The 144,179-nt window shown below is 35.1% G+C and overlaps 5 protein-coding genes, 1 long non-coding RNA gene and 1 pseudogene across 8 annotated transcripts; 4 read left to right on the top strand and 3 right to left on the bottom strand.

The window, feature by feature from the left end:
- The first annotated feature begins 7,620 nt into the window (after positions 1–7,620).
- On the top strand, positions 7,621–9,468 carry LOC136235470 (NAC domain-containing protein 2-like). The gene is made up of 3 exons (XM_066025163.1): positions 7,621–7,865; positions 7,946–8,220; positions 8,661–9,468. Exons 1-3 carry the CDS (start codon positions 7,700–7,702, stop codon positions 9,099–9,101), a joined length of 882 nt encoding a protein of 293 aa, XP_065881235.1. The 5' UTR covers positions 7,621–7,699; the 3' UTR covers positions 9,102–9,468.
- Positions 9,469–54,397: 44,929 nt separating this feature from the next.
- Positions 54,398–64,688, top strand: LOC136235394 (protein CELLULOSE SYNTHASE INTERACTIVE 3). The gene is made up of 7 exons (XM_066025048.1): positions 54,398–54,596; positions 54,851–55,047; positions 55,627–58,740; positions 59,143–61,687; positions 62,474–62,928; positions 63,525–63,641; positions 64,271–64,688. The coding sequence occupies exons 3-7, from the start codon at positions 55,627–55,629 to the stop codon at positions 64,421–64,423; spliced, it is 6,384 nt and encodes a 2,127-aa protein (XP_065881120.1). The 5' UTR covers positions 54,398–54,596; positions 54,851–55,047; the 3' UTR covers positions 64,424–64,688.
- A 521-nt stretch (positions 64,689–65,209) lies between these two features.
- Positions 65,210–71,037, bottom strand: LOC136201451 (replication factor C subunit 3). The gene is made up of 9 exons (XM_065992109.1): positions 70,714–71,037; positions 70,047–70,263; positions 69,327–69,406; positions 69,076–69,235; positions 68,449–68,530; positions 66,514–66,643; positions 66,361–66,424; positions 66,212–66,280; positions 65,210–65,529 (listed from the first exon to the last, which is right to left on the bottom strand). The coding sequence occupies exons 1-9, from the start codon at positions 70,901–70,903 to the stop codon at positions 65,430–65,432; spliced, it is 1,092 nt and encodes a 363-aa protein (XP_065848181.1). The 5' UTR covers positions 70,904–71,037; the 3' UTR covers positions 65,210–65,429.
- A 2,822-nt stretch (positions 71,038–73,859) lies between these two features.
- LOC136234703 (uncharacterized) lies at positions 73,860–75,101 on the bottom strand. Its single transcript, XR_010691444.1, has 4 exons — positions 74,870–75,101; positions 74,639–74,771; positions 74,441–74,512; positions 73,860–74,350 (listed from the first exon to the last, which is right to left on the bottom strand). It is a non-coding gene; the product is annotated as an uncharacterized lncRNA (long non-coding RNA).
- Positions 75,102–114,294: 39,193 nt separating this feature from the next.
- LOC136235427 (kinesin-like protein KIN-7C, mitochondrial) lies at positions 114,295–132,591 on the top strand. 2 transcript variants are annotated; one of them, XR_010691794.1, is made up of 27 exons: positions 114,295–114,689; positions 114,797–114,894; positions 115,668–115,757; positions 116,400–116,452; positions 116,859–116,924; positions 117,003–117,056; positions 120,186–120,245; positions 121,833–121,911; positions 122,350–122,417; positions 122,643–122,705; positions 122,799–122,903; positions 122,997–123,101; positions 123,324–123,431; positions 123,526–123,672; positions 124,661–124,843; positions 124,953–125,120; positions 125,498–125,737; positions 126,428–126,568; positions 126,691–126,816; positions 127,676–127,726; positions 127,822–127,869; positions 127,946–128,239; positions 128,378–129,118; positions 129,843–129,932; positions 130,218–130,274; positions 132,180–132,228; positions 132,335–132,591. XR_010691794.1 is itself a non-coding variant. In XM_066025094.1 (26 exons), the coding sequence occupies exons 1-25, from the start codon at positions 114,427–114,429 to the stop codon at positions 130,236–130,238; spliced, it is 3,462 nt and encodes a 1,153-aa protein (XP_065881166.1). In that variant the 5' UTR covers positions 114,298–114,426; the 3' UTR covers positions 130,239–130,274; positions 132,335–132,591. The 2 variants fall into 2 exon arrangements, 1 of the variants encoding a protein (XP_065881166.1); XM_066025094.1 differs by lacking the exon at positions 132,180–132,228 and having other exon boundaries at positions 114,298–114,689.
- LOC136235430 (probable xyloglucan endotransglucosylase/hydrolase protein 23) lies at positions 117,095–118,932 on the top strand (annotated as a pseudogene).
- On the bottom strand, positions 132,429–137,363 carry LOC136235428 (aspartic proteinase Asp1-like). Of its 2 annotated transcripts, XM_066025095.1 has the most exons (9): positions 136,997–137,363; positions 136,032–136,149; positions 135,705–135,928; positions 135,329–135,565; positions 134,793–134,931; positions 134,441–134,635; positions 133,104–133,176; positions 132,838–132,925; positions 132,429–132,741 (listed from the first exon to the last, which is right to left on the bottom strand). In XM_066025095.1, exons 1-9 carry the CDS (start codon positions 137,176–137,178, stop codon positions 132,597–132,599), a joined length of 1,401 nt encoding a protein of 466 aa, XP_065881167.1. In that variant the 5' UTR covers positions 137,179–137,363; the 3' UTR covers positions 132,429–132,596. The 2 variants fall into 2 exon arrangements, with proteins under 2 accessions (XP_065881167.1, XP_065881168.1); XM_066025096.1 differs by having other exon boundaries at positions 132,546–132,925; positions 136,997–137,361.
- Between the last annotated feature and the right edge of the window lie 6,816 nt (positions 137,364–144,179).

The following is a 144,179-nucleotide window of genomic DNA, read 5'->3' as shown; positions in this document are numbered from 1 at the left end:
AAAGGTTTGCATTGACTATAAAAATTTCTTTGTTTTGTACTTTTTCATTCCTTCTTTGCTTAAAAAACGAAATACAAAGACATATTAAATTTTAGGGTAAATGATTATAAGGTCCTTATATTTTTACTTAACACGATAATAAGGCTCTGTTCTTTATTACTGAAAAAAACTGAACTGAACTGAACTGAACTGAACTGAACTGAATGATACTGAATACTGAACTGAATTTAATTGAATGCTACTAAACTTAACTGAATGATACCGAACTTAACCGAATTTAATCGAACGTAACAATAATGATGATATTAGACTTTAAAATAATTTAATGATAATATTGGACATTAATAAGCTTATAATAATAATAATAATAATAATAATAATAATATTTCTACCCAAAAAAATAATATCAATAATAAATAAACATATTATTAAAGATTAAACTAAATTAAATATCAAATAAAATCTAGGCTCGATAAAATCCTATGACATTAAATAAAAATGAGTCTAATTTAAATTAAAAATATAAATTACATACAAACACAAATTTATATATAATTTAAAGCCTATGAAATTAAATACAAATTTTTATATGAATACACACTCTTAACTTTTTATTACAATTAAGTATTAAGGTACAAAAATACCTTTAACGTTTTGGGTCCGGGGTTATTTTACTCCTAACGTCTAAATATGAATTTTCATATGAATACAAAATCTTGACTCAATTTATCAATGTTAAGGGTAAAATTGCTATTGGCTTCTAATATTAGGGATAAAATTGCACTATTTGAGATATTAAGGTAGTTGAGCCAGTTAATTTTTTAGAGCATTGTAATGTAAACGTATTAATATAATATTTATTTACTTTTCGCAAAATTTGCAAATAAGTTGCACCAAATAATTATAATTATAATAAATAATGATAATATATATAATGACAAAGCATAAATTATATATAAATATAATTATAATGAAAATAGATAAATTAATATATAATAAATTATAATAATTATAATAAATTGCTGAAATTATAAATAAATAGTGATAATAATAATAAATTATATATAAATAATAATATATAATAATTATAATAAATAATGATAAATTATTGAATACTGAAACTGAATACTGAAACTGAATACTGAACTGAACTGAACTGATTGTTACTGAAATTAAGTAATAAAGAACAGGACCTAAGTCCATCATATTATTACAATGTCCTTAAGTTTTATCTTAATCAATTCTTTAGTCATTCCATATCTTTTTGTAAATGAAAGTCCAAAATTGCCCCTAGTTATATACATAAAAAAAATTATCTTTTAGTTTCAATTTTAATCTAATTAATTTTAATAAAAATTTTAAAATACATATTCACCGAAATTAATATACTTGAAAAAATGTATTATTAATTTTCTTAAATTGTAATTATTATTTTCTTTATTTTAATATAATATCTTCAAACTAACATTAAATATTATTATAATTTTTTTAAAAATCATATATTTTTTTCTTCATTCGGTAAAATTTATTAGAATTGTAAAAACTTTTTACAATAATAGTCTTACTCCTATTTTAATAATTTTTGAAATATTTTTTATTCATTTTTTTAGTCAATAAATTTTATGTTATTAAATTAAAGTTCTATAATTATATAAAAATTAATAAATCAATTATTTTTATATTGGAGTTTATATTGGAGAGATTATATATGATTATATAGAAAAAAAGAGAAAAATATATAAAATAAGAAAAATGGATGTTTTATTATTAAAATATAAAGTAAAGGGTAATTTTGGTAATTTAAAATTTATTTAGTATAGTTTGACCATTGATCCAATCATAAGGACTAAGGAGTTAACAAAAACAAAAATTGAGGGACTATATAATTATTTCTAAAAACACATGGACTAAATATTATTAAGTAAAAACATAGGGACCTTATAATTATTTACCCTAAATTTCATTATCTTTGTCTTCCACAAGCTGATCTTGCTTTATTTTCTTTTGTTCGTTGTAACTTTTATTTAATTTATGTTTTTATTCCGATGATAATTTCTATATACGGTTCAAGTTCGTCAATATTCCTAATTGTATCCTATGATAAGCAATTAGGGCTAAATTTATTTTAAAGAAACTAAAATATAATAAGATCACAAATTACTCCGTCGTACTTGCACTTCATCAAAATATTTTAGAAAATTTTATAATTTTATTTGATTTCGTGTAATTTCATATTAATAATATTTTCTATTCTTTTATTATTATATTCTTGTTTTCTTGTCTTTTTGGATTAATATTTTTAACAAGTTATATAATATTTATTATTATTATTATGAGGATATACACATTGGATCAATATTTAACCTCGCATACTATACATATTTTTGTAAATCTAGATATAGAGGTGTTTGGTTGCTCATTTTTATATTTTTATTTATTTTTTTTTTAAAAGAGAGTTTTAGATGGTTGGTTAGTGACATCTTATTTGCTTTTTATACTTGAAAAGTAGTCATTTGATATAATATGCTAGTTTTGGTTCAGTTGAACTAAAACTGAACTAATAACTAAAATCTGAAATAAATAAAAATACTGATCCAAATTGAATTAAAATATAAAATAACCAAATTAAAATTTATTTGAATTATGAGAGAGATCTAATTAACGGTTTCAACATATATTAGGGACCTAATTGGGAATTTTAAAATATTTTTATAATAAGAATGTCACCTCCTTTTAAAAAAAAAAAGGATCCCCAGTGATTAATGACATGCCAAAATTGTTAAATTCGTTTATTTTTTCTAAATGAGTAAAGCATATGCTTTTTCTTAAAAAGTTAGATGCGTCAAAATGAGATCTAATACTATTCAAGGGTCATAAATAAAATAAAATGTCCTCCAATTTTCAAGAAAAATTTCTATATGTAGGATATAAATAATTGTACGCCCATCTTAAATATCTACTCACGTTTTTTTCGTTTTGAATTTATATAAAGTGGTACTTCCGAAAATATCCTCAGATCATATGGTCAGAGTATATGCCCTTTTAAATTAAATCTCTCTTTCTTCAACTCTACCAGTGTTGTCACTGAAATTATATTACAAACATTCATGTGACTAAATGATAAAAACAAAATTCTTAAGTGAGTACAAATTAAATCATATGTAACGTAATTTAGCTAAATTAAGTATATTGTTGCCTAATTGCCAATTCAGCCTACTATGTTTAATGTCAAATTTAGATCTTACCATTTATAGGTATATAAGAGCCTAATCTATTTTTAATTTTGGAATAAAACAGTAATTGACTCACAATTCATATATGGGTATTCCAATATCTATGAGTGGTTAATTGAATTTTTTTTTTTTTTTTGAAACAAAGTTAATTGAATTTTTATTTGGGGCTTTTATTCACAAAAATTAAAGCTTTATGCATAGATTTAATAAAGTTTGTCAGTAACTAGTGAGCGTTTAAATCCCCTCTCGACCCTTTCAAACACAATTTTGGAATAAAATACAAATTTAGTCTTACAGTTATTTGAAGGAATAATAAATTTAGAATTTCCATATAAAAACGTGCAATTGTTCGTACGAAGAAAGCTAAAAACATTTAAAAAAAAAGAAGAAGCTAAAAGCATGAATGAAGAATTGAATTCTTTCTCATGGAAAAACAATGTAGCCATACCTTTTATATATATATATATATAAGGAAAGATAAGTGAAAAAGTACAGCTAAAGGAGAGAAAAAATTACGTTGAAATTTAGTATAATATGTGGATGCAATAATTAGCATTATGATTAGCTAACTAATGAAAGGTACTAATCAAGCTTTGACAAGGACATTTAGTGTGAATTGACAACTTGGCAATGAGAGATGAGTGTACCGGGAAGCTTCTGCGTTAGTTCCTCTGCAAGCTACTGCAATTACAAGAATTGATTTGCTTTTGTTTCTTCTAGCATTTGTCGAACTCTGATCTTTTATGCATGGATTATTTCATTTCATTTCATGTTGTTTCATCCCATTTCATATAGTTAGGAGGACCCCTCAAACTTGGCATGTGTGGATTAAGCATGCAAAGTTTGCTAATAAGATGAAAGAACGGCGTGGATTGTTGAGTCTTTGTGAAAAGACCAGTGAATTGAAGATGGGAAGAAATAGACATGAGTCTGATCAAGCCTGATTATACATGTTTTATTATGACATGACAGTCATGTCAATATGCTTAGTGCGTGCGCCGAGAAACTAGATTATATGTTATGTGCATTATTGAAGTACTGTCACAAAAAGCAATGATGATTGGAGAGTTTTTAGTAAATTGAGGAGCCAATGAATTCACATTATGTTAAAGTCATAGTCTTGTATTCGACTTTAGAAGAAGGTCTTGACACAATGCTCTGCTTTTTGGAATCCCAAGAAATACGAGTCTGGCGTTAAAAAAATGACATAACTTGTGATTGATTTATGAGATTCTACACACGAAGCCTAGTTTGAATCAGAGAATTCTTTGAGAGTGAGTTTGTTGTTGGAAGGAAAGTAAATACCTAAGCTTGGTGTACCGTTTAGATACCTCGATATTCTGTGTGCACGAGTTAAGTCATATGGAGTAGGATTTCTTAGGTGTTGGAAAAGAGTGGTGATAATGTAAGATATTTCTAGTCTGGTGTGTGTAATATATGGCACCATGTCTATTAATATTCAATAATAAGAGTTATTAGGAAGTTGTGTAGCATTAGCTGATACCTTGGAATGTGGTATGATAGGATTTTTGGTTGGTTTACACCCCCAAGAATCATGTGTCATTAAGTATTTCCAAGATGTGCTTTCACTGGCACATGCAAGTACCATGTCTGGATGAGAGTCTGTTGACGGAAATTTTGCATTATAAGGAGAAGTGAAGAACCTCAATCCAAATCCATAGTTCGTCATTACTTCTTCTTGTTTGCAGATTGATGTGAGTGAAATTGCTTTGTGTTGGATAAGAATCCTTTGGCCAGAATTTTGCATGTTTCTGATGCACAATTGAAATAGATGGGAATGAGACTGAATGAGAGTCTATGTCTAGATGAATCACAAGGAAGAATGAAGGATAAGGAGGAAGCATTAAATGTTATAGTGTATGATATACAGTTGTTCGTGAAGAATGCAAGGTAATGATTAGCCTTTAAGAGTAATAAATAAAATCTTAAAACTCATTTAATTCCTATAGTCTTTTAGAAAGTGTTTGTCCAAGTGATTCAATGTATTGAACTTTAAGTGAGATAGAATAGAAGGCTTTATAGGCTGGTATGAAAATGTTGGAGAATGATGTATGACATGAGCTTAAATGGAGATTATCTAAATTGTATAGAGTGTTAGGCTCGACTGATCAATCACAACAGCTTATGGCCTTATTTCACGAATGTAGGCCTAAATTTGCTTATTCTTGATTATTTAGGCAATAGAGCATAAAATCGTATAAAAGTAAAAAAAATATGAATGATTACCATATATACATTGTTATTTCAAGATCACGCTGATTAAAAACTACCTAATGTAATTATTTTTAAGAGTAAATTAATGTGTACGACACATAATTTAATAATGAGATTAAGGAATATGATTTATATATGAGAAAAAAAATGAATTTATGACGACACAACAATTTTAATAGAGAAGTATAGATGCAAATGGTAAGATGAAGTGTTCAAACAGTTAGGAAAGGTACAAAAAACGATCACATAGTATTTATAGAAATTTATTGAACATTATCTAAATGAGCATCAGATTATCTTAATGTAGCATAAATATTAAAGTAAATGATTATACAATTTACTTAAAGTAGAGATTTTAATTTTCAATACAGTTGAAAAGTCCAATTTCTTTAAATCTTTGTTCATTCAAGAGTTTTATAAAAATGTCAACTACCTAATCATCAAATGGAATAAATTCTAGAGTGATATTCTCTTTTTGAGCATGATCCCTAATGAAATGATATTTGATGTCAATATGCTCTGTTTTAGAGTGTTAAATAAGATTCTTAACCAGATTAATTGCACTTGTATCATCATATCTTATGAGAATATGATCAAACTTTAAGATAGTCTTTAAGATTCTATTTCATCCATCGGAATTGAACAATACAATGACTTACTGACATATATTCAATATAACAAAATTTGTATATGTAATTATGTAGTAAGCTAAGTTTATACATAATATGATCAAAAATTTTAACGATGTCTTATGGGTTTTTTTTGAGCAAAAACAAGTTTCATTAAACAGAATCAACATATAAGGAATGTAAAATAAAATCTGAAGAGACAGTACCCCACTCCACAAAGTTCTGATAAGGAGTGAGAAGACCTAACTAAAAAACTTGAAGAGACAGTACCCCACTCCCACGATTAATGTCACTAAATATGGAAGTTTGTTCAACTGTTTTGTTCTTTTCCATAGTAACGCTTCCTTCATAATTAATTGCCCTGTTAATTGTTCTATTAATGTTGTCATTAGTCTCACAATCAATGTCACTAAATATGAGAGTTTGCTCAATATTTTCCATAGTAATTGGTCCATGATTTGCTCCTCTTTCATAATCAACTGCCATATTAATTATTCTACTAATATTGTCATTAGTCTCATCATTAATGACACTAAACATGAGAGTTTTCTTTTGGATCTTACCACCATGCTCCAACACCACTCTCTGATCACTGCCACTTATATCTGATCGGACCTCAATAACCAACCATTTTACACTTTTATTATATTGCTTCTTTCCGGTGTGAACAAACATAGAAGAACTATAGAGCTTTTCAACTTCTTCATTAATCGAATCATAAACTTTTCGACATGAGCAATCTGTATAGTAAAATGTTTTTATTCTCCGTAAAATTCTATCCAAAATCCATTTCTAATTGGTCGTCTTGTTCTCCTCATAAACAGTTCACAGATATGAGTTCATAAACATCATTATGTTCTTTTTACCCTTTAAAGGTGACCTAAATTTATTCTTTCCAATCTATAAAGCTGAATTTATAGAACTTTTTACCCTTTAATCTTCCCATTTTCATGGTAAACATAAAAATTCCCACTATCCTACATTCTCCTCTCCTCTTCCCAAATCTAACGATCAGACAACAAACATCACCATAGCACGTGGCTTTACCGCCCCCTATCTGACGTGTACACCTAATCCACCGTTTAACTGTCGGCTCACTGATCAAGAAAACAATAAAACCCGAGCAAAAATAAAAAACCACGCCGACCCCACACGGATCCCTAGGACGGTCCATTCTTTTATTTTCACATTTTTCAAATCTTCCTCCTTGAACCGACTGCTTAGTGGCGATTCTCTCTGTTTTCCCCCGCCTCCGTCCAAAACATTTGTCGTAAGCAATGACAAAATCACCTCCATGTGGGTTATCGACACGCACGCAACCCCACTTAAGAATCCGCCACGTGTCTCGGCTGCTGTCATGCAAAAAAAATTTAAAAAATAATTTAAAAAATCCCCCGATAAAGGGAAAAACGTTATCGCCCACGTGTATTCTAGAATTCACGCCTGCTATGTATGTGTGACGTGTCTTCAGTCTTTCTTTTCTTCCCCTTTTTTTTTCTACTATAAATTCGTGGTTTCCCCTTGCGTTTTAAGTTTCAAGCGCCGTCACAGCATTTTGAAATCGAATTATATATTAGAGAATTTTGAATTTAGAGTAACGAAATGGCAGCGGCAGCCGCTTTAGATTTACCTCCCGGATTCAGATTCCATCCGACTGATGAGGAGCTTGTTGTGCACTATCTTTGCCGGAAATGTGCGTCGCAATCGATTGCTGTTCCGATTATTAAGGAAATCGATTTGTACAAGTACGATCCGTGGGATCTCCCAGGTAATTTGATTTTGCTGTATATTTTTTTAGCGAATTTCGATTCTGTTTGGATGGATCGGTGATTGTGTGTGTTTATTCAGGTTTGGCTTTGTATGGGGAGAAGGAGTGGTACTTTTTTTCACCTAGAGATAGGAAGTATCCGAACGGATCTAGGCCAAATCGGGCGGCGGGGAGTGGCTATTGGAAGGCGACCGGAGCTGATAAACCGATCGGTCAACCGAAACCAGTCGGGATCAAAAAAGCGTTGGTGTTTTACGCCGGGAAGGCTCCGAGAGGAGAGAAAACAAACTGGATTATGCACGAGTACCGGTTAGCAGATGTGGATCGGTCGATTCGGAAGAAGAATAGCCTAAGGGTATATTTGCCATTTTTGACTTAACTCTATGATATATTCGATGCATCAAATATGATTCGAAGAATCAGAAGCAAATTACCGTTTTGGCCTCGCAAAAATCGACTGCTAATTATCACCATTACTCAATTAGGGACCAAATCACGTACCTAACCTCGGATTTATGCGTCAAATCTAGTGGTGGCGGTGAGATTGGGACCCACACGAATTAGAAAATTGGCTTAATCAGTTAATTAAGGACGGATTAAACTCTTAATTCGTGATTTTGACTGATTCTGAATTTCTTATTGGTGAATAATTTAATATAATAAATATTCATTCATTTATTCATTCTTATCTCTTCTATTCACGTTCACGTTAGATAAGGTTCAAAGTAATACTTTATGCGTCTGATTATTGAATAAAAATAATTGACTAAATCAACGGTTATAATTTGATTACAGCTGGATGATTGGGTGTTATGCCGATTATACAATAAGAAGGGTACACTGGAGAAGCAAGGACCACAGCTATTGATGAACCGCAAATTGGAGCCGATGGAAATAAACGAGGATCAGAAGCCGGACATAATGGCACCGCCGGTAGCTCCGTCGACTGGCGCAGGGACGGGAAACGATTATATCTATTTCGACCAATCGGATTCAGTACCGAAGTTGCACACGGACTCAAGCTGCTCGGAGCACGTGGTGTCGCCGGAGTTCACGAGCGAGGTTCAGAGTGAGCCGAAATTGAAAGATTGGGGAACCGTAAATACCCTAGATTATGGTTACAATTACTACGATCCCAGTACGGACATTTCCTTCTCGTCGCAGTTCCAAGAGAATGGTAACGATCAGATGTCGCCGCTCCAGGATATATTCATGTTCTTTCAAAAGCCGTTTTGAATATGCAACATTGAAACCGAGGATCAACGGTGGAGAGTTGAGGAAATGCAATCGGACGGTAGCACGAGACTGGATGAAAGTCGATGAGTGTACTGTACGAGAGCGTAGGGGAATATTTGATTTATTTAGAAAAAATAGAAGATTATGATACAAATGAAATGAGGGGGATTTGGGGACGGTGGGGATGGGATTAGGGGAAATAGCAAAATATCTGATGTGGTGTTGTATATAATATTGTAGTTTTATTAGAGGGATAATTGTATTGTTGGGGCTTATTAGTCATTGTATTCTCATTTTGTAGTTCTTTTACCTTTTTAAAGCTAGTTGTATTTTTGGAAATCATCTATTCTATTTGTTTTTCTTACTATTTGTTTTTTTTTAATCCCGCGTGTGAGAGCTATAGTTTACCTCATGGAAAACCAACCTCATATATAGTGTATCTCGTGGGAAACTAACTTCATAGAGTGAATATCATGGGATATTTGAGATAAATATAGAGTATCATGAGACCATTTAATATTTCTAACGTGTATCTTATGAGCTAATTAAAACCTGGAAAGTTAGAAAGCGTTATAATCGATTTCACTGTGGAAGTCAAAGTGGAGCAGTTGCTCAATATGGTGGAGAACGTGACTTGTGGAATGAAGTAAAAAGTTATTCCGACGTCTATAAAAGCAAGGAATCACAATGAAAAAAGATGACAACTCAACACACTTAAGTAAAACTCTAGCAAATTATCTCTAGATTTCAGCATTTTTACAATTCTCAGTTTCAATTTTTCCCTTTTTAATTTTATTTCTCAGGGTGTAGACATTCAGTTTAATTTCAATCCAAATATATTATTTCCTTTCAATTTTATTTTGTTTGCTCTTAATCATTTCTGTAAGGTCGGTATCGTTTTGATAATCGAATCCTTTGGAATTTTAGGTCTCTTTATTCAGTCGTTTGATATTTAGAAGTTAGAAAGCGCATTCAATTCAATTTCATAGTTCGAGAATACTATAATTCTCTGGTATGCCCGCAATCTTCCATGAAAGAGCCAAATAAAAATTGGCACGTCTAGTGGGACACAATCACAATACCGCCAAAGAAAAATGATAAAGATCCTGTAGCAGCCAGCTCTAAAGAAGAAGAGATCATGGCAAAAGGCGATGTTCCATATATGGTAATTGAAGGAGAAAATAATATTAACCCCAAAGGACAATCATGGATCTCTGCAAAGATCCAAAATTCATAATTCTTGCAAAGACATTTCAAATCCATTGAAAAGAATCTGGAAACTCTAAGGAGCGATATGAATCAGAAGATGGATAAGATACTCCAGAAGCTGTCGCATTCAGGGGTCATCAAAAGTGGAGAAAATCATGTTCCTCAAGGCTCCTCGGAGTCCAATGAAGGATGTGGTGTGTCCATCGCTGAGAAGTATCAGATTCCACCTTTGAGGGAGGAAGTTGTCTCACAGAAGGCCGCTACTTCTGCAGGCTAAGAAAATTCTAGTAAGTCACCTGCTCCTCAATGTTTTGAAAACACTAATCCTACCTCACATACATCTTCATATCACGAGGAGGCAGGAGGCCACCATATCATTGGAGAGATGTGGGGCAACTATAGAGAAAATGGGACAAACACTAGAATTCCTAATGTGCCTTATGTTCACCAACAAATTAGCATCCCTCAACAGATTCCCCTAGTTACAACGGAGGTCCCTCGAGAAGTTGTCCAAAAACTATATGAATATGACCTCCATCAAGTTGGCCACTTTGAGTTTCACAAGCCAAGAAAAAAAACCAGCGATGAGATGCTAAGTCGAGGGAGAAGTAGTAGGTGAAGTTGAGGCTGGTGAGAATTCCTCCAATTGAAGAAATGAGATATTAGCATGGAGGTGACATAAAGGCCGACTCCACGGCCTATATATTTTGTGTCACCTAAAGAGCTATCGTGCAACAATTTTAAAAGCTGACACCACGACTTTTGAAGAATCAAGCATGAAATTTACGTTCCTCAGATTCATGCTTGATGGGGGCAATTGTTTGCACCAAAAATAAAGTTTTCTTGTTGCATACCCTGGTTTACACTTTTCATGGGATACACTTTTCTTTTTAAGAAATTTTTTCTTAAAAGAACATTTTAGAAAACTTTTTTCTTAAAATGACTGTTTAGGAAACTTTTCATTTCAGAAAACTTTTCATGTTTTTCTAGTGCATCGTTCACTTAGAATTTCCTAGAGTGAACCTCAGTTTCCTCAAGGGAAACATCTCAAAAGTGAAAAGTGAACGTCGGTGGAAACCAACTTCCAATAGTGTACCTCAGGAAAACCAACTTCCTATATAGTGTACCTCAAGAGAAACCAACTTCATATATAGTGTACCTCGTGGGAAACCAACTTCCTATATATTGTACCTCGTGGGAAACCAACTTCCTAGAGTGAATATCATGGGATACTCGAGGTAAACCTAGAGGATCATGAGACCATTTAATATTTCTAACGTGTATCTTATGAGCCAATTAAAATTAGGAAAGTTAGAAAGCGTTACAATCAATTTCATCGTGGAAGTCAAAGTGGAGCAGTTGCTGAATATGGTGGAGAACGTGACTTGTGGAATGAAGTAGAAAGTTACCCCAACGTCTATAAAATCAAGGAATCACGATAAAAAAAAAAGAGGACAACTCAACACACCCAAACAAAACTCTAGCAAATTATCTTTAGACTTCAGCATTTCTACAATTCATAGTTTCAATTTTTCCCTTTTTAATTTTATTTCTCAGTCTGTAGACATTCAGTTTAATTTCAATCAAATCAAATCACATCATTTCCTTTCAATTTTATTTTGTTTGTTCTTAATCATTTCTGTAAGGTCGGTAATCGAATTCTTTGGAATTTTAGGTCTCTTTATTCCTTACAGTCGCTTGATATTTAGAAGTTAGAAAGCGCACTTAATTCAATTTCATAATTCGAGAATGCTATAATTATCTGGCACGCCCACATTTCCCACGAAAAAGCCAAACAACTATCATGAATCTTTATTTTATTCATTTAAAAAAAAGACAAATAAAAAATAAAACATAGATAATGTAATGAGATGTGTGGAACAATACGATTGAGAATAAAATAACTACTACATATGAAAAAAATCGAATAATTACCTTCAGAAACATAACGATTTCCTGTAATTTTTGACACATTTGCTTTTCCCGATTTCAGTTGTCCATGTCTCTTCTATTTCCATCACATTTCTTCAATTGGAGATATCAAAGTCCAAATTCTCAAAATTCTTGAAAAAATGTTATTAGTACAATTTATCAACGGAAACCACTCCTAAATAAATCTGAATTTCTTAATGAACTAAGAACAAAATTATATGACTACATTATTTGATGAAATACTATATATCATACTTTATATATATGATGAAATGACGAAATACTATATATCATACTTTATATATATGTTTGTTTGTGACTTTTAATGGATATAATGATGAAATACTATATATCATACTTTATATATATGTTTATTTGTGACTTTTAGATTTCATTCACTTTGTGTTTTTCATCTTCGTGTAACTCTTACTTTCTTTTATTTAATTAATTGGTTAATGATTGACAATGAATAATGTGTTAATAGAGTAGTTATGAAATAGAGATACATGAAGATGAAAAAACACAATAGGTAAACTAAATAGGCCCTTCATATTTATGATATAATCAATTTATTTTTATTAATTGATCAAATGTATACAATTGTCTATATATACAAAATTGCGATGTAAAAATGCAAGGCTATGCATGGTTATTAAAATCGAACTAAGTTTTTATTAAAAAGAATCGGTCGGTTTTCATTAAAAAGAATCAGTTGGCTAATTTTACACATTGTTGTTCTAGTATTTTACTCAGTTTTTATTAAAAAGAACCAGTTGGCTCAACTCTGTTTTATTAAAAAATATTAATCATCGATTTTATTTATTTGGATTAAAGAAATTTCTAAAAAATAGATATATAAAAAATGACAAGATAAATGCATAGGTAGTTTTTTTTTTTAACAAATGAAACGAAATCTTATTAAGAATCAAAAGCAAGAGCAGCACATACACATGGAGGAGGCTTTGAAAACCAGACCTTCCTATTAGTGACAGTTGTAACTGCACAGGCTAAAAAATGAGCAACACAATTTGCTGTTTTACGAATAAATGAAATAGACACATTAGCAATATCCTTAATTAGGTGTTTGCAATCTTGAATAATAAGGTCGAGAGTCGAATTGCCGCTAGTTTCTCGCTGAGTAGCATACACTAGAACTTGAGAATCTGATTCAATTAATACGTTCTGCTTGCCGGAGTCTTTTAGCCAACTTAGTGCCTCCCTACACAAGATCGCCTCGACCAGAAATGGGTCCAGATTACAATAAGTAACTCCATTACCCGTAGCCTGGAAGTCCCCGGCACTGTCCTGCAGTACAAACCCATACCATGCAATCCCCAAACAGGAAAATACAGCCCCATCAATGTTTAATTTAGACATACCTGGAGGAGGCTTGCTCCATTTCTGAACAGTAGCCGATGTCGGATTTCTAGCGTCATTCCGCCTTGTTTGAGCAGCTTTCCAACTCGTGAAGAATTGCATAGCAGAAGAAAAGAGGACAGTCGGCGTCATTATCTTTTGAGTCCATACCTAGTTAATCTTACACACTGCCGTTCTAGTATCTTACACATTGCCGTTCTAAAAAATTCAAAAATGACAAGATAAATGCATCGACAATTAATCTTACCACTACAAGAAAAATGAGTATTAATAAGTAAAATTTAATAAGGGTGTCAAATACACTTATTAAAAATATATTCTTCATACATATAATAAAATAAATTCCATCACTATATTATTAACGAGCAAAATATTTTTTTTATTAAATTTTACTAAAATTTCCTCTTATTAATTCATTCAAAATTAAAATATTTTTATTTTTATTTTCTTAATAAAGTTAAAACTCCTTAATATTGATATTAGAAAAAAGTAAATACTTATTAATTATAATAGTAACAAATAAATCGCTTATTAAAAAGTTTTGATAGCAAAAATAAAAACTCTTAATAATTATATTAGAAAATATAAGTACTTATAAACTTTAATAATAATAAATAAACCCATTATTAAAAACAATTGATAGTAATATAAACAAATAAATCCCTGGTCATTTTTTTTTTACTGCTCTTCTTAAATTTCGCTTCCCCCCTAAATTGCTCAAAAATTTCAGACGAAAAATTCAAAAGCCGCCCTCTGCTCCAAATTACTAGAATTTATAAAACACCCTCTAACCATTAAAATACTGATGACGGGTGCTGAACTCTTGATCAGAATCCTTCCCTGCGGGGGGCGTCGTTGGGTTCGACGGGGGGAAGCTCCGATGCCAAAGTCAGTATATGTGTAGAGAATAAACTATAATGACCAAGTAGGGTTTAGGAGAGCGGGAATGTGTATACCTCAATAGCTTGTGATGCAAGCTATTTATAGTCATGTAGTCATAACTCTTAGTAACTTGAAAGTCTCCATTAATGTCTTATTAATGGCGGTTACTGATCTTATTCAAGTATGATCGTTAGCTCATTAATGGGTTATTAGTTGCCTTTATTGAGAATCGGCTCAACCGCTCGACGGACGGATCGAGGCATGATGGCGAGTCTCCCGTAGGTTTGACTACAGATAGCGTGTGGAGGAATCTATGTGATCCGCCTCTTTGATGGCTTGCTCGATACGCCGTAGCTTTCTTAATCATCCGAATACGCGGTCGTTTGGTTAATTACCTTTTCAGTCCCGTAAATAGTATCTGGATGTTATCAAATACAAAAAATGGTGAGTGTTTGATTTTGGACAATGTCCAACCATGGACTGTGTTTTGGAATAAAAAAAAGGCTGGTGTGTGAAGTTATTATTGGTGCGTACAAACTAAATAGTCTGACAAAACTTAAGTTAGGTCCTGTTATTTAATATAAAAACATATGTGTAAATTATATTTATGATTTAATGTTTTATTTTAATTTGTATATTAATATATAAAGATGAGGGGATGATTGGACATTGTCCAACCACTAAAGATGTTTTTAGTATCCAAATTTGGACACCCTTAGCACATCTCTAATGGTTGGACACTCCAACCATTGACACATCATCATTTTATACTATTACAAAACACACTCCATATAAAAACACTTTTTTTAAAATCTCCTCTAATAGATTGGATACTATCATTTTATTTTAAACCAATCATTAAAATCATACCATATTATTATAGTTTTTTTAAAACATTTTAATTTACTGTTTTTTTATGAACTTCACATGTTTTAATTTACTGTTAAACTATAAATAGAAAAATGTAAAAAAAAAATACAGGCAGAAAATGTAAAATGAAAACCGGTCTCAAAAAGAAAATAAAATTTGTTTGCCATGTAAAATATGTAGGATCCACCAATATTTAGTTTTTACATTCGAGATCAGTATCCAAATTTGGATACCCTCTAACATTGGATACACAACTTTCTTCTCTTTCTAATGATTGGATACACTCTTTATATTTTTTATAATTGCAGATTAGTCCTTTTGAACAACCACTAGAGTTGCCATTACATATTTAAATTCAACCTTTTTGCATCATTCTAATGGTTAGATACTCACATAATAATTATTTTATTTGCAAGTTAGTCCTTTCTTGGCACCACTAGAAATGTTATAAAAATCTTAACTTTTTCACCTTCCACTTTTTCTTGAAGAACAAATAACATGCATTAGAGGCAAGGGCTTCCTTGTTTGAGGAATTTGGATGGTCAAAAAGGGTCTCAATAAGATCCCCAATCATGTTGGATACTTCGTTAATTTTGATTAAAAAAAAGGTTCTAAACGTTTTAATTCATTTTTGAAATTCTCAAAGAAACTAAACAGAGGAACTAAGAAGAAAGAAATGCAAGAACTCAAAGACAAAGAAGATTTAAAGAGAACGTACTAATAAAAAAAAGAGCATTAAACTTTGAAGGAATGGAGAAATACTACAAGAATAACTCTCAGAAAAAGAACGGAGCACCTGAGAAGATTAAAAACGTGAAAAGGGAAAGCAAGGAGCCCAATTCTTATATATAGTGGGACTAAATTTGAAAACAAACATATAAAGAGATCTTGATGTCACCGAGACTTCTCATAACATGCAAATATCATCCTTCAATTTCTCCAGGAAGCCCTGGTTAGATATTCCAATAACACCTAGAGAGGGTTCAAATAAGGGTTAATGACCGATCACTAGAGTATTTCGGATCTTGATATCGGACATCCGGATATAAACGAATACACGACCTTCATGAAGGCCTAATGGCCAAGAGCATAGGATTTAGAGAGATCAATATTGATGGTTTGGAGAAATATGTCCACAATGACATATATCTAGAGAATGCTAATATGAACACGATTAAAGAAAGGTGATACACGTAGAAGCTTCCTATTGGAAAACGATATTCCAAAACCTTATTAGGGAAGAGAGTTTAAGTGAATATTTTAGGTATGTCAAGTACTTTTCCATTAAGTGATATTGATTTAAACATAAGAGGAAATCACTAAAATTGCTAATTTATCAATATTTATACACATTGAATGTCTATTATTGGAACTAACATTATATTCCAATTAAATTGTATATTTCAATTGCATGTGATGGTAGTATAATTTTTGAAGTTCAAAAACAACTTTTATATACTTTTAGGGTAATTAATTTATTAGTCCCTATATTTTGACAAAACACACTGTTTAGTCCCTATATTTTTAAAAACACATGGTAAAGTCCCTAACTTTTTTCTCAGTGAACTGTTTAGTCCCTAAGGTTTTTCTCGGTGAATTGTTCAGTCCATGCCGTTAGACTCTCATGAAGATTTTGTTAGTCAATTTGGATTTGCGTTCTTCTTTTCCTTTATTTTCCTTTCCTTTAAACTCTAATACATCTTAAATCAATTTTAAGTGTTCTTCTTGATTTTCTTCTTAATCGTTCAAATTTGTAAGCATTGGGTCTGTTCTTTTTCTTGTTTTCCATACAAATAGCTTCTTATTCTAAATTGGATTTCCTCTTCTGAAGTTTGAAGGTAAATAGTAAAGGGTAATTTCATCATTTCTGAAGTCATAAACGGTAAAAAATCTAACAAACAGATGGAAGGACTAAACAATTCACTGAGAAAAATGTTAGGGACCTTACCATGTGTTTTTGAAAATACAGGGACTAAACAGTGTGTTTTGTCAAAATATAAGGGCTAATAAATTAATTACCCTATTTAATATAATGAAATTCACCAAATAATTGAATTTGACATCGTTTCATTAATCAAGATCCAGTGTATGAAGTCATAATTTCACTGTACGTATGTAGTTATAATTGATGTAATGACAATGAAACTAAGCATCAAATAACCAAAAAGCATTGAAGCAGCATATGGTGAGTCAGCATTCTGGTGTTCTAATTAAGGCCCAAGAAGCCCATTTCAGTTGATAAATATGGACCTCAAAATTGAGGCTTAAATAAATATATGAGCCTATTTGTAGTCATGATGAGCTGGGCCATGAATCTAAAATAAATTCTAAAATAAGGCAAAATCCATATTTCTGTTTTCTACTTTTCTAATTTTTTTTTCAGTGAGCCTTTATACTTTAATCTGGTTTTAACTTCTTTTTTATTATTAAAATGCTTATATAATTAGATGAAAAAAGTATAACAAGAAAAGAGCGACAATATGACCTAACACGAGTATAAACTAAAGCCACTACAAGATCTACAAAGAGCAGTAAAAGTTATAAAAGGTACAACTAACACAAACGAACTATAAATCATATACTTCTCATAAATTCAAATTCGCATAAAAAAACTGCAATCCAATCTTCATCATTTAGGTCGTTTTGAGTATTCGGACCTGGTCCTTTTCTTTTATAACCTCATAGATCTAGTGATTTACATACAAGATCAATCGTTTATGCTCTTACTAAATTCCAAAAAGACATAAATGAAAGAATCGTAACTAAATATATGCGACGGAAAAGAAAATATGATTAGATATATGGATTTCAAACAAAAGGAAACTACAAATAAAGAAAAACTAAATGCAGGAATAAACACATAGATGAAAGGAGAAACATATCTATTGGACTTATCTTCCGATTTTTACTAATCGACTTAACAAAAAATAAACTTGTTTACGAACTAGTTCGAGTTGGGTTTGTATTGGTGTTGACATATAAATACTTTATCCAAACCCATCTCGGTTCAGTCTTCTTAATTAATATATTTACATTCAAAACATAATCAAATAGAGAGATTGGACTGTGTTTGCGTTGAAAATTTGGATTAACAAAAGTGGAAAAAAAAGAAGACAATCCACATGTGAAAAGACAATAGAAGAAGATTGATTGTCTTGGTGATGAGAAACCAAGTTGAAGAAGTAGGCCCAATACCTTGAAACTATCCATATCAATCTCTTTGTATTTGTTTATTTGGGTACAAGGATAGATTCGAATCACAACTTACATGACTGCTTTTGTTTTTATTCTTTCATTATTCATTTCAATTTTGTTATTATCTACAATGCTCAATCCTATGCTTTCATAAACTGAATTGGTAGTTAACAAACTAAACCAACAAACTCTCTTAATCTTCTACTGTTTGGTTCAGATGTTAGCTAACAGCTGTTACGGTTGCTATTAGCTGTTGCAGTTGCAGTAAGCCGTTACCTGTTTGTTATTAGCTGTTTCATTACTAGTGTTTGGTAAAATTATATTGAACTGTTGTTGTTCGGATTTAAAATGTCTAAAATGGACATGTTTTAAATTAATCAGCGATGAAATTATAAAAGGAAAAATGTGAAAAAATGCACATAACGTTTACAACTAGAAATAATTTTACTCTTATTGCCTAAAATGGTGCAATTTTACCCATAACGCTGGCAGTTAAGAGCAATTTTACCTCTAACATTTGCTAGTTGGGTCGATTTCAGATATTATTAGAAAACATACATATTTTATTTCTTATTATACACCAATTGCACATACCAGTAGTTCTAAAAAAGATATTTTATATTTTTTTGTGATTTAATAATAAAATTGAAAATTAATATTTATAAATTCGATGAAATATCGGAATTTTTTTTGTCCAACTTGTACAAAAGATAATATTAGGGTATTTTTGCACCTTATCCTATTATAAAATAAAAAAATGTGTTATACAAATTAATAAAAATAATCTATATAAAAAAAATAAAAAATTGATTGAACGCAACAAAATCTTGTTTTCCGGTAATTATGTTGTAGAAATATAAATAATGTTAAAGAATAGACATATTTTGTGGAAATAAGAAGGATAATTATGTCAATAACAACTAACTGCAAACAGTTGTTTATGAAAAGCTCCAAATATGAGTTTTTCGTGAAACGCTCCAAAACGCTGCAGTTTCCAGAGAAAATGCTAAACGTTGCGATTATATAAACCTAACCAAACGCTATATTTCCTGTGGTTTGGAGTGAAACGCTAAACGCTCATCTGAAAAGCTGAAACAAACACCCTCACAGTCTCTCTATTGTTACTATGTTTTAGGACATCAATTCCAATTGGAGAGTTATTATTTAGTATAAAATTTCTTCGTGAATCGCCTCTTTAAGAATCTGCCCATGATGGACTCTTATAGATACATGCCTCGTGATCATCATTCACTGACACCCGTCCTAATCCCAGACCTATGGTCTCAGGGCATTCAGATAGTCATATATAAGTTAATGTATGTGGTCCTGGGGTATTTGGACAATCGCTTGCCAGCCTTCATTTGAATCCCTATTGGGCGTTTCCAAAGCATTCGGTCGAGACTTCTAGAGGATAACAGTCACTTGTTATCATAAGTCCCTCGAAAGGGTAAAAATACAATTTAAAGCTATTGTGGCGCTTCGATTTCAACATTAAACCACTCAAGCTAGTTGTATAAGCTAGATAGCCAATCATAAGACTCTAGTAACCCAACACGCAATCCGAATAGAATCATAATTCAAGTAGCTTAAATGAGAGGTTCTTGGCTCACTCACCCTTAGAGTATGTTTATGTGTGATAAGTGTGTGATTCATGTGAGGGCAATCCAAAGGCTTTTTTTCCTTGTGAGCGTTTTTTAAATGCCTTCTCTCTATAAATAGAAGTTGGTTTTTTATTTTCCACTTTCACGCTTTCTTCATTCTACAGAGTTCCTTTTATTCTTATAAATTTCAAGTTTGGTGTTTTCCTCCTTCATCTCACTTCTCCGTCTTCCTTCTTCGTTTTCCTTCCTCGTCGACGATTGTTTTCTCTATTATTCTCTTCAAAATTTGATAAGTTTTAAAGTGTGTTTTCCTCTTAATTTTTGCAACCAAGCATTCTTTCTTCTTCTTTCTTGTTGTTTTCCTTTCATTAGTGCTCATAGTGTGAGTCATAGTGATGAAGATTATATTTAGAGTCCTTAGTACACTCGTGATAATTATAGATTCCTTAAAAACTTAGTCTAATCGCGACACTACGCCAAAACCCTCTTCAGACGACGGTTCAAAACCATCGTCCCGCACGATATAAATCTGTCACAGGCTCGCTGCCGTCTGATAAGGCATCATGCGACGGTCGAGTTCTGTCATCTTTCAAAGTGACAGATGACACGCGCTTCCTAAGCGTCTGTCATCTTTTCCATGTTACAATGACGTTCGACTTTGTTCAAACCGTAGTATTGGATAATTTCTAATGACAGCTTTTTTATATATACCGTCATTGTAGTATGTAAAACCATAGACCTTTTTATTGTCATACAATATTTTTTTATTATTGTTTGTGCCATTGTAGATAAGTTAGAGTAAATTACACCAATGATACCTGAACTTTACCCTAATTCACACTTTGGTACCTAGATTACATTTTGTCTCAAAAATATGCCCGAAGTAACATTGACCGAACAATTAAGTATATTTTACCGGTTATGACCGGTCAATGCGATTTTGATGAGTAAATTACACTGATGGTACCTGAACTTTACCCGAATTCACATTTTGGTACCTAGATTTCATTTTGTCCAAAAACTACACTTTAAGTAAAGATGACTCAATATTTTAGTATATTTGACCGATCAGTGATTGATCAACCCGAGTTTGACCATTTTAAATTAAAAATTGAGACCAATCATACACTCAATTAACATAAAATTATAATACTGTCATTTAGCTCATAAATGATAATATTATAATTTTATATTAATTGAGTGTATGGTGAGTCCCAATGTTTAGTTCATGTTACCTGGTCACTAACCGATCAAATGAACTAAACCTTTCAGTCACCTTTACTTCTGTTATGTTTTTAGGATAAAATAAAATCCAGGTACCGAAGTGTGAATTATGATAAAGTTCGGGTACCATTAATGTAATTAACTTATAAAACTCGTGTTGACCGGTCATAACTGGTAAAAATATACTAAATTGTCCGGTCATCGTTACTTCAGGTATATATTTGGGACAAAATGTAATCTAGGTACCAAAGTGTAAACTATGTAAAGTTCAAGTACCATTGGTGTAGTTTACCTGATAAGTTACGATGATAGTTTTCCTCTTTGTTACTGTCGTTCAAAGATGTTTCATTTGACGTTGTCTTTAAATTTTTTATCTTGTGCGTGGATTTCACATGACATTTTTCATTTAATCAAATGTCATAAAAGTCAATCAAATTTGACTACGTTAATTGTAAGACGACAGTCCTATTTTTTATTTATGTCATCTTAGTGTTTTAGTCATGACAGTATTTCATTTACCTGGTATCGTGTCACGCGTCATAATATGACAATTTTTTTAATTTTGCACTCATTCATTAATTCATTAGACGCTAGATTTTTTATCCCAACTGTGTCGCATAACCTGTAACCCTTTAATGCACCTGTACATACTGCAATTGAAATTACATGATACTACTACAATTACAACCAAGCTATAAACTTCATATATAACTTAACTATCCATTATTTACATAATATGTACACCAGTTGTGCACAATATATACACAGAACTAGTGGGATATCATTGTACGAAAATATGCACCAAAAAAAGACCCAAAATATGCACAACAACAATTGTACCACAAACCGATAATCATATTGTACGAAAACATGATTACATGCACAATCCATTGTCACTTCAAGTAAAGCACATGATCTGCCCATTCTGTGCGGAGATGATCCAAATCCGAATGGCTGTAACTCAATCCACACTTGTTTATCCACTACAAAACATAAATGCTTTACTATTAGGAATTTGCTCTATATCACTGATAACAACTGCATATATCTGAACATAATATTATGGTAATGAATTATGGTACCTTTGCAACAAAGTTTAATTCCTTATCCATGACGATCTCCCGCATATACAACATTATCCAAAAACCACATGTTTTATCATCTCGTTGCTCAGGTATCCCCTGTGGCACGGAATATAATGGTTAGACCTAAAAAAGACAATATACACTTGTTTGTGTAACTATAAAACTCACTAGAAGCGGTGTCATCTTCAGTTTGGTCTTCGTCACCTTCTTTGGGTCTTTCTAAGCATAGTAGAACTTCATTGCACTGCAACAAGTGTAACAACATGTGTGTGTATGTGAGTAACTATTTGAATGCATACACATTAGAGGCATTTTGTAACTTACTTGCTCACAACATCCGTCCATTCTGTGGAATTTGGCAATCTCCTTTTCAATGGATCTAACCAATATGATTTTTTCTTCTCAATGTCAACAATAGTGAGAGTCCAATATGATCTGCAAACATTAGCCATTTCAGCTGTATCAATATCAAATAATCAACTAATAAACACACAGTACAAAGGATTCATAGTTACCCTGAGTTGTAAGGAATAAGCAATATAGAATTAGCACCACCCTGTTTGAACCGATCCATCAACTCCTTCGAGCGGCCCGTTGGAGTTTTCTTAGTTCCAAGAGCAAAAGTGGTACATAGATCAACAAATAACACCTTTTCTTCCATTCATGCTTTTTTCAATACATGGTATAGATGACTGGGCAAATACATGTATAAGTGTTGATAAAATAGATATCCAAATTAATAAATTTGTGTATTGCATTCATGTACCTCATATAAAATGTAATTGTGCATGTGGTCATCTCATGAAAGTGTACCATTGCATATAAATCGCTAGGCATCAATACTTGCTTTCGTTCTGCTCCGAACAACTCAGGTCCAAAAGTTTTGGTTATACATTTGATTCCATCCATCATATTGGTTCTCACCCAGTTGCACATCTTCTGCAATGGGCGTGGTAAATTTGTTGGCAACTTAACGAAATCAATCGCCTCATCCTCACTATTAACTTTATTCAAGGCCTTCGTAAAAACTTTTGCTGCCTTGTTTGCCTCCTGATTGCAATAATTAAACACGTATTATACAACCAAAGAAATAATTGAAACACATAATACAACCAACGAAATAAATGAATATTACCTCAACAGATTTGACACTACATGGCACCTTTGGCCATGCTACAATAGACCCCATTGCCTCCCTAACAACTTCTATTTCACCTTTTATCGGGTATGGCAGACATGCAGCTCCATCATCAAATGACACAATCTCCACTCTATAATTGTCCTTTCCCAGTGGTCGCCCATGGATTGTCTGCTCTTCTTGATCAATGTCTGATTGTATCAATCTGCCATGGGCAACAATCTTCCCACTCTCTTCCACTGATAGTGTAACCTCAATGTCAAGTACATTGTCTTGATTCAACAATTTCAAATACAACTAATTAACTAAGTATATATAAGTGATAAATTCAACAAGCTGACAATCACAATAACCGTTTACCTCTGAGATCGTTGGAATCTCATATCCTGCGCCTTCACCAACAACTTCCTCTTCTATGGTATTAGAGACCTCTAATACCAACTTCTTCTTCGCCAATCCTTTTTATTTCCCTAATATCTCCTCTCTATTGATATCATCTCGATTACAACTACCTTCTCCTGATTTGCCATTGTAAGTTGTTGGTGAAGCTGCTGGGGATTCCTCAGTCGTAACCCCCTTGGACACAAGTTTCTCCATTCGATCTAGTTTTTGGACCATTTTCGCTTCAGACTTCTTTAACTCATCTTAATACATCTCATGTATCTTCTTCAATTCTTCATCATGTTTCCTTGTTGACTCTTCCTCCCACTTTGCCCTTTCTGTTTCAAGCAATGCTTGCAACTCCTCATCTCGCTTCTTTCTTCCCCTCTTCTGACCCGGTAGCTTGAAGAATACTACCGGCTTCACAGCACCCACTCCTCTAACACTGCCACTGTGTTCTGGATTCCCTAATACCTCAGTTAGCACATCATTACTACCCTTGGCTTTAAACACACCTTCAGCCTCCTCCTTTTCCAGTTTCAACTATGGAAATAAACATATATAAATCAGTTATACATATGCGTTTTATCAATCACATTGTGTATTTGAATAAATGCTACTTATAATTTTTTTAACCGCCTCCTCTACTTCAGTGTCCTTAAAATTTCCAAGTTTGTCTTGCCTTCCCTTTATCCAATATGTGTGCCTGCTGATTTTTTCAACTTCCTCTTTTGATAGCTCTGAGGTCTGCCACATAATACGAATAATATCAAAAATCATACAAATCTGAAGTCTGAAAATAGACAATGAACGACCATACCATTTCAACCCGGATTCCTCTGTACCCCTTGCGAGACATCTGGTGGTTGTACTTGTTCTTTTGTCGCTTGGATATCTGCACTTGGCGGATTTCCTAAACAATAAAGCCATATATATATATGTGTGTATTTGTTAGCACGGCACATACAAACTAACAAATTAAGAGTAAAGCATATACGTAAATCAAATGGCAAACCATGTGCTGATTTGTAAGCCGATCGGATACAAACTGATGCCAGTCATCCTTATTCATGAACTGGTAGTCATCAGGAACCTTTTGCAAGACTTCAACATCATCCTTATGGGGCATGATATACTTGGACGTAAGTAAAGACTTGAAGTTCCTCCATTTGGTTGCAGCAGATACCAGGACTTCCTTCTTTTGATTGTGCATAATCCTAATGTCATGCTCCTCTCGTATTAGAGCTGGGTGCCATGATGATATTCCTGAAGTTGCATCAATCAAAACATACATGAAGGGAACTTGTAGGTACATGACATTAGGATTATGCACAATAACTCACAATCAATTACATTATAACCAAAGCAAGTTCACACACAATAACTCAAGCAAATCATATTGATTTCATCAAACATCAATTATTCCAAAGTGTACAAGTAAATCCAGATTGACATACATGGTATAAGAAAAAGCACACAAACAATTTCATCATCATTTCATTTATCAATCCAGATTGCTTCTTCTCCTGGTCTAGCATATGAAACTGTACAATCGACATCAACATCATCGAAGGTAGGCACATTCAGTGGATGTTCATCGAATATCCTGCTGTTATCATCATCATAATAATCATCATCAACCACATCAGCTTCATCTTCGTCATCACATTTGAAATATTTATCTGGGCACGTCACGACAACTGACCATTCAGGATCCAAGGGGTCCTCAATGTAAAATATTTGCTTTACATGGGTAGCTAGCACGAATGGATCGTTCAAATGACCAATTCTATCTAGTTTGACCAAAGTAAAGCCTAGATCGTCTACTTTCACCCCTCTAGCTAACTCAACACAATCACACAGGAATACTGGAATCCTAAAGTGGTAGTAGTCCACCTCCCAAATCTCACTGATACGGCCATAAAAATTCATGTCCATAGTCTTAGGCCTTTTATCCTTTGCGCTTGCAAACTGCATAGCATCGGCAACTAAGAAGACACCACTGTTTTGAACTGATCTGGTAACGTCCCGTGCTTTTTTGTTGAAATCAACACCGTTGACATGATAACCCTAATATGTAGGAACATGACTATTCGGTCCAGAAGCAAGCCACCTCAAGGTCTCTGAAACGGCAGACTTGTCAACTCTTATTTCATTTGAAACCTGACAAATGAAATCATTTATAGTTAGTACACAAGAACCCATTACTTCAACTGGATATGCATAAATATCAGCAATTGAATTCATGTAAAAATTACCCTGTTTTTAAGCCAATCGGGAAATGTCTTGTTTTGTCTATCTCTCATCCACTTAGGATTCTTTTTTTGGCCGGGATAACTCAACTCTAAGAACTTCATATGCTCCCTGCAATTCATACATATTTCATAGATAAGCAATAATTACTTATTCTACAAACAAACAAAAATAAAGCAAAATCACAAGGTATACACGATAGTACTTACAGAAAATAAGGTTGTACATCTTCACAGTTTTGCAAAACTGTTAAATGAGCCTTATGCAGTTGTTCTGAGTCCACCTGTACAATTGTAGGGGCAGATAAAGACTTGCATCCATTTATTAGTCCCTTCACATTTCTTCTAGGAAGCCCCACAGTTGCAAAATCTCCATTACTCATATGCTATTGAACAAATTCTACGGCTTCTTCAATAATGTAGCACTCCGCAATGCAACCCTCAGGAAATTGTCGATTATGAACCATTCCTTTAAACACTTTCATATACCTCTCAAAGGGGTACATCCATCTATAAAATACCGGACCGCACAACTCGACTTCTCTTACAAGGTGTAGGGTTAAGTGAATCATTATGTCAAAGAAAGAAATATTCTAGTTCGTAGAATACAGACTTCTTCTTCCAACATGGTCTAGACTCAGGGTCACCCTTATACGGAACAGATTTACCCTTCCCACTAACTTTGGGCAAGCATTGAACTCTTTCATATAACTCCTCCCCAGTTAATGGTTTAGGAGGATCATCCTTTTCTACAGTATTATCAAAAGCAGAAGCTTGCTTCCTATAAGGATGGTTTCTTGCAGTCCACCTACGAGTCCTTATATAAGCCATCTTTTTAGAATACTTCAACCTTATCGATTTGGTCTGGTCAATGCATATAGGACATGCATTGTACCCTTTAACAATGCTCCCTGATAAGTTCCCATAAGCTGGAAAATCGTTAATAGTCCACAACAAGACCCCTCTCAACCTAAACTATTCTCCTCTCACTGCATCATACACCCGATCAATTCCATCATCCCACAAGACTTTTAGGTCATCTATTAAAGGCTGAAAGTACACATCAATATCATTTCCAGGCTGCTTGGGTCCGAAAATTAACAAAGTTAACATCATGTACTTTCGTTTCATACATAGCCATGGCGGAAGGTTATAAACAACCATTATGACTGGCCAACACGAGTAGGTGCTGCTAAGATTGTCAAATGGGTTAAAACCATCTGAAGATATTCCTATCCTAAGGTTCCTAGGTTCACTACCAAAATCTGGCCACTTAGTGTCAATCATTTGCCAAGTTGGGGAATCAGTTGGATGTCTCATCAATCCATCCTTTTTCCTACCAGTCGAGTGCCAAGTAAGTTTCTTAGCGGTAACTGTGGACTGAAACATTCTTCTAAACCTTAGGATTGGTGGAAAATACCATAAAGTCTTAGCTGCTACCCCTGCATTCTCTATATTATCCCTGGCTAGTTTCCACCTAGAGACATTACATGATGGACATCGAGTAGCACACTCATTAACATCTCTATACAAAATGCAGTCATTAGGACATGCATCAATCTTCTCATATTTCATCCCTAAAGCATGAAGAGTTTTTTTGGCCTCATTGGCAGACATTGGCATTTCATTCCCATCAGGAAGTAGGGTGTGAAACAACAATAAAATGTCAGTATAACAAGACTCGGTCAGACCATGGTTAGCTTTCAGATTAAAGGTTTGTAGTAAACCATTCATCTTGGTGGATTTAGTACAACCAGGATACAAAGGCTTGTCTCCATCATGAACGAAATGCATAAATTCATTTGACTCTACTGAGCACCCATCTTCTTCTAAGTCTCTCCCTAAGTCATGGTTCATTTCAACTGTTTCAGAACTCTCACCTATATGATTTGAGTCTGCAATAGGACACTCACCGTGCCATACCCAAGTTGTATATGTTTTTATAATTCCATTACAGATTAAATGATCCTTAATAAAGTCAATACTACCACCTCTGAGGTTACAACATTTGACACAAGGACAGAAAATATAGTTTGAGTTTGTAGCATTATCAGTTGCAAACTTCAGAAACTCTTGTAAGCCTATTCTAAACTGTAGTGGTCTCTTATCAGCCGACATCCATGATTTATCCATCTTGAACAAACATAATCTATAATCAGTTGTATTCTAACTAATAATTAACAATAAACACATACATTAACAAACATAAAACAGCAGAGAAACCCAAAATGTATATGTAAATGTATCTGCAAGACTATAAACCCGGCATCAAAAGTACATTAAAGAATCATCTCCAAAGTAAACACAACCTCAAAAGTACATGAAAGAATCATCCAAAGTAAACCCAGCATCAAAAGTACATGAAAGAATCATCCAAAGTAAACCCAACATCAAGAGTACATGAAAGAATCATCCAAATAGAAAAACATTGCCAAAAAACCAGATAAACATAAAAAATAACTAGATATACTAAAACCACATAAAACCCTTATTTCAGAATGTCAATACCTAATTTTAAGCAAACAAACTTCGAATTATAGAAAGAATATGCAGTAGATTAAGTCAAAACTAACATGCAGATAGTATAATAATTTCAAGAACAATCGTCATGAACATATCGTAATGTGTTAAATAAACCCTAAAACGAACCTTACCGAGATGAAGAATTAACGGGTTAGAAGACGATTCACCCGATTGAGAGAGATAAACCAAGCAGGAGAAGATGAATTGTGTTTAGGGCTTCTGCAGAGGTGGAGATCGAAGGAGAAGAGGAGTTCGAAAGACTGGGTTGAGGCTAAATTGGCCTTATATACCCCGTTCTTTTTTAAGCGCGCAAAATAAAGTTAGAGTTTTTGCTCCCCCGCTTTTCTAAGTTTTGGTTGCCGCTTTTTTATTTTCGTACAACAATAACAGTCATTTATTCGAAGTGTCGTCTGATACTTAAGTGACTTTTCCATCAAAATCGCGTTATTTTGGGATGACAGCATGTCACATCCGTGTCTAAAATTTATAGTTTTGATTTTCGAACTAGATAGTGTTAATTAATTATGAATTTAAGTATATTTGTTGGTTTAATTTAATATTTTAAAAACTTTGAGTAAATTTTATCAAAAGTCATAAATTAAAGGACTAAAATTAATGTTTTACAATTAAAAAAAATACACGTAGTAAGGATTATGTTTTACAAATTTATTACATACTATTTTATTAAATAATAATAATACCAAAAAGTAAAATAATTAGAATATAATATCTTTAATTAAAATGATGATGCGATGATAAAATTGTTGGTAAGGATAAAAATATATATAGTATATTAAATGAATAAAATGTGATGATCATGAGTATGAGTATGTATCAAAAATTTAATACACAAAATACAATTTTCAATATTTTAAATATATAAAGAACACATGTTATCATTTTAAGAAATGTAAATATTTGTAAAAAGTTATTCTAATTTTTACATATGGATTGCCATATGTCATAACTTAAAAGCCTATTATATTTTATGAATTCTATATATATATATATAAAACAACACTTTAAATAATGTTGAAAAAAAAGGAAATTCTTTTTTTTTGGTAGGAACCAGAAAATAAAAACAAACAAACGAAAACTTAACCCGGGATCAGCCTTGGGAAGCTAACCCCCACCACATCCTCCAGAAGGATCGAGGAAAGAAAGGCCGGAGGAGAAGAATAAGTAGTGACTCCCCAACTTCCTTCATGACCAGCAGCCGCCAGACGATCCGCCACCCTGTTTTGCTCCCTAAAGATATGACAGAAAGTGATAGAAACAAAGGAATGGCAGAGCCTCAAAAGAGGAAATTCTAATAAAGATTTTGGTTTTCAAATAAAAAGAGGAAAAACGTTTTTGGCTGTCGAGGGATCACACCGATTAAATCGGTGATCGACGAGGATGTTTCAGATTAGCTGTCAACGGATCATATCGATTAATTTTCGGTGACCGACGACGACATTTGGGTAACGAAATTTTATATCCAAACTATTTTTAAAATGTTATAGGTATGATTTTAAGTAAGTTTGGTTTCGATAGTTTTGTCAAATTTTAATAAATTACAAGTAATGATTTAGCGTCTATCAATTATTAATAAAAATATAAATTTAGACCGTTGTCCTTTAGATTTTTCGAAGTGAAATTTAATTCGGTATTAATAAGCTTTTAGTAGCGTCACGAGCTTAAAGATATAATTGGTCAGAATTAACTGCGCCGATCTAAAATTTCTATCTTAGAGACTCAAATAGACTAATAAGAATATTTTGATTATTTTAAATCTTACGAATAAAATAGTTTAAGTAAAAGCTAAAGTTATGAATTAGAAGGTCTAATTGTGATATTTACCAATTAAATTAGTACTAGTAAGATTTATGACATTGAAACGAGTCCAATAGTATCAATAGTTCGAATTAACTATGTCGGTTTAGAATCTTTATTTCGGTGACGGAAAATAGTATGATAAACGTATTTAACTTTAAACGATGTTAAATTTTATGGATATAATATTTTGAGCTATTAAATTCTTGGAATTTGATTGAATTACGAATCGATAATTTTATACGATATTTTAACTATTTTAGTTATATTATTAAATGATTATTTGATTTTAAATATTGTGATTATTTTTGCCAAAATAGTTAATTGAAGTCAGATGATTTTGTGGTTATTGAATGAATTGGAAGTTTGATTGTGAAAAGAAATTTGAGCACGTTATGATTTTCTGAATTTTTATATCCATCTAGAGTAATCCGGACTGGTGGTTTTGATAGTTGAAGACCATGTTCAGTGAGGGACATGACCTGTGTACACAATGTAAAGACCTAGTCGAGTATTGGCAGCGAAGTGTGGGTTAAGACCAATACGGGATTAGGCAAGGTTAAAGAGACGTCTCGATTATGTGATATATGTGGTTATGGATTGATACATAGGGGAGAAACTATAGAATGGATATAAGGTTTTATGTTTTCGGATATGAGCTGATTTTGATATAAGGTTTTATGTCTTCGGTTATGAGTTGATTTTGATATAAGGTTTACGTTTGATTAATTACGAGTTTGATTGATTACGAATTTGATTTGATAAATCGTTTCATTGATTACGAATTGGTTTGATAAAACATTTGATTGGTTATGAGTTGTTTTGATTTGCGTAACGTGATTTTAAGGTTTTTAACCTTAAGTTTTATGTTGTCGAATCGATAAAGTATTCACGTATATATAATAAATAAATTACTATGGTCTGAATAAGCGTTTTGGTCTATTTCGAAATTAAGTTAAGCTATTAGGAAATTAAATTAAGCTTTTAACGGGTTCATCGACGAGTTTAAATCGTAGATTAGGATATTAAATATATGGCGAATAGTAGATCTGTTGTCATGGTGAAGAATTTTTATGAAGATGGAGAATTTTGAGATCTATCTTCTCTCTCTCAGATCTATTTCTCTCTTTTAGATCTATCTCCTCTCTTTCAGATCTCTCTTCTCTCTCTAAAACACAGGATCAATTTTATAACTCAATTTTCTCTCTCTCTCTCTCTCTCTCAATTAGTTATAACTAAATTAACTATAACTAATAGTAGAATTTAAGAAAAGTAAATCTCTCTCTCTCTCTCGGCGATGACCAAGGCGATCGTGAAGGTTAAGGGGGATGGGTCGGTAAAGGCAGGTGGCTGGCCTGTGTCGGATCTGGTGGTGGCGGGGCGCGGGCGGGGCAATGGCTCCGGGATCGATGAGGCGTGGGCGGCGGCGGATGATGGGAGATCCGAGGGATCTCCTCGGGGGAGGAGGCGGAGCAGCGGGATTCGGAGGGATCGGTCGAGGGATAGGAGTAGATCGGAGTGGGTGGATGGTGGGGAGGCAGATTCGGCGGTTTCGACGGGGGGTGCTAGGGGTGCGTCGGTGCCGTTGGGGGCTTCTAGGGATGCGGCGTCCGATCGGGGGCTGGAAGGTGTTGGTGCCGCGGCCGCGGCTTTGGACTCGTTTTTCGCGGAGGGACGCGCGTATGATTCCGGAGTTAGAGGGCCGCTTCCGGTGCTTGGGCCACAGGGAGTACCGACCGTCTCTCCCCAGCAGGATGAGCATGCCGTGCGACTTTCGTTGGCCGCGCAGGCCGCACAGGCCGCGCAAGCCGCACAGACTACGCAAGCCGCTCAAGCGGAAGTTTCCGTGGATTTGGGAGGGCCCTCCTGGAGGGATAAGTTGCTAGGGGTGTCAGAGGAGGATCCCATGATGGAGGTGGATGCTTTTGAGAATGATTCCGGGGATTTTCTCTCTGATTCCGATTCTGAGGATGGAGAGCCTGATAACCCGCTGTGTCCTAGGATCCGGCTGTCCTCAGATGACAAGCGGGTCATGAGATCGAAGTGGAAATTGGCGTTAATCGTCACTGTGTTGGGGAAAAGGATCAGTTTCAATTATTTTGCCCAGAGGATCCAGGCTCAATGGGCAAAGAAAGGAAAGGTTACTATCACAGACCTTGAAAATGACTATTATGTCATTAAATTCACAAGGGCTGAGGATTTCAATGCTGTTGTGAATGGTGGTCCGTATATTATCTCCAATCATGTATTGGCTCTAAGACCTTGGGTCCCAAATTTTGATCCCCATGATTGCTCTGTTAACAGGATCCTTACTTGGGTTAGGTTCCCGGGCCTACCTCTTGAATACTACAGTGATAGGTTCCTGAACAAGATTGGTAGCCTTGTTGGGAAAGTCCACCATGTTGATAAGACTACCATTGGGGCAGTGAGAGGCAAGTTTGCCAGGGTCTGTATCGATATTGATCTCGCTAAGCCTCTTCTTTCTCAGTTCTGTACTCAAAACAAGGTCTATCATATTGAATATGAAGGTATACACAACATCTGCTATGAATGTGGTATGTTTGGCCATACCCTTGAGGGTTGTCCTAAGAGGAGGAAGGACGTGGAGGAGTTGGTGCAACCTATTATAGGCGAAGCTGAGAAGAGTCAAGGGGAAGTAAGGAGCTTTGGCCCATGGATGCTTGCCAAGAGGCCAGTGAGAAGGAAGCCACAGGCTAATGTTAATGCTAATCATTCACCAGATATCAGTACGAAGATGACTACTCTCCAGATTGCTCCTGAGATCAAGGTCAGACCCCCGGATATTAAGAAGGGGATTGAGACTGGAGTGGACTCAGCTTCGGGTTCCGGGTCAAGGTTCGGTGTTTTGTCTATGGAGGAAGATCAAGACTCGGATCCTTCTGATAAGCAGATTGATTTAAGCATGCGTGGTCTGGAGTCGGTAGAGCATGCCTCTAGTCTGGGTAATTCTATTAATCCTCTCTTTGTCTCTAATGCTTCTGCTAAAGGCAAAGAGATTCCCCAGTCTATCCTGTCAGCCGGGAAGGGTTTGAGTAGGGAGGCGAGTACTCTACATCCTCCTGTTGATGCTCCTATTGGTAAGACTATAGGAGTGAGTAAGTTAAACATGAAGAATCCCAAAGGGAAACCTAAAAAGAACCTTCATGGTTTGAATTCTTTGGATAAAAGGGGTCCTTCTGGGACCGCCTCTAGGCTCTCCGGAGCCCCAAACAAATACCTGATCTAGGGTTTGGGCCTGCGTCTGTAGTCTCCCCCTCTGATGGACTTCTTCGTTTGGAATGTTAGAGGTGCGGCGAGCAAGGCTACCCGCATTCATGTCAATGATCTCATTAAACAGTTTAACCCTTTCCTGCTTTGTCCTTCTTGAGACCAAGGTTAGTGGAGCCAAAGCAGATGAGGTGGTTAGAAAGTTTAAGAATTGGAATTGCGTCAGGTCGGAGGCTACTGGCCGGGCAGGGGGGATTTGGCTCTTTTGGAAGCCAGGTCAAGTCAATATTGATATTGTTACTATGGACAGTCAATTCATCCATAGTAAGGTGTGTTACCCGGGTAATAAACCCTTCTTTATTACCTTCGTCTATGCTGATCCTGTTTCGACTAACCGAAGAAGGCTGTGGGAGATCCTTCATTCTTTTAGCTCTAACATGGTGGAGGCGTGGTTGGTTGCCGGGGATTTTAATGACATTGCCCTCTTGAGTGATCAGAGAGGAGGGGGTAATCATTATGTGAACCGGTGTCTTAATCATAAGCAAAGTATGGATATGTGCGGGCTTTCGGACCTGGGTGCTGCTGGCCACAAATTTACCTGGAAAAGGAATAGTGTGTTTGTTAGGTTGGATAAGGTGTACGCTAATGTTGCAGCGATTTATAGGTTTTCTGAGGTCAAGGTACTTAATCTCCCTTTCCGTCACTCAGACCATTGCCCTATCCTCATTAATTTGGTCAAAGGAAATCGGCTGAAAGGTAATAGACCTTTTAGGTATCTGGTGGCTTGGGAGTCTCACCCCGAGTTTAAGGATTTCGTTAAAAGCAATTGGCATCCCCACTCTGATGTTCTCCTCGCTACTGAGGAATTCAGGAGGAATGTGGCTGTTTGGAATAAAAATACTTTTGGTCATATTATCAGGAGGAAGAACAAACTCTTGAGGAGAATGGAAGGTGTTCAGCGTTGCTTGGAGGTTCGTTTTGATCATAGCCTGAATGGTCACCTAAGAGCTCTTCAGAACGAGTTGGAAGCTGTGCTTAGACAGGAAGAGCTTCTGTGGTTCCAGAAATCTAGGAAGGCTTGGATTCAAGACGGGGACCGGAATACCAGGTTTTTCCACCTCTCAACGATCATTAGGAGACAGCGAAATAGGATCGAGGCTATTAAAGACGCCAGTGGTGAGTGGATTTTTGAGGAGGAGGACATTCGGCGCCTTGCCCTTGATTTCTACAAGGACCTGTTCAGAGAGGAAGCTGTGGACCTAGAGAGTGCCCACTCTGGCATTTCCTTTCCTCGTTTGGGGGAGGATGCTATTAATAATGCTTTCCATCCCATTGAGCTTAAAGAGATTGATCTGGCCTTCTCCAGCATCGGTTCCACTAAGGCTCCTGGTATTGATGGTATCCCCGCTAGTTTCTATCATAAACACTGGGACACTGTTAAAGAGGGTATATACAGCTTTGTGTTAGATGTCTTTGGTGGTTCGAACGATATCAGTTTGGTTAATAAAACCCTCATTGTCTTGATTCCTAAGGTTGCCAAGCCTTCTTCCTTTCTCCAGATGAGACCCATCAGTCTTTGTAATGTCTTGTATAAAGCTATTACTAAGATTGTGGCTAATAGAATCCGGAAGATCCTTCCGGATATTATCAGCCAAAATCAAGGGAGCTTTGTTCCTGGAAGACAATTGATGGATAACGTTGTTATTGCCCAGGAGGTTGTCCATTCTATGAAGATTAAGAAAGGCAAGAAAGGGATCGTGGCTCTCAAGCTGGATCTGGAGAAAGCCTATGATAGGTTGAACTGGAGCTTTCTTCTGGATAGTTTAGCCAAAGCTGGTATCCCGGAGAACTGGAGGAATTTGATTGGAAAGTGTATCTCCTCTCCTGTTTTCCAGGTTATGATCAATGGGGATATGTCGGATGAGTTCTCTCCATCCAGGGGTATTCGTCAAGGGGATCCTATGAGCCCCTTCCTTTTTGTTATTGCCATGGAAAGATTGTCTCACCTGATCTAAGAGGCGGTGAGCAAAGGGACTCTCCACCCTGTTTCCATCAACAGACATTGCCCCCCTGTTACCCATTTACTCTTTGCTGATGATGTCATGCTTTTTGTGGAGGGTAATGAGGAACAAATTAAGGCTGTGATGGATATCCTCGATTGCTTTTGTGAGGCTTCTGGCCAGAAGATTAACATCCATAAATCCCGTATGCTTTGTTCCAAGAATATGGATAATAGCTTGTGTAGAAGACTGAGTGAGATGTCTGGCATTCCCCTGACTCAATCGTTTGGGAAATACCTTGGGGTCCCTCTTCATAGTGACAGGGTGTCCAAAGCCTCTTTTAAAGATATTTTGGATAAATCTAACGGTTTGTGTGCTAGCTGGAAAGCTAATTCTCTTTCCCTTGCAGGTCGCCTTACTTTAATCCAGTCTATCAACTGCGCTGCTCCAAATCACATCATGCAAGCCTGTAAGCTCCCTGAGCCGGTTCTCAACGACCTTGATAAAATTAATCGGCGTTTTCTGTGGGGAGAGTCTGGGGATGGGAGGAAGATTCACCTGGTCCCTTGGAAGGAAGCCTGCCAGCCTAAAAGCAGGGGGGGTCTTGGTATAAGGCAAGCTAAGGACAATAATAAAGTCCTGTTAATGAAGCTTCTTTGGAGAATGTGGCAATCCCCCTCCTCCCTTTGGGTTCGTCTTCTGTGCGGCAAGTATAGGAAAGATAGAATCTTTGGTGGCCCGAAGGAGAGGGTTGTCAGCTGTTCCTTCCTCTGGAAAGGGCTTAGTGCTGTTTTTGCTGAGTTCTGTACGGGGATTGGCTTGGAGGTGGGTAATGGGAGATCCATTAGTTTCTGGTATGACACCTGGATTGGTGACAAACCGTTGATTGAGGTGTGCATCGCCCCTCCGCCGAATGATCTCCTCTCCTGGAGAATTGCTGATGTGGTGGACTCGGAGGGAGACTGGATCTGGTCTAAGTTCGACTCCTTTCTTAGCCTGGAGACCCTCCTTAATATTAGAGGTGTGAAGATTAGTAATCAGGAGGAGGATAAGGACAGACACTGCTGGGCCTTGACTAATAATGGTTCTTATTCTTGCAAATCGGCCTATGAAGCTTTTACCCCTAATAGGGCTGATCCTCCTTTGGAAATTTGGAAGTCCATTTGGGCCCTCAAAGTCCCCTACCGCATTAGGAGTTTCCTATGGCTGGGAGTCAAAGACAGGCTCCTCACGAATGCAGATAGACATAGAAGGCACTTGGCTGTATCTGGTGCCTGTAGCAGATGCAACGGCCATGTGGAAACATTGTGCCATGCTTTGAGGGATTGCCCGAATAGTAGAAAGGTTTGGGAAGGGGTCCTTCCTCACCACATCCTTCCTTCCTTTATGGGGTTCTCTGATATTGACTGGTTCTCTGAAGGCGTTAATGGGAATTTGTTGGCCAGTATGGAGCACGGGGCTATTCTCTTCGCTATTATTTGTCACCAAATGTGGAAATGGAGGAATGAAGAGTTATTTGCTGAGAAGACTGTCTTTATTCCTGACCTCCAGTTTTACTTCTCGAAAAAACTCTCTGTTATTACAAAGAGTTTTGAAGGAGAGCCCCTGGTTCACCCCTCCCCGGTTAAAGAGGTCCAGTTAGTTGGTTGGAGGAAGCCCAGGGAAGGGGTTGTCAAGTTGAATACGGATGGCTCCTGCCTTAGTAATGGCAGAATTGCTGCTGGTGGAGTTCTTCGGGATGCTGGTGGCGCCTGGCTGGCTGGGTTTACCCATAACTTAGGTACGGTCTCCTCCTTTACTGCAGAGCTCTGGGGGATCTTGTCTGGCATTAAACTCGCCATTCGCATGGGTGTTAAAAGACTTTCGGTGGAGTCTGACAATTTGGAGGCTATCAACAGGATTTCGGATAGACAGGTTGTTTGTCTTAAGAGTCAGAATCTCATTAAAGCCATCTTGAGGCTTCGTCCTGCCTTCGATTCTCTTACCTTCTCCCATATTTATAGGGAGCAAAACCGCGTGGCGGATCGCTTGGCAGCTGCTGGGCATGGGGGGATGTTAGGTGTTTCTACCCTTTCCGTTCCTCCTTCTTTTCTGTTACCTTCTCTTCTTGAGGATAGGATTGGGGTCAGTCTTCCTAGACTGATCCCGGGTTAGGTTTTTGTTTGTTTGTTTTTTTTTCTTCCCTTCTTACCAAAAAAAAATATATGGCGAATAGTAGTAGCGATAAAACGAAATTATATAGCTATAAAGTGAAGTCTATTGAATTCATCAATGTGTCAATAAGTTAAGAGATCTACCTAAAATAGGTAGAACTAGGTGGCTTTGATTCCCGATTTAAAAAATTAAAAGATGTTCGGGATACGTAAGAAGCTCGATAGAATTATCGAGTCCAAGCCAAATAATTAAATAAATTTTAGGGAGTCCGAATAAATTTTTATATATTAGAATATAGGTTCGGGTTTCAGGCTGTCCGAAGTTCGTTATCCTATATTCCGTTCATACCCGATGCCGTTTAGGGTCGGGTGTGACACAACATACTGTAACCGTAACGTCATCTGAGATGCGAGCGTATTTTTTATTTCGCCTTCCGATGACATAGAATTAAAATACTGTCACCAAACATATTCAGACGACACGAAAACAAATGTCTGTCATGTATCTTGTGTCATGTGAAAGGGAAAATGGCACAGTGTGAATTTGTTCTTCCTTTGAATAAGTGGAATCTAGTGAGCTTCAGGTACCCAAGAAGAAGCGGGTAATTAGGAATCTCACCCCTAAAGTTCAAGATATTCTTTCCGCAATCTTCGTTAAGCATGTCCCAACTATGTATATTTTTTATCCTTGCTGAAAAATGTATGGTTTTTAGTTCCACCTTTTAGATCTAGGGCATATATCTCCCCCACATGGATATTTGACCATTTTACTTAGACTAGATAGAAAGTTAGTTCACATACTATCTGTCGGACCCTATAGCCTTCTTATTGAGGGTGTATCACATAGGGGAGCAAATGAGACGAATTGAGATCTAACAGTGACAGCCTCGGCTCGGCTCGAGCTTGAAGCTCACTGCTAGAATTTTAGAGCTCGGCTCAAGATCGATATAGGTTCGGCTCGAGCTCAAAGCTCGTTGAGCGGCTCGTTTTGATTTTTTTTAAAACATTTTTTCATATACTTAATTGCAAAAAAATTAAAACATCGATTCATCCAGTTCTACCGCAAACCGAGACTGCATTTGGTCCGGTTAAATATTATTTAGGTTAATATCATTGACCCACGCATAACCGGTGAACCTGTATGACTCCGGTTTTCTGTTGAAATCAAACACAATGTGCTCATTTTGTGTTTGAGATAAGCAGCCTTACTGTTTTATGTAGAATTTTTCTATGGTTTCTTTCTTTTCCACCGTGTGAGATTCTTTAGCCAAACCTAAACACTTTAACTACTAAATAAAAAGTTGACCCCACATTGAATATACAATAAAAAAAAGCCACCCATCTTTATATAAATTGCTACGGATGTCACAACAAAAGACTTCTTCTGAAAATATTCCTAAGAGGTCCCATTCCTCCATTGTCATCAATCTAAAATCAACTGGACATAAGGTAAAACTTCCAGCTGTTATAAAAAAATATGTCAAAAGCTGCTAAAAAGCAGAAGAATGACTCCTCTCCTCCAACTTCTGACTCTGACACTGATTCAGATAAGACATTCTTGGAAACCATGGATGCTGCCACCAAACATCCATGGATGCTGCCAGTACACATTATCTATCTTTCTAATTTTTCGAAATTTGGCTTCATATTCATTCTCAGATGTTGATAATAATATCCATGGATCGCATTTGGAAACACTAAATTCACGGCATAATCGATTCCCTTGTGCTATTCGAGATTATGGCAAAATTCTCTACATTCCCAATACATTCTTTAACCTTGGTCATAAACTAAGTCCATGCCTCGTTGCTCTCATTTTGTCCAACCCCAAAAGCAATAGGATAAATCTGGTTATTACCATCTTTTCCAACTGCAATGCATAATTGGCCGGGATATTTACCTTTTAAAAACGCTCCGCCAACACAAAGAACATGTTGAATATGTTCTTTAAATGCTCTAAGTGAAGGACCAAATGCCATAAAGAAGTACTTGAAGTGACCATCATCATCAGTTTCAATATGTGTCACCGTACCCGGATTGCATTTTTTCAAGGTCTCATAATAGTCTGATAACAACATAAATGACTCTTCCGGTGAAACCCTCGCATATTCTAACGCCCAACATCTTGCTCTCTAAGCTTTGCATGTAAGACATGTTGATTTTATACACTTTCTCAAAATCTTTCACAATGTCCTTTGGTCTATACATTCTATCCTCGAGATGAAACTTATCCGCAAGCAGTATACCAACAACTCGTTTCCCCGCTTGCCTGTGATGTGGTAATATTTGATCTCTGGCACATATGTGTTTGTTCATTTTATCCATTCTTCGGAGCCTGAGCATATCAAAATTTGGTATCACAATACCTCTAGCACGCTATTTACATGTCTCATCATGCTTACATCTAACTTCAAACATGGACTTGTTATACTTTTAAAAAGTCTTGGTGAATGGTCCAATAATCTCAAATGCCCACATTGAAAATGGCCACGGAGCTCTCAAGGTATGGAGAGATTATGAGGGTGTCCGAACGAGAGCCTTTTGCTTTTTCCGGGGACTCGGAAAACTTGATGCCAATAGCTGTCTCAGGGAGTTGATAAGGGAAGGCTGGGCATGATTCTCTTTTATATATACAAATATCTCAACTCCCGATGCATCTCTTCTTGCCGGTCCGATGAGTTACACTCACTCTCTTTGATCCTGGGGATACTGGGAAAGAGCTTGTCCATAGTCAGTATCAATCCTACCATTCTAACATGTTTTGAACTACGTATTTTCTAAGTGCATCTTGTGATTCTTGTTTGTTTGAGAATATATCATGCACCTTTAAACCGACAACCCCTTTTGATGCACTAGATTCATTGGGAGGAACATGTGCATCATGGACCTCTAGGAGCCACCGAAATGGATCAGTCCTCTTTCTTCTTTTTTCTTCATCATCCGACTCATATATACTTACTGATTGTTTATGAGGGATATGTTGTTCATCATATATTGTTTCTTCGTTGCCCGTTTCTTCAGAGTCAAAATAACCCCAAATATTTGCTTCATAATTCATTTCTTCCGGAACATAAAACAGATTCGTGCTAATATTATCTGAACTAAGATTGGATGGGAGGTTGAAATCGGTGATCTTTTCTTTGTCTGGCCGATGAGTTTCGACTTCAACGGGTGTGTCCACTTCAGCGGTTGTGTCCACTTCAACCGTGGCATCACAACTTGATTGAATAATATTCTCTGTCTTTATTGCTCGAGGTAGTTGTGGATTTCTTACTCGTGATTCAAAATTAACATATAATGGGATAACATCGCTATCCGACAATACTCTATGAAGCACTCAACATCACTTGAATCAACAATCAGAACTACTATGCCTGGAACTTTGTTTGGACTGTATGTAGTTTGCATAATCATATGTACATAAAATGATGTTGAATCAACATGAGAAGAAGTGTAGACTCTCTCTCTTGAAGCATTTCCAAGTTGATTTTCGTTGAAAGTCGAATCAACTTCGATTGACCCCCCTCATATGTAATGGATTTTTCCATGGTTTTTCATTGGTCGTTCTACATGATCACACACAAGAAATAGTCAGTTGACATACTGCTATTATTAACAAACAAGGACAACACAAGTTAGTGTCAAATAATGTACTAAATGAAGGAAGAAAAAATAGGCTTCGTAGATCATGAAACTGTGAAGCCAGATACTCAACTGTGAATTCACAGTGCTTCGTAAATTATGAATCTGCGAAGTATGTGTATGTTCTAGCTTTGGAGTTATACATAATCCATGAAGCTTATAAGGCTTCACAGTTTGCAATTTTGCAAAGTAAAATCGCAAACAGCGAAGCTGTCGAGGAAAAATCTTAAAACTCCAAATAAAGATTCAATACAAAAAACTAACTTCAAATACACAAAATATATGGTTCTAAAAGAATTTATGAATTGATGCATGGCATCTCCTTCAAGGGTTCGAGTCCGGGCGAAGGGAGTCGAGTGAGACACGAAGCACAGACAAAAACGCGGAGAAAGGGGGCAAAAATGCCCCACACAACGTGTCAACCCTCCCACACACTGTGTGGAGTGGGTTCTGTTTCGGGTGGAAATGGCACGGGGAGCTGGGAGGAATGAGATCGTGTGCTGAAGGTAGAAACTCAGTCACACGCCGTGTGGAGTGACCCACATGCCATGCGATTTGACTCAAACACCGTGTGGACTCACTCACACGTCGTGTGAGGTTGAATTCCAGCATAAAAGACCTTAGGACAATGTCGTCAGTTTTCTGTCCCTTTTTGGGAATTACTATCTTGCCACTCATATATTTATTGTCTTGCCATTTAGGGTTAATAACCTAAGTACCATTTGAGTATTCTCTTCTCGTTCTACCCCTATCACTCTCTATTATGTTGTAACTCTAGCTAGAGCTTTTGGTCTTTTACGTTTTATTTAGGAGGGCTATATAAGCCTCCTTCTTTGTAAGAATATTCAACTTTTGATGAATTAAAAATATAGTCTTCTTCTTTGAAGCTTGTTAAGGTTTTCACACCTTCAATAATGGGGGATTCTCATTTCCTACGGATTTAGTTCGTAAAATCTGGGATTAACTCTTTATAGTTTAGCTAGAACCCTCTTTGTTGATTTAAAATTAAAATCAACTCGTCTAAAACCGATATGTATCATGAATGTAAAATGAACATAATACTTACATGAAGACTTTGGATCTTAGATTGATATATATAGGGTGTTACTTCTTACTGCCCCCAAATTCCTTCTTACCGCTTCCATTTGGACAATTTTACCCTTTTGAAAAACAAAATTAATTTTTGAAAAAAAAACGCTAATTTTGGTCTGGGTGGGTGCTAGATCCGCCCAGGCAGTGGTCTGGACGGATCCAGAATCCGCCCAGCCAATGGCTCGGGCGGGTGGTATATCCGCCCAGGCCATTGGCCGAGCGGATTCTGGATCCGCCCTGACCACTGGCTGGGCGGGTGCTGGATCCGCTCAGCCCATTAGCTGGCGGATCTAGCACCCACCTAGACCAAAATTGGGCCTGTATACCTTTAGCGACGGAAAATACAAAATTCTCTAATTTTTTGTGACGAAAAATGCTAATTGTCACAAAAAATATGCATTATGTTCATGATTTTTTTGAGAAAAAAAATGTAAATTTTATTGTTTTGGACTCATAATCATCCATTTTCGAGATTCGAATTGTCGCATATCAATTATTTTTATAATTTCAATTATTGTTCGAGTTTGTGATTTTAGAGAAAGAATTTTTAGTTATTTTATCAAAATTATAAGAAGGGCAAAAAAGTCCAAATGGTGACGGTAACAGTAATTTGGGAGCGATATTGTGAAATTCACTATATATAACAACTTTGATATTTCCTTCTTTTTTTTATTAGGAATCCAAGCTTCAAAAATCTTCATTGAGACTCGTTCATTTAAAAATATATATATGATGTATTATGGATAATTTCTAAATAAAATAGTTGTAATGAATTTAAATATGAAAATGAGCCTCAATTTGGTCCAGTTATGTAATTTTCCCTTATAAGACCTTAATTTACGCAGGATTAGAGAGACGTTGGTGAGATCCAAGGAACATTGTCGGAAGCTGGATTGATGCATATAAAATATTAAAAAAAATAAAAATCCTAGCAGTTGCCATTTGCTTGTCTTTTGTTAGGAATGTTAGCAGACTCGGACCGGACCGGCCGGTTCGATCGGTCGGATTGAGAATCGGTCCGAACCATTCCGGTTATTTAAATACTTAAATAACCGGAGAGATCCGGGGTCAAACCGGAACCCGGCGATCCACCCGGGAACCGGTGTGACCCCGGTTTTTTATTTATTTAAAAAAAAAATTAAAACTATCTTTTTATGCTAGATAGAACCCTGAGAAATTAGAGATTCTAAATTAATTTACCCAGCCCCTGTTTCTTCTTCCCCATTTCCGCCACCCTCCTTGCTTCCGCTGCCTGAAATCTTTGCTTCCGGCGCCGCCTCAAAGCCTCCGACCGGTTTATGGAAATTTCTCCAACTACACAGCTCTAGAAGAAGAGGAAAAGACCACACCGTTTGAGAAGAATGATAAGTAGTAGAAAAGACTTATTTAATAGATAATAGGAAACCTCATTTTAGTGGCTCAAGACAAAATTTTATCATTACTGTTTTGCTATTACCAATAAAGTATAAAACCAATTAATTTTAATTTTAATGTATATTATATATTACTTTTTTCCTGTAAAAGCAAAACTAACTTTTTTTATTTTTTATTTTTATTACCCAAAGCTAAAAACCGTAAATTAATATTCAATAAAAATGATTTTATCATATGGTGATATTAAATTATCCTCTTATAAAATCTTAAATAATATGAATTTTATTTTGTGATGCATATTCAATGTGTGTATATATATATAAATATAATTTTAGTATATATATAATTAATATATATTTATTTATTACATCATTCGGTCCGACCAATCCGAGCTATCCGATCCGACCAAGTAACCCGTGATCCAGTTATAAATCCGGTTTGATATTCGGTCCGGTTCTGATAACATTCATCAAATCGCATTTTTCTTTTATCAGATCAAAAATAAATTAATCGTCCTAATTTACTGTAATTTCCATTTCTATCCAAACCTATTATTTGTTTGGTTGATCAACTTTTATAACCTTTTATTTTAACATATTAATTTTCTGATTATCTTTTTATTATTAGTTTTACTTATTAGTTAACTATAAATATTTAATTCAATAAAATATATATATTATTTATTTCATTTATAGAAGGCACTATTAGGGGTTAGGCTATATTTACTTTATTTTTGACAAAGTAAATATTACTTTATTTTTACCACCATTGGATGAACTTACTTTGTTAAAGTCCACCATCATCCAATGATGAAAAAAACAAAGTAACTTTACTTTGTCAAAAACAAAATAACCATAGAAGGCACCATTAGGAATTGGGTTATATTCTTTTATAGTTCAAAATAAGATTTTTATAGGTTTTTATAATATATTACACAACAAAAATTATTTTAAATCGTAAAAAATACAAATTTTAAATATAAGTGAATGAATTTGTTGAGTATTTTTATTTAAAATCGATTCTTTTTTATCATCAAAAAAGTAATGCGATTAAAAATAAAACATTAATAGCTTAATAAACAAAAAAGAAAATAAAAGATAATATGCTTTTTTGCTTAAATTAATGGAGTACTTTCCCATTTATCCAATTAAACTCATCACACTTTTTTTTTTGTTTCTGATAAAAATAAAATATCCCCTATGTGGTCTGATCTATTACAATAATTATGACTATTTAAATACATATTCAACACCTAAGAAGGTATAATTAATACTCAAAATTAAATATTAAAATAAATTTAGTTATGACTAAATTATGAATTATGTATAACTATCAATTACTTTCACTTTCAAATTACATATTCCATCTTTATGTTACATAATTGATTTAATACACTAAGAGCTTCGTTTTATATATATCAGAATGTGTCCTTTATGCTTACTTTGTTTTTGACAAAGTAAGCTTTATTTTGTTTTTTCTACTATTAGATGAGATTACTTTGTCAAAGTTCATCACCATCCAATGGTGGAAAAAACAAAGTAAAACTTACTTTGTCAAAAACAAAGTAAGCATAATCTAACCCTATATCAGAAACCTCTTAAACTTGATCGAAGAACTTGTAAAATTATTTTATTAGACTCCTGAATTTTCTTAAAGTTACACGTCGATAATTTAATTCAAAGATGAATCAATTTTTTTACCAAATTCATTATGTTGAGTAGTTTGTGACATATGGAAATTAAATATCATCATAAATTACTTTTTAATTCCTAACTAATTTATATGTGACATCTAGCCAATTCACCTAAAAAAACAAATAAATAAAATAGATTTAGTTGTTAGAAAGGAGTTAATTAATGTTATTTTAATCACCAGATTATTAATTTATAAACTAACGGTTAAAAAACAAATAGGTACCATTTCTTGATCTGTTTATTGTTCATCATATTAAATATACTGATCATCAGTTGATCCACACACATTATATTTATATTTATCGAAATATATTCTATTAAAGTAATACGATCTGATAAAAGTATATATATACTATTGTCCATGCTACTAGCTAGCTAGTAGAATTTATATAGTTAATGCTAATATTGATTAACATAGCAAACATCCATCTATATTGTCCTTAATTAATTTACTTGATTTGCACTAATCTCTAGTAAAATATAACAAATTAAATACTATATAGATATAGTAGCAGCATGCATGTGTTTGTTGCATATGAAATTCTGCAAATTGTGGACCATACTATTTTAATTTAATTGAACAAACACTATTTAATTTAGGTGGAACCCACTTTGAAAACAGTCAATTATGTGCTTATTTTTCTAATCTCATGTATCTTCCAAATATAACACTGATACTAATAATAATACTAAATGAAATAAGGCAATTAATTATTTTACTATTAGGCAATAAAAATGTAATTTTTACTGGTATGTAAAATATTTTAATACATGATTATCAAGAAGAACTGTAATATTATTATTTAATTTTAGTTAAGGTATGATTAATGAGTTCGATATTAAATAGACATTACTTTAATCGATTTCGTAGCTTTAAACAATTTAATACTCTCAACTGCTCAATCCAGTCTTAAATCAAAGTTTGGTTTGCTTGACTTTTAATGCTTATTCTTCTGTCTATAATTTTGATTTTGTTTTACGCCTAGTTTGAAAAGAAAAAAATCCTCTACTGATTATCCCTAAACATAAATCCTAATGTCTATGTTATCCATCTTAATAACCTTTATTTTTTTATTAGGAAAGTGATAAAAAAAATTATAAAAAATAAAACATCACACAAGTATGAATAGATGAAAACGATTACAAAAAGTAAAAACAATCATAAAAAACATAAAAAACAATAGAACATACTGCTCATAAAACCAAATCTGTAGAAAAGATTTTGCAATCCAATCTTCATCATCTAGGTCATCAAATCTGTAGAAAAGATTATGCAATCCTTAACATTCAAATTTGAGTCATTTCTTTTGTTGCAACTGCGTATATTTATTGATCAATGCACTAGATAAACCGTCCGCTCTTGCTAAATCCGAAAAATATATAAATGAAAAAATAATAGAGTAGATACAATTCAGACGGATAAAGAAATCTGGTAAAATATATGAACACCGACTAAAACGAAAATAACAACAATAAAAGGCACAAAAACCTAATCCGCTGGGAGAAGGAAGAAGAAAGACAAATTTCTTTCGTCCTCCTCAAGATAGATCCACAAAATAAGAAAAATTGTGTATTTGATAGCTTGTGAGATTTTGACAGAAAGGAAAGAGAAGAGAAGAATAACATATCTTAATATTTTTATTAACTAATAGATAAGGTATAAAAATATTATTAACTTTGTCAGTAGAGATAAATTTTTAGGAAAATTATAAAACTGTGTCGAATGGGAGGCTCATTTATATATTTAACCCATTTACTCAACCTACTACATATCTAGACTGATTTTGTGTGACTTTTCCATAATACCCCTAACCTTCCCACTTCCACCACTCGCGAACCGCTGCTCCCCCTATCTCCTTGGTTATGCGAAAAGTTGCTCCTGCATTAATGATTTCAAGACTTTTGATCTTCCTTTCTTCCTTTAAATTGCACGAAATCTGTACCATTTAGTCAAAATCACAATGAATTTCTCTTTTTCCTCTCTTCATCTCTTGATTCTGCAACTTCCCAACCCTAGAAAACGAAGCCATGATTTTTTATCTTCATGTTCGTTGCTTGGTTTCTTTCTTCTTGTTACCATCAAAGAAATGGTTTTTCTACGTTATTTTCTTCGTTCTTCCCATGTTATCATATTGTTATTGTCGCTTTTGGGGGCGAAAGGGGCGAAAAATGTAAGTATCAGTTTTTTTTCTGCGTTTTTTCATGAATTCACTTCACAATCTATGGTTTCGCGAAGCTTTGCGAAGAGAACGAGCCTGGGAAAGTGATGATCTACTTCGTGAATCGATGATTTCGCGAAGATCTGCGAAGTGAGAGTCTGAAACGTATGGATCTACCTCGCGAATCGATTAGTTCGCAAAGTCTGCGAATAGATCCTCACGTTTCAGACCTCGCAGACTTCGCGAAAGCATCGATATGCGACGTAGATAGTCACATTTCAGACCTCACAGACTTCGCGAAAGCATCGATATGCGAAGTAAAATCACTTCTTTCCCTACACATTTACATTCGCATGCTTCGCTAATCTTCATTTCGCGAAGCCAAAATCGTCTTTTTCCCTGCCTAACACGATTAATTTTTTCTGTAGATGGTTGAATACGTAACATCCCTTTCTGGAAGGCGGTTTACTAGGCTGTAGGGGAAATGATTTTCCTTCCTGTACAGGGATGAACTTCCCCAAGATTGACACATTCACTCCTAAAGTGGTTGGTTATGAGAGGTTGTGTCAATCTTGGGGTGCACCATGGGACACGTCCATCCCATGGTGCCAATCTTCAAAGTGAACCTAATTAATCCGGTACCAAGTTTAAATCGGATGAGTAATCTTGGTGTGCACCGTGGGACACGTCCATCCCAAAAGGTCTGGAAGTCCAGACCTTCTGGGATGAGAAATGGAAGTCCAGACCTTTTGGGATGGTTGTGTCACATGGTGCACACCAAGATTACTCATCCGTTTCAAGATTGGTACCGGATTAGTTAGGTTCACTTTGAAATGATTCGTTAGTAGAGTTCATTGTGGCAATCTTGTTGTAAATTTTAATAATGTTATGATTTTAATGTTAGAATCCGTTGTTGTTTGCCATTTTTTGTTATATACCACTTCGCGAATTAGCTTCAAAACATATCCAGCATTCGCATATGCGAACTAAATTCATCAAGCAAAACAAACTTCAGCTTCGCAGGCTTCGCATATGCGAACTAAATTCATTAAGTAAATCCAAACATTAGCTTTGCAGGCTTCGCATATGGTCGAATATGCGAAGTCAGACGGGATGGAGACAGACGCGCGTAAATATTGAGGGTATTATGAGAAACTCACATAAAATCAGTCTAGATATGTAGTAGGATGAGTAAATAGGTTAAATATGTAAATGGGCCTCGCATTTGATCCAGTTTTGTAATTTTCCTTAAATTTTATCTTTAACATCATAAATAGTGCTATAATTAAGTGTTTAATGTTAACAACATGAGTCAATTTTAGACAGCGTTATAAATATAATTTTTATTCTCGTGTTTTATATTAGTTGTATACCACTTTAAGAAATTATGTTTTTTCAATATAGAGTTGTAGATGAAATAATTCTAAGCTCGATGAAATATTAAATTTAATATATATTTTTGTGCAACGCATGCAACATATAAAATCACCTTTGACGACTTCAAAAATGACATATTTTAAGAACTACTAATATTTTAAGCAACTTTAATTCTTCAACTTTTTTATTTTGAGATTGTTTAGATGATGTTTGGTAAAGAGAGAGAAAGTTAATGTTTAGATAGAGAAAGTTCCAAAAAAGATGATTTTCGAAAATCGAAAATGCAGTTCCATAGAAAATATGACATTGAACAACTTTAATTTTTAAAAATTTTCATTTTCAGATCGTTAAAGATGGTTTTAATAGCATTAATCCAAGTTTGAAACCTCAATCCTTGTTTTGACAAAAAGTAAACCACAATCCTTTATCTGAAAATTAGTGAAACCACAGTGGTTTTATTTGAACTTTACCCTTTATTTTATTTTTTTTTGGTAAACTACGAGGGGCTACGCCCCAGAACACAAACAAAAAAGAAAAACTAACACGGGACAAGACGATCAAAACTGACACATTGAGTGTCATCGCGCAGAATATCCTGGATGCCTGCAGGAGGCGCATCAAACTCATGACGGCCCAATAAGAGAGTCCCTGCGAAATTCGCTAACCAGTCTGCAGCTTTATTAACTTCCCTGTAACAATGAGCAAAACGAACATCCCAATCATTCTCCTTAAATCTTCTACATCTCCGAATCAACCAGTCGAAAGAATGCGGCATTAAAATCTCGGCATTCATTAAACCCACAACCACTTCCGAATCAAGCTCAACTAACACCTTTCTATACCCCTTACTCCAACATAACTCCAGCCCAATAAAACAGCCCCAAATCTCAGCTAAGAGAGCGGAGCAAATCCCCAAATTCACTGCAAAACCCCCCTTCCAATCACCATTGTTGTCCCGCAGCAAACCACCAGCAGAAGCATGACCAGTAGACCCTTTACACGACCCATCCGTGTTGAGTTTAATCCACAGAAGCTCCGGCGGACTCCAAGCGATAGAAATGAGCTGCTTACTAGTATGCAAACCATCTCCAAGAACATCAAAAGCCTTAACATAATCTCTGGCTTGAGGTAGAATAGAAATTAAATCACACCTGAAACTCACCTCGCCTTCAAAGACCAAATTATTGAGAAACCTCCATAAACTCCAAACTGCCGCCGTAAAAACAGTCCGCCAAGGAAGCTCGGACAGCAACTGATCCTGCGCAAGGTTAACGACCAGCCACTGTTGAAGGTCAGCAGTGAAAAAACTTCTTCGTTGATCCGTAGGAATCACGCCCAACCAGATCTGCCTCGCCCGACTGCAATCACGAAGCGCATGAAGCTCCGTCTCACTAATACCGCAAACCGAACACCCATTAGAAACAACAATATGTCTTCTTTTTCTATTATCATTACACATAATTCCACCATTAGCAAGAATCCAGAAGAAAGCTCGAATACGTTCCGGCACCTTCAAAGCCCAAATTAAATTCCACACAGCATTGGGCGGAGTCAAACCGCGAGCTTGCTGAAGATGGTACCCCGAAGCAACCGTATAACGACTCGATTTGGAATGCATCCATAAAAAATTATCCACGCCCATCTCCTCACCACAAATACCAAACGCAGCAATTCGTAACACCCAATTTTGGGGCAGCTTATCAGACAGCTCATCCCAACGCCAACCACCATCATCATTATAATAAGAATACACACTTCTAGTATTATCCATCACAGAAACCGTTCCGATAGCATAATTGATAAGGGGGCTATCACTACACCACCTATCTAACCAAAAAAGAGTGGACTTGCCATCATTAATAGACTTACCAATGCCCTTATTAATCACAAACACCGCTTTAACTAAACTCTTCCAGAAATAAGAATCAACATTCCTATAAGAGAGAGTGTCGAGAGCACATTGAAACAAATTATACTTAGCACCAACAACCTCCATCCACAAAGCAGGAACTTCCGTCATCATCCTCCAGAATAACTTCGCAAGCATTACGAAATTGAAATCTCACGTTTTCCGAATTCCCAAACCCCCATCCACTTTTGGGCAGCAGATAGTCTCCCATTTAACAAGGTGCATCTTCCTCTTCTCATCCGCAGAACCCCAAAGAAACTGCCTATTCAGCATATCTAACTTATTACAAATACCCATCGGCAACAACGTGGTTTGCATAGCATAAGTCGGGACAGCCGACATGACTGACTTGACAAGAGTAACTCGCCCCGCAAAAGAGAGCTGTTTAGCTTTCCAGCCCGACAATCGAGCATTTACCTTGTCCATAATGAAATTATACGTGGCTTTCGTGACTCGTTTATGCACAACAGGCATTCCGAGATACATACCTAGATCCTCAGTGGCCGTGAAACCCAACTCCGCACAAACAGCCCCACGAACTTCAGGATCCGTATTAGGAGAGAAAAAAATCCGAGATTTTGCCACACTAACTCTTTGGCCAGAAGAAGAACAAAAAAAATTCAAAACACTATCAATAACATTAGCTTGTGCTTCACTAGCTTCTGCAAACAACAAAATATCATCCGCAAAAAACATATGCGAGATAGGAGGGCCATTACTCGTAGGCTTAATAGGCTTCCACTGGTTCTCCATGATCGAGTCAAGAATAAGATGACTGAGACGCTCAAGGCACAAGACAAACAAGTACGGGCTCAGAGGATCCCCCTGACGTAACCCTCTAGTCGGGGTGAAATCAGGAAGCCTCTCACCATTCCACAAAACACTCATAGCCGAAACCGCAACACACTGCAGAATGATATCAACAAACTTTGCTTCTAAACCGAGAACCAACAAAGTTTGACGAACAAAACACCAACTAACCCGATCATAAGCTTTCTCCAAATCTAGCTTTAGGGCCATGTAGCCCTCAGCTCCAGTTTTCTTCCGCATAGAGTGCACAATTTCCTGAAGAAGAATAACATTATCTGAAATCTGTCTCCCTGGGACGAAACTACTTTGAGTTGGACCAATAACTTTCCGCAGAAAAGGCTTCAAACGATTCACAATACACTTCGTAATCACCTTATAGCTCACATTACATAAGCTAATGGGGCGGAACTGAGAAAGACTCTCTGGGCTTTTAATCTTTGGAATCAAAGTAATAAGTGTCTCGGTTAAAGAAGGATCAATAGCACCCTCAGTTAAGGCAGCCAATGCTAAAGAACCCAGCTGCACACCAACCCGACTCCATAACTTCTGATAAAAAATAGCTTGGTACCCATCCGGCCCCGGAGCCTTAAGGCCATTCATTTCAAAAAGAGCTTTTCGAATATCACACAAATTATACACCCCATGAAACCGAGACAGCTCCACATGATCCAACGCCGGAAAGGAATGACTAGACCGAAGCTCCAGCCGAGAGTGATCTTCCTCTGTATAATGAGTCAAAAAGAAATCTGTCACCATAAGTTTCAGGTTTACATCATCCCAACACCATACTCCATTCGCATCTCTCAGCCCATCTACTCTATTTCTCCTCCGCTGCACAATCGTAGAGGTATGGAAAAAATTAGTATTTCTATCGCCGTGACAAATCCAATTAACACGAGATTTCTGCATCCAAAAAATCTCTTCTTGTAATAATAACTCATTAATCTCATTAAGAAGAGTTTCCTCAAGATTCAAAAGAGCATCTGAAACCTGAAAGCTTAAATGCCTTTGAACCCCTTGTAACCGCTGCAAAAGGCACTTCTTGTGATAAAAAATATTCCCAAAAACTCTAACATTCCAATTCTGAAGCAAAGGAGTAAAACGATCCAGCTCCCCAATCATTGCACTCAACCCATTCCAATTTTGATCAAAAAAGTTCAAGAAATTGTTATGAGTAAGCCAAGCAGCCTGGAATCTAAAAGGTCTAGTAGGCCGAGCAGCCTCAACCATCTTGAAGTCGACCATAATAGGAATATGATCAGACCCATTACGAGGGAGGTGACGGACAGCAGCCTCGGCAAACAGCGTGCGCCAGCTAGCATTGCACAAAGCACGATCCAGACGACAAGCAACTCTCGTACGAACAGTTTTCCCTCTGAACCACGTAAACGGCGGACCCGTATAACCCATATCAATAAGATTCATGTCATTAATCCAATTGGAGAAAACACCACATCTATCAAAGGACCCAGGCACACCCCCCATCTTCTCACTAGCCGACGAAATACAATTAAAGTCTCCCATAATCAGCCACGGATTCAAAATAGAAGACTGCAACGCAAGCATCTCAAAGAAAAACAGACGCTTATTCAGATTCTGAGGACGGACATAAACAAAAGAAACTTCAAAAGGAGAGCCCATATAGTTCCCATCAGTCATACACCCCTCCACGTGAAGAAATTGTTTATTCTTAATTTTGATAGTAATGTTAATACGTTCCCGATGCCAGAACATCCATATACCACCACTAAAACCTTCAGTTTCAACTACTTCCACATCAGAAAAATTTAATTTGCGACACAAATTGACAGCATAAGAACCAGCCCTACGGGGCTCAACTAACACAAGGATCATAGGATCACTAGACAAAACCATGTGATTCAGTGCTCTAAAGAAAGCACGACCTCCAGCTCCAAACGCGTTCCAAATAATAATCATCATCATCGTAAAATGAAAGAAGAACACACACACAACCAAAAACACACATTAAGCAGAATGAGCAGCAACCTGCTCAACACCACTTCCAACTCCATCAATTAACATATTAGAACCAGCAACATTAGCTACTGTGCCATTAGGATCAGTTCTAGAACGTTTACCTCGGATATATATTTACAGTGAAGATAATAATAATTAAGAAACGTATTTTATTAATAAATTCTAAAATTGGTTTGGTAGTGTAAATTATTCATTGCAAATGTAAAAAATATTTTGTCTCTTGACTGAGAGAAGATCCAATCTAAAGGTGTTCGAACAGTTTCAAACTGAAAAATGGAAAAACTATATAAAAAAAATTGATCTTAATTTATAATTCTAAAATATAAATAATATAAATCTTAAAAAATGGGTTAAAATAGAAATATGGAGGTAGAAAATCAACACGCACACAAAGAGGCAGAAGGGAAAGAGAAAGGAAAAGACTCAGAGTCTCTCACTCCTCTCTCCGTACTTCGCCATTGCTCCTTGCCTTTCCTCTGTTTTCTATCTTGACCTCTCTATCTCTGTTGCTCACTCTTTTTACTTCCATTTCGGCCAGTTCGTTTGAGTTACTTCCTGGTTTTTGAAGTTTTCAGGTACTTTCTGATTGTTACTTTTTTTAGTTTTGTCATCTAATTTTGCAATCAAGGATTTGTTTAATTGTTACGTTTTTTGATAGGTCGGAAATGTTGCTTCTCTTTGCCCTAGATTCTTATGTAATGCATTTGTGATCTGATCCCTGGACTGATTTTAATTTATTTCAGTCATCATATGTCGACTATTTAACTGAATTCATTATTTAAAATTGATTATTTTTTCTTAATTTTGTTTTCTTCGTGCTTGTCTTTAGGAGGAAGCTTCAAGTTTGAATTGCCCGTGAGGTTGCATTTTTTTAGTATTATTTTATACATATTGGAAAGCCAAGCTTTCAGCAGTTAAAGTTTTCCGTGATGGGAGGGTAGAATTTGTATGTTGATCGAGTCTACAAGGCTGGTTTATTCCTAGCTCAAAGGAGGGAGCTCTCTGGCACTTGCATTGTTTGGCGAGGTATTGCAATTTTTAGCTGTTTATTTCATCTTTTATTTTGTTTTTCCTAGATATGAAGTATTAGTTGTTATATGCATCGGTTGTGTGCATGTGAATCTTTATTTTTTGATCTAGGATTCAGCTCTTTGCTGTTATTTGAAGGAGAATGGAAAGAGATACTGAAGTTGGAAAATAGCATTACTGTTTAATTTTAGGTTTTAGCTTAACAGTTGCAAATTCGATTGTGAGAATTGCACAGAATTGGTACTAAATTTTTAATATCAATTTGATTATTAAAGAATACTGATTGATAAGGACATTTCGTATGTAAATTGGTTTTATGTCCACGTTTTTTTTTTTTTTGCTAGTGAATTATTGTTTTGGGAGCTCAAGATTGGGTTTGGAGGTTGTGTTTTTTGTCTAGGAGCTTAGATCAAATTTGACACTGATCTATTTACTTATCTATATGTGCAATTAAAATGTTAAGCTGCGATTTTACTGTATATCAAGTGAAGTGTGGGGTAAAGTTGCATGTTGGAAATTGATTGGTTTCTTTGAATGCTGGGTATCTAAGGAAGCTAATGTGGTGCTTCGATGCAGATGTCAAAGTCTCCCTCCTTTGACCTGAGCGAGCATTTATCTACTCCAGATGGGACATCTGAAAGGATTGACCCGGAGGATACAATGGCTACAGTTGCTCATTTTATTGAGAAGCTTCACTCGGGATCATCTTCACCAAATGAGAAAGAACTTATTACGGCACGCCTACTTGGTCTTGCCAAAGCTAAAAAAGAGGCAAGAACTGTAATTGGTTCTCATACCCAGGCAATGCCATTGTTCATATCTGTTCTCAGGAGTGGCACTCCAGGGGCAAAAGTTAATGTTGCTAGAAGTCTTAGTGTTTTATGCAAAGATGACGATTTACGAGTGAAGGTACTCCTCGGGGGCTGCATCCCACCATTACTCTCACTTCTAAAATCTGAATCAATTGATGCAAGGAAGGCAGCAGCTGAGGCAATCTATGAAGTTTCCTATGGGGGACTTTCAGATGACCATATTGGTATTAAAATATTTGTTACGGAGGGTGTAGTACCAACCCTGTGGGACCAGCTCAATCCACAGAACAAACAGGACCGAGTAGTAGAAGGTTTTGTTACTGGGGCCTTGAGAAACCTCTGTGGTGACAAAGATGATTATTGGAGAGCTACCTTGGAGGCTGGAGGAGTGAATATCATTGTGGGTCTTTTGTCATCTGATAATGTTGCTGCCCAGTCCAATGCAGCTTCTCTCTTGGCTCGTCTGATGTTGGCATTCAGTGATAGTATCCCCAAAGTAATTGATTCAGGTGCAGTTAAAGCGTTGCTTAAGCTTGTGGGTCAGAATAATGATGTTTCTGTTCGTGCCAGTGCTGCCGATGCTTTGGAGGTTCTTTCTTCGAAGTCAATAAAAGCTAAGGAAGCTGTTGTAGATGCAAATGGAGTCCATGTTCTAATTGGGGCTATAGTGGCTCCTTCTAAAGAGTGCATGCAAGGAGAGTCTGCCCAGGCTCTGCAGAACCATTCAACACGGGCTTTAGCAAATATTTGTGGTGGGATGTCTGCTTTGATACTTTATCTTGGAGAACAATCACACTCACCTCGCCTTGCTTCACCAGTTGCTGACGTGATTGGAGCACTTGCGTATGCTTTGATGGTTTATGAACATGATTCCAGTGTCAATGAAGAATCTTTTGATGCAACAGAGGTGGAGGACGTATTGGTAAATCTTCTAAAGCCTCGTGATACAAAACTGATTCAGGAGCGTGTCCTCGAGGCTATGGCAAGCTTGTACGGGAACATCCACCTCTCAAGATTCCTTAATCATGCTGAAGCAAAGAAGGTCCTTATTGGACTCATAACTATGGCTGTTGGGGATGCACAAGAGTACCTTGTAATTTCGTTAACCAGCTTATGCTGTGATGGAGTAGGAATATGGGAGGCCATTGGCAAGAGAGAAGGAATTCAGTTACTCATATCATTATTGGGTTTGTCCAGTGAGCAGCATCAAGAGTATGCTGTTCAGTTGCTAGCAATCTTGACTGACCAAGTTGATGACAGCAAATGGGCTATCACAGCTGCTGGTGGGATTCCTCCACTGGTGCAGCTGTTAGAGACAGGATCACATAAGGGACGAGAAGATGCAGCACATGTTCTCTGGAATCTGTGTTGCCATAGCGAAGATATACGGGCCTGTGTTGAAAGTGCTGGAGCTGTCTCCGCATTTTTATGGCTTCTAAAATGTGGTGGAGCAAAAGGCCAAGAAGCCTCAGCCAAGGCACTTAAAAAGCTTGTCAGGACAGCTGATTCTGCAACTATTAATCAGTTATTAGCACTGCTTCTTGGGGACTCTTCTGGCTCAAAAGTCCACACAATAAGAGTTCTTGGTCATGTACTTACAATGACATCACTCAAGGATATTGTGAATAAAGGATCTGCTGCTAATAAAGCATTAAAATCTCTTATCCAACTTCTTAACTCCTCAAGTGTAGAAATTCAGGAGTATGCAGCTTCTGTTCTTGCTGATTTATTCAGCACGAGGCAGGATATATGTGATAGTCTTGCCACTGATGAGATTGTGCATCCTTGCATGAAGCTTTTGACAGCTAATAATACTCAAGTATTTGCAACACAGTTGGCTCGAGCTTTGGGTGCCTTATCTCGTCCAACAAAAGCCAAAACAATAAACAGGATGTCATACATCGGAGAAGGGGATGTTAAACCTCTAATCAAGTTGGCTGAAACTTCTTCCATTGATGCTGCAGAAACTGCAATTGCTGCACTGGCCAATCTTCTCTCCGATCCTCAGATTGCCGCTGAAGCTCTGGCTGAAGATGTTGTTGCTGCTTTGACAAGAGTCCTTGGAGAAGGAACTGCAGAAGGTAAGAAGAACGCATCTCGGGCCCTTCATCAGTTACTGCAGCATTTTCCAGTCTGTGATGTGCTCAAGGGAACTGCTCAATGTCGTTTTGCCATTCTTGCAATTCTTGATTCTTTGAATGCAGTAGACATTAATGGGACTGATACTGCTGATGCTTTAGAGGTAGTTGCACTATTGGCTAGGACAAAACAGGGTATGATCTCCACATTTCCTCCTTGGGCTGCACTTGTTGAAGCACCCTCGAGCTTAGAGTCTTTAGTGTATTGCCTTTCTGAGGGCCCCCCTGTACTGCAAGATAAGGTAATAGAAATTTTGTCAAGGCTTTGTGGGGATCAGCCAGTTGTGCTAGGTGATCTGTTGATTGGAAGAACAAGATCCATTGGTTCTCTTGCTAATAGAATTATGAACTCCTCTAGTTTGGAAGTGAGAGTTGGAGGGACTGCTTTGTTATTATGTGCTGCAAAAGAACATAGACAACAGTCTATGGAAGCACTTGATTTATCAGGATTTACAAAAGCTCTCACGTACACTCTAGTGGATATGGTGACACAAAATTCACACTCTTATTCATTAGAAATTGAAGCCAAAGCTACAAGAGGTTTTTTTGAAAGATCATCCTTTCAAGAAGGGGATGATTTTGATGTTATTGATCCAGCCACTGCTGTAGGGGGTACTATTGCCCTGTGGCTGCTATCAATAATTTCTTCTTTTCATCCAAAGAACAAGCTCATCGTGATGGAGGCTGGTGGACTAGAGGCACTTTCTGACAAGCTTGCAAGATATACTTCCAATCCTCAGGTATGGCCTTGTTAGTGTTTGGAAGCGTTTTGTGCCGAGTATTTCCCCACTGCCAAGCTATAGATCTTTTATTGTGGTAAATTGCTGAATTTCAAGATGAGCAATAGTTAGAGCAGGTCTTCTGATAAATTTTATCATATAACTGAGAAGAAAATCAAAAGTTGTATGTGCAACGAGTGTTAAGTTTATGATTGACAAGATTGAAGGGGCTAAAATAGTTGCCTCATTTGCTTTTCTTTTTTTTTTTTTCTCATAGATGAGGGGTTTTAGTTTTTTTTTTTTTTTTTTTTGTAGTCTTTCATCTGATTTTGGTCCTACTACATAGTGGGTTATCTGGGATTCATGATTGCTTTCTCAAAATTCATCTTCAATAATTGGTGCTGAAATTTTGTATTCTTACAGGCAGAATTTGAGGATACAGAGGGCATATGGATTACTGCTTTGCTGCTGGCCGTTTTATTTCAGGACTCAACTGTTGTGCAGTCTCCTACTACTATGCGGATCATACCTTCACTTGCTCATTTGCTAAGATCCGATGAAATGCTTGATAGATTTTTTTCTGCTCAAGCAATGGCTAGTCTGGTTTGCAATGGAAGTAAGGGAATAAGTCTTGCCGTTGCAACCTCAGGTGCTGTTGCTGGGTTAATAACATTAATTGGTTACACAGAAGCAGATATGTCAAACCTTGTTGCTTTATCAGATGAGTTTTCTCTTGTACGAAATCCTGATCAGATTATTCTGGAACGCCTTTTAGAAATTGAAGATGTAAGAAATGGATCCACCGCACGCAAATCTATTCCCTTGCTTGTGGATCTGTTGAGACCAATCCCAGACAGGCCAGTTGCCCCTCCAGTTTCTGTTCAACTATTAATCCGAATTGCAGAAGTTAGCGATACAAATAAATTAATCATGGCTGAAGCTGGAGCGCTTGATGCTTTAACAAAATATCTCTCTTTGAGTCCTAAAGAGTCCACAGAGGCATCTATTTCTGAACTGTTGAGAATCCTGTTTAGGAATCCTGAAATTATCCAATATGAAGCGGCCCTTAGTTGCATGAATCAACTCATTGCAGTTTTGCACCTTGGATCTAGGGATGCTCGATTTAGTGCTGCAAGGGCTCTTCATGAACTTTTTGATGCTGAGAACATTCGAGACTCTGAATTTGCTCGCCAGGCTGTTCAGCCATTGATTGACATGCTTAATGCTGCATCAGAGAGCGAGCAAGAGGCTGCTCTTTCTGCCTTGATCAAATTGACTTCAGGAAATACTGTAAAGGCAGCTTTATTCTCTGATTTGGAATGTAACCCACTTGAAAGTTTATACAAAATATTACAATCTGCATCTTCCTTGGAATTGAAGAGAGATGCTGCACAGCTTTGCTTTATTCTGTTTAGCAATTCCAAATTCAGAGCAGATCCAGTAGCCATGAGATGCATGCAGCCTTTTATGTCACTTATGCAGTCTAATTTGAGTTCGGCTGTGGAAGCTGGGGTGTGTGCTTTTGAGAGATTGTTGGATGATGAACAACAGGTGGAGCTTGCGGTTTATGATAATCTTGTGGATCTTCTTGTTGTCATGGTTTCTGGGACAAACTATCGACTTATTGAAGGAAGCATCTGTACTCTAATAAAGTTAGGTAAAGATCGGGCCCCTCGCAAATTGGATATGGTCAAAGCAGGTGTAATAGATAAATGTCTTGAGCTACTCCCTATTGCCCCCAGTTCATTATGCGCTGCAATTGCTGAATTGTTCCGCATTTTGACAAATAGTGGTGTAATTGCTAGAAGTTCTGATGCAGCAAGCATAGTCGAACCCCTTTTTATGGTTTTGCATCGTCCTGATTTTGGTTTATGGGGTCAGCACAGTGCATTACAAGCACTTGTAAATATTTTAGAGAAGCCACAGAGCCTTGTAACACTGAAACTTACTCCCAGCCAGGTTATTGAGCCCTTAATTACATTTCTAGAGTCTCCTTCTCAGGCTATTCAGCAGCTTGGCACAGAATTGCTTTCTCATCTTCTTGCACAGGAACATTTTCAACAAGATATCACGACAAAAAATGCAGTTGTGCCACTTGTAAGGCTTGCAGGAATTGGGATATTGAACCTTCAGCAAACAGCAATAAAAGCTTTGGAAAAAATTTCCACTAGCTGGCCGAAGGTGGTTGCTGATGCTGGAGGCATCTTTGAGTTGGCAAAAGTTATTAATCAGGATGATCCTGAGCCGCCCCTTGAACTTTGGGAAACTGCTGCTTTGGTTTTATCCAATGTCCTTAGCTTTAATGCACAGTACTACTTTAAGGTTCCTCTGGTGGTTCTTGTGAAAATGTTGCAATCTACTCTTGAGAGTACTATTAAAGTGGCATTAAATGCTCTGATCATTCATGAAAGAACTGACGCTTCAAGTGCAGAGCAGATAGCTGAAGCTGGTGGTATAGAGTCTTTATTGGATCTCTTAAGATCTCATCAGTGTGAAGAGTTATCTGGAAGACTACTTGAAGCTTTGTTTAATCATATTAGGGTACGAGAGATGAAGGTTTCCAAGTATGCTATTGCACCTTTGGCACAGTATCTGTTAGATCCACAAACCAGATCAGAGACCTGCAGGTTACTTGCTGCTTTAGCTATTGGCGATCTCTCTCAGCAGGAAGGACTTGCCAGGGCCAATGATTCTGCTTCAGCATGCCGAGCTCTGGTAAGCTTGCTTGAAGATCAACCATCTGAAGAAATGACAATGGTGGCTATTTGTGCTCTGCAGAATTTTGTGATGCACAGTCGGACTAACAGGAGGGCCGTTGCAGAAGCAGGTGGCATACTAATAGTTCAGGAATTGCTGCTGTCTCCTAGTGCTGATGTTACTGGGCAAGCAGCCATGCTTATCAGATTTTTATTTTCTAACCACACGCTCCAAGAATATGTGTCAAATGAACTCATCAGATCATTGACAGGTAAGTTCAAAACTAGTTTGTAGCACATTCTTTAACTATTTGTGGTGAAAGTTGGCTCGAAAACTTAAAATGCAAGGACTTGAGTTTTCCGGTTCTTTTGCTGTTTAATGAGTAGCTTTATCTTAAAGTTTATATTTAGAGACCTGAATTATTAGTGATGATTGATGAAGAATCGTGCTTGAATTAGATTTCAGGGGGTGTATAAAAATGATAGATTTTTTACTTGTTTCACATTCTCCCTATAATGTACATCTAGATTCATGAATCTACCCAATCAAAACAGCTTGTAAATGGTTAAATCGACAGGCACCGGCTTTTCAGTCAAACACACGTTTACACAGAACCTGACAGATGTGAGAAGTAAAGTCTGCTCATAGGTATGACTCATATAACGAATTTAACAGTGCCGGTCCTCCATTCTGGAAGCTACTAACGTAATGCCATGCTTATTTAGGTCCACTTGTTCTTAATAATTTTTATGAGTGCTTTCTTTTGTTCAGCTTCTGTAGATAATAGACTTGTGTAAAATCCAGTGACACTTTCACTGGATTGTGGATGAGAAATAACATATATTGGTGAAGTCGTAACCTTGCTTTTTTGATAGAAGAAGGATGAATTGTGAGAACTGCCTGTACATGATGGTATGGTATAGAACGTCTCAAGAATTGCCCACCTGATTTTTAGTACTCCGTTCGTACTATAATTTTGTGCATTATATTCATTGTGTGCCTCTTTTTCCCTTAGCTCTCATCTAAATGAGGAAACCTGTTATAACTGTTGTTTCAGCTGCGCTCGAAAGGGAATTGTGGTCCAACGCAACCATCAATGTTCAGGTCTTAAGAACCTTGAACGTCATTTTCACCAATTTCCCTAAGCTCCATGTTTCTGAAGCAGCTACACTTTGTATCCCCTACTTAATCAATGCACTCAAGTCAGGTAGTGAAGCGGCTCAAGAATCTGTATTGGACACCCTATGCTTGTTAAGACAGTCTTGGTCAGCTATGTCAATAGACATTGCAAAATCTCAAACAATGGTTGCATCTGAAGCTATCCCAATTCTGCAAATGCTTATGAAGACGTGCCCACCAAGTTTCCATGACAGAGCAGATCTTTTGTTGCACTGCTTACCAGGTTGTTTAACTGTTACCATTAAGCGTGGGAACAACCTTAAGCAGACAATGGGAAGCACAAATGCCTTCTGTAGATTGACAATCGGCAATGGTCCTCCTCGGCAAACCAGGGTAAGAGCTTTTTGAAATGGTCTGTACAAAGTAAACCAGTTTCTTTGCAGTCAGGGGTGGCAATTCGGGTTGGCGTGTCATATTTGTGTAACGCTGTCTATATATTCTGTGCAATATATAGACATATGTGCCAAAAGTGATAATTGTATTGAACAGGTCGTGCCAATCGAGTTGTCTTTGTAAATTCTGTTATCGTGTCAGAAATTGCCACCCTTATTTGCAGTTGGCTTATTCTGAGTTGCATTACAAGAATCTGGTTATGGTTTATTGCCGTCCAGGCTATAGTAGAAACAGGTTTAAGAATGTCATTCTTGTTTTAAATGTTTTGTCTACACCTAGACTGGATGTGCTGTCAATATCTAACAGGACAACACAATTTACAGACACAACCCGCTTGACACAACCTGTTTGACACTACTATCATTTTTGTGTCATTTATGTCATATACAATCATGTGTAATATATATATCGTAACACGATAGCCCGTTTTTGACATCCCGGACTGCCATATCTACTGAAGAATTATTGCATGTTCATTTTCTTATCCTTACCTGCAACTTAGATTGCATATCACAACAAGTCACTATATTTTACAGGTTGTGAGCCACAGTATTTCCCCAGAGTGGGAAGAAGGGTTCACATGGGCTTTTGATGTGCCACCTAAGGGACAAAAGCTTCACATTATATGCAAAAGTAAAAACACTTTCGGCAAGGTAATTAGTATTTTAACTTTATGAATTTATCAATGTTCATCAGCATATTGACCTGCCTTCATTTAAGCAGCAAAAAAAGAAAAAGGATACGAGTCAAATCTGACCCTACATTTTTACCAGGAAAATTAATTTTACCCTTGAGCGTATAAAATAACCCATGTTTGCCCACATGACTGAAAGTTTAGCTTAATGGGTTAGATTTGGGAACTTTCGAGATGCTTCCTTGCAAAAGAAAAGCCAACCCAGTCTGTAACTCAACCTTCTCATCCATGGCAGTATTATTTATTCGATGATAAATGTCAATCCAGGACACCCTCATGATAGAAAATCTAGTTTAATTTTACTTACTGTAAATAAATCCTGACGAAAATTAGTGACAGAATTCTTGGAAAATGGTAAATTTGAACTAGGATTTCTACCATGACGGTAAAATTGAGTCGTTTTATACAGTGAGAGCAAAAGTGAGCTTCCCCACTAACCTTAGGGGAAAAATTGACCCCGTTCCAAGGAAAGCTGAATCTCATTTGATGCATATGGTGCAACACTCATGTTATGTAGCAATTGCATTAGTTTGTTCTTTGAACATTTGTGTTTACATATCCTTATGGAGATTTGATGGATTTTTTCAGTCAACTTTGGGAAGAGTGACGATTCAGATCGATAAAGTTGTGACTGAAGGTGTTTACAGTGGATTGTTCAGCCTGAATCATGATAGTAACAAAGATGGATCTTCCAGAACCCTTGAAATTGAGATTATCTGGACGAACAGGACATCAGAATGATCTCCTGCACCTGCTAATATGCGTAGGATAATTTTACTTCCCCGATTTCAGGTACAGGAGTGAACTCAAATGAGGGGAGAATCATTATTGCTCTTTTCATCTAATGGGTCCTGCATTTAAATGTTTAAATAGTTTGAGGTCCAATTTTGTAGAAAACAAAACTTATGCTGTCTGAAATGTAAATTATGCAATAAATTAATTTGCAAATGTAAACAGAAAAGGAGTTGAATATGAAAATATGGAAGCTTTTAAGCCGTTGGTTGTACTGTAAAGATCACACTGTAGGTATTTGAAACTCTGAAGCATATTTTAGAAAAAGTTTGTCATGGAAAAAAAAATCTAACAGTTCCTCACTTGTAATGGTGAGTTTGGTGGTAAGAAAAGGGTTCTTACTAAATATATGTGTATATATTCATAATTTGAATGTATTAGGATTCGTTGGTTTTTAATTATTTAATAAATAATTACTTATCTTAGATTTCAAAAATTATTATTATTAATGATTAATGATGTTCAATTTAAATTTTAAATTAAATACAGTTTTATTATCAAATAAGCAAAAAATATTAATTTTGACTTGGACTACCAAGTTTTAATTGATTTTTTCAAGCAAATAAACACTTGATATATTAATTTTAAATGCTTACTAGCATTATCAAACAGCTCCTTAGTTTCCCTATTTTCCATCCATGCGCAAACATGGCTATTAGTGAGATATTGATACGGAATTACTCAAGGTCCTATAATCCAGACTATGAATGTGAACGAACCACAAAGAATCACCAATTGAACGCTCAGTAAAGATAGAATAAAAGGTAACCGTATCTGATCCGACTATCTTAAAGAAGATGAAACCAGTTAAAATTATGAACAAGGCCAATTTGCCTGCAAATCTCGAGTCATCCAACACTTCTTAGCAAAACTTCACATTCTTAACCATGTATGGCTTTTGGATAGCAGCCATTCCGTTGTGTTACTAGAAATGTTCATGCAGTTGCAGGTTTAATTACTTTGCCGCGGCAACCAGTGCGGATCGAGCCCTTGTAAAAGAAGCTATTAGTGATCCAAGCTGCAGCTTCTCACTGCACCCAAAAGTTAACCTGTACCTGCACATTACATCAAGGTCTCAAAGAGTTTAGTGCAGAGATTCCTATTTTTCTTTCTTTCTTCCTCATCTCAACTCCTCTCATAAACGAAAGTTGAATCTATATTGCTTCCAAATTATAGGGTAAATTATTCATGGCTCCTAAACTATAACAATACTAATATTATGGTCCCTAAACTTCATTTCTTGACATAAAAATCCTTAAACTTTACATTACTATAACATTGAAGTCCAAATCAATAAAAATCTGTTAAAAAAAGGAAATGATGAGGATAAGCTACGTGTTTAACCATAATTTATGTAATATTGATAATTTATGTAATATTGATAAAAAAATAAACGATGATGCAGTTAAACTTGTTCAAGTTATCATTTCGTTAAATTTTTGTATGGGTTTTTATTGATTTGAACTTTAATGTTGCAGTAAGGTAAAGTTCGAGGATTTTTATGTCAAGAACTAACATTTAGGGGCCATAGATGTATTTTATCCCCAAATTATATCCCAACAATTGCAACATATTGTAAAATGCAGAAACAATTTCCTAAAGCATACTGCCTCAATGCAGATCTGGATTATAAAATGTATCAAGAAAATAAACCATACTATGTTAGATATTCATCAGCATAATCGTAATCACTGGAAAATGGAAAATAAAAAAGAAAGGGGAAACTTGAGTACATACTCTATATCAGCCATGTCATTAATCAAATGAACTCTGACATCTGATGGCATCTTAATCTTAAAAACGAACCTGTTAAGAAATTTGACATACATTATGTCAATGAATGCAAATTCCAAAAAATAATTCACCAAATTATGTGCATCACTTACATAGTCACTTCTCTTACAATATCCACCAACGCCAATCCTTTCTTTATGTTCATTTCTGAAATTCCTGCAGATCATTGAGTACAGAGAACAAATAATAAATTTGACTTCACAATTATATGAAACAACATTACATGAAAACAGATTCTTGCGTACGCCTGAAGATTTCTGCAAATGATTCATTGAGAAGCCAATGACATATCTGCTCAATGTCTCTGGGCAATGGGTTTCCAGTACATAGGTAGACAGCTTCTTCTGTAATTTGCGGAGAAGCCATGTGTGTTGACTGCAGACACCAGAAAATAGGATTAAGGTTTGATTTCAAAAAGTACAGTCAATAAAATGAGAATGTAATTGCCAGCAAGACTTATTTTTTCCTACTCTCTTCTAATGAATGAAAATCATCTTCATGCATTATTTTACAAGTTGAATGATACTATGCAATGAAAGGTTATATACTTAGAAAATAGAATCTCCCACTTAATAGAAAAAGTAGCATATATACAAAAGCAAAATGGAAGCAAAATGGAAGTTAGTTTGATTTTGAAGAAAGAAAGACTGGATGATAAGTTTTTTATGATTTTGAACATCTTTTGTTACCAATTTAAATAAAATCACACAATATTTTTCACAAAGTTCGCCCTACTGAAAAGAAGAAAAGTAATAGCTGCAAATCACCTATCAAGAAGAAATTTCATGGCATGCTAATAATCATGTGTATAACCATCACAACAAATTAAGTGAAGGAATCAACAAACTTTAAAACAAAAGCTTCTCGAGGCTCAATTCAAAATCTATGCAAGATTGCTTTCACTTATATGATCAGATCTATTTGAGGTAAACTCTTTTTAGGTAAACTCCATCTTGCCCCACAACAACAACAAAGCCTTAGTCCCGAAATGATTCGGGGTCGGCTAACATGAACCATCATATAAAACCGTGCAATCAAGTCGTGTCAGCGACACAAATTCTCTCCCTCCACTCTGTCCTATCCACTACCATATTCTCCTCAATCCCTACTAAACTCATATCATTCTCTATCACCCTCCTCCAAGTTTGCTTAGGTCTTCACCTACCCCTCACCACTACATCCCTTTGCCACTCTTCAGTCCTCCTAACCGGCGCATCAAGCGCTCTTCGTCTTACATGACCAAACCACCTTAGTCGGTTTTCCCTCATTTTATTCTCAATAGATGCAACCCCTACTTTTATCCTAATTATTTCATTACTCACCCGATCCTTTCTCGTATGACAACACATCCATCTCAACATACACATCTCCGCCACCGACATCTTATGAATATGACAGTGTTTAACACTCCGTACCATATAACAATGGTGGTCTGATTGTCATGCGGTAGAATTTTCCCTTCAATCTATTAGGCATGTCGGGGTCACAAAGGAAACTTGTAGCACTCTTCCACTTCGCCCAACCAGATTTAATCCTATGGGCAACATCTCCATCTACTTCTCTATCCGTTTGGATAATAGATCCTAAGTACCGGAAGCAATCCGAGGCCTGAACAACTCTCCCATCTAGGGTGATTGTCACTGCCTCCCTACTCCTATCGTCGCTAAACTTACACTCCAAATATTCTATCTTACTTCGGCTCAACTTAAAGCCTCTAGATTCTAAAGTTTGTCTCCATAGTTCCAACTTCCTCTCCACACCTTCTTTCGTCTCATCAACCAACACAATATCATCTGCAAACAACATGCACCATGGTATACCATCTTGAAGTGAACTCGTTAGTTCATCCATCTTGCCCAAAAAAAAAAAAAAAAATCCCTCCATTTTGTCCCAATTTGTTTTTTAATGGGTTGCACACTACATGCATTCTGCACATGTGCACAGATAGAGAAGGAAGAAGGTAGGTGGCCGGAGGCGAAAAGAATAAAAGTTTAGTTCCACTTTTACAGCTCCACGATCTAACAGACGTGGAACTGCTAACTGATAATACATATTATTTAGCATATTAGCACCATGATGGTCCAACTAAACTAGTCACTAAATACTTTACACAAAACAATGAAACTATACGTGCACATACATGCATACAAAAGATATATCAGATAAAATAATCTTACAACCTGCAATATGTTTAAAGCTTTCCTCATATCCCCATTGCTAAGTCGCACAAGTGCTGCTAAGCCACTTGCAGATACGTCAAGCCTAATTCAGAAAGAAAATGTTAGAAGGCATTGCTGTATAATTTATAGAAAAAAAATGGGTCAGATCATGAAATGATTAGTATATGACAGTGAAATCATATAGTGTTCTTTCAAAACTACACAGCACTGCAAAACCAAATTAAAAATAGCCATCGCTTCTTTAAGATATAGTTTTCTTTTCACTGTATCTACTCAGAGTAGTTCCTTCACCATTTTCAAACTTATTCAAGGCAAACAAAGGCATCGTGCATGCATTAGATAATCAATGCTGAACAGTGTTAAGCATCTCTCTTTCAGTGAGGGAAGAAATTTCAGAAGAGGAAATACAGTTTTTTCATTTGATTTCGTAAGAGGCTTTGAGGAAAAAAAAAAAAAGGAAAACAAAGGATAGCTGGGTTTAGTGATCTTAAAAGACAGTAAGAGATTGAAATTTTTTGCTAATTTTATGGAACTTGAATCCAACATGAACCAAACGCATCATCCAGTTAAAACAGTAAATTCATAATACAAAACCAAGTGAATGAGAACAAGAAACAGAAAAAGCACCCTTCAGCATTTATAACATGCTTGAGTCGTTCATTGACATGTACAGGATCAAGAGGAGCAAAACGAAATCGAGTGCATCTAGACTGCAAAGCTGGAATAATCTTGTTTACATTATTACAAATAAGTGCAAACCGAGTGCTCTTGGTGTATTTCTCAATCACTGCACAGAAAATAAGCAGACTAAACATTAGCCCACAATAAATAACAGGTAGCTTAGACACCAAAAGAAAGCAACCAATAACAATCAGCACCTCTGCGCAACGCAAATTGTGCTTCCTTCGTCATGGCATCTGCCTCATCAAGTAAGACCAACTTTACCGATGCCTTGGCTCTGCAGATATTAAAACTTTGAAAATCAGCAACAGATATGACGAGCCATTAAGCAGGCACATATCAAGTGCAACAGCAATTCATCTTGGCAAACAATAAAAAAATGAATGAAATATCTCTTCGATGCAAAATAAGAGCAAACAAGCAAAATGTAGTATCATACAGTAAGTGATCACTTTCTGACTCATGTCTAAATGTGATGTGATCATAAAATTTCCAAAGATATTAAAAAGAAAATATTATAGCCCACAACATTTTCTGAATTTATATGAAGCTTCAAGAAGGATGCCTCATAGTTAACAATAGCAATAATAAAATGTGAGCAAGTATTGAAAATCACTAAGATGAATTTTTTTTCCTTAAAGTAACAAGACAAAAAATGTGAATCGCCAAATAAAAAGTAATTTGTAAAAGCTGTGTAGCATTGCTCAATTTTGCTTTGATGGCATCATGGCTCTATCTAAAACCAGCGAAATTTAACAGTAAAGCTTATTTGGATCACTATAGAAATGGAAATGAAATCCTACACCTAGAATAGAGATCCTTTACTGGCTGGTACACAAGGAAATAAATAACAATGGGTTCAAGACATCGTGAAGATAGGTAATATGCAAAATCACATGGACGTGATAAAAGACTACCCAAATGAGAAGCTCTGAGTGCTAGCAAAATCTTGTATCTGCTGTCGAACTACATCAATGCCTCTGTCATCTGATGCATTCAGCTCCAATATCATATTCTGGTACTTAGATCCATACAATTTGCGTGCCACAGCAAGAATAGTTGAAGTTTTTCCAGTACCCGGAGGGCCATACAACAGGAGGTGAGGCAATCTGTTTTCACTGGTAAGCCTATCGACTAATCAAGCCAAAGAAAACCCAAAAGTCTAAAGTTATTGAAGATAGATTACAGAAAATAATAACAAGAACTTGTTAAAATGCTTTGAATTGAACACAAGGGTAACAGTAAAACAAGGATAACAGTTAGCAATGAATCAATGGCTGTTTCTCAATTTAAGCTACCAGAGAAACAACAGTAACAATTAATGATATCCAAAATCAAATATAAATTACCAATTTCATCCTCCTACTGGAAACAACCAACAAATTAGTTTAAAATGACCAGAAATAACCAAGAAAAAAAAAACTCGAGGAACAGCAATAGGAAAAAAGATCTTAAAACAAGTTCCGATTGTTAAATTCCTATTTATGCAACTTTCCAGCAACCAATTAAAGCACCAAATTAATCCATAAGCAAACACAACTCTAAATATACACTAAAAACCCTAGAGAGAGAGAAAAGGATTACTAGTATCGACAATGTCGCGATGAGCAGCGACATCGGCGAGTGACTGAGGGCGATACTTTTCCACCCACGGTGTGGCTCTAGCAGCTGGCGGCGCACCGACTACGGCGACGGTATTGCTGTTTCCTGGTTTGGATGCTATATTCTTACTTTCATCTTCGTCGATATCCATAAGCGAAATGACCTCCGTCATCTTTTGGCACTCTTCTCTTTTATTTTCTCGCCACTAAGTTCAATTCCAACTCTCACCGCCGCTGCGTTTGAAGCCGTGATTGTGAGGCAATAGTAGTGAGCTCTCTTCCTCAGTCGTGTGCCTGATGGCGCCAAAAGACCAATCAGAATTTTGAGGCGGGTGATATTAATGGATCGGATTTTACTGGTTCAGCCCAGTTGAAATTCAATAGTCCAGCCCACTCCTTACCTGGGTAATATACAGACATGGTTATTTTCATGGGTTGGACAAGACCGGACCGAAGGTCCCAATCCAATCCAGTCCATAATATATTCGCAGCCGGTTCGGGCTGAACTGGGTCAAATTAATTAAAGTAATTTCCAAGTCCAGCACATCTATTAATATATTTTATATTAAAAAATTAAAAGTTTAGATTACAATTAGTTTTAGAAATACAATTAGTTTTTCCGTCCGCTTTATCAGAAGACAAGCAAATATCTTTGCCCATGCTTTGGCTAACGGCTAATCATTATACTAGTCTTAAGTTTTTTAATGTCTTTCCATCTTTTATTTCTGATTCTGTACTGAACTTTTACCATACTATGGCTTATTAATGAAATTTCTCTTAAAAAAAAAAACGTTAATTAAATATGTATCAGATTTATAAAACATATATTCTTTAATCATAATTTAATACATATTAACATATCAATAGTATTTTGTCCATATTTTATTAACTCGTACCCTTATATTTTATAAAACTAGTTTTTAGTCCGTACGATGCACGAATTCATCTTGGTATATAAATATTAAAAAAAAAATTGATAATTCAATAATTAAAATTAATAACATAAAGATGTTATCTAAATTAAATTTTATTATTTTATTTTTGTATTTACTTTAAATAATCTTTTTTATAGATAAATATAATAATATAATTAAAAATATTATATTATATTCTATTTTTTATCATTAAAAAAATATGAAGTAACACCTCAACTTCATCGTTACTGTTTTATATTATATATAGATACTAACATTACACATTGCTTAAAAAAAATACACATAAATTCTATTTCTATTTCAAAACAATATGCATGTGTATTATATGCATTGAATTAAAAAACTTTAATATACTAAAAATTAAACTAATATATTTTTTTAACAAAAAAATAATAATAATAAAATAATATATAATATAAAAGCGGGTCGAATTAGGCCGTGATCAAGATTTTGAGGCAAATTTCAAAACCAACCCATTTGATTTGTAGGTTTGACCAGGTCTGGACCGGACCAAACATAAATTATACATGTTCAAGTGCAATCCATAAAGGACGGATTTGGACGGTTGGGCCAGCGGGCTCTTAAACTGGTCTAGTTATATATGGCATTTTTTTAAAAATAAAGTTAAACCTTCATTGGATTAAAAAATGATTAATCTTTGATTGGCATTACATCATTTAGCCAAAATTGTCATTACATCAGAAATCGTTAGCACTGGAATTGGCCTATCGGCCAACTAAATGAGCATCACCATTCGCTAAACGAGGAACAAACGACACAGAGAAATCAAAATTAGCCTTAAGAATATCTCTACAATCTTGAATCAATATACCAAAATCAGATAGATCCACATTTTGTGCATATTGCATTAGCAATTATCTTAGCATCAGTTTCAAACTCAACCTTGCTCACATTTTTTGTGCACAACCATAGCATACTTGCACGAATCGCAATGACCTCAGCGAACTGGGGCGAGAGGGAGCCTACAATAAAGTTGCTGCTACAATAGTTTTACTGGTCGAGCTCATCCCCGCACCGATTCCACCGACCATCGGGCTGTTAAAGACCTCTCCATCGACATTGCATTTTAGAAACCTTGAAGTTGGTTTCCTCCAAACCGGCCGACCAACATTCCCCAGTCCACGCTGTCAAAGTATGATCCTCCGATGACAGCTCCACTCTTACAGAAAAATATGTGTTCGTCTGACACAAAGTGCTGCAACCATGTCATCCCTATTCCAGTACTTGTTATTCCACTACTGCCATATGGAAAACATCATTATGATCTTCTTTCTCAGCATCTCTTTGATGTCCACTTGACATTGCAATAGCATCCACTATGCTGCAAATGGAAAAATTTATGTAGGATTCGGCATCCCATCCACGGTCAACAAGCATTTACCAAAAAAAACAGCAAAAAGGTGCCAACTTTCTTCCTCGGCCGAACCACACATGACCCAATTTAGCGGAACTAGAATGTGCCTAGCTGCCAACTGGGCTCGAGTAACATGCGCATAGTTTCCACACAAAACTCTTCGTCTTTGGCAGAATATTTAAATTCCACAAATCTGAGCAGAGCTCAACATGATCCCTATCATGTAAAGCCCTATCAATTGCATAGTAGCCCAACTTCGATGAGTACCTTCTGTTCTTATTGTAACTCCAACCTAGGACATCAGTAGTATCTCAATGTGGCAGGATAATAGCACAAATTTTCTCCATTTCCTCTTCACAAAAGCAATCGTACACTTTACCTCTATCCCAAATTCTGGACCCTACTAGAAACAAACCTGAAACTGTTGTAGATACCCATTTTGTCCGGAGTAAATTCTCATTTTTTCTATAATTTTATCCTTTTAATCAATTTATTTTATAAATTTTGTATGTATTGTAGATATCATACAATGTTCTATATTTGTTATAAGTCATTATTAACTGTGCAAAAGAAAGGAAAATTATATTTATAGCCCTCATAGTTAGTTAAATGTTTATACCACAAAAATTAATCAATTAATTAGAATATTATAAATCAAACAAATGTTTCTTCTTTAGTTAAATACGGACGGAACGAAATTCAACTTTATTTGTTAAGGGTTATATTCGTGTAATCAGTTACAGTAATACAACCCCGTGCTAATTAAGGTTGAAATCACAAACATTTGGTTAACTTGTTCTTGGAACCAAAAATGAAATAAAAGGAAAAAATGAAATTTTATTAATAATTTTTATTTGTTACAATTTATATCCCAAAGGACCCAATCCAAGAAGCCCAATATAATCAACCCATTCCTTAAAGCCCAATCTAGAAAAACCATTCCTAAACTAAAAATACAGAAATACAAAAAAAAAAAATACATTACAAATATGACTTAAATACAATAATATACACTGCTTGGCCACTAAGTCAGTTTTGAAGCTCTATAAATAGAGAGCAGCAACACAGCACCAGGGGGCTTCGACTTTTCCTCTTTCTCATAATAAACAGCTTCTTCAGGCTCCATTTCTTTTGCTCCACTTTCTTTTCTTCTTCTTCAATCTTTCCATTTTTACGTTTTGGAGATTGAATTTCCTGGCAAGGGTCTATGTTATAGGCACTGCCCGGAATTCTTTAAACGAACCGAGAAATCTCTATGTGAATGTAGGAATATGTTATATTCATACAAATCACCTGAGAATTTCTAAACTCTGTAGCAGAAATTCATTTTTTTAGCATTTGTTTAACCAAACAAGTTCCCAAAATAAATTAACACACAAGAAATGAATCAATAAACAAACCATTCTATTTTTCTTCCTTCTGTTTGTTGTTGATTCTCTGAGGTGATTTCTCCCAGAGTTTAGAATTCAGATCTGCAAAAAGAAAACAAATCAGTGAGTAAGAATCAAATATTTGAATCAGATGGAAGAGAAAATGAGAAGCAAAACATCACCATATCTGAAATTAAATAAAGAATGAAAAATTCAGAATCAATATACATGGAGCATATCAGTGGAAGATAAAGGATATGGCACTCTTGTTCTTCGTCGGCACTAGAGTAAACTGAGAAAACTCCGATTTAAGATCCGTCACCGTCGTAGGAAAGCCTCCGGCCACCAGAGTTCAGTAGATCTGAAGCAAAAAAAAATATTAAAGAGGAAATACGAGAAGGATCATAAACAAAAGGGAAAAATATTTTACAGTCACTCTATCCTTCGTCCATAAATTACCAGAGATTATTAGGGAGTTTTCCATGGCGATCGATGAAGCAACGAGGAGAGTTGTCCTTGGAAACATCGAGAGATAAACGACAGCCACCACGACTTAATCCCTACCATTTCCGTCGAAGTAGAACGGCTCCGGTGAGCAGATCGGCAACGGTGGAAGAACCTTGAGGTTCTCTGGTTTTCAAAGAAAGAGAAGGGAAGAAGCAGAAGAGGGCGGCTGCACAAATGTCTCTCAACCCTGAAAAATCCAAAGTTAGCATCATCATCTAAATGGATTAGTGGGGATTTAGCAAAGCCCATTTCTCCCTCCTCATTGGTGGGCCGGACCAGGTAAGTATTCTAAGCCCATCTCTTTAATCCATTCATACATATATATACTTTGTTAATTTATGTTTAGTTTAATCCTAATTTTTGTTTAAATCAATTTGTGTAATACATACATTTATGTCATATCATTAGTAAAAATCATTTATTTTCATTTGGTTAAATTTAATCTACAGTTCTTATTTTATAAAAAAATTAAACGATTTGATTTATAGTCCTATGTCATAGGGATATAAACCAAACGTGTACACACTAATGAAGTTAAGATGAATCGATTTATATCTCTATGTCATAGAGATGTGAAAACGATACAAAAATAAAACTTAATTAACATGGAACGGTTCAATTTATACGTATATGTTACAAGAGTATAAAAAATAAAAAAAGAGTAACAAGATAGTCTGTAGTTCTATGTTATAGAAATACGAATTAAGCGTTACAAAATAGAAAAATGAAAAAACTAAACGAGGCAGTTCGTAAGTCTATGTTACAGAAAATACGAATTAAAACGTCGTTGAATTATATAAAAAAAATCGAACGAATTAATTCATAGCTCTATGTCATAGAAATGTGAATTACACGTTACTAAATTAACAAAAAAATCGAACGAATTAATTCATAGCTCTATGTCATAGAAATGTGAATTACACGTTACTAAATTAACAAAAAAACCCAACGAATTAATTCATAGCTCTATGTCATAGAAACATGAATTAAACGTTACTAAATTAATAAAAGACAACCAAACGAGTTAATTCATAACTCTATGTCATAGATATATGAATTAGCCGTTACCAAATTAATGAAAAAAGTGAAAACGAGATGCTTCGTAGTTCTATGTCATAGAGATACGAATTAAGCATTACTAAATTGATAAAAATTTAAACGAGTTAATTCGCAGTTCTATGTCATAAAGGTGTGAATTGAATTTTATCCGAATTGATAAAAAGTTTAAATGATACGAAATAGGAAACATACGCGACGTCAATCACGTAACAAAATTATACGTCTATATTATAAATACAAATAAATCGAGATAAATCAAATAAACTTAACACAAAAATCACGTCTTTTAGTACCAATATTTGGACGGGGTAGGGTGATTAATCAAGTTTTTCTTCCCTACACGTAACCGACAAACGAACCAAAAAATCTTTATTTCGCAGACCCTCTTATCCGTTAAAATTCAACCATTTTCGGTGTCCAATCACGCCGTTATTTTGATTGGTGGCGACTCTAAAAAATAGTTTAAAATAGAAAAAACTATTAACCGAATTTTTAGCCTCCGGCGCCCGCGCCCGGAAAATCCGGTAGCGACAGCTGTCATATTTTCCAACCATGTAATACAATAGGATTTGATTGTAAACTCATCCAACAATTTTACACATGGATCCTTCCACACTTGAATAGTTTTCCCACCACCCACCCCCAAAGAACTCCAAAATGAAAAAGTTAAATCAAATTCTAAACACTCCTCCAAATATAGCTAGGATTATTGTATAATTTAGAAGATAAAAAAGAGTCATTAGCATATTTTTTAGATTTGAACAATCTACTAACCAGTGTGAGAGGGGAATTAATTAACTTCCATCCTTGTTTGCCTTACAATGATAGATTAAACAAGTGCAAGTCTCTAAACCCAAGGCCACCTTAATCCTTCCACGACACATAAATGATTAGTCAAACCAGTGCATATTCTGTCTACCTCTTTCCTTTGAACCCCACCAAAAAGAGTTTATCATTCTTTGTAACTCTTCACAAATCGATATAAGGAGTAGAAATGTGCTCATACCGAATGTTGGGAGTGCATGTGCCACTGATCTCAGCAGGACGTATTTCCATGCATTTGGTAAAACCCGAAACCCCCATCTCCCGATTCGTCTACGAAATTTATCAATCAAGAAGAGAAATATACTTTGTTTTGGCCTACCAATCATCGGTGGAAGTCCCAAATACTATCTTGTATTAAGTGGAGATGAAACTTTCAAGATAGTACTAATTGCTTCTCTATTAAATAAGATCCTGAATTTATTCAAATTTATAGCTTGACCTGGTATCAGCTTATATTTTGTTAGGATATCCACTATAACATCATGTCTTTTTATTGTTAAAATATAAATTCATTCTAATCATTGTTTTTTTTGTTGATAAGCATTATATATATATATATATATATATATATTGGATCATTTCTCAATGGGTAATATCCATCCATGGGTACTCTTGATCAATGTGCTCATTTATTAGGGTAACCTGCCACAGCAAGTAACAACAGGTCAAATTCCCTTTATTTTATTTTATTTTTGTTAGGTTTTTACGATTAAAACTTTATCAAATCTTCCTCAATTCGATTTTCCATGAATCTTCATGGAAGAAGGAGAGGTCAATTCTAGCCATGGCCAGCAAGTTCATCGTGTCTCATCTCCTCTACTGTTATATGAAAGATGACGTCTACCTCCTCCTCGCGTCATTGTTCTTCACTGAATCCTTGAACTCATCAAAACTCTTTTCTCTTCTCCCGAATTTAGAACTGCCAAATGGTGTTTCCCTACATAACCCAGACACCTACAACTGTAAGAACTCATTTCATTCGTTCTAAATTTACAATCTTCTTGTATAATGAGACTTGATCTTGTTTTCGGGCATATCTTACTTTCATCGCACTAAACTGCAAGAGTTTACATCAATTGTGATTTTCAATCTCTTTGATGATAATTTTTGATTTAGATATTAATTTCCTTGGTTAAGTCAACACATGTATATAACTTGGTAGAACATGCTGAAATATAAGAAAAGCCAGTGCATATTCAGTGAATATTTTTACAGTGGAATTGCATTTGGAGCTTGGCGCTGGCTCGGTGTATTAGAAAGACAATGTGAAAGGGTTGCTAGTCTCATGGCATGAAACCGGATGTAAGAGGTTCTTAATGTCAAATAGATCATATTTGTGCATGTAAATTCTGTTATCTTGTTAGAAATTGAGTTATTACATCAGATGAAGCTGAGAAGTTTATGTGTTTGATGAAATGCCTGTGATAAATACATGTGAATGAAAATTTTCATAGCTCTGTGGTTATCACTAATAAGATTGAGTTACCATTTTCTTGTTAAGAAAATAGAGAATGATAAACTAATGCTACTCTCCTCCTCCCAATCCTAAAGGTCGATTGTCAAAATGAATTTCAAAGGCAAACGACCCAAATAAATTTGATTATAATTCAATTCAAGTTGTCTTGTTCTTTGTCACACTATCCAGGTATTTCCTTGATCTTAATAAAGGCTCAGTGGCTCAATTAGGCTTGGGAGCAGGAGAAAAAGCCAGATGGACATTGATAAGAATCGAAATATTCGCCGTAGCAAGCAAGAAGGATGATTGATCCCTAGTTCAAGTCTTTGGCTTTTAATTTGAACTTCATTTCTTACTTAAGTTAGCTTGCACTTTTCAAATTAAAGGATTTGCCATACCTGCTATCAAACGAACTGAAATGGATGGAATGAAAAAATTTATTTCCCTTATTAACTGGAAAGTTAGAACAAGTTAGGCCATAAATGGTATTCTATCTCTCATTTCTTTTTGTTTCTATTGCTAGTTGTATGTAGTATAGAATCTATCTCATACTGCTTTCTATATGTTTAACTTGAAGTTTTGTTAGTTGATTAAGGACCCATAGCTTTTTATCTTCCGTATTTCCTAAGTTTTAGTTTTAGATTAAAAGAAATAATAATTCTAAGAAAGAGGCTCGTATCCCTCTCTTTCTATTGGCTCCTGTAGCTATGGGCATGTAGGATAATCTATGTATCTAAAAAGGATTGTTGGAAGTCTTATCCTCTATCTTTTACTCCCCAACATCCCCAAATCAATCTTAAATAACACAACACAAATCATGTAAAAACATAAACAGACCCCAAGAAGCCTAAGCAAAACCAACACTCATACAATATATTTATGGCACAAATCAAAGCTTGCAGATCAAAGTAGACCTATATTGGTTAGCAGACCCCAAAGGAAAAGATATAATGGGACTTTTCTTCCTTCTTACTTACGTAGATTAGATTATACATTCTCCTTCTATGCCGAGCTAGTGTAGTTTTCAAGTTCGGATCTGATAAAGCAACAACCATCTTGCTTCGTGTCAATGGGGCTATCTTCGAATCTAACCCATTGCATTTGAGATTCTCTGTAATGATTTTCGCATCACCAATTCGAATCTCTTGAATTTGTTTTGAGATGAAACTCCGAATAACTTAGGGACTGAGAACAAGAAAACTGGACTGAATTTCTTGATCCTGATCTAAGACTTGTAGCTCTTTTAGATATCTCCTTCTCTGCAACAATTTTCCTTAGCCTGCTAGCTGCAATAGAAGTCATGAATCTAGGAAGGGAAGTGGAACTAGTGTTCATGCTTCTTCGAATTCTATTTTCGGCTATAAGAGGAGTTTCGTTGATCTCTATATTATCTTCTTTGAGAATTATAGGTGTGTTTTCCTTGTCTTTATTAAGTGTACAAGTGGTTAAGAAAAGTTTCTTCTTTCCACTTAATAAAAACTCAATGTAAGTTTGAAGGCCTCTATTGTTATCCCCGGACGCTAATTCTCATCCGTTGGCTTCTTCAGTAGGTAGGTGAGTCGTGAGTCTTTCCCTTCTATAGTTCGTAGGTCCTTCTAATCCTGTAATTAGAACTGGAACGAACTTTCTAATACATGCACTTTCTTCTTTTCCGCTCTTGTCTAGTTCAGAGGTTTAGGTGAAGTAAAGGCAGAGTATGAGCTCCACTGAAATGACACATTCGAATATTTGTATCCATGTCCCGTGTGTAATCTTGAGACCCCATTTCCTGTAAATACTATAGGAGTGATTTGTTGGGACATAAGTAGCTCCATCATATCCATGAGTACTAATATTATACCCGCTACCAGGGACATATGAACAGGGATTATAAGGAAAAGAACCATCAACAGGAGCTAAGTTTATATCTCCTTCCATGTAGTAATTGAGGTTGGTGCTGAATCAGTTGAGGGTTAGAATGATGATGGAGAATAGTATTGAAGTTCCCTTATATCTTGAGTGTCTATAAGTAATCATGTTTATGTTCAACAATTTCTTGTTGATTGCTCCTTATTACTATATGTTATAATTTGAAGCTTTATTTCCTTCGAAAACTTTGTTTGTTAGGATTAGTATGAATTTTTAGTTTAAATGATATATAACTATTTTATATCATCTTCTTTGTTATTGTTTACTTGAAAAATATGTGCAACTTTAAACTTTTTAGTATGACTGAATGCTATATTGTTGTTTCAATTTCCTTCCATAGAAATTTAAAACATACAAGTGGGAAAATTATGGGTATATTTCTATTCCAATAGCTAAATTGATGAAATAAATGAAAAACAATTCCTTCACTACAATTCGAAACGTTGCCAAAAGACTGGCGTTGAAGTTGATTGGACTAAATGTTGCCGTAGTGAGTGTTAATCATGTTTTTGCTGCACCTGTCCCAGATATGAAAGAGCCTAAAATTATCAAGTAATTTGTTTTATGTTTTGCTTTATCATGCTAATATTTTCTATGTTTTTTGCTAAGTTTATTTGAACTTTTGTTTTCAAATTCAAAGAATTCAGGACTCTGAAGCTTGGCAATAGGGTGAGGATTCTAGGTACTTATTTCTTGTTAAGTAATTAATTAGATGTCATGTGACATATAGGTTTACTTGTGTTCAATTAGAGATTGAGCTTTATACATGATCTGAAATTATTTGATTAACTCTGTTATCAGCTTTATATAGAACCTGATGGTGTTTTTGCTTTTCTTTCTTTGTTGTTTGAATCATTTGATTAATTTTGGTATCATCTTTCTGTCATCATAAAAATATTCCTAGATGTTCAAGTCACTAAAAAAGGCAGGAATAAGGGTTGGAATATACCATGGCCAAATGAGTAACAAAGGTCGTGAAGAAAGTCACACGTTTTCATAAACCATATTTTTTTTCAAGTAGTAATTATAGTTTTCCTTCCAGTGATTAATAACTATAAAATAAACAACATTGTCTTCCTTCACTTATAGCTTATACTTCGATCTATGCTTAGCCTATCATTTCCATAAAAAAAATTTGGTAGGTCATTTATAAGAGACGAACTCCATGTCATGGTTGCCGCTGTTGCTTTTGGCATGGGCATTGATAAGCCAAATATAAGGCAAGTGATACATCATGGTTGCCCTAAGAGTCTAGAGGCCTATTGTTAGGAAAGTCACCTTCTACCTGTTGGCTTTATTACTGGAAGTGACTTTGCAAAAGCTGACTTTTATTGTGGAGAATTCAAGACCGTTTGTGAAGTTTCGTTTTTCGTGGCTTATTAAAATGATATTAATGGTTTGGACTCCATGGCTTGCTTGGATGGATGTTTTTGAAGGTTAAATAATTCCATTGTTTGGTTGAGTTGTAATTTGTAATGTTAGACATATTATTTTCTATTTTTGGACACGATCATGAATTGTATTCATGTGTTTTTTAACATTCCAATATTCCAATACTTAATCCTCAATCATTATATATGAGGGAATTTTTTTAAGTTAGCCAATATAAAATTCAGACCCTATATTAATTGAACTTCTTAATTTGTGTAAAAAACTCTAGAATGACTTATATAATAGGACAGAGGTAGTAATATTATCGATGATTTATCAATTCTGTAAAGGTATTTTTTTATGTTGAAATAACAAGTCTAGCTTGATTTTTTATCCTCCGACATGGAATGTAATTATTATTTTTTTGCTGAAGATTATGGGTTAAACCCCTAAATGGGTTTATTGAGAAAATAGTTTCCCATTTAGGAGGAGTTAATAGTTATTTCCTCATAAGGGTCTGATTTTTAATACAGGGTTAAAAATGGTCCTACAAAAAATATTAATAATGGGACCTTAATGACTTCTCCTTTTTACTATTTCCAAAGTGATATGCCTCTTCATTAATTCTCTTTGAAAGGTTCTCGTTTTTACCATTTACCACTTTTTGTTTGTTATGAAAATATTTTTATATTAAAAGGATTATAGTGATTAATTTTTTTAAAGAGTATTGATTACGTTTGTTGAAGTTTGTTTTTTTATAATATTTTTGTCATTTTTTCCCTTACATACAAAATTCTAGTGTTTTGTATTTTTTCCCTTACATACAAAATTCTAGTGTTTTCATTTTTATTATAATTTTGGTACATTATTTTCTCATTAATAATTATCATCTTGGATATTTTCCTATAAACATTTTTTACATTTATTTTATTTTTAGTCAGATTTACTATATTTCCTAATGTTATAAATTAAACAAACAAAACCAATAGTAAAATTTTATGATATTTCCTTTTATTCATACATACACAGATAAATATAGGATTAAACTTATCATAGACCGAGCTAGTTTATATTTATGTACTTTATAATATGACCTACTTAATATTTAAATGGGTGTTTGTTTACCTCATTTATTCCTCATATTAGTCTTTCATTTAAAAGATAGAGTTTTACGTGTTTGATTAAAAACCTCATGTTTGTTTTTTTATACGTAAAACATAGCTTTTTACAAAAGCAGAGAACCATGTTTTTTAGAAAAATAGATATTTCCAACACCAAACCAAATTCACAAGTGTTAAGAGGTTGAGTTTAAGTTAGTAGCTTTGTAATACCTTTATGGGCATGATGGTGTGTTTAGTAAATTCTAACGTTATGGGAGTTTAAAATATTGTTGTATCCATTTGTACATTAAATCATCACACGGATTTGGAAATTATATTGCAATCAAATAATCTAAGATAATAGACGTTTTAGGGTAAATGAAACTGTAGTAGAATATTGTAGGTATTAAAATAAAAATTACATAAAAGGTGCATAACAACATAAACAAATTTAAAACTGTGTCAAGACATTAAAACATTTTAAATAGGATAAATAATTGAAACACATAAAATATTAATACTTCTTATTCTTGTTTTTCATTTTTTTCTCATTCTTGTTGAGCATTTTCTCCCATGCTTCATTCTTTTTCTTCTCTGATTCAAAGTAGCCGGCCATTGATTCATGTAGAATTTTCATTAATGAAGCAATATCTTTCATGAATTTCAAAACATCATTACAATCCTGATGAAAGAAATTCTCATCAAATTTCTTGATGATAGTATCAAAAAAGACTTCAGCTGGAGTATGGTTAAAATAAGTATCATTTGGATCGACATCATTTTCACCATCACTTTCAATTTCCAATTTTTTCTTCATTGGAGTCCTCTTATTGTTATCAACCTTTTCGATCTTAATCTTCTTCATTGGTGAATCTACCGCATCATCTTTAAAGAGTAATGACGAAAAATTATCTTCATTTTTTGAGTAAGATGAATCTGAGATGTTAATGATAGACATAATTATCAAATTCTAAGAACGAAAGTTAGAGTGGGTGATTTTTTATGGTGATAATAGGGTATTTATAGAAATAAATACCCTTTCAGATTTTATATAAATTCAATAAATATACTTCATTGAAAATCAAACTCATATTGACAATTTTAATAAAAATTAACTTAAAAGTAAATCAACTTCCACTCCCAATGTATTTGTATTTCCAATCTAATATAATCAATGTACTTTGTATTTCCAATGTAGCTTTTCTTGTACTAAGTTTTTCTTTTCTTTTTTATAGATACATTGTACTATTAAGTTTTAATACAATTTGAACACCAATAAATTACTTTTTATTTCCCTTTACTAATTAAATCCTCGAGTGAAATTTTTTCGTTTTCAACTTTTTTTGAAAGAATTAATTGTTTTCAATTAATAGCCATTATATACAATATTTTTTTAATACAAACATAGATAATTTAATGGTTTAGTATATTTATCTTCTTAACTTGTCCAAAAAAAATGATTGACCCCTGAATTTTGAAAGTGTTTTGATAGCTCGCTCAACATACTTATTTTAAAAGTAATCAATTAATTAGATGTGTCAAAAGTACACACGATCCGATTATATAACACAGAATTGACACGAAATCGACACACAATTTTAGTATTTGAGTTTAGTTTAGTATGTAATGTGTCATTTTTATATTGAAACGTAAATCTTTTTGGGTTATGTTTGGGTAAACATCCTAACCCGAAAATAACACGAAACAAATATTTAAAATTATTGTTATATTCTCTCATTGTTCACATGTCACGTTTATTAATAAAAGTAATAAAATTATAATTATTACTTGCAAACACGGCTCCAATCTCCTATTTTGTTATAAGCACATTATATATCCCTAAAAATGATATTAGCAAACCTTTTGGATGATTACGATTAACATATTAATCCAAAAAGTACATAAAATATTTAAAAATAGTACCATATCCTCCTACATATTTAAAAGACACAATTAATATATGTTGTGCGGAATTAACGAAATATAAATAATAAATACTCAAAAACACAGATTTACGTGGTTCACCAACGTTGTGTTGGATAGTCCGCGGGCAGAAAGAGAATAGTATTTATTAGGAGGCGAAAATCAGATTACAACTTAGGTTTACATAATGGAGTATTTATAATACTCAGTCTAACCTAATCCGACTTGGAACCCATGACCTAATCCGACTAGGAACCCATGAACCCACGATGTCCCCACGACTTGGAACCCTGTTGCTTCCTGTCGTAATATGTTATACTGATTCAATGCATTACAATAATGCCAAATCTTGACAAAATCTTCTGAATATAGCCCTTTTGTGATAGAAAAAGTTACTTTTTGCTTTTGTCCCTGTAAATCTTGTTGAAACACCTTTCCACATGATTTTGATTTGACAAAATTATTTAAGTAAAATTAAATATATTCTAAACACACTAAGTTTAAATGTTTTGATTTATTACACTAATGTGTTTGTTCAATGTTGAGTTAAATTGTTTATAAGACATAAAGACTAAAAGGCTTAAAGCCCAATACGGAAGTCAAAGCCCAAGTCAAACAGATCAAGACCACTCGGCCCGCGTATGCAAAACACTGTCGTTATGTACAAAACGCAGCTCAGCGGAAGAAGGATCGAGAAGACCTTCGTTGAACAACTTCGGAACGAAGCTGCTGAGTTGTATCGACAAAGAGTACAAGACAGCAGCTGAGCAAGAACAACTTCCAGACAAAGTATTTCTACTTTGGGTAAAGTTCAGAAGACACAGAAAGCTGTCTAGTTGACCTTACCATAAATGGAGAGACATTCTGCCGGACTGACTAAAAGCTGCTCAGCACTGACCGAAGACAGAAGATACTTGAATCTGATTGCCCGAGAGCACTGAGCAGGACTGAGTGACAACGACAGGAAGCCATTTCCCTCCAACGGTTATTTCGAAATTCGAAATGACTGATGCCTCAGACGTCTCTATAAATAGGGCCTTTCAGTTGCTTCATTCAACACAGAACTTTATCAAGCCATTACGCAGACCAAAATTCTACTCAAAGTTCTGTGAGAAAAAGCAAAGCAAATACTTACACCAAATTCTATATCTTTTGTGTAAAAGTCTAGAGTGATTATTCAATCATCTAAGGTGTCTTAGCAATTGTTGTTTAGGACAAATCTTTATCATTTCTAGAGATTAGAAAGGAGAGGCTGAGTACTCGGTTATAGTACTCAGCGAGAGATTAGGAGTGAGTAGAGGTATAGAGGAAGGTACTCTTGTTATACTCAGCTTCTAAGTTGTAAAAGGTTTGATGCTCTACCGTTAAAGAGCTCAGTAGAGAATTCGAAAGCTCGGAACATGTTCCGGGGACATGACGTAGGCTTAGAGGCTGAACCTGGATAAATCTGCTGAGTAACATCTTTCTAACCTGAAACTCCTTAATATATATATATATATATTGCTTGCTTAAACAAAACTGACCAAGTAAAGAGGTCACGCTGAGTTGTGTGTATTGAGTATCTGAGTTCAGGAATAGACTCAAGTGCTATCTCCTGACTCAAAGAAAGAAGCTGACTTAGTCACCAGTTGACTAAGCTAGTGTCTTAATTTACTCAGCGCGCTGTGTAATTCTTTTTCAAAGAAAAAGAAGTCAGCCTTAACGTACTAAAATTTTAAATAGTTCCTATCCCCCCCTTGGAACTAACTTGTTACGTTATAAGGGACCAACAAGTGGTATCAGAGCTTAAAAGCTCACTGTGAAAGGTTTAACTACCTTGAGCTGATCCCCACTATGGCTGAAAACAGCACTCGGTTTCTCCTAGGAAACCAGACAACTCAGATCTTACCTGAGGGGCTGTCCATTACTCGGCCTCCCCTATTCTTCGGGTCTAACTACACCTTTTGGAAGAATAGGATGAAAAACTTTATTCAGGCAACAAATATGAGTGCATGGCTTTTAATAGTCCAAGGCCCATTTGTTCCTGTTGAAGTTGTGGCTGGCCAAACAGTTGTCAAAGCTGAGGCCAAATGGACAGAGGATGATCTCAAGAAGCTACAAAATCACGATTCGGCTATAAATATGCTTCACTGTGCGCTTGATGCTGCAGAATATAACAAGATATCAGGTTGTGAGTCAGCGCAAGAGATCTGGAAAAAGCTGGAGGTCACCTACGAAGGAACCAACAAAGTGAAGGAGTCCAAGGTGAACCAGCAGATGAGACTATACGAGCTGTTCGAAATGAATGATGATGAAGGAATCTCTGACATGAATGCAAGGTTTACAAACATCATCAACGAGCTCAAGAGACTTGGTAAGATCTTCACTGAGGAAGAACAAGTCAAGAAGATTCTTAGGAGTCTTCCTAAAAACTGGGAAGCAAAGAAGACCGCTGTTGAGGAAGCTCAAGACTTAACCACCTATAAGTATGATGAACTCATCGGCTCACTGCTGACCCATGAGATCTCGATGAAGAATTTCGAGGTGAAGGAAAAGTCTGAAGACAAGAAGCAAAAGTCTCTTGTCATAAAAGCTGACTCCACTGATGGAAGCTCAACAGACGATGAAGAGATGGCTATGTTTACCAGAAAGATGAAAAGGCTGTTCAAAAAGAATGACAGATATTCTAAGAAGCCTTATAAAAAGTTTGATAAGTACAAAGCTGACTCCAGCGACAGCAAGTACAAGAAGGACAGCTCAAAGCCCATTACTTGCTTTGAATGTCATCAAACTGGCCATATCAAGTCAAGCTGTCCCTCGCTGAGGAAAGAACGGCAAGAAGGCAATGGTGGCAACCTGGAGTGATAGTGATGATTCATCATCATCTGAAGCTGATGCCACTGAGTCAGCGAAGATTTGTTTCATGGCTGACGAACTTGCTGAGCCATGTGCTTCTGAGCATGCTGACCCCTCCATTGCATCTGATGATGAGGAACAGTCAACTGAGGTAATATCACTACCCTTGCTCAGAAATGAAATGGTAAATGCCCTGAGTGATCTTTACACACTTGTCAAAAAGTGTAATAAAAAGGTTAGAGCACTCAACAGGCGATGTGACGAGGTTGAGGAGGTCAAACTGAGTGACCTTCGATATCTTCTTCAGGACAACTCAGATTTGCATAGTAACATTGGAATTATGCAAAAGTTTATCTCTGAGGTCCAATCAGATTCTAAGAAACTGAGAAAGGACGTCACATCCATTCAGAACCAACTAAAGGTTCCAAATAAAAGAAATATTCCTCTGAATGCTCAGTACCGAAGTACTGGTCAGCAGAGATGGAATCCTCAGTGGAATGTCCAGTGTGACTTCTGTGGGAAGAAAGGACACACCACAAAGGTGTGCTGGCACACTCAGCACTGGGGTGCTGACCAGTCAGTGAGAAATCCTAAACGGAAGGTCAGCTGTGACTTCTGTGGAAAGAATGGCCATACTGTCCAAGTATGCCGCCATAAAATAAAATATGATACTTTACCTGTTGAACCTAATAAGCAAGGACCCAAAAAGAATTGGGTACCTAAAAGTAACTAGTTACATTGCAAGTAAGCCTGAGATGTGCTGAGAAGTCAAAGATGTGGTATATTGACAGCGCATGCTCGAGGCATATGACTGGTGATGAAACTCAGTTCATCACATTCGAGCGTAAACGAGGAGGAAGCGTAAGTTTTGGAGACAACAAAAAGGGTAAGATAGTAGGGTCAGGAACCATTGGAGGTAATCCTACTATTGAGTCAGTCTCCCTAGTCAGCGGACTCAAATATAACTTACTCAGCGTAGCTCAGCTATGTGACAATGGGAGAAAAGTTATATTTGATAACACTGGATGTAAAATATTCGAGGGTAAAACTAATGAGTTAATTTTAACTGCCCCTCGCATTGATAATGTCTTCATGCTGAACTTAGAGAAAAAGTTTTCAAAAAATGTATGCTTAGTTTCAAAGGAAGAAAATTCCTGGCTATGGCACAGGAGACTTGGTCATGTAAGCATGGACCTCCTGGCCAAATTAGCAAGAAAGCAATTGGTTGAGGGACTGCCAGAACTTAAATTTGAAAAAGATCAACTATGTCATGCTTGCCAAGCTGGAAAACAAACCAAACAATCTTTTCATAGTAAAAATATTGTCTCAACTAAGCGTCCGTTAAAGTTACTACATTTGGATCTCTTCGGTCCAGTCCAGCCGCTGAGTCTGGGTGGAAGAATATTTTCCTTGGTCATTGTAGATGACTTTTCTCGGTACACTTGGATCATCTTGCTGAGCAGCAAGGATGAGACCTTTGAGACATTTTCAAATTTGGTTAGAAAACTTGAAAATGATAAAGACCTAAAATTAGCTCACATCCGAAGTGATAATGGTTGAGAATTCAAAAACCAACAGTTTGTTAAATTCTGTGAAGCCAGCGGCATTGACCATAATTTTTCTGCTCCTAGGATGCCTCAACAAAATGGGGTTGTTGAAAGGAAGAACAGAACCTTGGTTGAAATAGCCAGGACAATGCTGAGTGAGCATAGGCTTCCAAAGTACTTTTGGGGAGAAGCTGTTAACACAGCGTGCTATATTCTTAATAGGGCTCTTGTTAGACCTATACTAAAGAAAACCCCCTACGAACTTTGGAAAGGACGAAAGCCCAACATTGGATACTTTCGAGCCTTTGGCTGTAAATGTTTTATTTTAAACACCAAAGATAGCTTAGCTAAGTTTGACTCAAAAGCTGATGAGGCTATCTTTTTAGGCTACTCAACAAACAGCAAAGCATATAGAGTTTTCAATAAACGAACTCAAGTCTTAGAAGAGTCAGTACATGTTGAGTTCGACGAAACTAACCCTGTAGGAATATATCTGCCGCTGACCGAGGATGATCCACACTCAGTACCCGCTGATCAAGATACAGCCGCTGAGTCATTCCCTCAAGGGCTGACCAAAGGTAAAAGTGAACCTCAAATTGTTTTCACTGACCAGTCTACACCTGCAGAGATTGTTGAAACACAGACAGCACAAGACATCAATCTACCAAAGGAGATAAGGATACCAAGAGGACACTCAGAGAGTGCTATTCTTGATGCCGCTGAGAATACCCTGATGACAAGAAACCAACTCAGGAGATACCTCAGCAACGTAGCCTTCGTCTCAGTTCAGGAACCAAAGAACTTCGCTGATGCTGAGGAAGATGAATTCTGGATGAGCGCAATGCAAGAGGAACTTGACCAATTCAGAAGAAACGATGTATGGGAGTTAGTGCCACATCCAATGAGTCAGAAGACCATTGGAACAAGATGGGTCTTCCGCAACAAGCTGGATGAGCAAGGAAATGTAGTCAGGAACAAAGCAAGGCTTGTAGCTCAGGGCTACAGTCAGCAAGAAGTTATAAACGAGGAAGTTTATGTTAATCAACCTCCAGGGTTTGAGGATCCTAAATTCCCAAACCACGTTTATAAACTCAAAAAGGCTCTGTACGGCCTCAAGCAAGCACCACGTGCTTGGTATGAGAGGCTGACCAGTTTCCTGCCGACTAGAAACTATGTCAGAGGTAAAGCTGATACAACCTTATTCATTAAGAGAAAGGGTAAAGATACCATGCTGGCTCAAATATATGTTGATGATATCATTTTCGGTGCTACTAATGAGTCAATATGCAAGGAATTTAGCAAGCAAATGCAGACTAAGTTTGAAATGTCAATGATGGGAGAACTCAACTTCTTCCTTGGACTTCAAATCAAACAAGGGAAAAATGGCATCTTCATCAGTCAAGCTAAATATGCCAAGGAGATATTGAAGAAATATGATCTTGAAAATTGCAAGCCAATATCTATTCCTATGGGCACTGATACTGTCCTTTGTGCTGACGAGAATGGTAAGTCGGTAGACAGCAAATTGTATCGAGGTATGATAGGCTCTCTACTTTACTTAACAGCAAGTAGACCGGACATTCAGTTCTCAGTATGCTACTGTGCTAGATATCAATCAAACCCTAAGGAATCCCATTACATAGCTGTAAAAAGAATCCTTAGATATTTGCAAAGCTCAGTGAACGCATGTTTATGGTATCCCAACACTCATGGTTTTACACTCGTTGGATACACTGACGCTGACTATGGACGAGACAAGCTTGAACGAAAAAGCACCTCTAGAGGATGTCACTTCTTAGGAAGTTGTCTTGTATCCTGGTTCAGCAAGAAGCAGGCGTCAGTAGCCTTGTCTACCACTGAAGCTGAGTACATTGATGCTGGACACTGTGTTGCTCAAGTCCTATGGATTAAGCAACAGCTTGAAGACTATGGTGTTCAAACAAAGACAATTGAGGTCAAATGTGACAATAAAAGTGCAATTGATATATCAAAGAACCCAATTCAGCACAGCAGGATGAAGCATGTCAGCATAAGACATCACTTCATTAGAGACCATGTACTCAAGGGTGAGATAAAGCTGACCTATGTCCCAACGGATGAGCAGCTTACGGATATCTTCACAAAGCCACTGGCTCGTGAGCAGTTCAGCATACTAAGAGAAGCCATTGGTATGTTTAATCCTCTTCAGTAAATTCTAGCTCTTAATATATATTCATGCTGAGTGAATTACCATGCTGAATGACTTATGTTATTACTTGCTGAGTGGATAGATGTATGATGAGTGTTTAATGCTAAATGAATGAATATCACATACTGAGCAAATATGCGCACTGAGTAGTTATCTCAAACTGAGCAACCAACTACTTAAACCATCCGTTTGTATAAAACTGACTACTCAGAATATAGAACGTTTAGAATTCTAAATGCTGAGTACAAGATCCGTTGCATTTAATGCTAAAGCACGCGAATAGCCACCTAGGATGACGTATGCGCCGAATGTGTCATAAATGCCAGGATCATTGTCGGTTGACAATCCCAAGGCAAAACTGACACATGGATTCGATAAGATCCACCTTTCACAGCTATAAATAATGGGCAAATCCCCAGTTTTATCTCTTTACACTTATCGAATTCTCTGGCATAAGCACTCTCTCTCTAAAAACTCTCAAAACTTCCAAATCCCTCTCTGAAACTATGACTAAGGTTTTCGTGAACATCTCCAGTGCCGGTCACCCTAAGACCAGTTCCGATGAACCTTCCAGGCATTCTACTCCGCCCGAAACGACTAAGGCCACTACACCGAGCAAAGGAAAAGCTGGCCAAGCCACCTCTTCTAAAGGAAAACCGACCAAAGTCAGAACCTATACTAAGGTCTACGAAGACGTTAGAGAATGCAAGATAGACTTCTCAAGATGGTTCTCTGAGGCTTTCATAACAACCGAGCAACCATTCTGTGAATGGATATCGAAGAATGGCTGGACCGAGCTGTTCTCAATCAGAGATCCAACTTACCCTGACCTAGTAAGGGAATTCTACCATAATCTGCGGGTTGCTGACGATAACCAGGACTACCTAGTAACTGTGGTAAAAGAGAAAACAATCTTTATCAACCCTACCTATCTTGCCAACTTGCTGAAATTGAAAAATGAAGGGACAAAACTAATGAGAACTGGTGATCATGAAGGAACTGGGTACGTAGCCACCTTCTGCAAGCCCCCTGGCCATTCCGGAGAAATCTCCAGTTCCTCAATGGGCCAGCACCAAAAGATGGCACACTACCTGCTGACCAATTATATCTTCCCAAAGATAAATTGCACCAGCTCAGCAACAAACTTCGAGCAATGCTTCATATGGCATATGCTGACCTACAAGCCCATCAATATGCCAGTTTTCCTAATTGTTGGCTTCCAAAGGAGCACTGGAACTCTTAGACTGGGCTCACTCATAACCAGAATCCTCATAGACCATCAGATTGACCTATTCGAGGAAACTGAGGCCCAAGGCTCTGAGATAACAGCTGCTGCGCTGCGTGCTTTGAAGTTTGACCAACCGGTTAAGAAAGCCAAAGGTGGTGATCAGTCTGCTGAGGAGACTGTCCCAAAGAAGGGCAAAAGAACAAAGGCTCCAACTGCCCGCAAAAGGAAAGCTGTTGGGACTCCTTCGAAAGATGCTGAGTCGCCGGCCAAGAAGCTGAAGTCAGCTGCTCAAAAAGGTCAGGAGAGACCTAAGTCAGCTCAGAAGAGAAGCAGGCAAGATGAGCCTGATACAGAAGAAAGAACGGATGCTGATGAGCAACCTTTGAAAAAGAAGAAGTCTTCAGAGCTGACCCCTATTGATGTTATCCCCACTAACTTCATTAATCCTAGTGACTCTCACTTCACACAATGTCAGGGAACTGAAACTGAGCATCAAGAAGAGGATGTACAACTGGATGATCAGTTCATCACACAGGTTGAAGAAGAGCTAGAAGAAGACGAAGGGAATGATCAACAAGAGGAAGAAGAAAGTGGTCAGGATGACACTGAGGAGACAGCCAGTGAAGAGGAAGTTGCTGACCCAACTAATACTGAGTTGGCTGCAGATGAAGAACAAGAACAAGCTGACCAACTCAATGCTGATCAAGAAGAGACTTATCCTCCTCACTCAATAGAGTCTATCCAAGCTGACACTCCACCTCCTCGAAGAAGAAGACTAGTAAAGGCAAGTCAGACAACTGTCATTGACCTTCCTGTTCAGAAGCCAACCAAAGATCCTTCTTCGCTTAATCTAAAGTTTTTCAGTAAACAAACTCCTTCTTCTCAACCAGCTTCTCTTGAAAATCAAGCCTCTGTTTCTTCACTAAAGGAACAAGCCGACTTAAATGCTTCTGCCAACTCTACAAGCCAAACCGAGCAAGTTCTCGTCAATGCTGCTGCTCCAAGCACTGTGCTGACTCAGGACATTCCTGCCCCTGTCAGCACTGAAACCATTTGGATTACTTCTTCACCAACAATCATTCCTGCTGATCAATCATCTCTCCAAGAGAAACAAGTGCAGATTGAAAACCCCCTTCCAGTCACTGACCATGTCGTCCCTGAGAAAAATCCCACTCCTCCATCAACTGGTCACACTGAGGAAACTAGGCAACCTGATGAAGGATCACTCAGCTATCTGCATGCCACCGAGTCTGGCAGACAACTAATCAACTCGGTGCAGTCATTAATCAAGGATCTTCATCAAAATGCTGAACCTACTACTGGGTCTACCAACAATGCATCAACTCAGCTGTCCCAAGTCACTCAGCTTTTAAATGAAGTTAAAGGACTGAAGGATCTGCTAAGTGATATGATCTCAATTCAATCACATCAGCCCAAGCAGGACTCAATAACGAAGCCGGCTGAGCTCCAACTGACAACGGTTCAACATCTTAACACTCTTCAAGGACAATTCCAGACCTTGACAGCTGCGAACACTCAATATGCAACTTCTGATGAAGTCAAGATGCTCTTTGCCCAGCTTCACACTGAGCAAACCAAGATCAACCATCAGCTGGCTTCCTACTTTCAATGATCGGTGGAGCAAATTAGCGAAGCAGTTCGTTTGCTGAACTTGAATAAGCAAGAGATGGACACTGACCAGATGAAGCAGAATGAGATACTGGTCACTACCCAAAAGACTTTCACCCATGTGCGTCATAACAATATCCAGCGTCAATACTATGACTCAGCCCTGCTGAAGACATTTCATCAAGTTTTTGCTGCACTATCAGATACAATTACTTGGGTGGGTAAGTCTCAAGCCTACATACTGAGCCTGCTCAGCGCCGCTAAACTAGGTATACCTAAAGAGGTCTTAGATGAAGGCGTTATTGTCTTCGACGACATCAATGAAAGTGCCGACAAGCTTAAGGAGCTGTCCGCCGTACTGACCACCGCGGTCTTAACCGACTCCTTTAGAATTCCTCCTCCTCCCGATGCTGACAAAACGGGGGAGAAAGAACAAGAAGCTAGAACTCAGCAGGAGGCTGCTAGAAGTAGTCAGTCTAAGCAAAAGAAGAAGAAATAGAAATAGGCTAACACAGTCTTGTTCTTTACTTTGTAGTTTCTATGTTTCTTCTTTGCGTATTTTTTTGCTGTATATGCTGACTACTTTATTTCAATACAATACTTGCATCTTTTATCCAAACTTGAGTTATTTTATATGATGTTGTGTATTATGTTACTATGTATCTTCAAATACATCAACTGTGCTTACTGCTTATAATACTTGTTGATTTTATCCTATGCCGATAAAATGCTTGACATTGTCTTGTATGTTTATAAAACACTGTCTAATAAGACCCATTGAACAATAAAATACTCAGCGCTCTCTGAATGTTAAATCTTCCGCTTAACACTGAGTAAAATAGAATATATTCCTTGAGCTGACCTATATCTGTAAACTGACCTTAGACTTACTCAATTAAACCTTAAAATATTTAGAGTAAAACTAAGTCAGTAGCGTAACCCTGGCGGGGGAGTCTGCTAAGTAATATTAGGTCAACTATCATGGGGGAGCTCAACACTGAGTTCTTCGCTGAATAGTTTTGCCAACATCAAAATGGGGGAGTTTGTTGAAACACCTTTCCACATGATTTTGATTTGACAAAATTATTTAAGTAAAATTAAATATATTCTAAACACACTAAGTTTAAATGCTTTGATTTATTACACTAATGTGTTTGTTCAATGTTGAGTTAAATTGTTTATAAGACATAAAGACTAAAAGGCTTAAAGCCCAATACGGAAGTCAAAGCCCAAGTCAAACAAATCAAGACCACTCGGCCCGCGTATGCAAAACGCTGTCGTTATGTACAAAATGCAGCTCAGCGGAAGAAGGATCGAGAAGACCTTCGTTGAACAACTTCGGAATGAAGCTGCTGAGTTGTATCGACAAAGAGTACAAGACAGCAGTTGAGCAAGAACAACTTCCAGACAAAGTATTTCTACTTTGGGTAAAGTTCAGAAGACACAGAAAGCTGTCTAGTTGACCTTACCATAAATGGAGAGACATTCTGCCGGACTGACTAAAAGCTGCTCAGCACTGACCGAAGACAGAAGATACTTGAATCTGATTGGCCGAGAGCACTGAGCAGGACTGAGTGACAACGACAGGAAGCCGTTTCCCTCCAATGGTTATTTCAAAATTCGAAATGACTGATGCCTCAGACGTCTCTATAAATAGGGCCTTTCAGTTGTTTCATTCAACACAGAACTTTATCAAGCCATTACGCTGACCAAAATTCTACTCAAAGTTCTGTGAGAAAAAGCAAAGCAAATACTTACACCAAATTCTATATCTTTTGTGTAAAAGTCTAGAGTGATTATTCAATCATCTAAGGTGTCTTAGCAATTGTTGTTTAGGACAAATCTTTAACATTTCTAGAGATTAGAAAGGAGAGGTTGAGTACTCGGTTATAGTACTCAGCGAGAGATTAGGAGTGAGTAGAGGTATAGAGGAAGGTACTCTTGTTATACTCAGCTTCTAAGTTGTAAAAGGTTTGATGCTCTACCGTTAAAGAGCTCAGTAGAGAATTTGAAAGCTCGGAACATGTTCCGAGGATAGGACGTAGGCTTAGAGGCCGAACCTGGATAAATCTGCTGAGTAACATCTTTCTAACCTTAAACTCTTTAATATATATATTGCTTGCTTAAACAAAACTGACCAAGTAAAGAGGTCACGCTGAGTTGTGTGTGTTGAGTATCTGAGTTCAGGAATAGACTCAAGTGCTATCTCCTGACTCAAAGAAAGAAACTGACTTAGTCACCAGTTGACTAAGCTAGTGTCTTAATTTACTCAGCGCGCTGTGTAATCCTTTTTCAAAGAAAAAGAAGTCAGCCTTAACGTACTAAAATTTTAAATAGTTCATATCCCCCCCCTTGGAACTAACTTGTTACGTTATAAGGGACCAACAAATCTCTATTCCCAGAATTTTCCGAGCTGCACCCAAATCCTTCATCTCGAACTCTACACTGAGAAGACCCTTCAACTTCTAAATGTCGTGCTTCTTCCTTGTAGCTATCAACATATCATCTACATACTGTTGGTCCCGTGTAATGTGAGAATTAGTTCCAAGGGGGGTTAAGGAACTATTTAAAGATTTTCTCCTTTGAGGCTGACTTTCTTTTTATACTTAAGATTTTTCACTTAAGTTGTTTAGCACAGTGATGCTGAGTAAGGTCAGAGGCAACTTTAGTTAATCTAAGACTAAGGCTGCTTCTAACGTTGAGTTAGGAAATAGAGCTAGAGTCTATTCCTGAACTCAGTACTAAAAAACACACAACTCAATATATATCAGTTTTAACGTTTTACTAGGCACAGTACAAAGCAAGCAGATAAGGAGTTAAGAGTTAGAAAATGTTACTCAGTAGATTTATCATGGTTTGGCCTCCTGCCTACATCCAGTCCACGGACTCTTTCCAAGCTTTAATCCACTACTGAGCTCTTTCAGGTAGAGCACTAACATCTTACAATAGTCAGCGAGTATACAGAGTACCTTCCTCTATATCCTATACTCAATACTATTCTACCACTGAGTGCTATAACCGAGCAACTCAGTATCTCCTTACAATCTTTGGAATTGATAAAGATGGTGTTCTAAATACACAAAACACTTTAGATGATTTACAATCTAGTCTTTTACACAAAATAAGAATGAGTGTAAGATTTCTTTGCTTTGCTTTGGCACAGAACTTCAGATAGCAATTTGGTGAGCGTTTCGACTTAATGAAGATCTGCCAAGAATGAAGCAAATGAGAGGCCTATTTATAGTGACATATGAACCTCCGGTGATTTTGAATTTCGAAATAACCATTGGAGGGAAATGGCTTCACTGTCGCTTTCGCTCCTTAGTGCTCAGTGTCTTCGGACAATAAGAACGTCGCATCTTCTGTGTTGACCAGGGATCAGGTGCTTTCGGTCAGTAAGCATTAGATTGTCTCTCCATTTATGGTGAAGTCTTCTCGACAGCTTTCTGGGGCGTCTGACCTTTTCCCAAAATGGATTGGCTTTGTCTCCAAGTTGTTGAGGTCAAGTTCTGCCTTGTTTTCTATCTATTCGACTTAACAGCTTCATCATGAAGCAATTAGCAAGGCTTCTGGATCCTTCTTCTTATTGAGCTAAGTTGATCCATAAGCTTTGATCTGTTGACTTGGGCTTTGACACTTTCTCATGGGCTTTGGGCCTTGGTCTTAATGTCTCTTAATACTTGTGAATTAAATACTCAACATTTGAACTAACACATTAGTAACAATTAAATCAAAGCATTTAAATTTAATGTGTTGGAATATTTTATCAATGGGATTTAATAATTTTATCAAATCAAAATCATTGTGGAAATTGTGTTTCAACACATACAACACCAGAAAGATAAAAGACTCATCTTCAAGTTTATTGTAATAGACACAACAATCTTATGGGCTCCTGGTGTAGCTCAGCTGCATAGCCTACCATATCCTCAAAATCATACCTCTTAGGTGGCCCAACTCCAACCCACCTTGGTCGATCTTGAGCTAAGCTACGGTGTGTAGCTTCAGATGGTTGAGAATCTGATGGTGTAGATTCTGGTAGCTCAATTTCTACTTCTAACTCTTGTTCCTTCAAAACACTCTCACCCTATATGACCTGAAGCTCCACCTGTTTATCAATGCTATCAGTTTCTGTTGCATTTGTAGGCTTCACAATGGGTCTAATACGATGTTGAGTTCAAACCCGATAATTGACATTAACCCGAAATTGACATGACCTAAACCCGATAATTGACACCTCTACAATTAATCACTCAGTTGCAAAAAAAGTAAGCTGCATGCGAAATATGCATTGCACATGCCTTGAAAAAGTAAAATGACCAAGGTTGGGGTACAAGGTTCTAATATCAGATTTTAGAGTTGAACAAATAAAAACTTTCTTTGAGAGAGATATCGAGACACTTTGGAAGTTCAAGGTCAATCAAGCTTTTTGAAAAAGTTTAGAGGGCAAAGGATATATTAAGCCTAATTTTTCTGGACCGAACTGAGAGAAAAAAATGTTTAATCATTTTTCTTTTCTATATAAAATTAGTTAATTAATTTAAAACCTTAAAACTAAAAGTAGTACATATTGTATTTCGGTTTGGTTTTGATACCTAAACTTCGATTTAGTCTAAATTGGACTTGTTTGCCGTAAATATAATCTAATTATATAATTATCTAAATAAATCAATTAATTCAACTTAATAATCCTTTATATATATTTCGGCCCATACATGTCACCCCTCTCAAAATTACTATTCCGTCCTTCGGTCTTAATTCTATGTGTGATTTAGGGATTATAACATGTATTATACATGCGGGTACCCGACACTACCTGATCCTAATGGGACTACTTGTATCCTGCGCAGACTGTTTTATTAGAATTGTCACATTCTCCTAGAGCGATAAGAAGTCAGTTGATTTTGACGGTTACCTTTTCGTATTATGTCCAATATAATTCGATCATTCATCAGCTATATCCTTATACGAAACTTGTAACTATGGAATATGTCAAGTTACATATAGCGAGGCGTCTGTTTTACTTGTCCAGGTAGAATTAACTCTGATAAATGAGAGATATATCCAAAGGGTCACCTGTGGTGAATCGACTGAAATCCTTGCAAGATGATAGAGTTAAGAGTAGAAATGGAGATTTCACGTAACTTATCTTTCAGAGTTAATTCCACCTGGACAAGTATAACAAACTCTTATATGTAACTTGACACGTTCTATGGTTATAAGAATTGTCTAAAGGATATAATTAATGAATGATCGAATTGTACTGGACCTAATGCGGAAAGGTAAACATTAGTATTCAAGCTGGCTTCTTATTGCACTGGGGAATGTCTAAGGTTCTGCAAGTAACAGCTCGCAAAGTCATTCCGTTATATATAAGTTGAAATTAATTAGGATGAATTGATTCCAATAAATATATACGGTTAGTAGCAATAAGAACCTAATGGGTCACACATGAGACTTGGAACTTTTAAACATTATCTAATTAGTAATTCTATTCTGAAATTCATGATTACATATAGTGTTCTATTAATATTGACTGAAATTTGTAAAACTTTTAAATGTTAAAAATCAAATTGACTCAACTTGTAGATATTAGGATTAAAATCACACCATTTCGGACTATAGGAGTAATTTTTTTTTTTTGAAGTCGAGTAAAATTTCGCTTGAATGTTAATGTTAGGGAATTTTTGTGATAAATTATTATAACTAATTAAGATTTACTTGAAGTTGGAATTTTTTGAAAGTTATAACAAGTTGTTTTTATGGGGAGTAACTTTTTTTTGAATGCGATGTATATGTGTCTATATATAAAAATTGGAAGGTTCAATAATGTCTCAAAAAAATATGTTTTATAATGGTATAATGGAAGAATAATCACCACGTATATGAAAGCTATCACATTAATGGATTGTGATTTTATTGAAAATATAAAACTCCTTGAAAGTTGAAACAATTAATTCATAACAACATTAGGTATATATTGAAAATACAAAACACATTGGAAAAAACATTCTTTCTAAATTTATATCCGAATTATTTCCATTTATTTTTGTTGTTGTAATATATATTGTCATCTCCTCAGTAGTATATTTAATTTCTTTCTAAACCGATTGATAGGAGATTATGAATCCTCCTAAAATTTTAGGTGATCCATATTATGAAATAGTACCACGGCATACTTCTACCAATATTAACATAGGTAGTGGCTCTAATTCTTGGTTTATCATTCACATTTTCATAACATTTTCACGCTCTCCATTGTCTAGTTCAGAACCAGAGTCCACAAATTGGTTGGGTTCATAAGAGACTTAGGTGGTGGAGAGTGACGGATGAAGACTCTTCAGTTTGCGTCCTATGATCAACCTTATACAGCCACTTCTAGAAACTTGGCGGCCAACTGTTTGGACACTCAGCAACAGTATGGAGGACTCCGCATATTGGAATGATATTGTATATTTTCCATTACATATGTTGATGATAAATGATTGTAGTGAAGCAACATCAATTATTGAAGAAATGTTTCATGAGGCTCATCTCCATCCATCTGCCTTTTTTATTCTGATGAAATTGTTGATTACGGCAAGGAAATGTGGAACTTTGCCAACCATAATTTCAATATAAGAGTGAATATCAATGTTTTTGTATATGATCTTCCTATAGATCACGACTCTGATATTGATAGTGAAGATGATATGATGATTAATTTTGTGGCAGCAAGCCAAGAGTCGATTGAGAGCTTAGAGAAGGTTTTGATTAGAGATGATCAAATTGTATGTACAATTTGTTTCGATAATTTTGAAGTTGGTTTGGAATGTATAAAATTACCGCGTGCGCACACATATCATGATGAATGTATTGTTGAGTGGCTACAAATTAGTAGAGTTTGTCCCATATGTAGATTTGAGATAGATTTTTTTTTTGCTTTGTAGTATTGATAATTATCTTATAAATATGAAATTATTTAGCTAACGACTTACTTTTACATATATTAATGCTATGTTTTTTTTATTTATTTTTATTAATTATTTACTATCTCTTTTGCCTTGTTCCACTCGATTCTAAAACAATAGAGTACTACTACTTTTATTTTCAATTCACCTTAATTTATTAAAATCACTAATTTGGTCATTGAACTGAGCATAAATCATCAACTGAGTCATCATTTTAAACAAATATTACTAATTGAATCCTCATAATTAATTGAGCCAATTAAATAATATCTTAAATTATTACAAATTCCAATTAATAAAAATAAATAAAGAAAAACTATATTTATGAAAAAAGTAATTATGATATTTCAAGTCACGAAAAATTTGATTCTATCCATTCCATCCCTATTTTTCTGTCCATTTAATATACTCCATTCCAATATATATACACATAGTTATTTTTATTTTTACTTTTACTATACTTCTCTACCAACAGAATAATTATTCCTTAAAATATCACTTGGAGATGACTAGTTGCGAATACGGTGTGCAACATAACGAAAAAGATACAAGATTCCTAACTTTTAAACATGAAGATGACGAAGCTGAGAGAAAACTACAGGTAGAAGGGGCAAATGGTGAAAATTAAGAACAAGTAAATATCGAAGGTGACATCAATTAAGAATGGCTCGAACCTGATATTGCACAATGGAATAGCCTGCTTCAATTTATGGATATCGATAAAGAACTAGAAGATATACAATCAACAGACTTTGAAGGGAAGGAATTCGTAAGTATGGAACAAGCAGAGTTTTTCTATTTTTAAATGCATAGATAATGAGGTTTAGTGTTAGAAAAAATTTAAAAAGAGAAGACAAAGATGGTGTTTTATTCATTAGAAGTTGGGTGTGTTCATGTGAAGGCTTTACAGAGAAAAAATATTGTAATATAGAAAATAGGAGTCGTGACGCTCGTGGGGTAACAAGAACAGGTTGTCAAGCAGGGTTTAGAATTAATTTAAATAGGAAAAATAAAAACTGGATTGTTAAGTGTTTCAATAACCACCATAACCATAAGCTTGTCATTTCCCGTGAAAATCCATTTTTGAGATCTAACAGAAAATTCAAGGAATACAATAGAGAAAATAATGTCAATGAAGAGAGCCGTAATTAAGACATCACAAATTTGGAATTACATGGTAGAAGTTCATGATGGTTGGGAAAATGTAGGATGTCTCAAAGATGACTTGTATAAGGGGATTGCAAAAAAAGTATTGAGCTTGGGATGATTGTGACACATCCACAACAATAGGTTTTCTTGAATCTAAAAAAGGGCCAAATGATAAGTTTTTCTACAAGTATGCATTAGACGATGAAAATAGATTGTCAAATTTATGCTGGTCTGACGGTAGTTCCCAAGTTGATTACCAACTGTTTGGTGATTGTTTGGCTTTTGATGCTACTTACAAAACTAATAGGTACAAATTTTAATAACTTTTATGATCATTTCTACATTTACATTTTTATGATTATGATTATGACTATTATTTTCAATATAACTTTCAGGTACGAAAAGCCATTAGTTATACTACTTGGATCAAATAATCATGACAAAACATGTGTATTTGGAGTTGCACTCCTTGAGAATGAGACTTCAGAAACATATGTTTGGGTATTGGAAACATTTTTAGAGTGTATGCATGGTAAGATGCCCGAAACAGTGTTGGCAGATGGTTGCAGATCAATGAACAAAGCACTAGATGCTATCATGCCTGGAACTCCACATCGTACTTGCTCGTGGCACATATTGAAGAATTCAGTGCATCATATTCACAAACCGGGATTCAATACAGATTTCAGAAAACTTGTTTTCAGGTAATAGATCATAGTTTATTTGCTACTCTTTCCGTCTCACAAATATAAGCACAAAATTCTTTTTTTTTACGTTCCATAAAGTAGACACATAACTAAATCTAGTTTTGTAAGTATGAAATTTCATTTGAAAACGTTTAAGAACATTAGGCTCAAATTTAAAATTTTCATTAAAAATCATTATGTACAAATTTTGTAGCTCCACATTAAACTTTTGCGTCCAAATTATTTGGAGTGTTTGAGATTTTCGTAAATTAAATTTTGGGTTAATGATAGGACTACGTATGGTACATATAGCTTTTAATGGAGTAGAATTGTTTTTACAAATAAATTTTAGGTTGAGATTAACAATGTATTAATCATTGCAGAAGTAAAACCGTAATTTCAAGTTCCAACCAACATAATTGAATTACTAATTCATGCGCACTCTTCAAGTAATTAATGTTTTATTTTTGTAATCTAAAAATTGGAATATGTGCATTACATAATTCCTAAAATCCATTGCACTGTCCCAAAATAATAACTAATAAAGAGAAAAAAGTTGAGAATATTATCAATAAATAATATATATTCTTTATATAACTTAATACATTTATTTATTTATTTTTATGAAAATCAGATATTACGAAGAGGATGCATGGGAGGAAAATTGGAAGAATATGGTAAAAAAATACGGTTTAGCTGGTAATTTATGGATAGATGCACAACACGTCACAAGAAAGCAGTGGGCAGACATTTTTCTACGTGGTTATTTTTTTGGTGGTGCTAGAGCTATCGGTAGATGTGAGTCTATGAATGCTTTTTTTGAAAAGAGACTTGCAAAATAAAATACCGCTTTGGATGTTTCTACGACACTTTGACCATGCTTTGTCTATGTTACGTTATAATAAGATGAAAGAACACTTCAAAACTAATATGACTGAAGCATTACCGAACCAAACTTTGATGCCATGTGTGGAGGATGAAGTTTCTTCAATTTTCACTAGGGAAATTTATACAAGGATAAAAAATGAGATGCAACGTGCTGATAAGTATATTGTCGTGAAAGTCGAAGAAAAGTTTTCAGGTTTCACTGTTTGTTTAGTTAAAAAAATACATTGGTTGTTCTGAAATAAAACGCAATGTTATATTTTCCAAGGAAGGGGATCATGTGCAATGTGATTGCTATTCATTTGAGACAAAAGGAATCCCATGCAGACATATTTTTATTTCTATGAAGAATTTAGAGATAAGAACTTTGCCAATTTGTTTGATAAACCGTCATTGGCTAAAGGATGCGAAATATATTCAATCTACGAATCATGGTAATGAAAGAAAGTGCCCTCATCCAGAAGTTATTAAGAATTCAATGTACGAAGGGGTAACTGCACAAACTACTATCACGTCTTACCTTGCTTCAAGATCACAGCAACAATTTCAAAAAGCTATGAAAGTTATATCTGAGTTAAATGTGGACTTGGAAAAAATGCCTCCATACAAGGAGTATCAAACTCTTCAAAATGATGAAGGAATGTTTCCAAATAATATTTTAGACTCAAAGATTTGCAAAACAAAGGGCCAACCAACTGTGGCTAGCACGTCCAAATCAAACCCCGATGATGATAAAAAAAAAAGAGAAAACGAAAAACTCAACACCATTGTAGAATTTGTGGTCAAACTGCACATTATTCAAGGAATTGTCCGACCAAGCAAAAATAATATCCAAAGAAAAAGGAGGCTTGATGCGAACCCACGAGGAACAGTGCCTCGAAAACCTGACAACTAGATTTGATCCCTATGAAAGCTAACGAATCAGGGTCGGACAGAAAAGAACTCTTACAAAATTAGGTTGTAAAGACCCAATCCCAGTCTCCAACAATTAATGATTTAATCCCGAACTGTTCAAAGTAGTGTCCCAAAGAACACAAGAGAAACCACTCACAAACTCTTAAGAGTAATATATTTATTAAAATAAAACTTGTTACAAACTTTAGAAAATTGGAAATATTTAAAGACTAAAACTAAATCATGTTGGACATACTTTGCCCTTACATAACTAAAGTAAACATAATAAATATAAGGGCAAAAATGTAACTAAGCAAGTCAAAATTATTACTTAGAAAGTCAAAGTAAAAGTCATCCTCATAATTCTTCATGTAGTCCATACCAAAGAAAAATTGTGCAATTCTTGAAATTGCAAATAATTTCCCACCATCCAAAACTTATTATCCAACTTAATTAGATCTCCTTAAAATCCAAATTCAATTCCCTCAAAATCCAAATTCAAAATGAATTAACTTTAATTGATCCGTTTTCAATTTGATAGTCGTGTAACTCGAAAGGGATTAAATGATTTCATTTTGAACTTCGCACGCTTCATAGAATTATCGAATAAATGACTAAAATTCGATAATATAATCTCATTCTTGGCATGGATCTGATTCTCATCAAGGCTACCCAAGGAAAAGGTTATCAAAAGAAGCGAAATGATGGGTAGAATAGTTATCTTTTAAATTGTTTTTTTTTATTTTGTATGTTTTAAACATTTGTTGTATTTCTTTAAATTTTAACTATTGAATATTGATCATTTAATATCTATGTTGTACAATAATATCTGAAATTAACCCAATTTATCAGTATTATGAGTAAAATTGTTCTTCGCTGCCAATATTAGGATAAATTTACACTATTTTAAACATTATGTGTAAAATTACCCCTGCTTGTAAACGTTAAAGGTATTTTTACACCTTATCCCTTTAAATAATGTGTAATTCTTCAAGTTACTATTGAGAGAGTTCCCTTTTGTTAAGCGCATCGATCCAGGAGTGGAGGAGCGAATTAGGATTCAGACTATGCCTAACTAGAGGAATAAAATCCCAAAAATAAAAATATTAAAAAGTATTGTATTTGATTGGTGAAAATAAGTAATACATCGAAAAATGATACTAAAAAATAAGTATAACTAAGTAATTAAATCATTGGATCAAAGAATATAGCCAAAGTATTTCGAATAAAACAATACTATTAACTACTAAGTATAGGATTGGGAATATAACCAATGTATTGGAAATGATGTAACTCAACTATCTTTATGGTAACTAGAAAGAAAAAAGAATGTATTGGAAATAATGAAAGATCGTTATAACTTTTGACTATGTATATAATTAACTAATTAGTTATACTTCTTGCCCCTAATCTCCTCATCCCGTATAGCCCCTTCCTATAGCCTATCTACTGATTATTTCGAAGTTTTGTATAAGATCCAATTTGTTTTTCAAAGTATTAGAGGTAATATTCTCATTCATTTTTTTCTTTTACGACACTTAATGATTTTTTTCCACAGAACTCATAATCTTGATTTTTCTTTTATTATAGAAATACGTAATGGAATCGGAAAAAGAATGGAAGATGCGACTTGAATGACTTGAATGTGAGGTAAAAGAATTAAGAAATGAAGTCTACACTTTGAAGCTTGAGGTGCAAAAAATGGAGAAAATTTTATATAGATATGGTGAAGGAAAAGAATTAAATGAGTTAATTTGTGAAAAAACAACACCAACACTAGTTTCACAAAAAACGTGTAATTATGGTAGAAGATGTTGTGCTTTTTAAACATTTTAAACTCAAAAATATTTGAAGGTCCAAAGAGAGAGAGATATTAGAATTCATTTTCTCAAACTCTGATCAAAGATAAGTTTTTTTTTTAAGAATATAGTTTTCTATTATTTTTTGTCCTCATTTTTTTAATTAATGATTTTTTAAAATATAGTGATATTTTGGTTGAAAGTGATGTTTCTTTTCTATGGAGGTCCCACTTTCGCTATCTTGGACCTAGAAAGGAGTTGGAGACTAAGGTAATGTGTTCAATTTAATATATGCATACATCAACAATTTAAGTTTGCTTATTTTAATTTTTTTTTTGGAAAAAACAGATTATTTTCATGGTGTCCTTATTCTTGACTGACAATGAGAGATCAAAAGAAATTAAGAATTGTAAAATAAACTGGTAGAATTTTGGTAAGTTTTTTTAGTAGTTCTTTTATAAGTTTTATGTAATATATTTCATGTGTACTGAGTTTTTTTTGTTGTTGTTGAAAATAGAAGCACAATTTTGGTGACTCTTTCTCCCATTTACCGTTACATCAAATATGGACAAAAATGAATTACCACGAAAGATTCACGGGCTCCCTTGACCGTTGCAATGAAGTATAGTTTCAATGATTTAAGTTGAATATTTCAAAAAAATATATATTTATTACTTAATTTCTATCGTTGATTATACGTGTAGATTTATATTCCAATTTTGATTCAAAAACATTACATTCTTGCGCGGGTGTCAATGAAAGATAAAAAAGTGGAAGTTTGGGACTCCCTTGCTAACGAAAATACCCCGATATTGCAATCATCTAAGGATGTCGAAATTGTGAGTTTTTTTTGTATTAATTAATTTGATGCATATTTAATTTTATCTTTATTTATGTTGAAACTTGGTATATCTCTAAAATTTGAGTAAAATGTAGTTACGCAATTTAAATTTGGGCCTGGAGAACCAAATCAAAAGGAGACCTGGTAATTTCAATTTTGCTAGTTTTGCCATTGTTCGTGGGAGAAATGTTCCAAAACAACTAATGCGAAACCACGAGGAACAGTGCCTCGAAAACCCGACAACTAGATTTGATCCCTATGAAAGCTAACGAATCAGGGTCGGATAGAAAAGAACCCTTACAAAACTATGTTGTAAAGACTCAATCCCAGTCTCCAACAATTAAGGATTTAATCCCGAACTGTTCAAAGTAGTGCCCCCAAAGAACACAAGAGAAACCACTCACAAACTCTTAAGAGTAATATTTTTATTAATATCAAACTTGTTACAAACTTTAGAAAATTGGAAATATTTAAAGACTAAAACTAAATCATATTGGACATACTTTGCCCTTACATAACTAAAGTAAACATAATAAATATAAGGGCAAAAATGTAACTAAGCAAGTCAAAATTATTACCTAGAAAGTCAAAGTAAAAGTCATCCTCATAATTCTTCATGTAGTCCCATACCAAAATTTTTTTTTGCAATTCTTGAAATTGCAAATAATTTCCCACCATTCAAAACTTATTATCCAACTTAATTAGATCTCCTTAAAATCCAAATTCAATTCCCTCAAAATCCAAATTCAAAATGAATTAACTTTAATTGATCCGTTTTCAATTTGATATTCGTGTAACTCGAAAGGGATTAAATGATTTCATTTTGAACTTCGAATGCTTCATAGGATTATCGAATAAAGGACTAAAATTCGATAATATAATCTCATTCTTGGCATGGATCTGATTCTCATCAACAACAAAACTTCTATGACTGTGGAGTCTTCATCATATTATTTATGTTTAATGATTGTAAGCTCGATTCAAGATTTTTCGTGGTTAGTAGTTTTATTCATAAGATTTTTTTTATTGTTTTTCACTGATTATATTTTATTCATTATTTTAATTTTTTTATTATTGTAGTACGACTCTAATGAAGAAAGGCGTCGCATAGCTTCGTGGATTGCATGTTCAAATTTCAACAAGATGAGAGAACAATTGTTAAGAAATGTACAAGCTTCATTTTAGTAACATGAAAGTAAGAAGATATGTTTCAGTTTTGTAAGAGGTAATCTCTAACAAATTCAGAGAAAAGAATATATTTTAAATTATCTCTGTAAAATTTTCAATTAGTTCCTTAAAGTTTGTTACTTTTTTTTTGTCCAAGAATTTGCCTATGTACATTTTTGCAAGTTTGTTTTGTTTATGCTCATTAACTTTCAATTTGAACTACAAGAAAAATGAGATTAATTAACAGAAAATACCTTTACTAAAAATCCAATTCCACTCATTAAAAGTTTTTAAGAAGTGGAATATTTCATTTGAGAAACACATTCTTATTAAAAGTATTAATAAGAGGAATAATTCCGCTCACTATTAACTTACAATGAGTGGACGTTTGTTTACCCTGCTAAAAACTATATATAATGATAAAAAAAATTACGCTCATTAAAAATATGGTTAAAGTGCAAAAATACCTCTAACGTTTCGGGTTAGAAGCAATTTTAACCTTAACATCCAAAATGGTGCAATTTTACCATTAACATTGGAAGCCAAGAGCAATTTTACCCCTAACGTTGATAAACTAGGTCGATTTCAGGCACTATTATAAAACACACATATTTTTTTATGAAAGTAAGAAGATATGTTTCAGTTTTGTAAGAGGCAATCTCTAACAAATTCAGAGAAAAGAACATATTTTAAATTATCTCTGCAAAATTTTCAATTAGTTCCTTAAAGTTGGTTACTTTTTTTTTGTCCAAGAATTTGCCTGTGTACATTTTTGCAAGTTTGTTTTGTTTATGCTCATTAACTTTCAATTTGAACTACAAGAAAAATGAGATTAATTAACAGAAAATACCTTTACTAAAAATCCAATTCCACTCATTAAAAGTTTTTAAGAAGTGGAATATTTCCTTTGAGAAACACATTCTTATTAAAAGTATTAATAAGAGGAATAATTCCGCTCACTATTAACTTACAATGAGTGGACGTTTGTTTACCCTGCTAAAAACTATATATAATGATAAAAAAATTACGCTCATTAAAAACAGGGTTAAAGTGTAAAAATACCTCTAACGCTTCGGGTCAGGAGCAATTTTAACCTTAACATTCAAAATGGTGCAATTTTACCATTAACATTGGAAGCCAAGAGCAATTTTACCCCTAACGTTGATAAACTGGGTCGATTTCAGGCACTATTATAAAACACATATATTTTTATTCTTTATTCTGCACCAATTGCATAACAATTCGTTCGGATTTCACGTTGAGGGTATTTTTTGCACCTTAACCCTTAAAAATATTTATAACGGTTAAAAATATGCTCATTATTAGTATTTACAATGATTAAAAGATATTTCTAATGATTAAAAAACCTCTTGTTAAAGATTAAAAACCTTTTATTTAAAAAATTTATAATGATTTGGATTATAGTGAGATACTCTAAATTCAACTTTCAAATAGATTAAAGTATCTTATATAATTCCAAAGAACGGTTAAAAATGAGTAGTAAGTTACATTACATTAGGTAAGAAGCATGACTCAAAAGCTAGATTAGAGATCCCTTAAAATGTATGAAGACACAACTTGAGTAACAGTCAAGCTAAATTAACCAAATTTACAATACACTGAATAGCTAAATTAATCGAAAAACACTTATGGAACTTCACACCGTAATACCAAAATATCAAAACCTATGTAAAATAGAAAGAGAATTTAAAAGGAAAAATGTATCATTAATCCTACTTTTACAGGTTTTATGTGATCAATCATGCTTTGTGAAAAATGCATAGTAAAACTCAATTGTGATTCTTGACATGGTAAGCCACTTATATTGATGCGATCTGTTATAATAATTTAAAACAAGTAGCTTCCTTTATTTCCCATTAGTTAACGGGCAATTCTGAATACACTTATATATAGTTTGTTGTTGGATGACCATATCAGTCCTATCTGTTCTTCACTTGTTTCCCCAATTGAGCTCCCTACACATCAGGCACTTAGAGAATTCTTCACTAACTTGGATATTGAAGGCATATATTATCCAACGAATTAGCTGCCTTTAGATACAAACGTTATAGTATTATCCTCTTATAAACTCATTTAGTCGTTTAAGTCCTCCACTTTGCTGCTCTACCACTACCCTAACAACATTGACCATGGAAATCATCCCAATTGTTTTGTGTCATCTGCAAGTTTACAAGCATAAATGTTTGGAGTTTCGACTAATTTTATTCCTGAAACATTATAGAAATTAACCTACAATCTCTGCAGCATCAAAGACACTGTCATCCCCTTTTGTTTTCAGGACATCTTCCACTGTAAAATTATACAGTCCCTTCTCCGGCATTCAAGATTTATTTTATAAAGAGATGGTACATTTCGTGAAACAATTATACATTAACGGCCTTAAACATAATTATGAACTGATCCTTCAGGACTAATGACCTTAAAACCAGCAGAGCTTAAGACACAATTATAAACTGATCCATTAGAAATATCAAAACAATGGCAGATGAGCATAATTAATTAACTTTTGTAAAAAAAAGTTTGATTTCTATTAGACTTAACAAAGTTCTTGACAGAAACAAAAATAGAACAAATACTATATGACTATCTCAATTGAAGGACAAGATTAGGACACAATTGAACCTTAATTGAACCTCAATTGAACCTTTACTCTACAAATAGAGACTCGAACACAAGTTAAAGTGAAGCTCAGACAAGATTAGGACACAATTGAACCTCAATTGAACATCTACCCTGTAAAATTTTACTAAAAAAAATAAGAGCAGTAATCACTTGTTCTTTACCAGAACTAATATATATTAACAAGAATGAACTGGGAACATTAGCTCTTCCCCCAAACCAAAGGGATGGAAAACATAATGTATATTAACAAAAAAAAAAAGAGAGCAGCAAGCACTCAACAAAGATATGCAATTGTAAAATTCAGCAGCTTTGCAGATTTATCTATCATAGTAGCTTTGCAGATGTCTTCTATATATTTATCAGAACACTTAGTTCATTCTGGAACTTGAGCGAACAAAACTACATAAAAAGAAAATATTTGAGTAAATCCAGTTCAATCCCCAATTAGATGCTTATATCTTACAAAAAGAATATTATTCGCTCCCTCTAAGATGTTAGCATAAAAACACAAAGCACTATAAATTTCCTTAGCCAACTTAACTAATACTATAATTCTTTTACAATATTCTTCTGAACAACTATATAAGATAGGTATAACATTGCATCTTATAATTTACATGTAGTCAAAGATATGCCATACCAACTATATAAACTATAGAAAATACTTAATGGGCTTCCAACCATGGTGATAAATTTATAATCCAACTAATAATACCAACAGAAAATACTAAATAGGCTTCCAGCCATAATGATAAATTGATAATACTGTTTGTAACAACATTGATAACAATTCAATAAAAGATGGATTTTGTATCTTCACCTCATCCGTCACAAAGCCTATCTTTTTCTCTTTTCAAACTAATTAGATTTCCTCAAATATCATCCTCAAAACTCCACATAAAATCAAACTAATTTCAGAAAAAGGGAGCAAAAACTAGGAATCTGTTATAAAACAGACAACAGACAAACCTTTCAATCTCACCACACCACAATAGACAAGTTTATGCATAAATATCATTAAGCCCTCCAGTTCTAAGAGAATGCAATCAACTAAAAGATAACCTAAAATTAAATCTAATAATACCAAATTAAATTTCCAACAATCTAAACTAGGTTTTTCATTTCAATTGAAAAACAATAAGAAATGGAACAGGCCTAAATAACGCAGAACAACAGATTGAAGAAGGTTGAAGCTGCAGCAGAAGCACAGTTGCTGCGTCTAAGCTTGTGGTTAGCGAAATGGCTCGTAAATGAGAGAGAAAATGATATATAAAAGAGAATATAGAGCCAACTTGGACCAGTAAAAGAGACAAGCCAAAAATGAATCGATAAAACTTCAGCTAGCCATGTCACTGCGTTGGATGAGACGATTAGCTACATGGATCGTCAAATTTGATAGAAAAGGGGTTTGCCGAATGGTGTTGGAGATGCTCTAACAGATCTGCATGCTTATCCTAGATAATTTGTTAGAGTTGCGTTTTCCACCTCCATTACTGGATAACTCTCGTTTCTCTGTTTTGGTTGATGTTCATGAAGGAAGGACACGATTTTTATTTAAATCGAGAAAAGAGGAAGGAAATGGTTTTGTTTCTTTTCGCTGTTTTATTTTAAAATCCAAAACATAATAACTTTTAAAAAAACAATAACGGGTGTGTTAACTTCCATATCAGCAGGTAATTATTTTTGTTATCTGAAAAGTAAAATATAATATTAAATAATTAATTCAATTCTACACCATTAGATCTAAATCTAATGGTTATTATTAAAGTAACCATACATGGTGATTAATTATTATCACCCTTTAAAGTGAACCTCTATATATATATATATATATACCATTTTTGTTTTTCTTTCAATTTATAATATCAATTTTATTTACAATAATAATAACAAAAATTATAAGTAAAGACACCATTAATTTTATTTTAATATGCTAGTTTCTTTACACTATTTTTTTTATATTGGATAATATACTTTTAGAATAATTTAATATTTTTTTGAAACAAAATAGTTTAATATCTTTATATTTGTATTTTAATGGTTTTAAACAATAATGATTTACTAAATTATTTTTAATAAATTATACTCATTTTCATTCTAATCATTAAAAAATAAAATTTAATCTTCAAATTGAACAAAACATAATATAAATATATTTTCATTTCAAAATTCAAACAATAAACTAATTACAAAAATTCTTAAAATTATCATTTTTAAAAATTAAAAATTTGAACAGTAAAACTATTTGAATTTTTTTTATCATAAAAAGAGGGTAAATTCTAAAAAAAACTCATGTGGTTTTATGGATTAAAAAAAACACACATGTGGTTTGTTTTTATAAAAAAAAAAAAGAAGCGTGTTATACGCCGTTACCCGAAAAAACGGAAAATGACTTAACACCGTTAAAATGGATAACATGACAAGGGTAAAATTGAAAAACAATTTTTTTTTTCTTTCTCTTCCTTCTCTCCTTCTTTTTCCTCTTTCTCCTTTCTCTTCTTCTTCTTCTTCTTCTTCTCCTCCTTCTTCTTCTTCCTCATCCTCTCTTCTCTTTTTTTTCTTTTTTTCTTCTATTTTTTTACATTTCGATTCCAGAAAGAAATCTGGAAATTTCCAGATTTTCGGATATCTGTTTTTCCAGAAATTTCTCAGAAATTTATAGATTTCTGGAAATTTCCTGACAGAATCCTGGAATCGGAACTTAAAAAGAAAAAGAAGAAAAAGAAGAAGAAGATAAAAAAAATTCGTTTTTCCAATTTTACCCTTACCACGTCATCCATTTTAACGGTGTTAAGCCATTTTCCATTTTTCGCATAACGGCGTATAACACGGTTTTTTTTTTTTTTTAACAAACCACTAGAGTTTTTCTTGAAATCCATGAAACCACGGAGTTTTTTTTGAAATTTTCCTTAAAAAAATTACTGTCAAATATATTTTTAATTTTACTCCAAACTCTCAAACAATGCCAATATTTCCGTACAAGCAAAAATAGTTCAAGCTCACATCAAACGAAAAGAAACATTTAGGCGTTTATCAAGCGGTCAGTGACAGTCATCAAGGCACGTGACCATCCATTACCGTCAAAAGATTCGACGCATCACGATTTTTGCCTGATTGTTCAAAAAAAGTTCAAACATCTTGTCGTATACTATCATTCCCAAACTCGCTCAATTTCAAAACAACCAATCATATTTTATTACTATTAAAATAAAAATAATAAATAATAGTAATAAAAACAAAATTAAAAATTTCAGGTAGCCTCCTTTTGAGTGGGAGGGCGCCAAACAAAGTCCAAAGGCGGCACATACAAAAATAACACTGTCCTGGCCTTGGCCGGCCATGTGATTTCCACCTGACCTCACCCCACCTCACCCCCATTTTCTCTTTCAACAACCTGAAAACCTTCCTCTCCCCTTTTCGCCGTCCATGTCTTCTGCTTCCAGTAGGTCCCACCGGTCATCGGCTATCTCGCCGTTCCGCTCCCGTAAGTCACCTGCCCAGCCGCCGCCGCCGAAACCAGCTGGAAGGCCGGTAACTCCTTCGTCAACAACGTCTTCGAGACCTCCTTCGAGGCTTTCGAGCTCTCCTGCAACAACGGCTCTAAATGCGACTGTCCTGCCAGTTGACCGGCCTGAAACCAGCAAAACTAAGGAAAATGTGACAGTCACTGTTAGGTTTCGTCCTCTAAGGTAGTTTAATTTGTGTAGAATGTTTACTGTACGTTCTTTGTTGACTTGTGTTGTGGCTGTTGACCCGTTCTTTATCTGATGTAGTGATGGTGTTTATTTGTGAACAGTGCCAGGGAGATTAATAAAGGGGACGAGATAGCGTGGTATGCAGATGGGGATTATACAGTGAGGAATGAGTACAATACTTCAATTGCTTACGGTTTCGGTTAGTGCTATAAGTTTTAGCCTCTTAGCTTTTAAGTATTTATTTAGAGAGTGATGAATCGCCAGCTTTTTTAGATAGGTTACTCGTTCTATTTATGGCGAAAACGGCAATATTTAATGTCTTAACAAAAGTTTCACGCAAAATTGAGCTTGCGCACAGAGCAGTTTTCACCTTGTAATGTCATTTCACATAGCCATGATAGGATGTTGAGTTGGTTTTATACTAACATAGATGGCTTTTGCCTTTCATAGGGCATTTGTCTCCTTTTGGAGCAAAGAGAAGATCAAATAATGTAAATTAAAATGATAAATAGCAAAGAAGTCAAAGCTTTGAGATTACATTTTGGCAAAGGTTAATAGAGAGAAAAATACTATAATGAGATTTGTAATTACAATGTTATATTACTATGAAACCTGTTTCATATCTACATTCTACAATGTACTAAACTCAGTATCTGTTTTTATTTTGTCGTTGAGTATTCTTGGTTATTTAATAAATTCATTCACATATTATGATAATGTTTGATGTTTCTATGGTATCAATGAAGCCTTTTTGCACATTGAATTTTGACAGATTTTCTGTAATAGAACGGTTACCATATATCATATCAGTTTTGATCTTTCCTGTAAAGACTAGTACACATGTCGAGATAATTGAAGATGATACTTTATGATTGATTTTTTTGTTTTCAATTTACTTTATTTTGAAATTTTGTATGTTTCCATTTGTCTACTTCATTTCTCAGAAAAAAAGTTGTTTCTTTTCCCTGGCAGATAAAGTGTTTGGTCCAGCAACAACAACTCGCCATGTTTATGATATTGCTGCCCAACATGTTATTAGCGGTGCCATGCAAGGGGTTAATGGTATTGTTTTTTTTTTTTTTTTTTCTTTTCTTGTAACTTACTATCTTCTCCATATCTTGATCAGCAAAGAAATACTAAATTGCCCTAATACTGTGGATCCTTGAAATTGATTTATGAACTTTGGCTGGCAGAGAAGTAGCTTATTATTATGACAATTTATTTGTTTATAGACAGTTTATATGTTCCTATGTAGATGTACCCATTATTATATATTTTCTATAATGAATGGATGGCAAATGAGGGTGAAATTGAGGTTTCATTAGTAAATTCCATTGCTATATGATGGTATCAGTTTTTAATGTTCAATTGTTATATGCACAGTCATTTCACGATAGACGCTTTCTAAAAAAAAAAAAATACAAAATCGAGGGAGGGTTACAGGGGTTTGGAACATTCATACTTTTTCCAGGAAAAAGAAAAACGTGTTTTTTTTTTTTTTTTTTTTTTAATTGCTTGGTGTTGAGCCTTGAGAAGAGTGAGCTTGTTCGGTTCAATTTATATTGCTAATGCCTCAGTAATAAATCGTGAGTTAATTTCTTTTGTTAAAGGGTGATGGATTATGTAAGTAAAAATTTCATTTAATGCATGTCTGGTAATTGTTCTCTCTCAATTTTTTTATTTCTTTATTTTACTATCATGCAGGTACTGTATTTGCATATGGTGTGACTAGTAGTGGAAAGACTCACACAATGCATGTAAGTCATTAGATGTAGATGTGTAAAACGTATTTAGAAATTGCAATCTGCATGTATCTAGTTATCATTGATATTATGGTAACTGTTGATGCTGATGAGGTTTCTTTGATACTTTTGGGACAATGAACTCAAGTCCTACTTTACTTTTCTGTTTGTCTCACTGTACTTCTAAATGAACCTAAAGGAAGTTTCTAAATAATAATGATAAAATGAAATGCGTAACCTTTTTCATATGAAATTGTGTTGACCTGGCATCTGCAAGAAGCCATCTATTATTATCAGGTCAGGTTACATGATCAGCTGGTATGTTGATTGTCCTGAACCTACATTTTAACAACTTCACCTTATTTCTCAAAGTTAGCAACTATTAAACTGCAAACTCCAACCCTTTTTCCCCATATATCAGGGAGAGCAGAAGTCACCTGGAATTATTCCATTGGCAGTGAAAGATGTCTTTGGGATTATACAAGAGGTAGTTGATTCTTGCATAATATTGACTGTAAACTTAACAGTTATTTTCGTATTCTCTAACCTTACAGCAATATTTCAGACACCTGGGCGGGAATTTCTTCTTCGTGTTTCATATTTGGAAATCTATAATGAGGTTAGTTACAATTACCATCAATTTTGTGTATTTTCAAGACTTATTTATCCTTACTGATGGTAAATGTAATAGATATGAAAATGGCCTGATAAATGGGTCTGAGACATTGTTATTGAGTTCAAGTATCCGTGCTACAGTTTGCAGTCTGCATACAACATATCAATGACCATCCATTTGTATATTGATTGATGAGGAACAATAACTTTTTAATTTATACACTGAATTCTTGTTCTGTAAATTTGATTCATTGAAGAGGATAATATCAATCAAAGTGGATACTGAAGCAGAGGTGAACAATTGGAATAGAGGAGTGGAATTTCACTGTTAAGTCATCATGAATTACCCATTAGTCTGATGGTTATTGTTGGAAATGCAAACATAGAATAACAAATTGGACATGACTTGGATGTAGGCATGAAATACAAGATGGTTTATATGTGTGTGTGTGTGTATATATATATATATATAAGTACAGCTTAATTTTGAAGGACTAGGTTGAAGTGGTTGCTGAGAAGGGGAGAGATAGAATACAAGTACTATTGGTTCAAAGTGGTAAAAGTTCTAAATATCACAATACAAGGTTTGTCCCTGCATGGGAGTATCTTTGTAGGACAACCAATAGGAGCTACTATGATAAACATCTTGTTGGCTCCTATTTCTGCCGGTAACTTTTACCAAGACTTCATGGTAAATTGGGGCAATGCTAAGATGGAAGAAAATGGTGAACTTCTCACACTTGCTCTTGATCAAGCATCTGGCTCTGGATTTCAGTCCATAAATGAGTATTTATTTGGCCAAATTGATATGCAACTCAAGCTTGTTCCTGGCAATTCTGCTGGCACTGTCACTGCTTACTATTTATCCTCAAAAGGGTCTAATTGGGATGAAATAGACTTCGAATTTTTGGGGAATTTGAGTGGAGATCCATACATTCTTCACACTAATGTTTTTAGCCAAGGTAAAGGTGACAGAGAGCAACAATTTTATTTGTGGTTTGATCCAACTGCTGATTTCCATACCTACTCCATCCTTTGGAATCCTCAGCATATAATATTCTCAGTGGACGGGATTCCAATTAGAGAATTCAAGAACTTGGAGTCATTTGGAGTTCCATTTCCAAAGAATCAACCAATGAAGATTTACTCAAGTTTATGGAATGCAGATAATTGGGCAACAAGAGGTGGACTAGTTATAAGATAGATTGGAGCCAAGCACCTTTCTTTGCCTCCTATAGAAACTTCAATCCAAATGCTTGTTATATGAACAATGGAGAATCTTCTTGCAATTCAGAAGAATCTCCTGAATGGCTATGTGAAGTATTTGATTTTGCAAGACAAGGTCAGATGAAATGGGTTCAAGATCATTACATGATTTACAATTATTGCAAAGATTCTCCTAGATTCCCTCAAGGCCTACCTGCTGAATGCTATGTGTCTAACTAATATAACTATTTATACCATATTTTATTTGATCTTTATATGATTCAATTTTATGCATCATTTGTAATAATTTTTACTCCATTCTTATTATGTGCCCCAAAAGAATGAGGAAAGAAATACTATGACTTTTCTTTAATTTGGAATTCCAACCTTTTAACGATTTGAAAAGGTGTCCAATGTTCTGAGTGGATGTTCAATCAGACTTGTGGTTGTTGTCATTAACTCATTACTAAATGTATGAAAACATTGCATGAGTGATGATTTCTTTTATACTCAATTCCTTTTGGTACAAGGCGATTAAGAATAGAAGTGGTTGCAACCAATATGTTTGGATGCAAAACTTGGTAATATTATCACTCATTGGGACCTTTGGAAGTTGGAAATTTAGTTCTTGGAGTTCTCTTCATTTCTTCCCACCAATAAGAAGCTAGGTTGAAGGCTGGTTTACTATTTTTACTTTGGAAGTCTATTAGAGTTGGATGCTTTATTTCATGAATGATATCCCTTGTATTGATGATCTTTAAATACACCCATTGCTAATCTTAGATGTTAAACTTTCAATTGGTTATTTCTCTCTTCAAATTTCTTGTCCGGAAATCATAATGATAAAGAGAGAAAACTGGCCCTCTATATGCTTTTTTGAGAATGTTATTTATTCTACTCATTTTTATTAGGTTGTTAAGACAGAGGGACATGAACAGAGAATAGATCAGGAATATACCATCCAGTTGCTTCTTATTCCTTTTCTTTGTCTTACTTTTTCTCTATAAGGTTAACAAACCTATGCTCCCACAATGTTTAAGATTCTTTTTCATGCTTTCTTCTTAATCGGTAATTGATGGCTATGCTAGATATATTTGATTTCGGACTGCACAAGGATTATTAGCTATGTAGGTCATATCCATCTTTTTTTTTTCCATATCGTTTTGTTACTTCAATTACTTGGAATAAGCTTTTCGGTATTTGGTCCTGTCTAGAAATATTGGAGAATTTGTTAATGGTATATTTCAAGGGTTTTTTTGAGAAGAAAAGGGTGAGGTTCTTCCATGATGTACTATGCTTAAAGTGGCATGGCATGTAGTAGAATACAAACTCAGGTTATTATTTGACAGTGCAATCACTTGCACCATTTCCTCCCTCCTTTTCTTCATTATGTTGCTCTTTTTATGTAGCTTTTAGAGGGTTTTCTTGAGAAAATGTTCAGCAGAATTGAGGTAGTCTTTTGTGTCAAGGTTTTGGTTTTTGTATTGTTTAGGAGGATACCTAATTACTTTGTTTGTTTTGCTCATCCTGTAACATTTATTGACGTGCGCAACAGTTCTTCAATGCACGCTTTGATGTCTTTTTTCATGATTTATGCATGGTGATACTACTAAAAAGTTATCGACTTCTATTAGGCTAATCCACAACTTCTGCTTGCTTTTTTTCATTGTGTATGTATCATATTATCCTTTCATGTAACAGTAGAAGAGGTAAAGGCCAATACAAAATTTTGTGTGAATAATGCCTATACATTTCCATTAATGATGCTGTCAGTAGTTTCAGCTCAGCTTAACTTTCTTTGTTCTTCTGCTCAATTATCTCATTAAATTGAAAATTGTAGTCTTGAAACTCTCGATATTAATTGACCTATTGTGTGTTTGCGACTGCTACTGCTGCTAATTGCCTTCTTTTTTGTTTCACTTATTAGGTCATCAATGATTTACTTAATCCAACAGGACAAAATCTAAGGATACGAGAGGATGCACAGGTGATTGATTTTTGTTTAAGACATATACATAAATAAATAATTTTCCTTCCTTTCCTTCTGTTCTCCCTATATTACCCCTTTTAGATTTGTTTTGCTTGAGAATCATAATGTCATGTGCAAGAATTTTGATTTCTTCTGAAAATATTTTTTTTGATGAAGTTGTTAAACTTTTGGTTGGATGGTTTGCACATTAAAACATAAGGTTCTAAAGATTTCATCGATTGGTTGGATTTGGGAATGGCTGGAACGTTGTTGAACCTAGAGAAACAGGAACAATCTTGCAAGCATAAGTAGACGGTATATATTCAACACCTAACCTTCCAGTTTTGCAATGGCGCCATAGGCACACTTGGCTTCAAAGAGAGGTCACCATTTTATGTTTTGCTCCAAGAGATAGATCCACAATTCATTATTTGCAACAACCAGTACTGGTCCAACTACGTAGAACTTTTCATCAGCGCTGAAATTTTTGCCTCTTCCAATGATCATTCGATCCACATAGATCCCTTCTCAACAGAGAGACAAATATGCTCACTGGAAGAACTGTATTGGAATATCACTAAAAGGAGGAGGCAGTTGAGATTAGTCTATTCATATCTAGCATTCTGTTAGGTACTAGATAACATGTGCCTGAACTCTGAAGGGAGTAATTTTAGAGTTGATTACTTTTGGCTGAGACTAGATTTTCATTATATTTTCTCCTTATGAAGTTACTGATGAATTGATTGGTATAATGGCTACAATGTTCTGAACTGGATTTCTTATTTTGCATCTGTGAGCAAGTTATTTTCCTTCTGGTATATGGAGTGTGGTTCACTTTGCTATATCTCTCTCTCTGTTAATAAAAGTTGTTTCCCTGTGAACAAAATAAAATAAAATAAAATAAAAGTGTCCTTCAACTAAATGTAAATGTTAATTTCATGCTTTTCTCTCACATTATCTGCAATAAGTGCATAAAGCTCATGAATGTACATTCCTGTTGCTTTTGTTTGTGGTGCAATTTTTTACATCAGTAATTTGGTGTATCTCAGTAGCAATATGGGGGAATATGAGGGGAAGGGGCTAAAATAAGGGCCTGTTAAACAATGTTGAAGCTTTGGTATAAAAAGAATACTTTTACATTTTAAATTGAGCTTCTAATCTGCAAATTATAAGTTATTTTCCTGAGGTGCTATCTTCTTTCATATTCTTGTTTAGTTTATCACTTTATCTACTTTCTTTATTATTTTCTCCGACTTCAATGATAAGTTGTAAGCTTCATCCATTTTTTTTTTCTTTTGGTGTTCTTTTGCTTATGTTTTGTGAATAGGGTAACTCTATTTCTTGGCTCATTTTAATTAATAAATCATGTTACTATTGCTTTACCCCCTCTGCCCAAAGAAGTGTTCAGTTTCCTTGTTGGTTTCATATTTTTATCACTGCATTTTTGCTTGACTGACTAGTATACTACAACATTGAGTTTCTTGCTTTGAACTGGTGTCCGTGCAGCTTGTAACTTGAGTTTAACCTACTTCTCATATTGTGCTGGATAAAGTAACTTTGAGTTTCTAAGTACTTAATTCTTGTTTTCTGAATGTACACTGGCAGGGCACTTATGTAGAGGGAATCAAAGAGGAAGTTGTTCTATCACCTGCTCATGCTCTTTCTTTGATAGCATCTGGAGAAGGTGGATGGCCTCTAATGCATTTATGCAGTGATTGTTTGTGTACATTTAGCTGCTATTGTCATATTGTCAGGATTGATTTAACCCCGAAATTTTATGCTGTATACAAGATAATCGTTAGAGGGCGAGCCTTGGCGCAACGGTAAAACGTTGTTGCCGTGTGACCAGAGGTCACGGGTTCGAGTCTTAGGAGCGGCCTCTTGCCAATTAAATTGGCAAGGGAAGGCTTGCCCCCAATACACCCTTGTGGTGGGACCCCTCCCCGGACCCTCGCTCAGCGGGGACGCGTAATGCGACCGGGCCGCCCTTTTTTTTTTTTATACAAGATAATCGTTGTAGCATAAACCTTATGTTTATGTTTATTCCAAAATTCTTCTGGCATATGTTTATTGTTCATGCGGTTTCGCACCTTTGAAACTGGTATTTCTGATAATATTGCAGAGCATAGACACGTTGGTTCTAATAATTTCAATCTGCTAAGCAGTCGGAGCCACACTATATTCACCCTGGTATGTACTTTTTGGCTTTCAGTTTCCCAAGGTCTGAGCATTCAAATTTCTATATATGAATGATTACATCTTCTAAGACTTCAGCTAGACCTTGTGAAGCTTTAGACAGCTGGATCATGATATTATTATTATTATAGATTATAGATAGTTGTTGGCTACTGTAGGGATGACTTATTAATTTTCCCTATCTTTTATCTTTCTATATTAAATTTATTGTTGTATTAGACTATTGAGAGCAGTCCACATGGAGAAAATCAAGGGGAAGAAGATGTCACTTTGTCTCAGTTGGTAATTCTGTTATCTTGGTATAATGGCCAATAATTTATTTACCCATAGTTATGCAGTTTGTTAAATCTGGTGTTGATTCCTTTTATTTTGCAGAACTTGATTGATCTCGCAGGATCTGAAAGCTCTAAAACTGAAACGACTGGGTTGCGGAGAAAAGAGGGTTCATACATAAATAAAAGCTTACTCTCTCTTGGCACTGTAAGAAGAGGGTTCATATGGTTCCTACTTCCTCTTCCTTGGCATGATTATGAAATTTAGGATCTTTTGACGGTTTGCCGTTTCGTTCTGCAGGTTATTTCTAAACTAACAGATGACAAGTCAACGCACATTCCATATCGAGATTCAAAACTCACACGTCTATTGCAGTCATCCCTGAGTGGTCATGGGCGAATATCTGTAAGTTCACCAGGCTAGTTCAGATCTCTTGGTATTAACATGATAGGCTCTTTTTCTTTGCTGCTATTTAATTTAATTGTCTTTTATAATATCATATCCAAATCTGTAAGTAGTTCCAGATTTTATCCTTTCAGGGATATGGGTGTTCTTCCAGCTTATTTCCTCATTAAATAATTGCACACTTTTGCATTTTGTAAGTTTCATTCTCAAAATTTCATGTAGCTTATTTGCACTGTGACACCTGCCTCTAGCAATAGTGAAGAGACCCACAACACATTGAAGTTTGCTCACCGAAGCAAACACGTGGAAATCAGGGCTTCCCAGAATAAGGTGAATGTTGGGTTCACTATTTAATTTATGTCAAATGTTCTTCACTCTCGAGACTGCCTTTTCATAATCATTTTTAAAATGTTTTATTGCTCAGATCATGGATGAGAAGTCTCTCATAAAAAAGTATCAGAAGGAAATTTCCTGCCTAAAGCAAGAACTTCAGCAAGTAAAGCGGGGAATACTGGAAAATCCTTATATGGCTGCATCTGCCCAAGAAGATCTGGCTACTTTGAAGCTTCAGGTTTGTGAATCTAGTCATTCCAGTTTTCCCGTTCATCCGTTCCAGGCTTGGAGAGAATTATTAATTAACAAAAATATACCAAGAGCGTACAACCTTTTATTAATGTGAGAAATGACTTCCTTGATACATTTTTTTCGTTGTTTGCTGAATTTGAAGTATGGATAAACATATAGAAATTTATAGTTTTTGCTTGTATTTTGTTGTATACACCAAATGAGTTACCATGTTTTACTTTATTTATTGGCAAGATATATGCATTTGGCAAGTCCTTCTAGTTAAATTTTTATTTAATGTGATTGATCTAACCAATGTTACAAAAATTAGATTTTAAGTGTCATGAAACCATTTGACCTAAATGTTGAAGCTAATAGACAAGGTCCGAGAATAACTTTTATTATTGTCTCTCTCACACCTCTGCATGCAAATACCCCTTGGGCTTGAAGTGTGGACAATACATGTTCACCCAAGTTATCCTTTGCGTGGATTAGATTGGATGAAATATTTAATTTTTTGTGGGATTAGGTTCTCCTTATCGAGGGCGAGCCTTGGCGCAACGGTAAAACGTTGTTGTCGTGTGACCGAAGGTCACGGGTTCGAGTCTTAGGAGCGGCCTCTTGCCAAAAAAAAAATTGGCAAGGGAAGGCTTGCCTCCAATAGACCCTTGTGGTGGGACCCCTCCCCGGACCCTCGCTTAGCGGGGACGCGTAGTGCACCGGGCCGCCAGGTTCTCCTTAAATGGAGTTTCTGATGTACTAGTAACTTTTCAAGCAGTGTATCAACACCACCTGTTTCCTCCAGTCTAGCAAGTATGGTGTATTATACTGCAGAGAGTTCATTATATTCTGATTGCTATTTGTTTAGTTCCAGCAATCAGGTCCCTATTTAGAAAGTGTTAGAATTTCATACACCGTAAAAGCTCGTTTTCTTGTGAGTTCTGTTATAGAATTATTCGTTGCATGCTAATCTCTAATTTCTTCTGGTGTCAAAGCTGGAAGCTGGTCAGGTCAAATTACAGTCACGATTGGAAGAAGAGGAGCAAGCTAAGGCTGCTTTACTGGGGAGAATTCAGCGCTTAACTAAACTTATCTTGGTCTCTACCAAGAATTCCATGCAACCAAGTCTTCCAGAAAAGTCTGGTCATAGACGAAGGCATTCTTTCGGGGAAGATGAGGTTCAGAGTTTGTTGTCTGAATTGTGCAAAGCAGTTTTCTGGTGTTCACCAGTTGAGATAGGTCATGGAAACCTCTAAGAATTCATGATTGATTATGTTGTTGATGCAGCTAGCATACTTACCTGATAGAAAACGAGAACACATGCTTGAAGAAGATGCTGGGAGCTATGCTTCTGAGCTTTCATCTGACAGGGGGGATGATACCAATCTAGATGAGTTGATGAAGGATTATAAAAGGAACAGGAGGCGTGGGATGCTTGGCTGGTTCAAACTAAGGGTGAGCTTAGTGGGTTCTCTTTTGCATTGCCTTAGTTTGAATTTGAACTTTGCATGCGATCCTTACATTGGCTGTTGAAGAAAGTATTTGTCATATTTTTCATAATAGATGTGTTTGTATATGCTGCTTCTCTTTTTAAGCTTCTGAGCTAATTTTTCTTCCCCCTTTCCTAAAAATACATTGACTACAAGTATCATCTACTTTCTGCAGCCCCCATTTACTAATATTAGCAATTATTAAGCTGTTCATCATATTTTTATGTTGTATTTTCCATTCTAAGCTGGTTTTAGGCTAAAATATTTGACATGATGAAATTCACACTCTGGTTGCCAGCATGAAACATTAGCTTAATGAAGCTTGAAAATTTTATTGTGCAGAAGCCTGAGAATCTAGTGAAGTCATCACCAAGTGTGGATGGTGAAAGCACTGCAAGTGGGTCTCCTGCATCTTGTTCTAAATCAGCAGAAAGTAGAGTAATGGTTAGAGATATAAGGGATGGAGAGAGAAGATCAATCAGTAAAAGAGGAGATGATTCTGTGCTCATTGATTCATTTCCAGAAAGGACCCAAGCTGGTGAATTGTTTAGTGCCACTGTTGTAGGTCGCCGCTTGCCTCCGGTGAGAGACTCCTTCCATTAATTGGGAGTACTTCAATATTTAAATATACGGGGGCTAATGCTTTTTTTTTTTTTTTTTTTTAACGCTTCTGTGGGTTAATTAGAGGGCGAGCCTTGGCGCAATGGTAAACGTTGTTGTCGTGTGACCAAGAGGTCACGGGTTCGAGTCTTAGGAGCGGCCTCTTGCCAAATAAATTGGCAGGGGAAGGCTTGCCCCTAGTACACCCTTGTGGTGGGACCCCTCCCCGGACCCTCGTTCAGCGGGGACGCGTAGTGCGACCGGGCCGCCCTTTTTTTTTTCTGTGGGTTAATTATGTCTTAAGATGTAAAACTTTCACATGTTTTGAAATTCATTGCAAGAATGAACTGGTAGTAACTGATATTTCATTGTAGCTTTCATTGTTAAGTTTTGCTTCCCACATGTTATGGCTATGTATCACGATCCTTCTTGATTTTGGCCTTCCCAGTTCTGCCGGCTTCTGTGTTTTCACATTCAGGTTGCTTGTCCTGGATCAACATATTATTTCTGCTATCCTACTCGGTTTTCAAGGCAAAATTAGATGGCTAACTGTATTTTCTATCTTATTACTTGCTAAAGCTTGGTGGTTATTCACTCAGTATTTTTACTCTTCGAGAATATCTTCAACATTTCTTGCACTTGAGGTAGAATAACTTACTGGTTTTTATACAGACAGGGAGCACAATCACAGATCAAATGGATCTACTTTATGAGCAGGTGAAGATGTTGGCCGGGGAGGTGGCATTGTGTACTAGTTCTCTGAAAAGATTGTCAGAGCAAGCTCTCTCCAATCCTGACAATTTACAACTGAAGGTTATACACTGCATGGTCTTCTTGACTTTAATTAGACAGTAAAAATGTGGCTGGTCTGACCACTGTGCTAAGAAATGTAAAATGTAATCTATTCTATTGGCGTGTCATGTTGGTTGATATAGGAACAAATGCAGAGGTTGAAAGATGAAATTAGGGAAAAGAGGCGTCAGAAGCATGTTCTGGAAAAACGCATGACTGGTTCTATTGAGCTGACACCACGTACATCAAGTGGCACTGAATTGTCGCAGGTAAGTTTGTGCGAAGTGAGGTGTTTTTCGTATGTTCTGTTGTACCAATAGGATTGATGGTTTTCAGCAGAAATTTGATAACTAAGATGGCTATGCCAAAGAAGCAATCTTGTCAGGGCAAAGAAAGACTAAAAGAATATGAGCTGTTTAGCTTAGCACGCATGGTTGCATTGCATCCTGTAGAATTTTTTTTACTGCATAATGAGAAATTAAATAGGTATCCTTGAGCAGGATTTGTGATATCATTTTTCTATTGTATATGTTTATTATTGATGAAAGTTGCTGCAGCCTGTCTTTTATTAAAGGCCAATTCTTGTATTGCACGGGTGCCAGTTTTCTTTTTCAATTTATGAAAATCACGCTCCTCTATTTGTTTACAATCTTTTGGTGTTCCACTTGGCTTCATGGATTTGAGAAGAGCATCTAAGATTGAAACTTTTGATTAAGTAAATAGATAGATGGTAATGATTTTAAAGGTTCAAATATGTATTTAATTACCTAATATGTTGTTATTTTCTTACCCTCTAGATTCTAGAAACTTTGTTGGTATTTTTCTTCTCTTCCTTTGGATCATGAGCCTTTACATATAACTAATAACTGATTCACATCCTTGGATACAAAATTTCTATCCTGATGCTACCCATTTGAATAAGGCATTGGCTTATAGGAGTTAATTTATTGATAGTTATCATATCAGAATAAACTCATCTTAGTTAATTTGAATTGCAAACATTTGACTTTTGATGGTCCTCCTCAACAATAAGGGAGAAACAAAGGCTGGATCTAAGACACTAACATCGAATGGTGTATCTTTGATGAATAACTTTTTTTCTTATGCAACTTTTGTTTTCTGATGTAGGCTCTGTCCAAGCTGACAGCTCAGCTAAACGAGAAAACTTTTGAACTTGAGGTTTGTTTTCCTATTTGCTTGTTTTGGTGATGCAGATAACTTTTCAATTTTAGATTTACTAAATTGATCACTTTGTTGTGGGATTCATATTCAAGATTAAGTCAGCGGATAACAGAATACTTCAGGAGCAACTGCAAATGAAGGTACAATTCTAGAATATTGTCTATTGCTTAAAAAAAGTTTTATTAATTTTCCTACAACATATGGTTGCTGTTTCAGATATCAGAAAATACTGAGATGCAAGAGACAATTCTTCTCTTGAGACAACAGCTGAATTCATTATTGGATAACAGTCAACAACTTGCAGAATCTGAATGTGATGCTTACTCAGCATTTTCTAAAGTGCTACCAAGAAAGAACAAAGACGGGAGGAATGAGATATGGACATGTGAAGAAACATATATTGACGAAAATACACCCAAAAGTGTAATGAGTTTGAATCGAATATTTTCCCAAGAGGACACCAAAGACTTTAACGCCAATGCTTCTGTCAGTTCACAAGTTCTTACTCAGGTTTGATCTTTTTCTTTATTTCCTGCCATGTTCAGGAATGGTCAACTGCTATTATTGAGCAGCTACTTTCTTCTTTTTTACGTTTATTTTTTCAGTTCTGGTTTAATTGACTGATGTTCTCCATTTATATATTCTTAGGCTGCTGAGATAGAGAGTCTGAAGCAAGAAAAGGTGAACTTGATCGAAGAGAAGGATGGGCTTGAAATTCAAAGTCAAAAACTAGCAGAGGAAGCTGCATATGCAAAAGAACTGGCTGCGGCAGCAGCAGTTGAGCTTCGAAACTTGGCTGAAGAAGTGACCAAGCTTTCTTATGAAAATGCAAAGCTGAATGCTGATCTGGCTACTGTGAAAGATATGCATTGCAGATCTAATTGTTCTCAGGGTTTTGTTTCATATAGTTCCAAGCAGAACAGCTCCAGCAATGCTCGATTTGATGGTCATGCCAGAAGACAAGAGGATAGTTTCTTGGTTGAGGAGTTACAGAACGAACTAAAGGAACGATACAAAAGGGAAGCTGCGCTACAAGCTGCACTGTCTGAGAGAGATAAAAGGGAAGTTGAGCTGCGAGGAAGATTTGACGAAGCAAAAAGTCGTGAAGAAGATCTGGAAAATGAGCTTGCCAATGTGTGGATGTTGGTAGCAAAGCTTCGAAAGTCTGACATCAATGCTGAGGACATACCATCTGAAGGGCAACATGCATCCCATATTTCTCGGACTGGCCTTAGAAATGGATTTCTTCCATTTAATGGCCGTGGAGCATCCAAAGGTGAAATATATGAAAATATGGATCGGTTGAGTGCCCTAGACGAGTTAAAAGTGAGCTATCAAAATGAAAGGATAAGATGCAATGAACTAGAAAATCTTATTTCAAGATTAAAGGTATGCACGTTATAACAAAGTATAATTCAAACTTATTTATTGTGTTCTTATTTAAGTGTTAGATTTTGGAAGAGTTGTTCTCAAATTTATCTTCATTTTAATTATGCACTGAAATCATGTATGAGACCATTAATTGCAAGCATATATCCCAAGACATACAAGAATATATATGTGGTTAAGAACGAAGTATGCATGCGATAAGGAAAACACAGTATATTATCATTTAGACAGGTTCAAGCTAGCACTTATAGTTCCAAGAGTTAAAAGGCTTTTGGTTATACTAGTTATTAATTCAGTGGGTTCGGTCTTCAAATTCTCAGATCCAAGATCAATTAAATTCTAACACAAGGATTACTTAATTGGGTAGTAAATAAGCTATTGAGTCCTTACGTAGACTCTATGGCTTATTGTTCTTATGCATGTGCCCGTTTACTTTAACTACAAGAATTCAATGACATAAGTTCATTGTTCCACATTTTATGGTTTTCAACTATTTTGTGAAATTCATCGCTCTTCAGTTCAGCATATCTTGCAATGAAGAGGTTTGAAATTCTCATTTTTATTTCGACTTCAAAAATATTCCTGGAATTGCTAAAAATATTTACTGTGTGATGCATTTTATACCTCAAAATTGTCAGTGCGATGAAAATAAAATGAGAGGAGAGTAAACAAATTGAAAAGAATGAATGAAATTGCTAATAGAATAGTTTGGAACTTTTGTCAGGGTGAAGATATTGATGGCCTGGATATCAATGCACTTGAAGAACTACAGAATTTTCACATTGATGCTATTACAAAAATATCTCATATGAAGGTATATCACTCTGTTTTCTTTTTTGAACCTTTGATAGGCATGCTTTTTCTTCTCAATATGCACACTGGGCTACGCTTTTAATGAACAAACTGCATTAACTATTCTATTTAAGAGTTTTTATCTTCTTTTTTTTTTTGTTGATTGAAAACCATTTTTGTTGCAAATCGAAATTGCAATTATTAACATTTGCATTTAAAAAAATGTTGCACATTCACCACTATCATATTCTGGGCTTCCTTTGTACTTTTTTTATTAATCTTCCATGGTTGGTGTTTTATTGTGCAGTGCATCAATGATGTCTTATAGTATTGACCTGCTATTGTGAAACCTGCCATATTGGAGGTTAGTTTTTAGTAATTATCTTATTTCCCTCTCTCCTAAAAAGTATGAAATTAGGATGCTCCCTAGCCAAGTTCTCACCTTGAATTACAAGAAAGATTTGTAAGAGTTTGGTTTATGTTTTTGAATAAAAATCTGTTTAGTGTTAGTATAATTCTTTTTCTTGAGCATTCTACTTGGAGACCATTTCATTTGTTCAATGAATGGAGGAAGCTGGTTTTCTCCATCTACTCTTCGTGTGAAACGAACCACACCGGGTACTTATCATTGAACTGATGAATAATTGTGACTGAATATGAAAAATTTGGAGATCACAAGTGTTCTGTCTGCGTAACCGTCTTAGAGTGAAATGATTAATGCCCATCTGGAGGAGATTCTGGTGTCATAATCACAAGTGGTCCTCGTGAATGTGCATTAGGAAGATAACAGGAAGAGCTAAAAGATAGGGTAAATTGTACCGTCACTGAAGTATAGGGTCGTTTCACGTAGGTCCCTGAACTTCACTTTCTTTTAATAAAATCATCTAATAAAAGCATCGAAACTTCAGTTTTTATTTCAGTAAAGTCATCCTGGCTAATTTGTATATAAATCTTACGGAATATTGACGTAGTATAGAAGACAGTTGACTATATTTCAAATAAGCCCATGTCAGATAAGAATATTAAGAATGTAATTTAAAAAAAAAAATTGTGGCTTAGGATGTTGTGCCATGTGGTTGCCGCACTAGCCATAAAAGTAGACATGTCCAACATGATGCTGAATCAACAAATGGTTAGCTATTTTTTGTGCCACATCAATATTCCACTGAGTTTTTTACACAAATTGGCCGGAATGAAATCAAATATGAAGTTCAATAATTTTGTTGAAAGAAAATGAACTTCAGTGAGATTTTTGAAACAAACTCTAAAGGACATGACTTTTACCAGAGAAGGATTGTAACAACAACAACAACAACAAAGTCTTAGTCCCGAAATGAAGGATCGTATCTTCATATTGAGTGTAAAAATGATAAAACAAGTTGCTCCGGAAATCAACTCACATACTGAAAGTGCACATGGTAGACCATTAATAATGTTTAGACATTGAAATCAACTCCATTTTTCTTGTCTCTTCAATGCTTAGACATTGGTTAGATATCCAGTAAGCGAATTAACATCATCTCATTAACAATGTTAAGAGTCATAACGGAAAGGAGTTTTGATGGTTTAATTATCATTTACTAGTTACCGTCGAGTAGGGGAATGAACATTTACAATGAGTGTTTTGGTGGAGCTAAAACCTTGAGACCATAAAAAAGGGCGGCCCGGTGCACTACGCGTCCCCGCTGAGCAAGGTTCTGGGGAGGGGTCCCACCACAAGGGTACTGGAGGCAAGCCTTCCCCTGCCAATTTATTTGGCAAGAGGCCGCTCCTAAGACTCTAACCCGTGACACGACAAAAACCTTGAGACCATAAATAAGAAAATTTCGTTAATGCAAACAATAAAACAAGTGCATTTACAATTATATTATCATAGAGGAAGAATGTGGTTATGATTATATAGTTGAGGATAGTGAATTGTAACTTAGCTAATTGTTCATTGTTGCACTTATCTGGATCTAGTGTCTCAGTCTCACCTGTCCAGTTAGCTTTATTTTAGTGAAGTAATGACAGAGGTGGCTTAGTACACTGATTTTGGAGACACGTCACTCTGAAGACTACTTTTAGGTTCCGAGAATGCTACGCATGAACATTAAGCGATCGAAACATTTCAGCGATAACATTGTTTTATTAGTTTATGATGTTATTGAATTTGGGAGATGTTAGATATCCCACATTTCTTAGTTAGGGAGCTATGACTTTTTTATGTATGCAAGACAATTCTCCTATTTTGAAATACCTTAGCTGAGTTAGATCTTTGTTTACGTAGGTTCGGAGCTTGGTATTTCAATACAGGGTTACCCATAGTGCCACATGAAGTTGAGATTTGAAATGATTTGAGAAATTTGTTTACTTTTTCGTTTATCTATATATATCATTTATGAATCAGTGGATTGAAATTTAGTGTATCTTGGTGTTATGCAGGTGTAATCAGTTTGTACAGTAACCCAAGTAACCTCATCAATCCTAACTATTCTTGTAGAAGCTTTTGGTGGCTAACAATCAGAAGATGGAGACAATTTCTGTAACAAAAATGTTATAACTTTCTTTGTATATGGGATAAAGATAATAAACCCATTTAGATCAATCTCTAAGGCCACAAAACAGACTAGAATAGAACTTATACATGCCCATATCATCAAACATATATATCTATATATATACCTAAAATTGTAATACCATGAAGCTATCTTTGCCTTTTATTCTTTGATGGAATGTTCTCCGACTCAATCAGACTATTGGTCTTGACAGATGTGTACAATGCAGGGCAGTGATCTTCTACTACACCAAAAGTACTAGGGATACACAAACCGTCCTGATCACCGTCCACACTGTCAAGAAAGATGAGCAAAAAAATCCTAGTGAGAAAGCCCTTCAGCATAATTGCATGAAAGGAAGAATGTTAATAGAGGATAATGGGTCAGGACTTGGGTAGTCTGTCGCAATTTGCAGGAACCCAGCCGATTTGATGCTTTTCATTGTCGTAAATCACCATTTTGTCTTGGAAAAATATGTCTGTAAAACAAGAATGCCAAAGGGACGATGTTAGACAAGACTTGCAAAAGGAAAAACAAATATACAAGTTTGGACCTATAACACATCTAAACTTTGGATTTCCAATTCACTTGTTTCCTGATTTGGCAGACAAAGTATAATTTCAGGCTTGATTATATATTAAGTCACAGTTGCGTACCTCCAATAATATTGAAGTTTCCGAGTCCTACTTCAGTGCCATTTAGTATCCCCAGGCATACATTTCCGTCTTTCTGCAAGTGCAAAATTGATATGCTTAGAAAATTAAACAATTTCCATGCTATATTTTGTGTGTAAACTACAGCATTATTAACTTTTATGACCCCTAAACTAATTTAGAAATCGGAAATCCGATTTCTAAAATCATACCAAATCAAAAATAGGTTAACCAAAAGAATTTAAATTTTAAGAAAACCAAAAATAAAGAATTAAACAATTTTATATATACACATATATAAGGCATAAAGTCCATTTGGCTCCCTAAACTATGCAATACCCACCATTATATATATATATAAGTTAAAAATATGGCATAATACTCATTTGGCTCCTCAAACTAAGGCTTCAAAGTCAACTAGAACCTTCAACTATTAAAATAATAAATCAGATCCCTAAACTAAACAAAAATCATCAATTGAATTCCCATCCTCATCATATCTAAATCGAGAAACTGTGATTATTTGACATGTACTGTAATGATTTCTATATTGTTTCAAAATGAGTTTGGGGAAGAAGGTCTAAAACTGTTCAACCGAATGTTTTTTTTTTTCTTAGGATAAGGACTCAATTGATGATTCTTGCTTAGTTTAAGACCTGGATTAATATTTGGTAAATTACATCCATGGCATTTGAACTTTGCTTTTACTTTGATTATGACTCCTGAACTTCAAAATCGAACATTATGACACGTAAACTTTGTACTTTACTAGCATAATAACACATTTTAACATTGATAAAAATGACTCTTGTAGAGCTAATGAAAATAATATTCTAAGAAATTTTAATTCTTGAACTTTTTAGTTTTGAAGTTATTATTGTTTTTAACTGGAAAAAAAAACTTCAAAATGGTGATTTGAAAAATCATATACAGAGATCCATGAGAAATGTGGTTCTAAACAATTTTCATTCTTAGACTTTTACATTTTGAGATCATTATAAATTATTTTGATTTTGTCAATGGTAAAAAGAGTCATTATATTTGTAAAAGTATAAAATACTACAAAATTCAGTTCTAAAGTTTAGGAGCCATAATATAATTAAGTGCAAAGTTCAAGGGCGATGGATGTAATTTACCCCTTTAATATTAGCATAATGTAATGTTCAAAAAATTATTAATAGCGTTATAGTTTAGGGGCCATGAATATATTTTACCCTATATTTTGTGCTTTAAACTTGGACCAAAATTTCTTTCAAAAAAAAAAAAAAAAAAACTTGGACCAAAATTCAAATTGATACAAGGCATGTAATTTTTTTTAATGGGTTTCATCAGGTGCTCACCGTGACAATAAGGTAATCTTCAGGTGGAATTTGCAGCTGAGCATTCTTCTGCTTATAAAAGCTCATTGCCAAGGGCTTGAAATAGCTTTTAACATCACTAACAGTTTTGAAACGTTTTGTGCCTTTCCAGCAGACAGAGAGAGCCTTCTCCTCTGGTGCAGCTTTCAGTGGCTTTCCGGATAGTTCCTTCTTTATCTGATACATAAACACAAGTTATTGTTTACTGCAAAACATGCAAAAGCCAAGATTATTCTAGCGGGGTTACAATTTTTGACACGATAGCACGATTTATAAATAACATGACACGATGACCCGAAATTGCCACCCCTTCTACTAGTCATTTGTATCTCACCAAATTAAGTGTCTCTTCATACACTTTGGAAGTAAAGTAACTATAGGAGCTTCCACTGTCAAAAATCAATTGCAGTCCCCTTATTCCAGTAGTCTTCCCACCAAATATAAGTTCTGCTGGTCCTGAAGTGTAGTGTTTCCTGAAATTAAGAATATCAATAATTGACTGTTCGTCTTAGATGAATTATATAGGCAAAAAGCATCCTAATGCCCTTGATCATTCTGATATTAGTGGATTGAGCCCCTGAACTTTCATTTCAGCACATTAAGCTCCTAATGACAAGAAAAGTCAGCTTTGAACATAAAACTCCTTGAACAAAGTGTTATTCATTTCATCTACATTGGAAATTTGCATTTTTAACAGTTCAACAGTAGTTTTTTTTTTAATGAATAACTGTGTAAACACCTTATTTAGAACCTATGTTGCACAGGCACGGAAACGGATATCAAGAATTATGATCAGGGGCCTCATGAGATGATGCTTTTTGCCAATTATATAACCTGAATAAGAGAAATAAGACAGCACAGAAATCTTACTCCAAGGAATTCAGCACCATTGGTGTCCAAGTGATTCCTGAAGAAGGCACAGCATCATCTCCAAAGAATAGATATCCTCCTCCTTTTCTGCTAAAACAGTGGCCAATCACATTATTTTTCATTACACCCTGGATTTTCAATTGCGAAATGATGCTTGCTTTGCCATTGCCAAGGCCAAGGACTCCTGATGTCGGAGGAGGAGAGATTGGGCCGGGACTTTTTTGATCATATCCGCACCTGCAAGCAGGATTCATATTCATTATGAGATTTAACAGAAACATTAAAACTACACGTTTTCAAGTCTTTCAATTCATGTCTATGAAAAGGATCATCATCGAAATCCAAAGTCGGTATAATTGTTAACTAAGATGCCTACCCGAACACTATTGCAGGTTTAAGGAGAGAGCCATTCATCAATTTTAGAGGAGAGCTGTCTACAACAAGCACGCCAAGAGATGAACCTTCATCAGCATACTGGACCTCATAGTCGCATTGATCGTTCGCAGACTCACAGTGGTGGTTTCCTGATTGAATGGCGAAGCATCGCGGGTCTAGACAACGCACCAAATTGTTTTTTGGCTTGTAAAGGTGATCAACCGGCTGTAGACCACATATATATATATATATATATACAGCAGGTGAGACTATAAATCCAATATATTAACAATGGTGTGGTTTTTTATGCATGCCTTATCACATTTACCTTTGTGCAGCCTGTGCAAGGTGCATCACATTGCACCCAAGTAAGGTCACTGCCAGTGTCAATATCTAATTCAAAAGGTTTTGGTTGATTGCCAATGTTTAGGGACACAGAATAATACCTGCAAATTAGATACAAAAAATTTAATGAGCTGTTTTATCTCAAAATAATGCAAATTCCTACATGTTGAACTCTTTCTTCCCCCGAAAAACACAGAAGAATTTTAGAAAACAATAATTTAATGAGCTTTTTTAACTCAAGATAATGCAAATTCCTGCATATTGAACTCTTTCCTACCCCAAAACACAGAAGAATTTTAGACAACATAACTTAATGAGCTGTTTTATCTCATGATAATGCAAATTCCTGCATATTGAACTCTTCCCTCACTCAAAAAACAGAAGAATTTTAGAAAACAATAGGTGAAGAAGGAAAGAAAAATTAGGCAAATAGGTACATTGATTGTTAGAGAATAATCCACGAAATTCATGTAACGACCTGGTCTGGCATCAGGTAAGAGTCCTGAGCAAAGAGTGGCCATAAAGCCGTGAGGCCTAACTAAGTTGGATTCGGATCAAGACGCGGTAAAAGACCTGAGCTAAGAAGCGGCCTCAAAAGGATGGACTGAATACCAATATATAGACACGGCGAGCCCTAACTAAGTTGGATTTGATTTGGATCAAAACTGACAATATAGATATTGTATCATGTGGTTACAATTCAAGCCAGCCTTTTATCGGAAACGGAATGACCAAATCTTCAATCAATAGCCAAAACCACAATAATCATATGATAACAATAACGCTGCAGAACATATCAAACAAGAAAACAATGTTCATTAAATTGTTCAAGAGATGGAAACAGTCGCCAAACATTAAAAAAGAAGTAGAGAATTCAACCAAACAAGTACAATCGGAAACTAATCAAGAACTAAAAGACTACATTCCTAGTAATTGATGAAAACATACCCAAGAGGATAAACATTTCCAGCAACAGGAAGAACAAGAGAAGAGCCGCGAATTGACTTTTTCTTGACAGACAATTGACTAGTCGCCGAGAAAGAACCCCGAAAAGTAGCCGCCAAAACAAAAAAGAATGAGACCAGGCGAACAAATGATGGCACTCTTCGCCTTTTGCTTTTCTGTTCCATCTTCAATCAATCAATCAATCAAGCTTTTCTCCAAAAGGATTACAAAATTTCAGGCGAAGAAAAGGATGAAGGGAAAGAAGAAGAAAAGTAAACAGATATGAAAAGGGGAAAAGAGTGAAGAGCAAGGTCCAGTTGGATTTGGCCTCTAGTATCTGAAGAACTATGGCTGCTGAAAGCTGATTCATATACGTGGCACACTCCATGTGTTTCAGTAAAATTAAAAAAAAGTTAATTTAGAGAGAAAGAGACAGACAGTTGGATGGGTCCTCGCAATTTCTATCGGAGACTACGAGGCCGCGTCTGGAACGCGGGTTTTTTTTTTTTTTTCTGTATAATATCCAAATCAGTCCCTCCTTTATAATAAAGGATGAAAAACCGTGTACGGATTCTGTGGGTGTTCGATACAACTTATCTCAAAACGCGATGTGAAAGATGAAAAGACGTATAGATTTTGTGGGTATCCGATGTAACTTGCTTGTATAATGTCCAAATTAGTCCCTCCTTTATTACAATGAAAAACCACGTACGGATTTTGTGGGTATCCGATACAACTTATCCTAAAACACGGTAAAATGAAAACACATACAGATTTTGAGATATCCGATACAATTTTACTTGTATAGTCCAAATTAGTGCCTCCTTTATTGCAATGGAAAACCTCGTGCGGATTCTGTGGGTATCAAATACAACTTATCTTAAAACGCGATGTGAAGGATGAAAAGACGCGGATACAACTTGCTTGTATAATGTTCAAATTAGTCCCTCCTTTATTACAATGAAAAACCGCGTACGGATTCTGTGGGTATCTGATACAACTTATCTTAAAACGCGGTATAAAAGATGAAAACACATACAGATTTTGAGATATCCGATACAATTTACTTGTATAATATCCAAATTAGTCCCTCCGTTATTACGATGGAAAACCGCGTGCGGATTTTGTGGGTATCCGATACAACTTATCTTAAAACGTGGTGTAAAAGATGAAAAAACATACAAATTTTGTGGGTATCCGATACAATTTACTTGTATAATGTCCAAATTAGACCCTCCTTTATTACGATGAAAAACCGCGTGCAGATTCTGTGGGTATCTGATACAACTTATCCTAAAACGCGGCATAAAAGATGAAAACGCATACAGATTTTGTAGGTATTCGATACAACTTACTTGTATAATGTCCAAATTAGACCCTCTTTTATTATAATGAAAAACTGCGTACGGATTCTGTGGGTATCCGATATAACTTATCCTAAAACACGGTATAAAAGATGAAAACACATACAGATTTTGTGGGTATCCGATACAACTTACCCTAAAACACGATATAAAAAGGTATGAGATGAGAACGCATATAGATTTTGTGGTATAACTTATTTTAAAACGCGATGTCTGATAACCTATAAAAAATAAATAAAGAATTTTAATATTAAATATTTGATTATTTTAACATATATTATCTCATTTTAAAACTTTAAATATTTTAAATTTTGTTAAATTTATTAATGATTTTATCAAATTTGAAAATATTAATTTTATGTATATGTTATTAATTTTTTATTTAATTTAAATACTTAAATGGGTAAGCTCGGTAGATATTCGTGAATTATATCTCACGAGAATGAGTTTAAGATGATGTATCCAAATAAGAAAAAATATATATTCAAAATATAAAAATTAAACATATTATTTATCCTCTAAACTTATTCAAAAAGCTTGATTAACCCTCTAAATTTTTAAAATGTCTCGATAACCCTCTTAAAATTTGTTTAAAATTGTAGTTGATTAATCGCTTAATTGCAAAGAAATAAACAACATACGGAAAATATGTTAATACTTTAAATCGAAGTCATCCGCTAAATATCCACTTTAATTTTTCCCTTCTAGTAAAATATCTATAACTTAAATTTGTTAAGCTCTATTATTATTTTATTTTCGGTTTTGATATAGGCAGCCTAAGAGATGCATATAAACATTAAATATATTATAGGGTTAATACATTACTAGCTCCTTAAACTTGTCCATAAAAGTTAATTGGCTCTCCGAACTTTGTTAGTATTTCACTAGCTTCTTAAACTTGCTTATTTTGTATCACCGGCTTCCTAAATTTGTCCATGAAAGTAGATTATCTCCCTTAACTTGGCACGTGTCTCACCAGCTCTATAAACTTGCTTATTCTGTATCAACTAAATACAAAAACCATAATATTAGCTCTTGATCCTCATCCGTTCAATCTCTCAAATCTGCAACACTAATTCTTATAATAGGTTGAAAGCATGAGAAGAGAAAAAATTACCTCTCAAATAGATCAAAATGTATTTTTAAAATTTAGATTTAATAAATTGTTGTATTTAATTGTTACGAAATAAGCAAATTTAGGGAGCTAGTGAGACATTTGCAAAGTTCATGGAGCTAATATACTTTTATGGACAAGTTTAGGGAGCCGGTGCTACAAAATAAGTAAGTTTTGGGAGCTTGTGAGACACTAATAAAGTTCAGAGAATCAATCTACTTTTATGGACAAGTTTAAGGGGCTGGTGATATATTAGACCTATATTTTATATTTTCATCAATTTTCAATATCTATTTATTTTTAGCTCTATTTAATATTACATTGAAATAAATACATTGAAACACCAAATATGCATTGAAACCACCAAATATAAAATATATTTCATGCTTATATGCAACCCTTAGAGATGCATCTATCAAAATCGTTTTATTTTTCATAGACTTACTGTTCACTATTTATTTATTTTTCATGGACTTACCGTTCACTACGAGGCCGCGTCTGGAAACGCGGGTTTCCTTTTCCGTATAATGTCCAAATTAGTCTCTCCTTTATTATGATGAAAAACAACAGACATATTCTTTGGGTATCCGATATAACTTATCCTAAAATGCGGTATAAAAGATAAAAACGCATACAGATTTTGTGGGTATCCGGTACAACTTATCCTAAAACGCGGTATAAAAAGGTATGAGATGAGAACGCATACAGATTTTGTGGTACTACTTATCCTAAAACGCAGTGTAAAAAAGTATAAGATGAGAATAGATTAAAAAAATTTATGGCATATATGAGACGAAAATGAGAATACTCAATAAATTGAAAGTTGATAGATGTAAACAACAAATAGAAAGAAAAAAAAAAAATCAAATGAACTATTTATTTTCAGTGTTTTTTTGCTAATTTGAATTATTTAAAATATTTTATTATTTATACTTGTTTATATTATCTTATTTTAAAAAATGACGAATGCATCGAGTTTGAGTTCTAACGTACACAAAAAGGTTTAATTGGAAAAAGATCTACCTAAAGGATGATTGATAACCTATAAAAAAATAAAAAGTTTTAATATTAAATATTTGATTATTTTAACATATATTATCTTATTTTAAAACTTTTAAAACTTTTAAATTTTGTTAAATTTATTAATGATTTTATCAAATTTGAAAATATTAATTTTATGTATCTGTTATTAATTTTTTATTTAATTTAAATACTTAAATGGGTAAGATCGGTGAATTATATCTCACGAGAATGAGATTAAGACGATGTATCCTAATGAGAAAAAATATATATTCAAAATATAAAAGCTTAACACATTATTTATACTCTAGACTTATTTAAAAAGCTTAATTGATTCCTTAAATTTTTAAAATATCTCGATAACGCTCTTAATTTATTTAAAATATGACGAATTAATGGTTTAATTGCAAAGAAATAACCGGACATAAGTATGTTAATAGTTTAAATCTAAGTCATCCACTAAATATCCACTTTAATTGATTCAAAAAAAAAAAAAAATATCCACTTTAATTTTTTCCTTCTAGTAAAAAAACTTATATATAGCTTAAAATTATTAAGCTCTACTATTATTTTATTTTTCATGGATTTATATTTATTTGACAGATTTTATGCGTCTTCTTTAATTTGATTTGATTTGATTATGTTCCAAATGAGTTACTATGATTATTTATTGAATTGTTTTATTTAATTTAGCATTGATTCCGATCACATTTTTGCTTTTTATAAGCACCATTAGAGTGTAATAAAAGAGTGCTTAAAAGCATGTTTTACATTAAAGTAATAAATATTGTTTAAATGATTATAGTAATGGTGTCAATTTTTGATATTCTTTTGATACTATTACTTTTTTATTTTTTTAATATAAAAAGATGATTTAGCGGTCTATAGAATTTTATGATAATAAATAATATATAAAATAATGATTCATGAGATCATAATGGTAACTTTTAGAATTGTTTAACAATGAAACATTTTTAAAAAATTTAATAAAGGTAATATAGATGAGAAAGAAAATAAAATAAAAACACACGGTAAAGTTCCTAACTTTTTTTCGATGAACTGTTTAATCCCTAATGTTTTTTCGGTGAACTGTTTAGTCCCTACCGTTAGACTCTCATGAAGATTTTGTTAATTAATTTGGATTTGAGTTAAAATCTATTTAAAATAAAAATGTAATGCCTTAACAGGTCATTTACCAAAAAATCAAATACATAAGATCATTATCTTCATTGTTTCTTATCTCTACGTTCTTCTTTTCCTTTCCTTTAGACTCTACTGCATCCGAAATCAACTTTGAGTGTTCTTCTTCTTGATTTTCTTCTTAACCGTTCAGATTCGTAAGCATTGGGTCTGTGTTTTTTTCTTGTTCTTCATACAAATAGCTTCTTCTTTTAAATTGGATTTCCTCTTCAATTTTTTAAAGGTAAATTTTGAATTCAAATTTTAAGTTATTGCTTGTCTTCCTCTTGTTTGACTATATCCTTCTTTAACAGTAAATAGTAAAGGGTAATTTAGTTATTTTTGAATTCATAAACGGTAAAAAATCTAATAAACAAACGGAATGACTAAACAGTTCACTGAGAAAAAGGTTAGAGACTTACCGTGTGTTTTTGAAAATAAAGGGACTAAACAGTGTGTTTTGTCAAATTATAGAGACTAATAAATTAATTACTCATAAAATAAATATATTTTTGGGTGGAGAAAAGTTTAGATAAGGGTAGGTCTACCCACTTCCAAAGTCAGGGCAAATCACAGACCTCGATGAGGGTTTACGGTGAAATTTACAAATTATCTACAAATGAGGACTAAATTTTTAACAGAGTGAGGATAAAATAAATATATTTTAAGATTACGTGTTAAGTTTTAATCACTTTAAAACTCTTTGTATTAGAGATGTATGAAGGTGTTCTTTTTGTCAAACGATTAAATTAATTGCATTGAAAACAAAATTAAGTATAAGGAAATTAATAAATTATGTAAAAGAGTAGAGTGAATGATGTTCCCTGATTTGGACTCAAAAAAATCCCACCTCTTTCATGAATGGTCCCACGTCTTTTAATACCGTCAGCACGACCCGTGAGTAATTCTTGGTGCTTTCCTCATACTACACGTTACTCGAAAGACAACCCTGCCCTTGATAGCCACTATTGCAATTACATAAACGGAGGAAAAGGAAGTAAAAAACGTACGCCTCAAGGTTGGGTTATTAGTATTGGCGTGGACAATATTTTCAAAATTATAACTCATTTACACTACCTATTACATATCTAGATTATTTTTGTTTGACTTTTTCATAATACCCTTAACTTTTCTCTTCCTTCTTATGCGAACGGTCACACCCCCTTCTTCTTGGTTACGCAAAACGGTTGGCAGCTCCTCCATTAATGATTCCCAAACTTTTGATCTTCCTATCTTCCTTTAAATTGCACGAAACTGCACCATTTCTCCAAATCACAATGTATTTCTCTTCTTACTCTCTTCACCTCTTGATTCTCCATCTTCCTAATCCTAGAAAACGAAACCATTGTTCTTCATCTTCCTGTTCCTGCTCGTTACTTGGTTTCTTTCTTCTTGTTACCATCAAAGAAATGATTATTTTACGTTATTTTCATCGTTTTCCCCAGTTTATCATATTGTTATTACCGCTTTTAAGGGTAAAAGGCGCGAAAAATGTAAGTATCTACTGTTTTCTTTGCGTTTTTCCATGAAATCACTTCGCGTAGTCGATGATTTCGCGAAGATCTGCGATGAGAAAAAGCCTGAAACGTAACGATATACTTTGCGAATCTATTATTTCGCGAAGTCTGCGAGTAGAAAAGTTCATGATTTCACTCGCAAACTTCGCGAAAGCATCGATATGCGACGTAGATCGTCACATTTTAGACCTCGCAGACTTCACGAAAACATTGATTTGCTAAGTAAAATCATCCTCTTCCCTGCACATTTACATTCGCATGCTTCGCTAATCCTCATTTCGCAAAGCCAAATCGTCCTTTTTCCTGCCTAACACGATTAATGTTTCCTAAAGGTGGTTGAATACATAACATCCCTTTCTGGAAGGCGGCGTATTGGGGGTGTAGAGGAGATGACTTTCCTTCCTATATAGAGATTAACTTTCCTCAAGATTGGCACATTCAATTTAAAGTGATTTGTTAGGAGAGATTGTGCCAATCTTGATGTGCACCATGGGACACGTCCATCCTAAAAAGTCTGGACTTTCATTTCTCATCCCAAAAAGTCTGAACTTCCTGTAGAGGGAGAAATTTCCGTCCAGATTAGTCAGGTTCAATTTGAAGTGATTTGTTAGGAGTTTATTCTGGCAATCTTGTTGTAAATTTTGATAATGTTATGATTTTAATGTTGTTATTGTAGCAATCTTGTTGTAAATTTTGATAATGTTATGATTTTAATGTTAGAATCCGTTGTTGTTTGGCATTTTTTGTTATATACCACTTAGCAACTTTTGTTAAATACACATCAAGACTTCGCATATGCTAATCAAAATCATCAACTAAACCAAACATTAGCTTCGCAGGCTTCGCATATGCTGGAATCTGCGAAGTCAGACGAGAGGGAGATAGCCGTGTCGTAAATATTGAGGGTATTATGGGAAAGTCACACAAAAATAGTCTAGATATGTAGTAGGTTGAGTAAATAGGTTAAATATGTAAATGGACCTCCCATTTGA

The sequence above is a fragment of the Euphorbia lathyris genome, chromosome 7, assembly GCF_963576675.1.
Source record: "Euphorbia lathyris chromosome 7, ddEupLath1.1, whole genome shotgun sequence".
Taxonomy (NCBI): domain Eukaryota; kingdom Viridiplantae; phylum Streptophyta; class Magnoliopsida; order Malpighiales; family Euphorbiaceae; genus Euphorbia; species Euphorbia lathyris.
Note: the sequence above shows the minus strand (reverse complement) of the source record. Positions and strands in the feature narration are given on the sequence as shown.

What these genes read in the sequence shown, in the direction of transcription:
- LOC136235470 (XM_066025163.1), top strand. Translation starts at nt 7,700, where the DNA reads ATGGCAGCGGCAGCCGCTTTAGATTTACCTCCCGGATTCAGATTCCAT. An exon ending in CGATCCGTGGGATCTCCCAG is followed by an intron (nt 7,866 to 7,945) that starts GTAATTTGATTT and finishes GTGTTTATTCAG; the next exon opens with GTTTGGCTTTGTATGGGGAG. An exon ending in GGAAGAAGAATAGCCTAAGG is followed by an intron (nt 8,221 to 8,660) that starts GTATATTTGCCA and finishes ATTTGATTACAG; the next exon opens with CTGGATGATTGGGTGTTATG.
- LOC136235394 (XM_066025048.1), top strand. Translation starts at nt 55,627, where the DNA reads ATGTCAAAGTCTCCCTCCTTTGACCTGAGCGAGCATTTATCTACTCCA. An exon ending in GATATACTTCCAATCCTCAG is followed by an intron (nt 58,741 to 59,142) that starts GTATGGCCTTGT and finishes GTATTCTTACAG; the next exon opens with GCAGAATTTGAGGATACAGA. An exon ending in GTAAAAACACTTTCGGCAAG is followed by an intron (nt 63,642 to 64,270) that starts GTAATTAGTATT and finishes GGATTTTTTCAG; the next exon opens with TCAACTTTGGGAAGAGTGAC.
- LOC136235427 (XM_066025094.1), top strand. Translation starts at nt 114,427, where the DNA reads ATGTCTTCTGCTTCCAGTAGGTCCCACCGGTCATCGGCTATCTCGCCG. An exon ending in TTTGATAGCATCTGGAGAAG is followed by an intron (nt 121,912 to 122,349) that starts GTGGATGGCCTC and finishes ATAATATTGCAG; the next exon opens with AGCATAGACACGTTGGTTCT. An exon ending in GTGGCACTGAATTGTCGCAG is followed by an intron (nt 126,817 to 127,675) that starts GTAAGTTTGTGC and finishes TTTCTGATGTAG; the next exon opens with GCTCTGTCCAAGCTGACAGC.
- LOC136201451 (XM_065992109.1), bottom strand. Translation starts at nt 70,903, where the DNA reads ATGACGGAGGTCATTTCGCTTATGGATATCGACGAAGATGAAAGTAAG. An exon ending in CATGTTATAAATGCTGAAGG is followed by an intron (nt 68,531 to 69,075) that starts GTGCTTTTTCTG and finishes TTTCTGAATTAG; the next exon opens with GCTTGACGTATCTGCAAGTG. An exon ending in AAGCTTTAAACATATTGCAG is followed by an intron (nt 66,644 to 68,448) that starts GTTGTAAGATTA and finishes TGGTGTCTGCAG; the next exon opens with TCAACACACATGGCTTCTCC.
- LOC136235428 (XM_066025095.1), bottom strand. Translation starts at nt 137,178, where the DNA reads ATGGAACAGAAAAGCAAAAGGCGAAGAGTGCCATCATTTGTTCGCCTG. An exon ending in ATGAAGAGACACTTAATTTG is followed by an intron (nt 134,636 to 134,792) that starts GTGAGATACAAA and finishes TTTATGTATCAG; the next exon opens with ATAAAGAAGGAACTATCCGG. An exon ending in AAGATTACCTTATTGTCACG is followed by an intron (nt 133,177 to 134,440) that starts GTGAGCACCTGA and finishes TTGCACTTGCAG; the next exon opens with AAAGACGGAAATGTATGCCT.